Raw genomic sequence first — 123,946 nt, 5'->3', positions numbered from 1 at the left:
AGGTTATCAAGCTCACTGTGACTGACAAATCACTGCCTATTACTGTGATTAAAAAGAGCATATGAAACACTGTTTTTCATGAGGCCTACCTGTGCGCCTTTCTTTAAGAACCTCTGTTTAAACACCTCTCCTGTCCTTGATCCATTCCAGCCATTTGCGGATCTTTTCAGTGTCCATGTGAAAGAAAGAAGCTATTGAAATTCTACATTTTGAAAAATTAATGTAAAACCATGTGAGAAGAAAATGTACAAACTAAAGGGTGTTCAATATAGAAGGGTTGTCAGTGGACATTCTGAACCTTGTTTGAAGTCACCAGGTCACATGACCAAGGAGCTATTGAAATTCTACATATTGAAAAATGAATGTAAACCATGTGAGATGAAAATGGACAAACTAAAGGGTGTGCAATGTGTAGGCCCACTGAGTGGACATTCTGAACCGTGTTTGAAGTCCCCAGGTCACATAACCAAAGAGCTATTGAAATTCTACATTTGGAAAAATTCATGTAAAAACGTGTGAGATGAAAATTGACAAATTAAAGGTTGTGCAATATAGAAGAGTAGTCAGTGAACATTCTGAACGTTGATTGAAGTAAGTATGTCACATGACCAAGGAGCTATTGAAATTTGAATGTAAAAAAAAAAGTTTGTACTTTTCACGCTCCCTAACTAATTAAACTAGGAATACAAGACGCTGCTCACATTTACACATTAGCTTTGGAAAGCAAATTAACGTCTAAATCGTGAAAATAAGACCTGTGCAATGTTGTGCTCAATTTTTCCAACATCATGACACTTATTTGGAGTCTGTGGCTCAAGTGGTTTGAAAGCGCGAATATCCGTTGAATATCGAACTTGAAACTGTCTTTACCTCGGTGACCGAGCGAGGAGATTTATACTAACGTTACTATATGTACTTACTGGTGGCACAGACGCTGTTTCATCCTTTCCTACGCTGAAATTACCCTTGCCTAACGATTGCGTCTGAAGCTGGGCTTGTAACACAGCTATCCTCGCCGTAAGGCGATCGTTCTCCTGTATATTATGAATACAGCGACTGCAATTAGAAGGTATCATGTTAATGTTACTACTTAGCTTCGGCTGTTGGAAGTCCTGACGAACCATGTGCAGATAAAGCGTCCGGAGTGAAAAAGTTGAATGAAAAAAAAGTTGAGTGAGGGAAAAACTAAAAATATATACAGTAATTAAAAAGTAAAAACCGTAAAGTTGTCAGGTAGCAAAGTAAGGCTGGCAACAACATGACAGGGTTAACGTGCAATGTATGTAGTATGTTGAGTGTGTACAGTATCTATTTTGTACACAGCAGTGCTGTGTTTATAAGACACTTTTCCCTACAGGGACATTCAACTTCATCCTATTAATCCTATCCTATCATGCTCCCATGAAGGCACTGTGAATACAGGGACTTTGTACTAGTATTCAGTAGGCAATTGAACTGTAGGCTATTAGTAACAATGTGAACTTTTATAAAAGGATGTCAGCCCACAGTTATCAATAACGCTATTTTGCAGTTCTGTTTAAAGTGGTAACAATTTGTATTTCGTTTTCTTTGATGATAATCACATTTGACAGATTTCCACTTCAGTTCAATGTGTTAAAACAGGTTTATTTGTAGATATGTGATATTCTGTGATTCTGTCATCGGTCCGTCCAGTCAGTGATCTGAGATGCAGGGAAATCACACATTGTCGTAATGTAATCTATGTCTATACTGGGACCTGTGTGATGACTGTGATCATTGAGAAAGTTGTGATGTATTATTGTGTGCTGTCTTTGAATGGGATTTTGACGTCAACTAATATGTTGTCCTTAGTAATTTTGTAATATTGAATATGTGCAGCCTGGCTATTACCATGTAATGTCTGTGATCACCAAGGAAACCACTGTTGTTATCTTTGGGAAAATAATGTTTTCATGCACCATACAGTGTTGAATGACTGCAATTGATCCAAAGAGATTTCTAGATGTCACAATAAAGAACTAAAGCATGAGACGTAAGAAAAACCAATGCAATACAGTAGCAGCAGAACTATCTGTGCTAGAGTGCATTTTGTGTATTTGTGAAGAGCTCTTATTCTCAGAGAAGGGGGAGCACACATAAAAGAGGAAAAAGCATTCTGTCCAAACAAAGCAATATTTTACCTGATGGCTGCTGTAGAAGAGAGGCAGGTTATCTGCTGGTAATCTTGGAAAATGGCAAAGTTATAACTGGGCTGGAAATGAACCATTTGTAAGGTAGTAATGGCTTGCTTTAGAAGGAGGAAAATGCAATATTGAACTCTGCCGCTCTCAAACCCATACACCCATACATTACTATTGTTATTACATTCCCAGGAAAATTGGATTCCCTTCCAACATTGTCCAGAAATAAAGTACCTGAATTGGTGTTCAATCAAATATATTTAGTACTAATTTGACAATAATGTGCACTTGTGTGTATGTGTGAGGAGTAAAATGAAGGAAAAAACAATCAAAATACAAAGGGAATCCAATTTTTGACCCCGCTTTACCAACTCATTAGTGGTATTAAAATTGATTCTGGTTCACTTCTCATTTATGGAACCACAACACTGCACCAGGGTACAAATGTATTAATAATGAACATCAAGTATTTAATTTCACTCAGTAACTCAAAATGGCCATTACCAAAGGAAAAACCCAGATGAAAGCAATATCTTACTGCAATGCACATAAGTGCTTTTGGAATTAAGCGCTGTCCTATTATAGGCTGCAGAAATAGTGAAATAGAAATTGTGTGTTTTTTTTTTTTTTTAAACATACTGTAAATAAAAATCACACAGAGAGCGTTGGTGAACGGCCTTCATTTCCATTTTTCCATTAGAGTAATCATTTACATTTCCAGTCATTTACATTGACGCCATATATACCTTAAATAACAACCTCACATCTGTCTGTTGTAGGTGGGTATTATTAACTGCTTTATGAACGTTGAATGCTGTAGGTGGGTATTATTAACTGCTTTATGAACGTTGAATGCTGTAGGTGGGTATTATTAACTGCTTTATGGACGTTGAATGCTTTAGGTGGGTATTATTAACTGCTTTATGGACGTTGAATGCTGTAGGTGGGTATTATTAACTGCTTTATGGACGTTGAATGCTGTAGGTGGGTATTATTAACTGCTTTATGGACGTTGAATGTTGTAGGTGGGTATTATTAACTGCTTTATTGACGTTGAATGCTGTAGGTGGGTATTATTAACTGCTTTATGGACGTTGAATGCTGTAGGTGGGTATTATTAACTGCTTTATGAACGTTGAATGCTGTAGGTGGGTATTATTAACTGCTTTATGGGCGTTGAATGCTGTAGGTGGTTATTACCTGCTTTATGGACATTGCATGCTGTAGGTGGGTATTATTCAGTTAAATTGGGTAGATAATTTATGGCGAAATAAGACTTTCTACACAAAATCACATAGGCTATGTAACATGTTCCTGGAATCCTTTCAAACCAACTCTTCAGGCTCCATTATCATGGACTAGGGCTACAGTCGGCTGAACAATGCCTGGAAAGATTAATATGTCCACCCCAAACCAAGCAATGTTCAGTTTACTCCCTGCGTAATAGCCTTTTATTATACCCTATTTCAACTCTCACTCACTCACGTACTCACTCACTCACCCACTCACTCACTCACTCACTCACTCACTCACTCACTCACTCACTCACTCACTATCTAACTCACTCACTCACTCACTCACTCACTCACTCACTCACTCACTCACTCACACTCACTCACTCACACACACACTCACTCACACACTCCTTCACACAGTGTCAGAGGCCAGACAATATGCAGAGCCCACTCTATCCTGTATCAACAAAAAAGATTGAGTATGTGTGGTTTACGCGTATGTGTGGTTTATTTGTCTTCTATTTTTGGGTTGTTCTCCATTAATTGTTCAATAGATACATTGTATAACTACCCCCATTACATTTAATCTTTCATCATCATTGCTAATTGGATTTCAGTAAAACCTGCAATGAGTCACAAACAGAAACAATGTTAAACATAGTAAACATTCTTACATTTTGTTTTGGGTAACACTGTCTATGAGCCACCTGTTTTGTAATGCATGATGCATTCTAGGTAATAATAGCTGGGGTGGTTTGATAATAGTGAAATTGAAGACCTAATTAACTATCTGATGTCCAACTATACATCTGATGTCCAACTCAGACAGGCTTGGTAAGTGATGCAATTTGCATGTTATACATTCAGTACATGAGGTGGAACTGCACATTTCAATCCAGTGCTGCCAAGCCAAATGTTTTCCATTATTCTTTTTTTATTGGTGTGCCTCCAGATCACATCTTTCTCAATATTAGGAAGGTGTTCCTAATGTTTTGTACTCAGTGTATATTATCTAGTTATTTTCACTCATTAATTACTGCCTCAATCAAAACACAATAAAATGCAACTTTTTGACTCTTATGAGCTGAGTAGTTAAATCACTTCACAAAACAGAAGGAATGTGCATAGTCCACCAGGCATATAGATAACTTCTGGTTGGAGTGCTTGTTAACTGATAGGCCCGGACTAGTCAAATGCTTTAATTAAAAACCTCCTCGTTGTGGTTTGAAATGTCCGTTATTTTGAAAAGGGTGATAAAAGCAAGAGCAGAATGTAGAATGTTTCACCTGACATTTCATTGCACTAGGGATAACAAGGAGAGTCTGTATTAAAAATAAACAGAGAGGACCACACAGTTCAAACATGTAAGGTAAATACACGTTTACTGATTAGATTTAGACATGTATAGCTGGTCTAAACTCAGCCTTTGTCAATCCATACAAACACTTCATAAACACACAATGTTTTTTGAACATACTGTATAGTAAGGCCCGAATTCCAGTCCCCACATCCTTTATGCTCCAAACCATTCATGTTCTGTTCCAATTGTCTGAAATTGAAGATCTAATTCACTATCTGATATCCAAATATGTATCTGATGTCCAACACAGACAGACATGCTAAGGGATGCAATTTGCATGTTATATAAATGGGGCGGAACTGCACATTTCAATCCAGTGCTGCCAAGCCAAACTTTTTTATTTTTGATAATGTTTTTGTGTGCCTCAAGATCTCAGATTTCTGCCATGGAATATATGAAGCATAACTAGTAGTATCTGTACTTTATACATGTACTGTATGTCATTTATATACATGGTTGAACAGAACATTTTTATTTACAATTTCTGCTATTGTTCAGATAACAACAGTAAGCTTATATCATTAAAGGTTGAAAAAGCTTGCAGGACTTTAACCTCTCCACATGAATTCACTGCCCCCCCACCCCTCCCCACACACCCCCTAACTAAAGGAGCACATGCCTCAGTAGCTCAGAGTGATTACATCCTGTAGGTGGTGCTTCTGACAAACAACAGACTTGGAATGTTTCCCCATGTTTAGATAAGACACAGCAGAGTGTCTAAGGCCTGCTCTGGGGAATGGACTAAACTAATTGTGTGTATCAGCGGGAAACTAGTGAAGACAGAAACTTAGGTGCCTTGAGTAGTGTATAAATGTTTTATTTTACAAAATGTTTACATTCTGTCACAACTTAATAAAAAAACATGTTTCCCATCTCAAGACGTTAAATAACACATATTTAGTAAGTGCCTATTAATGCCAAATAAAGTAACCGGGTTAACGACGTCATCTTAAATCATCCATAAATCCCATTGTGACAGAGTGAAGGGAAGCTTGTTATGTGTAGCAGGGAGGGGCAATTTAATGCAGCCTTAAAATATATACAGTATACATATTGTTAAAACATTTCTAGCCTGTCTGTGGGTAACAAGCTTGACATGTTATGCACGACCCATTCAGTTTTCCACCACGTCAAATTGCGGTGCTCCCTATCATTTCAATTCCAGCGATTGATTCAGCCCTTATTCACTTGAACAAAGACTCTTCAAAAAGGAATCTTCAGCCAAATTTTAATGAAAGCAAAATTATTACAGAGTTATTTAAACTGCACTGCTGCTCCAATCAATATTAAGGCTGCTATGATGCAGTTTAAAAAAGAGATTGGTTCATATTTGAGTTGTATAGTAGTGCCACTAAGTGTTAGTGGCACTGCAGAATGCCATCAAGTAACCCATTACAGCTGTGTTTTCTTTACTGGAGAAGTAATTACACCCTGCAGGCTACTGAGCGCAGCACAAAGAAAGAGGGGACTGAAGATATCAATAGCTTTTATTCTTCAAAACATAAACATCACATCAGCCAAGAGAATGGGTCATCCATAAAGCTGCTGAACACAACATACACAACACAACCCAACAACCCTTCAGTGTGATCAAGTATACTGGTATGACTGACTTTATGAATTTTATTAGTAGAGTCTGTACTTTACCATCACTTTAATGTGCCAACACATTAGCGATTACATGAAAAGGAAAATGTATACATTTTGTATTGTGTGATAATAGAATATGTTGAGGTCATCGGTTAAAGCTAGAATCCTTAGATGCTACATCCATTTTTGAACTTATAATGTGTAAATGCCTCATGAGCTTAGTTCAACTGACGAACCCAAAAGTGTGTTAAAAAAAAGTATAAGGTAACAAACACTGTATAGCCTCAAAACATGGTTCATACTCCAATTTTGATATCATGGATGGTCAGTCCTTACATTCATAGCTCAGTCTATGAATTTGAGAGTGGTTATATTTCTCCAGGTCCTTCACTCAGCTTTGTTAGCAAAACAGAAGTAGAGTGGCCGCTTTGTTATTGTTTCAATGAAGGATTCTAGCTTTAAGTGCATAAAGCTACTGCAAATGGCACAGCCTTTCAACTGCCCCATTTCAGTGTCAGGCGTGTAGATTGAGAAATACATACGCCTTTGCATTTTAATTATAAATGTTGTAAACAATCATAAAGCTTGGCAATATGCCAGAGAAATTACGCTTTGATTGAAGCCATGAAAAAGACTCCAAAATGACAGATGTTGGGATGTCAGTCTAAAATGTAATAAGCGCACAAAGAAAGCGTACAATAACAAGTTGATGATTAACAAACACTACCATTTGGACAACCAACAGGGTGAAAGGAAAAAAGTGATATAGTATCTTGTTGATGCATTTTTCTTTGCATGTCTCAGGTAAAGTGCTTTGTACAGTACAATGACACATGCAATTGAATATCTCCTCGTTTGTATTATGATATAATAAAGAGAGTAGTTGTGAGAAAAGCTGTGTTTAATTTGCAATTGAAATAAATTCCAGTATGGTAATAAGCAGATACAATATATATGTTAAGTTCACAATTAAAGTCCACTTGTGCTTTATCCTGACGTTGCTCTCTAATCAGAAGCATACATTATCTGATTTGATCATCTGGAGCCTTCATTTGCATAATTACAAATCAGGTATAAAATGTAGACTTTTACAAAAGTTGCATATAAAATATAGTCAACCCATGCCCTCCCAAGGAAAGCATCCTTCATTTAGGGTCACTTCCAAAACAAGTGCTCGTTTTGGTAAACAAAGTGATACAGAAAAGTTAAATAAGGTTGCAGAAACAAAATTGATGAGAACAAGTGAATAAAAAAAAGGCATAACATTTGAGCTAGTGTCATCTGCCTATGTTGATGGTGTAGTGTCATCAGCCTATGTTGATGGTGTAGTGTCATCAGCCTATGTTGATGGTGTGGTGTCATCAGACAATGTTGATGGTGTAGTGTCATCTGCCTATGTTGATGGTGTAGTGTCATCAGCCTATGTTGATGGTGTAGTGTCATCAGCCTATGTTGATGGTGTGGTGTCATCAGCCTATGTTGATGGTGTAGTGTCATCAGCCTATGTTGATGGTGTGGTGTCATCAGCCTATGTTGATGGTGTAGTGTCATCAGACAATGTTGATGGTGTAGTGTCATCAGCCTATGTTGATGGTGTGGTGTCATCAGCCTATGTTGATGGTGTAGTGTCATCAGCCTATGTTGATGGTGTAGTGTCATCAGCCTATGTTGATGGTGTAGTGTCATCAGCCTATGTTGATGGTGTGGTGTCATCAGCCTATGTTGATGGTGTGGTGTCATCAGCCTATGTTGATGGTGTGGTGTCATCAGCCTATGTTGATGGTGTGGTGTCATCAGCCTATGTTGATGGTGTAGTGTCATCAGCCTATGTTGATGGTGTAGTGTCATCAGCCTATGTTGATGGTGTAGTGTCATCAGCCTATGTTGATGGTGTAGTGTCATCAGACAATGTTGATGGTGTAGTGTCATCAGACAATGTTGATGGTGTAGTGTCATCAGCCTATGTTGATGGTGTAGTGTCATCAGCCTATGTTGATGGTGTGGTGTCATCAGCCTATGTTGATGGTGTAGTGTCATCAGACAATGTTGATGGTGTAGTGTCATCAGACAATGTTGATGGTGTAGTGTCATCAGACAATGTTGATGGTGTAGTGTCATCAGACAATGTTGATGGTGTAGTGTCATCAGACAATGTTGATGGTGTAGTGTCATCAGACAATGTTGATGGTGTAGTGTCATCAGCCTATGTTGATGGTGTAGTGTCATCAGCCTATGTTGATGGTGTAGTGTCATCAGTCTATGTTGATGGTGTAGTGTCATCAGACAATGTTGATGGTGTAGTGTCATCAGACAATGTTGATGGTGTAGTGTCATCAGACAATGTTGATGGTGTAGTGTCATCAGCCTATGTTGATGGTGTAGTGTCATCAGCCTATGTTGATGGTGTAGTGTCATCAGCCTATGTTGATGGTGTAGTGTCATCAGCCTATGTTGATGGTGTAGTGTCATCAGACAATGTTGATGGTGTAGTGTCATCAGCCTATGTTGATGGTGTAGTGTCATCAGCCTATGTTGATGGTGTAGTGTCATCAGCCTATGTTGATGGTGTAGTGTCATCAGACAATGTTGATGGTGTAGTGTCATCAGCCTATGTTGATGGTGTAGTGTCATCAGACAATGTTGATGGTGTAGTGTCATCAGCCTATGTTGATGGTGTGGTGTCATCAGCCTATGTTGATGGTGTAGTGTCATCAGCCTATGTTGATGGTGTAGTGTCATCAGCCTATGTTGATGGTGTAGTGTCATCAGCCTATGTTGATGGTGTAGTGTCATCAGCCTATGTTGATGGTGTAGTGTCATCAGCCTATGTTGATGGTGTAGTGTCATCAGCCTATGTTGATGGTGTAGTGTCATCAGACAATGTTGATGGTGTAGTGTCATCAGCCTATGTTGATGGTGTAGTGTCATCAGCCTATGTTGATGGTGTAGTGTCATCAGCCTATGTTGATGGTGTAGTGTCATCAGCCTATGTTGATGGTGTAGTGTCATCAGCCTATGTTGATGGTGTAGTGTCATCAGACAATGTTGATGGTGTAGTGTCATCAGACAATGTTGATGGTGTAGTGTCATCAACCAATTTGTCATGATGGTTGATGGTGTAGTGTCATCAACCAATTTGTCATGATGGTTGATGGTGTAGTGTCATCAACCAATTTGTCATGATGGTTGATGGTGTAGTGTCATCAACCAATCCCCATTAGAAGAAGTTATGATGATGCATATGGGGCATCCCATATGGTCCAGTATATTGCATAGCTACTACTGTATGTCTGCTAACACAATCATATGTCCTACACATTAACATTATAGTTTAGGAGAATAGTAAATTATTGTATCATTTCATTGGGATTAAATTCTAGATAATTTCAGATACATGAAGTCAACTCAGTTGATGGCCAGTTGATGGCCTATGCTTCTCATGGGGCGATGGGCCTAAGTAATTAAGTAACTCAGAAATCTAATAGATAAATACATTAACTCTGATAGTATTTTTCCCTTTACAGAAGCACTGTATGCCATTGTGTTGGTAATATTACTTCTACATATGTTCATATACAGTTGATGAAAGCTCAAACACATGTGCTCTACACCCTCCTAACATAAAACACACATCATACGTTTCCATCCATTGTTGCTGGGAAATCTGCACTGACTAGAACATACACAGAATGTGCATATATCTGAATTGGCATGTACCCTATGGCTGACAATTAAAATGCATTACAGCACTCTATACAAAATGATCTTCATGTAATGTAATAGATCGTCATGTATTGTATATTGGAAGCTAAGTCAAGAGATGTTTTGGGTTGAAAATGAATGAAAATCAAGAAATCCCTGCCCCTCTACAGAGGACAACAGCCAGCAGCACCTTCACAGTTGGTATCTTTAAGGGAGTTTGCCATGGCAACAGGGAAGCAGGTTTAATCCCCCCTGGTGAGTTATTGTGAAACACAGGCAGTAACTTTCTCTGGAGCTCAGCAGTGGGGAGATACAGGGAGTGACATTAAAAGCCTTGAAATGGGCTGTCAGTCTGTCCCTGGTGCTCTATAAGGGGCTGACCTAAACCACTGGTGTGAGGAGGTTCCACAACAGTTCACCATCACATAATAGCACCCATCTAAGTTCACACAAGTCAATGTACAAAACTCTCAAGTGGCTCTTTTTGATAATTATTTTCCATTTAGATTTAAAATAGAAAGTCCGGTAAGGTAAGTCCGGTAAGTCCGGTAAGGTCAGGTATTCTTGTATGCTCCACAATGAATCTTAAACTAGATTATCTAGACCTTTTTCAGGGTCCTGATGAATGTTCTGATTGACACAAACTTTGGTTCAAGATCCATTAAATCTATTGTGGAGTATACAGGACCATCACTGTGCTGGAGTACATGGTGCGCAAACTACCCTCTTTTCAACCCAGTATTTCAATCATGTTAGTTACGAACATAAATCACCATTTCATTCCTCTACCCTTACTTCTCCTCCAATCACACACCGTCGTTACCGTACGGTAGTCAGTAACAGGTGTGTAACAACCAGGTTATTACAGTACTTATTTCTTTCAGTTGCCAGTTGCCACTGACAGAAGATGATACATGATGAATATTAGCAATAACATAAGTGTATGAGGTCCCAGCAAACAGTTTGCAGTGGAAGCACAGACAGACAATCATTTAACTGAATCTTTCTGTGCAGGATGTTCCTCCATGGCTACATCAATAGAAAATCAAGGACAGCATACAACCAAGAACGATGCTTGACATGTTTGTGGAATAAATATGATCACAATACAGCAGTTGTACCTCTCCATTGTACACAGTCTGCATAGATTCATGTACACACAAAGACAATACGTCAATAAACATCAGTGTTAACAGAGGGTACATGATGCCCTTCAGAAACAACAGCTCTGCTGGCTATACTACAGAGACCTGGTGACCGTCTGGATGTGATGTGTGTCAATCAATAGCGTGGTTCCAGTGTTCAACAAACAATCATTCTGAACTGTCACAGAGGCACTTACATTAAACAGAAGACTATGACAGACAGTTAACTGTTACGCACTGCATTACTGATTTCAGCTGTTGGCAAAGCCTCCCCTAAGAACCTGTCTTATAGTAACACCGTGACTATTCCTCTGCTCTAGCAGTGGTGGCCAGACTGCTCAGCTCACACTAACATGCTAACCCTGACAGTAGCATTGGCAGAAACTCTAAATAAAGAGACACACAGGCCAGGTAACTCTACTACTGTGGCAGCAGCCAATTAGCCTAGTGGTGCGGAGGGAGTCAGAAGCAGGACTCGGGGACGGGTCTCTGCTGCCTGCCCAGGGAGGTGGTGCTGTAGCGTGCCCGCTGCAGGGCGGCATAGCTGGGCTTGTCTGTGGCCAGGCTGCTGCGGGGGGCCGGGGGAGCTACCTGCCCATTCCTCTGCAGAGAGGCACACCTGCGCAGGGTCAAGTCCAATTTGGTCTGGATGTTACTGGAGCTGTGGGCACGCTTGATGTCAGCAGCAGAGCTGTGACTCCCTGCCCTCCCGTTGACAAGCTGCCCTTTGCTGTGACGGCAGTCACTTCTAGAGGCGCCGTTGGCCCTCTTTTCCTCCAGCGCTACACCGTTCAGGGTCCCATTGGAGAGGGAGAGTTTAGACAAACTACCGTTTGCCACCTTGCTGGTTCGTCCATGGCCATTGGCCCGGACTTCCTCCCCCTTGCTGATTCGTCCGTGGCCATTGGCCCGGACCACCTCCCCCTTGCTAGGTGTACTCTGAGTGTCTTTCTTCAGGAAGCCTGATTTGAAAAAGGACAAGAGGCTGTCGTGGCTCCTTACCTCCTGACCCCTCATCCCCTTCCTCTCCTCAGGCTGTAGACCAGCCTGCAGCACCCCTACCCTGGAGGTCAGCCCTGCTTGGGCCTTGGGTCTCTTCAGTGTGGAGTCCCTACTTGGGGGGGCACTGTGGCTGATGTGGATCCCATCAGTAGAGCCTCTATGAGGGTGATGGTCCAGGGTCCTGCCCTGGTCCTGCCTGAACCTCTTGGAGGACCTCCGGCCCAGTGAGCTGTCATCCTTGGCTTTAGTGATAATACTGAGCCCCAGGCTAGAGCTCCTCTCTACGGTAGGCCTGCTCTGGCCCTCTGGTACTCTTGGGGAGTCGCAGGCCTCAGAGTTGGACCTGTCCATGCAGCTCAGGCTGCTGACACTGGGGGAGCTGCCCAGGTCCCTGTGCCCGCCCTGGGGCGGGGTGGCCACTAGGGTGATGATGGGGTCCTTGGTGCACCGCGGCCTGCGCCCTGACTCCAGGTACTCCACCAGCTCCCCTCGCCTGGGGGCGGAGGGTTTGGGGCGGTCCTTGGAACCAAAGGACCAGCGCAGGGGCAGTACTTTGCTCAGGGTGTCCTTGGTCTTAGTGTGTGACCTCATGCTCACGCTTCTGCCCTGAGTGCCTCGGACAAATGGCTTATTCTCAAACCCATCTGGACCCAGAAGAAAAACAAACACAGTTAGGATTTTCCCTCATATTCCTCCTCTTTTATAATGGTTCATTGATCGACTTATCTACATAATCATCTGCTTTTTAATGATGTCATTATCTCAAAGATATAATCCTCTTTGAGTAACAACTAGAACTTCAGACCAATCAGACCATAGTGGTTTTATTTATTTAGAGACAGACTGGGGAAATGGTGTCCAAATGTGCTACTCACCTGTCTCTGTTTTGAGATGCTCGTCCTCGAACACAGGGAGCTCTGGGGATTCGAGGGTTGGTGTGGGGCCAGGAGGGCCAGAGGTGGACCCCCCAGAGAACAGGCTGTCCCTCTTACTGTCCCGCGTCAGACGGATCAGCCAGTGGTCTGACGTGGAGGAGCTGGTGGAGCCTGTAGAAGTAGAAGAACACTGTTATAGAGAGCAAAGTGCCATCTACTGGACTCTCAACACAGCTAATACATACAAACCTGTCTCCTTTTCCTAGAGGGGGACAGTAGGCGTCCGCATGCTTCCCAGCCAAAACATTCCGGGAAGAGTTTGTGCATATATTACGACAACATTTTGTTAGTTGTTGTTAGTTTGGAAGCCTATGCCCCTTGGTCGGAGATTGGTCAACAGTAAGGATTATTCAATAAACTTTTTCATTGTGAAATAATGCACCAAACATCTTAGTTAGATGTAAAAATGCACGACTAAGATCTCCACTGCAAAAATGTCAAAATGAATGATAGGTTTCTTGAGTTATCTTAGATTAATTCTGACTATTTTGAGGAAGTGTATACTGGCTACAGCGTCTCAAGAGGGACAATTGCCGCTATTGCAGCTTTTTTCTCATTTTTAAGCAAAACTCTTTTAAGGGAGTATGCAATGCACAGACGTTCCCTTTGCCTATCCGGCTTCTGCTAGGAGCAAACCAAACCTAGTATGCCTTTACTGTACCTCAATCCTATGATGGACAACGTCATTACACACTGCCAATCATACACTCTTTTGATTTCAACATTAATGCTTTAAATTAGAAAAATGTCTGGATGCTGTCAGTGAAGTACCATTCATTATTGGGTGATGAAAGCCATCATTTCACCAATAATGGATATCAGAAGCCTTATTTCCATTACATGGACTTACTTTCAACTGAAGACCTCTAAAGGTCAGTATTCTTCAAGAACCAATTGGTATATATCATCTATTGAAATGACACAATAGAATTGCAGGACATATTGCAGACTGTGGCTTAATTAATGGACTTGTCAACACGGCTCACCTCTGAGAGAGGAGCTGGCTGACCATGGAGGGATGGTGTTGCGTCTCTGGTAGAAGAGGATGTAGGCTCCCCGTGTGCACACCTCCCCCTCTGTGACTGGCTCTGCACTGCTGTCATCATACCCATACCACTGGGCGTCCAATGAGTTCCTGCAGAACGCTGCACAGAGACACAGACACCTGTTCAGACATGCACAACAGTGTGTACTTACAGACATACTAAACAAACCACCACCATATCTTTATTATCATCACCATCAAACACATTTTTGGACTGGATCTCACTTCAAGACACCTTGCTGATTAAAGACCACTTTCAATGAGATTGATATTTCATAGAACATTTATAGGATGTGAATATGACAGCCAGACAGTCCCTCCATACAAACCTGTGTAATGTCCCCCGTGCATGCCTCCGTGGTGGTTACATACGGCATAGAGGTCATATAGGAAGTCTGGAGGGGCCACGTCGGGTGGGCAGGGCTGTTTCCAGGCCGGGTGCAGGGGGCCAGGGAGCAGGGGGCCAGGGAGCAGAGGGCCGTGGGGGGGCAGAGGACAGTGGGGGGGCAGCCGGGTGCTCTGACTCCTCTTCACCACATGGGGCGCCATGTCTAGGCCGTCTAGGGGGAAGCGCACCAGCGTGGCCAGCTTGTTGCGGCGCTCGCCCACCTGCCGGAAGCGCTTGAGGTGGAGGATGAGGATGTCAGGCAGCGTCCACAGGCTCATCTTCACCATGCCCTGCTGCAGCTGCTTACAGTGGGGACATTTCCATGCATCGTCTGGGGCCAGCTGGCGGAGAGAGAGAGAGAGAGAGAGAGAGAGAGAGAGAGAGAGAGAGAGAGAGAGAGAGAGAATGAGAGAGAGAGAGAGAGAGAGAGAGAGAGAGATGAAAAAAAGAAAAAAAAAATGAAACCTTGTCCCTCAATCAACCCACTGAAATCATTTCATAACACTCTCTTAAGGTGCTACATTGGATTGTTTTACATTTTTGAATTGTAATTTTAGAAAATGTCCATAATATATCTGTCGCTAATATGTTTCGATAATTGATAATGTTTCACAGTATTACTTACCCACCAGTCTTGTGATTGGCTGTGTACTTTTCCCGCCGGAGCGGCAGCTGCTCTGACTTTGTGGCTGTATTATCTAGCGAAAATCGCTAATTTCCTGGTTGCAAAAATTCTACACTGTTTTCTCAATTTCAGTTTATGTGAGAAAGCAAGCACTGAATAGTGTAGGGAATCATTGTACCATCTAAATCGCTGTGAAATAACCAAAAAATATTGTTTTTCCAGCAGTTTGAAGCTGGTGGACAATGTTTAAGACATGAAATGTGGTCTGATACAGGTTGCGGTGGTCTTCAGTGATAGCTCTGTGCATGAGACCGTGTCTGTTTCATCAGAACAGTATGTGAAGCCTAATTTATCAGTCACTTTCACAACCTGTTGCTGGGGCGACCGCCTCTGGTACTCTAATCCCTCTGATTAGTGTGCATGAAGAAGAGTGGAGGAAGGAGATGGAGGCAGCTGTATCCAATAACCTTCATGTTCAGTCGAGGATACTAATCTGGTCACGAATGGAGCTAAAGAAAGCTTAGTCATTTGCCTCATGAATGGCAATGAGAAAGGATTCACTCATATCAGAAGTAGACATAGGACTCAAACAATGCTCAGGAAGAAACTAAGAGAAGGCTCTTGAGGAGGACATGTTCTAGATATCTATCGCACATGTCAACTTCATAAGCGTATTACATAAACCAAATTACAGGCTTTTAAGTTCCTGTACACCTCTATTACCTAACTAACATGGTCCAAGCACACCAAGACAGTCGTGAAGAGGGCACGACAAAACCTATTCCCCCTCAGGACACTGAAAAGATTTGGCATGGGTCCTCAGATCCTCAAAAGGTTCTACAGCTGCACCATCGAGAGCATCCTGACGGGTTGCATCACTGCACGGTATATTGACTGCTCGGCCTCCGACCGCAAGGCACTACAGTGGTTAGTGCGTACGGCCCAGTACATCACCGGGGCCAAGCTTCCTGCCATCCAGGACCTCTATACCAGGCGGTGTCAGAGGAAGGCCCTAAAAGGCCACCCTAGTCATAGACTATTCTCTCTGCTACCGCATGGCAAGCAGTACCGGAGCTCCAAGTCTAGGTCTAAGAGGCTTCTATAAACAGCTTCAACCCCAAAGCCATAAGACTCCTGACCATCTAATCAAATGGCTACCCAAACTATTTGCAATCTATTTTACGCTGCTGCTATTCTCTGTTATTATCTATGCATAGTCACTTTAATAACTCTACCTACATGTACAGTTGAAGTCGGAAGTTTACATACACTTAGGTTGGAGTCTTTAAAACTCTGTTTTCAACCACTCCACAAATTTCTTATTGACAAACTATAATTTTGGCAAGTCGGTTAGGACATCTACTTTGTGCATGACACATGTCATTTTTCCAACATTTGTTTACGAAGAGATTATTTAACTTATAAAATTCCCTGTATCACAATTCCAGTGGGTCAGAAGTTTACATACACTAAGTTGACTGTGCCTTTAAACAGCTTGGAAAATTGCAGAAAAGGATGTCATGGCTTTAGAAGTTTCTGAATGTATTTTTCTTAACTGTTAATTTACATCATTTGAGTCAATTGGAGGTGTACCTGTGGATGTATTTCAAGGCCTACCTTCAAACTCAGTGCCTCTTTGCTTGACATCATGGGAAAATCTAAAGAAATCAGCCAAGACTTCAGAAAAAAAATCTTACTTTTTGGAGAAATGTCCTCTGGTCTGATGAAACAAAAATAGAACTGTTTGGCCATAATGACCACCGTTATGTTTGGAGGAAAAAGGGGGAGGCTTGCAAGCCGAAGAACACCATCCCAACCGTGAAGCACAGGGTGGCAGCATCATGTTTTGGTGGTGTTTTGCTGTAGGAGGGACTGGTGCACCTCACAAAATAGATGGCGTCATGAGGATGGAAAATTATGTGGATAAATTGAAGCAACATCTCAAGACATCAGTAAGGAAGTTAAAGCTTAGTCGCAAATTGGTCTTCCAAATGGACAATGACCCCTAGCATACTTCCAAAGTTGTGGCAAAATGGCTTGAGGACAACAAAGTCAAGGTATTGGAGTGGCCATCACAAAGCCCTGACCTCAATCCAATAGAAAATTTGATGGGCAGAACTGAAAAAGCGTTTGCGAGCAAGGAGGCCTACAAACCTGACTCAGTCACACCAGCTCTGTCAGGAGGAATGGGCTAAAATTCCCCCAACTTATTGTGGGAAGCTTGTGGAAGGCTACCCAAAACGTTTGACCCAAGTTAAACAATTTAAAGGCAATGCTACCAAATACTGTGTATGTAAACTTCTGACCCACTGGGAATGTGATGAAAGAAATAAAAGCTGAAATAAATCATTCTCTCTACGATTATTCTGACATTTCACATTCTTAAAATAATGTGGTGATCCTAACTGACCTAAGACTAAGACCCACTTATCCTCTGGGTATTTATACCTGTGTTTTCTGTCTGTCTGTGCCAGTTGGTCTTGTTTGTCAAGCTTACCAGCGTTTGTTCCTGTCAGCTTCTGTCTTTTCCCAGCCTCTCTTTTTCTCGTACTCCTGGTTTTTGACTCTTGCCTGTCTTGACCCTGTCCCCCCCACGCCTGACCACTCTGCCTGTCCCAGTACCTTTGCTCCTACTCTGGATTATCGACCCCTGTCTGCCTTGACCTGTCGTTTGCCTGCCCCTTCACAGTCTGCACTTGGGTCTTACCTTGATACCTGATAGTACCGGTACCCCCTGTATATAGCCTTGCTATTGTTATTTTACTGCTGCACTTAAATGATTTGTTAATATTATTTCTTACTTTTTGAATGTATTTTTCTTAACTGCATGGTTGGTTAAGGGCTTGTAAGTAAGCATTTCACTGTTCTGTTGTATTCGGTACAAATAGTTTGATTTGATTTGGATATTCAGAACGTTCCCTGAAACAACCTCTTCATGTTTATTTATTTATTTTTAATTTGTAAAAATTTATTTGTACCTTTATGTAACTAGGCAAGTCAGTTAAGAACAAATTCTTATTTTCAATGACGGCCTAGGAACGAGGTGTGGAGGGGCATGGAGATGGGGCATGACTGTAAGAAATATATTGTGGTACAGTATAACTGGGAGCAGGAAGATCAATCAACCATTTGAAGGGAAGGAAGTATTCTGATTCATAAGTCGTTTAGACACTGATCTGGGTGTAGGTACAGTTAAGCGAGAGCATACAGTTCCCAGCAGAAACACAGTCCATTCACAGCTCTAATAGAATTTCAACACTCCACGGATCGGAAAATAAGAGCCCAATTGGCAAGATTAATTCCACCTCAGGTCATCTTGATTGATTCGACTGAAGGCAGATTTTGTTCTTGGCATCATACCACAGCATTCATATCCTTTGATGTTACTGTTGACGTTGCATCTTATAACACTGGGGTCTGTAAGAAGCATTATGGATTCCATAATGATGTCCTTAAAGGGATTGTTCACCCAAATAACAAATGTGCATCTTATTTTTAAGGTAGCATAAGATTAATGTATTTGTAATTTGGATGAATTTCCCTTAAAGGACTGTTTCAAACTAGAGGCAGTCTCCCCTATAAACAAAAATACAGTATATAAATCACAGGTAGGAAGGATTTCCTTGCTCCTCGTCAGTCATTCAGTCAGTGGGTTCGGTACATAAGGTTCTATGACACATGTCAAACTCATTCCACGGAGGGCCAAGTGTCTGCGGGTTTACGCTTCTCCCTTGGACTTAATTTATGAATTAAGGTCACTAATTAGTAAGGGACTCAACTCACTTGGTTGTCTAGGGCTTAATTGAAAGGAAAAAACTAAAAGCAGCAGACACAAGGCCCTCCGTGGAATGAGTTTGACACCCTTGTAGACTATAGTGAGACAACAGATTGTACTCAGCAGTGGTTGTTGCCTGACCGTAGGAGATAATGTACCTGTTCCTCTTTAGTGTAGAGCTGAAAGCACTCGTCCAGGGTACAACTGTGCTGCTGGACGTGCTGCTGATGCTGGCCTCTCACACTCTCAGCATCCTTCACCACCTCCTCCTGGATGTTCCCAAACAGGCTGCAGGAGACCGACAACAAACAGGCAGGCAGGCAGGCAGGCAGGCAGGCAGGCAGGCAGGCAGGCAGGCAGGCAGGCAGGCAGGCAGGCAGGCAGGCAGGCAGGCAGGCAGGCAGGCAGGCAGACAGACAGACAGACAGACAGACAGACAGACAGACAGACAGACAGACAGACAGACAGACAGACAGACAGACAGACAGACAGACAGACAGTTGGGAACATGTACACAGAGAGAGAAAGAGGCTGCCAGGCGTTAATAAAATAAGGCATGTGCAGCACCATTCATACGGTTTTATGATTACAGTTGGTCTACAATAATTCAGGGCTAGAAGGTTATAGACTGTCACTGAGAAGGACTGACCAGTCTTTGATTCTGTGTTCCCACTCGATGATGAGCTTCACATGGGGCGGTCCTCCTGAGCCACAGAGATTAAGAGCTCTGGGAACAAAAGGGTCAAAGGTCATCAGATTAGCAAGGTAAAACTTCAGCCTAATCCCCTACTGTTCACCTATTATTCAGGTGGTATGTACATTTTGTTAAGGTGCTTTTCCATTGAGTCTGACCCTCCTCACCAGTGGGCCACCAGTGTTTTATGTTAATGTAGGCCAGCGTTTCCCAAACTAGGGGTCGCAACCCCATGTGGGGTCTCCAGATTTGAAAATGGTGTCACAAGAGAAACTCTGGAAAAAAATCATGCTTGGTTCATAGAACTGTGGTTATGTCAGTAACCTCCGGTAGCCGCTAGATGTGGTTGTAATAAACAGACAGGTTTCTGTTTTCTTCCTACAAATGTGGCTCTATCCTTTGAACGGTTTAGGATATAAAATATTATGACCCCTTCACATGTGTGTCTGTTTCCCTCTACAATGCCCACGAGCCTTATTAGAACAGAGTGGACAAGATTAGGCACTAAATCAGGGAAAAAGAACATCATCAATGATAGTTATTTTCTGTACAGAAGATCATAGAAAATGATTACTGTCAAAAGTATTATCAGACTGATTTATAATACATTGTCATAGCCCCAATTAAATAAGTAAATATTGGCTGTTGATTTCATCACTTCTTTTTTTTTTTACAATGGTGTTGTCACAATTTTTTTTTATATCAAAATGGGGTCGTGGGCCAAACCAGTTGGGAACCCCTGGTGTAAACTCTAGAGTTATTGTGTTTCCATTAGGAGTGTGGCACTAAATACTTATGGCGAGCAGAATCTTCAAGCTCTGCATCATTCAAGAACACTGTAGTTTTGCGAGAAGGTGTTAAAGTTCAGAATTAGCCATCATGTAAATGCCAGCTGAAAAGTACCCAGGGCTTTGCCATGGCTCCAAGTCAGAGCAGAGCCATGGCCTCGTGAGACATAGGTGCCAGCCCACATAGATGGAAACAGAAAAGTCTGAGCCTTCTGGGTAAAACACTGGAGTAAATCCCCATTGGAAATGCGGCATCGAGACCTTTTCAGAGAGGGCCTTTGTGCAGCAGCATGTGTTTATAGACTCTGTACACCCACTAGGTGTCAGCAGGACCGTACAATTAAACATCCACCACACTGGGATTCAAAAAAAGGAGCAGATCATGGATTTGTAGATAGTGCTTTCAGAAGTGCGTTTTCAGAGGCTGAATAAACAGAATATCCACCAACTATTCACACAACAACATATGTTTAAAGCACAATCGATGGAAAGAAAGTAGTTGAAGAAAAAAGGAATGCCCGCAACTCTGGTATGCTCCCATGGTGATTTGATAAGACGCACAATAAAGACGACGTTTTGATCCGAGTTGGATCTTCGGCAGGTCAAGAAAGTAGTTAAACATTAGCTTTTCATTCAGAGTCTGTGTTAACGTTACTGTAGGCCCCTTGAAACCCTGACAGCATTGGATGTCATCATGTTGGGGTCCTTTCCCTTTCCTTTCCTAAAGCATGTTATGAATCAGATTGATTTAATGTAAAAGTCGAGTTTTATGTGCCTTACCAAACCCTAACAGCTGAAGCAATGAATGAGGCTATTCTTGGTGTGATAGAGCCCCACCAGAAACCCAGCTCCACTAATTGGGTCAGTTATAAATAGGATTTAAATGATAGGTGGGATTTTAAACAATTTGTGACAGATTAATTGGGGATTTTCCTTAATGCTAGTTATTCATGAGCAGTAGAAGAGGTGGAATGGGGACAGAGAAACAATTTAGTTTTCAGTCTCTACTACAATGAAGCATGTTTTCTTGACTCAAGTCTTCTATGACAGTTGTGCTTTTATAATGGCCTCGAGAGATCCATCCAGTCTCAAAACGACTCAATTAAACAGTATTTGAATTCAGAAATATCTCTCAGAGCATTTGGCAAGATTGTCTACAGTTTTCTTGGCAGAGAGTAGAGTAGTAAGTTCACTATCACAATGTCTATGACTGTTTGTAGGAATCTTGTGCTCTGGGGGTCCCTCAGGTAAACTACAAAGCCAGTTGAACTCTTCAAGCGAACACTTCAAACAGAATTTCATTACACAGTGATCTTCATGGCTATGGGGTGCCTCTCAGTATGAACCCTGGAGATTTCAGATCTGTAGAGACAGTACATGTATCTCTCCACAGGCTATAGATGCTTTCATTTACTACCATCACAGCCTCTATTATGACTCTACACAGCCCTGCCCGTGATGAAGGCTGGCTATGGACAAAATATCAACCGAAAATTGCATCTATGCTGGTCAAAGGAGCACAGTCGGATAGCAGACAACCTATATGCTGGAAGAAGAATTTTCCTTCCTATCACTTTATTTTCCAAAGTAAGGGAAAGCTATTGATTGAAATGCTAAATGTTTTTACTGATGGTGTTGTTAAAGGTTAAAAAAAAATCACATAAACCTTTGAGGGACACTCGTGCAGCAATTTAGTAGTATTACTGAAATATCAATACATGAATGGGTCTTGTAGCAACATCATCAAATAGAAGTGTTCGGAATACTGTGCACACATGCACTTCAAAAGCACCACGCCCCCCAGCAACCATTCAAATGGATGAATGGACATTTCTAAGCAACTGGAGGAATTCTGCCTTGATAAAGTGCCCTTTAAAATGGCAATTCGTTTCCACAGTTCGTAAACCATTAGACACCCTCTCCTGAAAAAGAACCTTACAAAATGGCTGCATATTTCACTGCGGTAAGAAAAGGGCATTACCTAATCCACTACACCGTATGGGCTGCCTCTCAGTAAAGAACTACCAATACAAAATATAGAGGGAAGAAACTGTGGTTTTGACACATTACTCTTGAAATGCTTGGAAGACTTGCTTGAACACCTCTACTGCTTCACTTTAGCTTGATGAAGCGCCTGTTCGCGGCCTTACCTTCTCATCTCACTACCTGTCTGACAGGCAGACTCTTAGCTAGCTACAGTATGTGGCCTGCAGAGGCTGTCTGTCTCACCTGTTCACTGCTGGGTGGTAGAGCGGCCGTCCATCCTGGGGGGAGAGGTAGCTGTAGGACGCTGATCCTTCCACCACACGGATCTTAAACAGCACTCTGGCATTCTGCAAGACGAACATTTTTTGAATTAATCAATATTGGCATTGCCACTGGAGTTAGGAGCAGGGACTAGAGTAATGTACAACTATGAGTGTACAGTATAATCAGGGATCCCAATGGTCTTGGTGGACATGCATACAGTGCCTTGCGAAAGTATTCGGCCCCCTTGAACTTTGCGACCTTTTGCCACATTTCAGGCTTCAAACATTAAGATATAAAACTGTATTTTTTTGTGAAGAATCAACAACAAGTGGGACACAATCATGAAGTGGAACGACATTTATTGGATATTTCAAACTTTTTTAACAAATCAAAAACTGAAATATTGGGCGTGCAAAATTATTCAGCCCCCTTAAGTTAATACTTTGTAGCGCCACCTTTTGCTGCGATTACAGCTGTAAGTCGCTTGGGGTATGTCTCTATCAGTTTTGCACATCGAGAGACTGAATTTTTTTCCCATTCCTCCTTGCAAAACAGCTCGAGCTCAGTGAGGTTGGATGGAGAGCATTTGAATATAGCCTCCACATTGACTCTGTACCGGTACCCCCTGTATTTAGCCTCCACATTGACTCTGTACCGGTACCCCCTGTATATAGCCTCCACATTGACTCTGTACCGGTACCCCCTGTATATAGCCTCCACATTGACTCTGTACCGGTACCCCCTGTATAAAGCCTCCACATTGACTCTGTACCGGTACCCCCTGTATATAGCCTCCACATTGACTCTGTACCGGTACCCCCTGTATATAGCCTCCACATTGACTCTGTACCGGTACCCCCTGTATAAAGCCTCCACATTGACTCTGTACCGGTACCCCCTGTATATAGCCTCCACATTGACTCTGTACCGGTACCCCCTGTATATAGCCTCCACATTGACTCTGTACCGGTACCCCCTGTATATAGCCTCCACATTGACTCTGTACCGGTACCCCCTGTATAAAGCCTCGCTACTGTTATTTTACTGCTGCTCTATTTTTTACATAACACCTATTTTTCTTAAAACTGCATTGTTGGTTAAGGTCTTGTAAATAAGCATTACACCTGTTGTATTCGGCACATGTGACAAATAACATTTGATTTGAAATACTGCCACCAGAGAGAAGATGAGCAGCCAAGCATTCAAATCAATACATTGGAGAGTTAATAGTTCCAAACCACATTTTTCCTGGTCAAAGCCTCTGAATCTTTTTGATAAGCTTGGGGCCCTGCACCAAACTTGGAGGATGCTAGGAAAGGGTGGGTCTTTCCAAATTAATCATCATTAAGATTTGTGTTAGTTTTCTCCTCATCTCTGCGAGATATACAGAAGAGACTGTTTACTGAGAACTGTTCTAGTTTGGGAGGTACTACCAGGAACACAATCAATCAAAAAATATATATTTTGTCTAGTTCCAAAGTTTCACAGGTTAATTTCGATGTGACCCAAACCCAATAATCCCAAAGATAATCACCCTCTTTATGCCTGCTTTGATTGCATCTGAAAAATCGAGATGAGAAGAGAAGAAAAAATGTGTTTATATTGCTCAGAGACCTGCTGGGATTGGATGTTCTGGAGTGCTTTGCAGAAAATGAAATTGATTTCCTCTCCTTCAAATGAATTCCTGTGAGTTGCTGGCCAGATTCCAGGATAAACAACAACACTGATTCTTGTGAAGAGGAGAGAACCAAAAATAGGTGGTGAAGGCATTATGTAAGTAGGAGAACACTGAACCGACTCGTCCTGAAAGGATTGAAACACTACAGTCCTGAAAATACTGTAAATATTGCAAAGATGTTCAAGGTATTTCCTATTTCTACGACGGCTGTTGCTGCGAGTGTGAAAATGTTGACTTTCCTTGTCAGAAACAAACACAAATAAATGTATCAGTTAATAACATAATAGCATGGCTTTGAAATCCATTAGGCATAAATCATATGAGATTGACTAAACCTTTCCATTATTATAGCAGGATAATAATGGGATGGTTGCTGTTTCTCCAGTCATCCTGATGGGGGCAGCTCCCGTCTGTCTAACAGCCCTCTCAGGGTTTGTTTAACACTTAAAAGAAAGAAAATCACTTAAAAACAATATTTTGTTATTATTTTCATTAGTCCACTGTTAATACAGTCCCAGAATATTTTGCATGTCAGCAGTCAAGTTTTAAAGAAGCAAAGTGTCACTTGGCACATCACCATGATGATGTGGAACATGGTTATTCTGACTTTCAGGGGTGGTCAGAAGGTTTACAAACTCATGCCACCTGTTTAACTGTCCCACATTTTCAGATATTGCACTGTTGCTGGTGGTCTGCAGGGCCGTGTTCCCACCCATACGGGACATGTACTTGAAAAGGTGCCTGAGGAAGTCCAGCAGCATCGTCAAGGATCCCACACACCCCAGACATGAGCTGTTCACTCCCTTACCGTCCGTCAGACGGTATCAAATCATAAGGTCTGACACCAAGAGTTTCTATTTTTTACCCCTTTTTCTCCCCAATTTCCATCTTGTCTCTTCACTGAAACTCCCCAACGGGCTCGGGAGGCGAAGGTCGAGTCATCCGTCCTCCGAAACATGACCCGTCAAACAGCGCTTCTTAACACTCGCCCGCTTAACCTCACACACACACACACACACACACACACACACACACACACACACACACACACACACACACACACACACACACACACACACACACTTTACACACACACACACACACATCCCAATTGCTGCTATCAGACTCTCATTTACTATTGCTAATACTGCACAACTTCAACACTTCCCCCCTAATCGCCCCTTTCTCTGATACATGTGTAAATATTGGACTATAAATTGTGCTTTCCTATATTATACTTATGCTAAAATGTTTATTCTATTTTCCTGAGCCAATTACGTTTTGTTCTTATTGTTATCTTTTATTATTTCTTATTGTTGTTGTATTGTCGAGAAGGAACCGTCAAGTAAGCATTTCATTGGACGCTGTACACCAGGTGTATCCTGTACATATGACTAATTAAACTTAAGGGAACGGGAAAATGGGTGTCCTTAAATGGATTGCCAAAAGGGGGATCCACTACTCCTCTTGATGCATTTGGATTGACATTATATTATGAACAAAAACGCTGAAAAAAGACTAATCTTTGCAAAGGAATACAGAATGACAATACTAATGAGGAATTATATGTCGAAAGCTGCTATGGGACTGTACATTAGGATGCCGTGTGGGCATACAGCTCAACACTGACCTGTCATGGGGTAACCTAGAATAAAGATACTAGATCTAAAATCTAGGACGCCGGGGGAATAACCAGACCTCATAAAGGAATCTGCGAGGCCTGCAGTTTGTCTAAATACCCTAGAGAGTCTTGAAGAGGGTTTTTCTATATTTGTGCTCAACCTGAGATAGCGAACACAGAACACATGAAGTGCTCTTATGACTGCTCCAACTGAAATGCCAGAATGGTTTAAAATGGGAGAAGAATGGATTTCCCATTGGGTCACACTGTCCTCTATAAATGCATGTGTAAAGCAGCTACATATTTGAGGTCCTAGTGTTTATCACATTACCCTCTGGCAGCTTTCCATGAGATGTTTTTTGTGAATGCCTTCACTGAGAATACCTCAACCTTCCCAAAGTCTTCAAAGTGAATTACCTGTCAAAAAGCTTGAAACGAAAGATGACAAAAGTGGACCTGAAATGAGTTTTCCTCTCATCTAGTACTTAGCCACTTTGTTTAAGCCCTGTATTCTGCTTAGCATGATAGACTTGTTTCTACATGCAAAGACCACCCATGCCACACACAGATACAGTATATACCCGTGTGTGTGTGTGTGTGTGCATCCCACCCACTGCAGGCTACAGTCTAAGAATGTGTGAAAAGCTCTGGTGTGTGTGTGTGAAGCAGAAAGAGGCTCAGCTCAGGTGTGTGTGTATGTGCGTGTGTGACAGGTGTGTGAGAAGGTATGAGTAAGTGAGAGGGAACATGAACAAATAAGCACCTAGGTTTGGTCTGGCTCTGAGTAATGTCACACCCTGTCAGAATGACTGCTGGGTAGATAGGAAGAAAAACACAGCTAAAACACAACACCACGCAACAATACATCTCTGAGCTTCTACCTGTCTCAGCCAGAACACTGCATGAGGCAAGAGGAGACCAAACAATATTGAATTAAACACAAGAGTCGTTATAGTAGCACACGCACTCCAAGAGAAAATCATTGCTTTCAGTAACTTTCAGTCTTAAATCTACCTGGGTTAATTACTGCTTGTGTTAAGAGAACATTATGATTTGGTCGATAGCAACACTATTTACACATGAGAATAATGTTCTAATGCTTTCCCATTACAATCTAAGCACTGACGGATTTCTGCTTAATCCCTCACGTATTACCATAACATCATCTGTCTGTAACATGGTCTGTCTCTGTGTGACAAATATCCATTCTCCATTCCACATTTACAAATCTCCTCATCTCCCGTATTGAATCTTCAATTAAATCTCATCAGTTCCCCATCCTCACAGAGTGTGTCACTGTGAGGACATCATGTAGTGTCATGAATTACAGCTGTGAGTCTGAGCCACAGCCTGCTCAAGGAGGGGTGCTGTTATCCTCTAATTATACACAGTCAACAGCACCATGTCATCTGAATGGTTAGCGTAGCATACGTAGCATGTCACCCTGTCTGCTCGAGTGAGCAGCTCCATGCTGACTGAGATGTCAGGCAACGGAGAGGCAACATCAGGATCCAATGAGGCAGACTGACTGGCTTACTGCCACTGCTGCTATTGGACTCCATTGCTGTGGTCTAAAATTAGATGAGGGTAGAAAATCCACTTTTGAAAGTAAGTGATTGCTGCCATAAATGCAGGTTGATGCGTATCTGTCCATGCTCTAGAGAATTGTATTTTTTTGGCAAAACATCTATTTGGAGTGTCTCTCTCTTGGCTGAGGTCGGCTCCTTACACTGATTTTGTAAGCTAGACTTTAATTAAATAGCCAACTGGAGGTTTAAAAAAGGACAGGATAAATCCAATACAGAGAATTACTGAGAGTTTAACACTCTCACTCTTCCTTCATGGCATCTCTGTCTCTCCTCTCTTCACAAAATGCTAACCTATCATTTATTTTCTCTCTAAAACATCAGGAGTCTTTAGCAAACCGACAGACAAACATGCAGGCAGTCTGGTGGCCATGCAACCGCCTGACAGAGTCAGACACTAACTGGAAAGCTGTTTAGCGACATGATTAACATCATGCTATACTGCGCTGAACCGCAATCAGAGGTCACACAGCTGGGTGCATCTAAGCAGACTGTTATGTTTGCATTTGTATCATTACATGTTTGTCCAATGTTCTGCGGTTGCCCCAACAAAGGTGGAGACAGTGCAAACAAGCCACTTGGTTTGGATCTTCCAGCAAGACAATAACCCCAAGCACACATCAGAATCCACAAAGAAAATAATTGGCCACAAATTGTATATTTTGTAATGGCCATCTCAGTCTCCTGACTTGAAACCCATTGAAAACCTGTGGTTTGAATTCAAGAGGGCAGTCCATAAGCGCAGACAAAGGTTATTAAGGATCCAAATGAATTATGTATGGAGAAATGGTGTAAGATCCCTCCCAATGTGTTCTCCAACTCATAAAAGGCTCAGTGCCGTTATCCTCGCAAGGTGAGGAATTGAAAGGTATTGAAAACAGGGGTGTCAATCATTTTGACGCCTAACCTTTTAAGAAAAAATGTATTACTTGTTAGACAAAATATATATTTTTAAGAGCAATTGTATTAGTATAAAATACTATTTTTTTTAAATGTAGCATATATTATATAGCTCAGGATTTGAATGATTTATTTTATATAGTCATTTTTGATCTCTTTATCAAGGGGGTTAATGATTTCGAACCTGACTGTATATGCACCTACCGTAATGTAGTTTTGGTTAGGTGTTTTTTTATACTCAAGAGGTAGCGCATACTGCACTAGAAGACCAGACATAGAGAGATATGACAGGCAGAAAACACACTAGCCCAGGGTTAAAGGTTAGCGTTGGAGAGTCGCTGAGCCATTAGCTGTGTGTCAGCTATGGTCTTCCAGTGTTGTACCTGGGCCTGTGCTCCGTTGATCATCAGGTAGTAGAGCTTGCTGAGGATGCTCTGCTGCAGCTGGTCCCAGGAGGTGGAGCGGTCCTCCCTCATCAGGAACGGAGGTCCAAACCTGAGGAGCAGATGGGAACACATGATGACCATTCAGTCAGAAGAGATAGGATCTTAGACAGTTATCAATGGGATACGTGAAGTGAAATGATCAAAAAACGTAATTTCAACGATGAGCATGTTTGTGGTCAACTAACATTTCATTGACCCAAATGACTGTTTAATCAATATACAGTGAGAGAAGGAGTAGAGTAGAGTATAGGCAGAACCACACTAGCCCTGCTTAGGTTGCTGGTTTCTTACTAGTCTTCAGGCCCCCTTCACCTATCGTCACGGATGACGCTCCACCTATATAATCACCATTATACCAGAGCTCTCATTACAGTGTATCTATATGAGACACACATAGATAATTATACATTATAACAACATTACAGGCATGGCCCTGCATCAGAGCTGAAGGATCACATGATGCCTTCATTTTACGGCACCTCAGATTGAGGCCATGTCTCTGTCATAAACTCCTCATCTTTAACTGGGAGAGGCTGAGGCTTGCACACATAATTGAGAGATAACACCACGGTGAGGATTCGTCACAGGGTTAATCAAGGTGCATCTCAATGATCTATCAAATTAAGATGAAATGTTTTCCTCAGTGTACGTCAATCTGGCAGGTAACACGACCCAAAGCTGAATATTTTGTGAATATTTCATAAATATTTCTCTGGCCTTCACTACAAAATGTAGCTTGATTAGATCTATGTGAAAGTGCACAAACCCTATCAAAATGTATTTCTCATCTGAGCCTTAAAGTAAAATATTGATTCTGTTTTAATTCAATACCCATCATAGTTTCATGAAGGGTTGTCTCATTAACTCAAGGACTTTTAATGTCATTGTCCTCCATTCAACATACTGTACTTTCCACGGATTGTTGTGTAATTGCAGACCCACATTCCATGGTCACTATGAGCAACAGCTGAAACAACCAGGGAATAAAGAGAGACAACACAACAAAAAGCCTTCATTTTCTGTGCTTTGAGGTGTTTGTTCCTTTATTTCCAGGACTTGTTATGCTGTTCAGATCATCGGCCCATAGTCTTGTCAAGCCCTCTCTCTATGGCAGGCCCTGGTACACAGTACTACCCCTCTCTCTTCACCTGAGAATGATGCAAGATTGGAAGTATGTTAAATTGTCTTACAGACACGTCCATGTTCATCCCACAATGATCCCCACACAGTCTATGGTGCCTCCGAGGCATCGTTTTAGCAGTAGCCTTGTAAAGTCTTGAGCTACTACAACAGTCTTGTTAGTTGTCTCTGAAGCACCGTTGTGCTTTATTTGTCTTAGTGTACACAGAGAAGACAGCAAGGAACAGATTGCCCACTGGGCTGCTGGTGGGCATCACTTAGACTGATGAATTTAAGATGTGAGTGTTGATCGTCAGATGATCGCTCTGATAGTTTTGTGTGGGATCATCCATCTAGAACAAAGGCAGCTGTGAGGACTAGCGCATGGCCAAGCCTGCCAATGTCATAACCAAGGCAGCAGAATGGAGCATAGCTGGGGTAGTTGTTGTTGCTTGGCTTTGGAACATTCTTATTTTCTTGGTATTTCTTGGTATTTCATTACTTAAACAGAAAGTTTCCTAAAAGTTCAAACATGTTAACGTATAATTTCAATTTTGGTCATGTTCTACTGTAGGAACATTGTCCAACTGGTTTGACATTGGGAATATTCTCAAATAGTTCAGTGAACGTTAAAAAACAAAGTACTTCAGCATAACGTTTCACCATGGTTCTATCTAAAGTCATGTTCTCTAATTGTTCCAAGAATGTTAAGAAACAATGTTCTTCTGTGGGAATTTCAGTACTTTAGCATAACGTTTCCTACAGGTTTCAACATGGTTCTATTTAAAGTCATGTTCTCATTTTTCAGAGGGAGGGTTACGAAAACTTTCCATAAAAACCACAAGAAGACTTTAGTAACGTTCAGAGAACTTTCTAAGAACGTTATTTAAAAACATATACATTCTGTTCTCAGCATTAACAAAACTCTATCCTCGCGCCCACTAATTGGCCTGATCATAATGAGTGCTTGTTTCATATGAAATGGGGTATGTTTGAATAGACTAAATTTAACAGATTTTATTTTGTATGCGTAAAAAAACATGGCATGTTAGCTCAATCCTGGTGGCACAGTGGACTAATTCCATGGGAAGAGAAAATAAGATTATATACTGAACAAAAATATAAACGCAACATGTAAAGTGTTGGTCCCATGTTTCATGAGCTGAAATAAAAGATTCCAGAATTTTTGCATATGAACAAAAATCTTATTTCTCTCAAATTTTGTGAACACATTTGTTAACATCTCTGTTAGTGAACATTTCTCCTTTTCTAAAATAATCCATTCACCTGACAGGTGTGACATATCAAGAAGCTGATTAAACAGCATGACCATTACACAGCTGCACCTTGTGCTGGGGACAATTAAAGGCCACTCTAAAATGCGCAATTGTGTCACACAACACAATGCCACAGATGTCTCAAGCTTTGAGGGAGTGTGAAATTGGCATGCTGACTGCAAGAATGTCCACCAGAGTTGTTGCCAGAGAGTTGAATGTTAATTTCTCTACCATAAGCCACCTCCAACATCGTTTTAGAGAATTTGACAGTATGTCCAACCAGCCTCACAACCGCAGACCACGTGTAACCACGCCAGACCAGGACCTCCACATCCAGCTTCTTCACCTGTGGGATTGTCTGAGAACAGCTGATGAAACTGAGGAGTATTTCTAAAGTTTGAAAGGAAGTTATTCAAAAACCTCAAAATAACATAGAATTTCTGTTCTCAGAGCATTAATAAAAGCTCTCAGGAAAACTTTCAAGGAACCAGAGTAAAACATTAACCTAAAAATAAACGTTCCCAGAGCAGGCGAAATGTTCCCTTCTGTTCTCATAACATTGAAAAAACATTCCTTTTTACCAGTCACAAAACGTATGGCTTTGTTCCCACAACCATTGTGAAACCAAAAACATACGTTCACTAACCCACAACTTCCAAGGAACCACATTTTCTAGCTGTGCAGTCTTTGGAATAAATTGCAAAAATAATGCAGAGCTCATATCTCTTAATAATAATTTCACGCTTATGGCAGAGTCAGATTTATTTTCATCTGTCAGACCAAAACAAATGAGAAAGTTATTTGATCCAAAAAACATCTGACACTTGATAAGATCATCCAATGGAGACTATGAAATGTGTCAGAATTCCCACTGATGCGCATCGCATCTCTCTCCTCAACAGGCAGTTTGTCTGCATGGAAATAAGACTCAGCATCAATATGGGTCACATTATGATTTGTTTGTCCTGTCCCACACTGTGCATAATGATGGGATCACTAGGAAAGAAACATCTAAGCAAATGCAAAATACATTAAATCAATATGGGTGAAGTGGCCTGCTACAAACAGGACTGGGTTTCAGACTACAACTAGCAATCTGGCTTTGAACATTCTCAGCGAGGAACTCACATCTAAAGCATGCCGTGTCTAGAGATGATATGGATTAGACAGCAAGCTCTTAGCTCTTTTTCTAAGTTATATATGGAATTATTTTAAGAAGGTCATACCAAGGTTAATTTAGCTATTTGATTTAGAATTTTATTTGGCCTTACTGCTATTAACCCATACAAACGCTTTGAATAACAGATTCACTACTTGGAACAACAGAAAGTGCCCCAAAAACTTCCAAAGGAAGTTTGTTCAGAAATGTCTGTCCTACATCTTTGATAGGTATTTAACCCCTTATTTTTGGCACTAAACAGTCTCCATATATACTGTAATCCCATAATAGTTTTGAACTGGTACCGGGAGACCTTCAGACGACTCTTGCTGTGAGCAACTGACACGTACGTGAGAGTCTCAGCTTTCGAAAGAGGGGTCATATTAGTGTGTAGACCACCAAATTGCTCGGACGCTACAGACAGAAGTTGGCAAATCGGCTGTACTGACTTCAGATGACTTCCAAGACACGTGTAGGGGTCGTAGAGCAAAACGGACAACACCATCGTGTTCGTGAAAGTCTCATGCTTTGTTCGGACTCTACAGACGATTTTGTGAGAAGACCTGTTACCTTTCACTGCAGATGCGGAAGTGCGACACCATGCACCATGCGACACCAGCGGATGCAGTGGATTGAGACGCATCCAATGCAAAATGACTGACATCTCTAGTTTAAACAAATTTTTTATCATACTAATTCGATTCAACAAGAAGGTCTTGGAGTTAACGGTTAAACAAAGCAATGTAATGGAAATTTCACACTGAAATGGAAATTTCACACTGTGCTGGTTAGAGGAATGTACCTGCAAACCTATTCCCTGTAGGACAATAAGAGCAAGACAAAGAGTGCAATTCACATGTCATTTTCTAGGCACACAAATATCTTCACCCTTCACCTGATGAGACAGAGACACGTCTGAGCCCACTTGGGCACACACTGGTTGAATCAACATTGTTTCAAGGTAATTTTTCAACGTGTTGTGACATGGAATAAACATTAATATACATTGATTTAAAAAAAGTAATCAACCAGTACTGTTTTCATCTCATTTCAACCAGCGGTAAACATTGAAATTAGACTTTAACTTAAATACATTGACTTAACTTGACTTAACAGGTGCTTACATCAATCTAATTTCAACATAATCATCAGAACTATGTATACGTTGAAATTGCGTTGAAACTTCTAGTTTTTTTCTTCCTATATTGAAATTATGTTGAATTTTAGATTTGATTAGACATTTTATTTTATATTGTTTCAATATCAGTAAGATCAAGTCCACCATCCAGATGCCTACCTCTATGTACCCTGCTAAGCTTGGGAAACAAGCTGTGTTTGTTTCAGCTGAGCTGTCATGTCAACACATTTAGACATTGATCAGCTTTCATACTCCTTTGTGTAGACTACCTAAATAACATAGAATAGTTGAAAGTAACTCTATCTTTTCATACCCAAGCTGTATGTGAAAGTAAATTCAGAGTGAGTTTGGGTTTATGTCGGCTACATTAACATCTGATTTGCCCAACAAAGAACACCATCACTTCAACGTGTAGCTAGGTATACTATCATTCATCCATGGTTGATTGGATTTTTTGGAAGTTTAGAAGTTGTTACCATTAGCCCTGTGAATAGGATTCCAAATTCATGATGATAATAAAACACTTTTACCTTTGGATATTGTCTTGTATATGAAGGATTTAAAAAATGTTTGTTATTAAAATGTTGGATTCACGTCTCCATCTCAACTAAAATTCTATGTTGAAGAATATGACTAAATCAGCCCACATATACAAGTAAGAGTCAATGTTTCGGCACAAATTGTTGGATTGTGGCTTCACATTTTATTTCAATATACCTCTTTATTTAGGTGGATAACATGACGTTGAAACAATGACTTTGATTCAAACATACCATTTTACTATCGACATTGAAACAAGGTCAAATAAAATATGTCTAATCAAACATGAAAGTCAACATAATTTCAACCACCCAAGTGTACAAAAAATTAGGAACATTTTCCGAACATTAACATTCTCAACGGCACATACACTTTTGAGGAGATGGGAAACGTTGCCCATGCTATGTCTACGGTACAGGCCGGTGCATTCTGGGCGATTCTGGGACAAGGACCGCTCTCCTTCAAGGAGTGAATGGGAGTCTATTGGGCGCTAGCTCAAAAACCAACACTAGCATTAATTTCGTCAAGAAGTACAACATTTCAAATATTTTCCGAGATGTGAGATAATTAAACTTGCTACCTGTAATATCGTATAGCTTTGGAATTGTAATATTACGTACTTTAGAGAAAATAGGCACTTTTCTCGACGTATACACTGACTCTGAGAAGGGTTTGCGTAACGATTATCTTAGCAACCGTGTGACACAGCATGACAACGTGAACGCGAATGGTCGACAGGGTGGGGCGTAGTAACACGTTCCTTCATTCATTGGATTCCTATCTCCTTTCTTTCATATATCTGGCAACGGCACCATGTAATGCACCCTGAATTAAAGAGGCAGACAAATAGGAAAAATGGGCTAGACCCTCTGTTAAATGTCTCGAGGTAGGAATATTGCAAAAATATAACCAGTGGCTCATTTAAGAGAAGACATCCTCCCGTGTTATGACATTGGCCAGTATTGAAATCTAACATGTATGATAGACGTTTTCACCATCTAAAAGTCCTATTCCAGCGTAGTGAGAGTGACCACAGTGCTACGTCATACCAGAGGGATGTCTGCCTGCTTGAACGCCAATAACTCAGATACACATGAAAACATGAAAGGACCCAGGGAATTGATAGAACATCACTCAGGGATGCACAAAAACAATATAACATTCAAAATGGGTGAACCTTTCCTTTAAATTGAAGTTTTAAACACGTTTTTATGTTTACAACTCTGGTTGAAATGAGATGAAAACAGTACTGGTTGATTTGTTTTTTCAAATTCAATATATTTTCCAAGTTGATTCCACATCACAATATGTTGACAAATTACGTTGAAACAACGTTGACTGGTTATGAAGTTTCACATCTGACACCAGTGTGTGCCCAGTGGGATGGTTAATCAGCGATGTTGAAGCATGGGAGAATGCTGAGAGACACTAAGCCTTCTGGATGGGATTGGATTTCTCATGGCCGACACTGTGAGGTCTCCTGAGCGAGTATTGATCCCTCCACTGCTGTCGGGCTGGATGTCTGATGGATTACACCACCGTGTCAGATGTCAAACTTCACAACCATTCAGTTGGAGACTCGCCTCTCAATTAGATTGACAAGAAACTCTCAGAGGCTGTGACTCATTGACTGTGGCTCTTTCAACCGTCACATGAGATAGTAGAGGCCTTTCTGTGCTGCATATTTCCCCATCGACATTAAAGTCGTGAGGTCTTTTCCTGCTGGCCCAAAGTCGAATGAAAAGTCTATATTTAGAAATTACTCATGACCTTATGTTGTAACTGTAACTTTCTCTTTCAATGAGTGACGGTATGAAGAGGTGAACAACACCAACCGCCCCTTAGACCCCAGAGTGTGTTTGAAACAGTCACCTAACCTGACAGCCTGCTGGGCATTCCAGGCGGCGTTGCACACCAGCAACAGGATCTTCACCGGCACACCATGGTTCAGGAACTCTGATGACAAAGTTCCGGATGGAGGTAACCTTTGACCTTCGGGCCCGGAGGAGTACGGTGAGGACGGCAGGCTGTGGTGGTACCCTGCAGGAGAGGAGGACAGAGGGAGGAGACAAGAGGGGGGGGGGGGGGTGAAGGAAAGTTAAATATAAGACTTGGCGTTACATTTTATTTGGGGAGGAGTGAACCAGAAGGGAGAACAGATGGAGCGGGCGCTGCAGACTCTCCCAGCAGGATGGTCTTATCTGATGCAGCTTTTCACTCCTGGTGGGTGCCAGCACTTCTCACCAGCTAACTTCTCTTCCCTCACACTGTGGAGTGTGACCGAGAAAAAGCCTGATGAAATTACAGCACTCACAGACGTGACATTAGCAGATGCTGTGTTACCAACTTACTAACCTCATCCCCAGGCTATTGCGCACAGCGCATATAAGCCTGGGATATCAACCACTCAAAGTTGACTTTAGTGGGAGTGACCATAGAATGCGAGTGATTCTATGGCAAAGTATTTGTCATTGTTTCATTTTAGTGAATCACATGTGCTTGTGGTGTGGTGTGCTTGTGGTGCTCTGTGTTTATGGTGTACTAGCGTATGGGGGAGGGTTAGGGGGAAGGTGTTGTGGAAGATGATTGGTAGGTAGATTAGGTAGATTAAGCCAATGCCTATGTGCCAGGAGTTTTTCCCAGCTCTATGTTTTGGCCAAGTTTGACGCACTGGTCCACCAGACTCTACGCACATTTGTGCGGGAATGTCTGGGAACGAGATTACCAACCTACAGACAATGCCAACCCATCAGGCGGCACTGGCTCCCAAAAATACTTGGTGATAAATCACATGGTAAATAGGACTGTAGACAGAAACGAGCAGCTATTGATTGGCCCAGAGACAGTGTTCTCCCAAAACCACAGCGTTGTATTAAACACCACTGTTTACACCCATCCAGCTCACAATTAATCATCGCCAACGGTGAATGTCACGCTTGAAGGCACCAAAGCCGCAAAGATCCTGAGTGTGAGAATATCCCATCATTCAATCCAGCCACACCACAGATCTAATACCAGGATATAGGAGAGTGAAGGAATGCATGGAAACAAAGACCTATTCAATATCAATCAGACCCTTCATGTAAACAGCTCTGATATGATATGATAGAGCCCTGACCTGAGAGTGAACATAATGAGGAAGAGTATTACTGCCCTTCATTTATTCATGTTCAACTAATGAAACAGCTGATCAAACTCTCTTCAATCATGCTCTGCAATTTACATAAGTTGTTGACCTCTGATCGCTTTGAGGATGATTTATGTAAAGTATCCCTTCTTTAATGACTGGTGAAATGTTCTAGAATTCAGCCGTAAAACCTCATAGACTGTCCCCACGTGATTGATGCTGGGAGGAGGTCTCTCATTGGTCATTAAATAAAAGTGTATTTCCTTGTGTTTTTGCATCAGAAATGCATTGTTTCTCCCCCAAGGTCTTTTCACTGGTCTTTAAATTAAAACCAGTTTCCTACCTTTAGGTTGATGTCAGCTTTTCAGAATGACAGATGGATAGTGTCAAAATAGCCCACGGCAGATTCCTGTAGCTACACAGAAACTTCAACTTGTACACACACGCACGCACGCACATACAAATGTAATTTAATATGCCTGTTGATTGTAGTCTCCTGTGATGAGTGATATGACTCTCTATAAGATCATGGAAGAGTTGTGTATTCACTCTCCTGTAGTCTAGGGTTACGTCTGAGAAACACTTTAATTTTAAATTCCCTGACAGATGTGAAGGACAGGATGAGCCAGCCTGAACACTGTGAAAGCCAGTAATTAAACACCTCTGCCCCCAAAGAGAACCACTTCAATGACTGGATTAGAAGGGTCAGGTATTGACTGGTTTCAAGAAAGCCATGAAGCCCTATAGCGAAGACAGACACCAAACTGACCACATACCGAGACTGAGACGTCAGTGATTACTAGGGCTGTGGCGGTCATGAAATTTTGTCAGCCGGTGATTGTCGAGCAAATAACTGCCGGTCTCATGGAAATTGACCAATAATTAACATAAACACATTCAGCACTTCCACACATAGCACAGAAAGCCACTGATGCAGACATCATTTGGAACATCTATATTTTAAAAAGTCTAATAAATCCATAGCCTACACCATCACAATAAATCCATTATGTATTTTAGACAGGTCTAAAGAAACAGGATATGAAGAAAAGTTCAGAAGAACAGAATAACATACTCTTTGTCCTTATGTTAGGTCCTGATCTGGCTATGCCATATGGCTGTGGGCTACACTAGTTCATTTTGCAGACAAGATTCGCTTAGAATTTTGTGGCATTTTTTTATAGTATGAATAAAATCGAAAATATATTTTCTCTAAAGGATTTCTGAGGGAAATCCTGCTATTCATCCGGCTATTCTGTGTTGAGTGGTTAACAAAGAAGCAGGTCTTCCTATATGCTAAATTTAGAGTTATTTAAGCAACTGTAGTTGTGATCAAAACGTATAGAACATTGTTTGTATTTTTAATACAAGGCTGCATGATGCCACTAATGATGATTTGAAAGAAGTCACATGAAAGGCATTTGCGCAGGCTGTACACATTTAATCAAATCAAATGTTATTAGCGGCGAGCAGTTGCCATACCAGGCAGTGACACAACCCGTCAGGATGCTCTCGATGGTGTAGCTGTAGAACCTTTTGAGGATCTGAGGACCCATGCCAAATCTTTTCAGTCTCCTGAGGGGGAATAGGTTTTGTCGTGCCCTCTTCACGACTGTCTTGGTGTGCTTGTACCATGTTAGTTAGGGCATCATTCACAAGTGATAATATATCATTCACAAGTGATAGGCTAATATTGTCACGCATCAGACTGTTCTTGACTTAATTTTGTCTTTACATATACTAAATAATATATGTGAAATTTGTTTTGATTTAGAATGGACCATTATCATAAACCGGTCTCGAAACAGGGACAGGGGAAAAAATGCACGTCATCTATGCACTTAAATAACGAATGGAGGACACTTTTCCCGTAGTTAATTTTCATGCCAGTCAGGTAGGCTATACTCCTGTTGTAAAGAGAAGAAATGTGCTTAATATTAGGAAAGTTGAGAAATAAATATAGTAGGCCTAGCCTACATAAAGCTGATGGGATCCTCCTCTTTTTAATAGAGGCCATCACTCTGTTTTAGCACGCAATTGCATAGTCTAAAGATATGTTGCGCAACATGAGCTCATTGCCTCTCATGAAGTGTTTGATTAGATTTTCGATTACATTTGCATTGATGTCAGAGTGATTAGAGGGACAATATAGTGCTGAGTACTAGGTAGCTTGTCACGTTTACACCCGCTCCCCCTCCCTGGTGCCAGGCTACCCGTCTTTACACGCACCTGTCACCATCATTACACGCAGCAGAGCTCATTGGACTCACCTGGACTTCACGTGGTTGATTGCCCCTGTATATCTGTCTGTTCCTCGGTGGTGTTCCCTGTGTCTGCATTAATTGTTGTTATGTGTTCCTGTTCAGACGCTGTTCCTGTTCTGTTTCATGTCCGTCAGTTATTACACCTTCACTCCCTGTACCTGCTTCCTATCTCCTGTGTCGATCCTTTCATAGTTAGTAAGTTTGGTAGGCTACTAATAACCATCAGCAGCATCAGAGCTTGGAGAAGCCTAATTACCATGACTAAATGGTCATGAGAATTTGAGTAATACAGTCACCGTAACAGCCCTAGTGATGACTTCATGGCGTTCGTCTCCTGAATGTCCTCACTGAGGAGCCTGAACTAATTATTGGGCTTTTCAAACAAGTGTTCCACATCAGTTCCACCTAAACTGGAAGCCCAGGCTGTTTGTTAGACAGTAAATTGAAGCACATGTTGAAAATCCCACTGATGCCCTGACAGGGGGAACTCTATGGCCTGGCAGCCAGGCAGCATACTGTATTACAACCATACTATATTAGAGACACAATGGACAAACCATATCATGGTGGGCTGCAGGGTCGACTGAGTTTGGATCAGTCATTGATTAGATGAAGTCATGCAATCTGTTATTAATGTCCTTAATATGAGCCTGGTATGAACAACCAAGACACTGTCAACCAAATGCAACCTGAAGAAGGGGAATACCTGATGGGAAAAAAAACATGTTATCTGTGTGTATGATGCACTTCACTGAATGTGAAATAAGATACTTCTATGAGAATTGCCATGACAATGGAGCTTTGTGGGTACAGAATCAATGTTTACATAAACTGACATAGAAAGTGCTTACACCTCTCTTCCTATTTCACCATGCTATGAAAGGTCAGGCAGGAGGGAAAATACTCCCAGACACCATCATCTCTCATGAATCTTTTGTGCCACACTGGGATATTCCATACATTGTAGATAGTTCATGTAAACCTTGATGACAGCGACTCAATTACTCATTCTCCTCGCTGACAACCATCAAATTAAAATGCTGCCAGGCACAGACAAACACACACTCCACCATTTTTCTACAGGCCACTCATCAAGGTGTGAAGTGACATTACTGATAGGCTGTGTGTCAAACAGTGGACAGCCCCTGCTTCACATTTGTATGATTTTGAACATGATTCTAGGACATTTAGTGAGAGCCATTAGTGACAGCCAGTCACTGATGTGCTTAAAGTGAGTCACCCTCTGAATTCACCAACTAATATACTGTAACATGGTGCCAAGGCTCTCGTTTTTTTTAGCTATACAGTAAGCGCTACAATTCATTTCAGTTGATGCCTCAGCTTGACAGCTTCTATTGGTACTCGAGACACTCCATTCAGACAGTCTAGGTATTCAGACATATCCAGTTTGTCAAAGCACAAGCCTGCAACACTAGTGTTGAACATCTCTGTCTAGGAGTTACTATACAATTCAGGCGAGCTCAGGTTTTCTGTAACAAGAGCAAAGCCAAACATGAACACTTTAGAAACTTTAACTTCCAGCTATAGAGGCATTATGGCAGTCCTCCTGACCCAGAAACTGTGGAGAAATTAGCTGCTGTCTGGTCAGTCTTTAGAGGCCACTTCACTCAAAGACACTGCCTGCCCTGTACCTGACCAACGCTGTCAATTGCTTATTGAAAGGATTTCTTCCAAGCAGAGAGGCTGAAAAGAGTTCTGTAGAGTCCCACATGCTTTTCATACTGAGAGAAGTAGTGAGTGAAGTATGCTGTATGTAAACTAGGGAGTAGTACAGGAGTGGTATAGTAGAGGAGTCTTTTAAATCAGTGTAGACACTGTTCTGGGGAAGAACAGATACGACTCCATTCCCATTCATAGTTAATGTGCGTGAGGTGCATGATTCATAAAGGCATATTGATTTCAAGTACACAATATGTATCTTCCATTAGCAGCAGTGACCATTAACGTTTATGAGCAGTGACAACTCATCATGATTTAAAGAGGCACATTACACAACCCAATGAGGTATAAGCTGAGGTGAAGCCTCCTCCGTCAGTACAGTACCACATTTCATGCCCGTCAGCTTTAGGCCAAATAGATAATGATTACAAAATGATTACTCAGTATTCATTGTGTAACAGTGTTTGAGTTCTGTTATCAGACTGGATGTGCATGAAATGAGAGGATGCTCTGTTCAGCAGGGAGGTGGTGAGAGAGGCCTCTCCATATCAACCCCAGTCTGAGAAAACATCCCAGGAGGATTCAGTGTGTGTGTGTGTGTGTGTGTATGTGTGTGTGTGTGTGTGTGTGTGTGTTAGTGTGTGTATGTGTGTGTGTGTGTTAGTGTGTGTATGTGTGTGTGTGTGTGTGCGTGCGTGCGTGCGTGCGTGTGTGTGTGTGTGCAGACCAATCAAAATGAGTAGTCGATTACGTGTGGTCTAACCAAAGATGATAAAGGAGAGACAGATTTCTCCAATAACTTTGCTCGGTGGTGATGCAAAGAAGTATCATTTTCAGGGACAAACCCAGCTCTGCAAAACCCAGGGTGAAAAATGTGGTAAAACTATCCACACAATCTGGCTTCTGGGAACAATGTCTGTTTGCCCTTCACATCATCCGTACAATTACAGAGGAGAGATATTTCAAACATAAATCATTCGATGACAGCAAATCTTTGCGGAAAATAATGGTGATTTGAGTAGATTTGAGCATCTGAATTTTATTGAAAATGTGTTTATAAGCACACATATTCCCCAAGGACTTCTTATTCTACATTGTGAGTTCCTCCTGGAATCTATCAGACCCAAAGTACACAAACAAATGTGTGTGTGTGTCTGTTTTCTCACAGCAAGGTCATTCATTATCTTGTTTAAAAAGAAACAATGCATTTCTCCTCAGTTGTTCATCCTGATGTTTGGAAGGCTTGTGCACAGTTTGGGTAAAAGCTACAGTACAAAGAGCATGTAATTATCACCACCAGAGGAAGGACCGACTTTCACATAATACCCTGGTATTTCACAGAGGTTGTACATCCCATTCTGTTATTACAGTACCTCTATATGCTCTTGACTGAGAAAGGCTTATTTCACAATGGGACTGAAATGACCCCTGCTTGCTCATACAGTGGAAAAGGGACAGATTCTATTGGATGATCTTGGATGATAGTGGTGATATTGATCTGAATGTCCCTGGAATATGTAGTTGTTGCTACAGTTACCTGAGAGTAGTGCAGAGCCTCCTCTGATGTATAGGGGCGGGGCCTGGAAGGCATAGATGATGTCAGTCTCGGCTATGCACGTCAGATCCTCCTCATCAAAGAAGGAGCGCTGAAAGCCTGTGGTGTAGATCTCTGTCAGGATCACCTGAAAGAGAGAGGGAGAGAGGGAGAGCGAGAGATAGCAAGAGTATCCATTTTATTTAATCAGAGACTTGGAAAATGGAGTGAAAGTGAATCTGAGGATACTCACTCAAGAAGAGTGAGACAAGATCACCTACCTGGTCTGGGGAGATCTTCCCCTCATCCGCCAACATCCTTCTAAGAAAGGCCAGCGAACCAAAGAGAGGCACAGCCAGCCCGATGCGCAGGTATCTCTGGCCCTTCGTACTGAAGACCAGAGTAACACACAAAGACCTGTCGAGTGAAGGGGAAAGAGCGAGAGAGAGAGAATAGCCGCTGCATTGAAATCACTACCATTTTTACTGCTACCATTTTCATTAGCTCTTCAGAGACTAAGTCATTGGTATGTTGTTATTTACAAGGCCATACTGAGACAGCTCCCATTTTACCTGTGTATCTACATTGTCCAGCAGACTAATGACAATTATCAATTAAAGTGAGTTTTGTGATGTCTTGTTGATGACCTGCTCTATAATCCACCATGGAGAAGACTTAACATGATAAAGATAGTGAGAGATGCCACTGCCAGCACACAGGCATTATCACACATGGGGACAGAGGACACACAGCAGTGGGGGATATACAGTATTATACAATGGGTGGGTCTAATCCTGAATGCTGATTGGTTAAAACCTCATTCCAGCAGGTGTCTATTCCACAAGTTACCACCGGCAAAATCAGTGATGTTAAAATGCCTATTTACTCTGTTCCATCCACTGCGCAATCCACTGTCTCATCAGCCCAGCCAGGCAATTTATAAACTCCACTATGAAAAGCATCTAACATTTCATCCTCAACAGCAGAGATTTGAATAAACCTTGCTGTCTGTCACTCCGACATTTGCAATATTGTTTCAATATTCAAATTCGATCTCCAGCTGTCCCATAGTAATGAACGTGTCGGGAGTTGGGATGAGACAGACAGGTAGGCAGCTTTTCTCAGACAGTCTAAATCATGAATTAGCATAATTTCTCTGGATATATACAAATAACTATCAATAGAAAACAGGTCAAACTAAACGAAGAGCAGCTAGTTTGAAGTTTTTCCAGTTTCAGTTCGAAGTGATTGTGTTAGCTGTGTTGTTGGCTAGCTCTTAAACAACAGTGTCCTGACGAGAGAGCACATGTTCTACGCCAGGTGAAATCGTGCATCATTAGCTCATTGTTATGGACGTATCCAAATAAATGTCACTAGAAAACAGCTTAAACAAATGCAAATGCAGCTACTTTGTTGTTATTCTGGCTGCACTGTTGACGTGACTGTAAGTTAACCATAGTTGGCTAGCAAGCAAGTGATAAGAACATCGGCAGCCAATATGGCAATGGAATATTGAGAATGAACGACTGGGTCACGTCCATAGATAAAGAACAAAAAGACTGAATGACTGGGTCGCGTCTCTGGCAACCGAACCGATAGAATGAACGACCAATCGGCTTAGGTAGCAACCCTAGATTTGTGTCTGGACAATATCTTGTGGAAGGATGAAATAGTATGAATAAATCCATCAAAATAACGTTTTTAATTAAAATATGTAAATCATTATTTGAATATGTTGGTAACCCATTGTATAAAAGTGACAATGCCCTCGAAGCCGGTGTTTGGAGGATATATTGGCACGGTTTGCTGGCCCTTGTCAGGATTCACCTAGCGGTCATGATTTTGGGCTGTACAAATGTTTGATGTATTAGAATAACTGATTATGCTTATGTTATATTAATAGAAGGGGAGGGGTTATAAGACCCCTCCTTACATTTATAGGGTCCTAGACTACAGATAAACAACATATATTTTCATTATATGGTTTTAGAATGGTACCACAGTTGTTTTCTCATTCTCTCACTCAATGTGTGACTAAGACAGAACTCTGCAGGGGAGTGTGGGAGATAAGAGACTTCTCAGACATGCTACAATAGATCAACATTTGGGGAGGAGACATTTATTGCCTAGCTTTTAGATAAACACTGAAACTCTATGTTTGTATAGCCATGGATGCAGGGTTTTGCTCTCAGGAGTAAAAAAGTAATGACGTAGTCAGTGACATCACTAAGGCGGGACTTTGGTTTAATAAAACAACTTGAGACATTTTGTTTGAGGTAGAACTTACTCAGAAACATGCGTGCTATGTTCCTGTTTGTCAACTTCTGTCTGCAATTGCATTAATAAAGGTTTTTGAATGATTTAATGAAAAATATTGTCATAATGCTAATTTCACCAATGAACACAAAGAAGGACGTAAGGAACGAACCCTTACACCCTCAACTTCTTCTCGGGCCTAACAACACCCATGCCAATATATCCTCCAAACACCGGCTTCTCAGGCATTACTTAAGTAAGTAAAGGTTGTTGAGCTGTGAGATCCCTTGCTGTCTGGACTCAGGGTAACCTCTACACTGGGTGTCAAGGATTCTCAGCACATGCTATAGTGAGAGGTATGAAGCGGTCATGCAGTCTGTGTACATCTATATGCACAGACGCAGCGCACCTGAGTCCATTCCTTTATCTGCCTTTGAATAGGCAGTAGGAACACCAAAACAGTGCCTCATATTATCACGGTTCTTTTTGTGTCTCAAGACACAAACAGTGAAGGCAGTAGTTAATCAATGGTGCTCTGAGCAGGCAAGCGTTACTAATTCATACTAATTACCTTGTTTGGAACCATTCTGGGAGCGGCAAAACATCCCCACACACTCAACATCTCAAAACTAGAAAGGCAGGCATAGGGATAATTAACAATCTATAACGTTACATGATGCATCCAATACCTATAATGGGAATTCAATTCCCAGTGACTGAATACTCAAATAAAGCCCTCAATTGAATGGTAATCTGAGTCAATGATTATACTAAACTACTGCAAATAGTGGCTACATCCCGAGAACACCTTTCAGATTATCAATCATGATAATGAATCGCAAACCTTTTCCTCAGGAGGACAGGAACATTATACAACAAGATCTCTGAAGGATCTTTACAGTAATAACATGCTGATCTGTAATGAGCGGCTCATTTAGTGAAGTTAATGTGTTTAAATGGAGACGCCTGCCATACCACTCAGTTCATTAGGGTACAACATCAATATGGGTCCATGTCGGGCTGACTCTGCCACATTGGTTAACACACTAACCATAACTAACCACATACTGTATATATGACATGTGGGAACACATTTCTGTCAGAAAATAGGTACTGTAGCAGTCCAATAAATAAATGCATATGTGTGAGGTTGGGGTTGGTGTTAATGACTGTTGGCGTTGAAAGTCTGCACTTTATTTTGTGTTAGGGTTTATGGAGATAGTTTTGTATATGACACCTTTTTTCTTACATGGGCAACCATGTACAAAATCTTAAAAGGCAAGCCATCTGTTTCTTCCTTTCATAACTGTCTACAGTACTCAATGCCATTAGCCAAAAGTAGAACGAATGAGGCGATTATGTAAAGTTTGGCTGGCAAGCTGTTTGTTAGAGCTAGATTTTTAAAAACGATTCTCCAATTAGCATACAAGCTTGCTTAAGGCCAGGCACCACAGGCTGAAATGACATTTTTGCATCTACAGTACGTTCAGAAAGTATTCAGACCCTTTGACTTTTTCCACATTTTGTTACGTTACAGCCTTATTCTAAAATCCTATTCTATTATTCCTTATTCTAAAATTTGTTTTTTTTTCTCATCAATCTGCACACAATACCCCATAATGACAAAGCAAAAACAGATTTTTAGAAATGTTACTTTACTTAGTACTTTGTTGAAACACCTATGGCAGCGATTACAGCCTTGAGTCTTCTTGGGTATGACGCTACAAGCTTGGCACACCTGATATTGGTAGAGTTTCTCCCATTCTTCTTTGCAGATCCTCTCAAGCTCTGTCAGGTTGGATGGGGAGCGTCGCTGCACAGCTATTTTCAGGTCTCTCCAGAGATATTCGATCGGGTTCAATTCAGGGCTCTGGCTGAGCCACTCAAGGACATTTAAAGACTTGTCCCGAAGCCATTCTTGCGTTGTCTTGGCTGTGTGTTTAGGGTTGTTGCCCTGTTGAAAGGTGAACATTGACCCAGTCTGAGGTTCTGAGTGCTCTGGAGCAGGTTTTCATCAAGGATCTGTCTGTACTACGTTCATCTTTCCCTCTATCCTGACTAGTCTCCCAGTCCCTGCTGCTGAAAAACATCCCCACAGCATGATGCTGCCACCACCATGCTTCACCGTAGGGATGGTGCCAGGTTTCCTCCAGACGTGACGCTTGAAATTCAGGCCAAAGAGTTCAATCTTGGTTTCATCACACCAGAGAATATTGTTTCTCATGATCTGAGAGTCCTTTAGGTGCTTTTTGGCAAACTCTAAGTGGGCTGTCATGTGCCTTTTACTGAGGAGTGGCTTCCGTCCGGCCACTCTGCCATAAAGGCCTGATTGGTGGAGTGCTGCACCAATAATACCTGTTAAAGCTAGAATCCTTAATTGAAACAATAACAAAGGGGCTGGAAATATGTATCCACTCTCAAATTCATGTAGTAACTAAGGATTCTAGCTTTACGTTGCATGCTCAGTATAAATTATGATCTACAGTATGAGATCAAGGTTGTAGTGTCCATTTGTGGTGTAGGATTGGATAGATGAGTGTGTGTTAGGCTTTGAATTTGCTAGGCACACCCTGGTACCTCAAAAGGAGGACACATCTGCATGCACTTCTATGACACCCCAGCCCAGGAATCTGAGATAGGTGTTAAACTTATCGCTTGACTCTAAATAATATTTTCCAATTAGGACAACTCCTCCATCTGCACTGGAGAATAAAGGTGAGAACCATACTGTTTTGACTTAGTGTTGTCAGGCGGTGTGTGAGAGGAAACATTATCTTCTGCGTTTAATAAAAAACTAAGTTGTCAAAGGGATGGAGTGATCTTTGTGACCTGGGCATAAATGTGACATTGTTCCCGGTTTCTGAGGTGGTGATCCTCAGGGCTTTCCTCTGGGCTTCAAGTACAGTCCATCTCAGCCAGGTCTATTGTTTCTCTGTGCTATTCCAGATCTTTATCCATTCCTCTAACATTATGAGCTTCTAGAGGACTGAAAGGGACGTTAAAAAGACACCAGTGCTTGAGTCTTGTCTACGGTGTATTTCTACGTCTGTACCTAAGGCAAGTCTTTCCGTCTACTACGGCTTTGACTCTCACTGACAGATGTATCCTAATATCTGCACGTTGTACCATGGTGTGGTGTGATGTGTTGCATGGTTGTGTATTCAGTATGGTTGGTGCCCTAACAGGGATATTACTCACCTGGTGTGGCGCAGAGGGATGGGAAGTGAAATGCAGAGGAAAGGGTCAAAGGTGTTGCTCTGTTTATGACAATGAGGGCAGGTCAGCGATGACCTGTGGAAAGAAAAACAAGATTGTGTGAAGTTTGATGCCTGTTTAAGACACCTGAACATGCACTTCTGTGTCAGGCCAGCAGGAAAGTGCAACTTGCTATTAAAATGGACACACTGTATGTACAGTATGTCTTGATGTTGCTGTAGAGATTTTCTATGGGAAAGATAAGTGATGTAAGGGGGGTGGGTAGTGGGAAAAACCCTCACGGTGCGACTGGGCCTTTAAATGGGAACCAGCACGCAGCGATTCCCTAATGATCACTAATACCATCATGGGGAGATTAGAGAACAGACCTAAGATATGGCTTGTTTACTCCCTATATGAATATTCAGGCCATAGGACTCAAAGGACAGGAAAAGAGAGCAAATCTTCCATTTTACCAATATTTCCTTCCACACCTGGTTCACACACTGTCTCCAACAAACCCCTTTATGTTTAGGAGAGGAAGTTGCTTATTCTGGCAAATCACTAATTGTTTGAACAAAGAGTCAGAGGGTATTTCCATGGAAGTCCTCAGACTGCAGTGCTATTGAACTGGACTTGAATTGAACTTGACTTGAAGAACTTCTAAATCCTGTAATAGTTCTATGGCAAGAACTCCATGACTGGTTATTCTAGTCAGGAAGCGAAAAGCATTTCACAAGGCTGCCTGAAAATATAATAGCCTTTAGGACTGGAGTGGAATTGAGTTCAACAATGACTTTGCTGCATACAATCAATACAAGTTGACATAGCTATGGTTTCTTCGCAAATCTGAATTTCAAGCATAAATGTCCCTCTTCCTCTTTTACCCAGCAAGGCGATGTTTTAAGACAGTATTTCCCTATTCTTGTGTTTAGAATTTTTCATATGATCAGTGCACAGAGCTTTCACTTCTCCAGCCTGCATGTCAGGAACCTTTACAAGGGGTAGCCTACCATGGAAATCTTATCCAGAGCATAGCTGTTTAAATGTGTTTCCCTTCTAGGAAGGCACCTGACAGACCCACAGGGGTGAGTGGGGGAGAGTGAATAAAGCCCTATTCAACTCAACCCAGCTGACACTGGCTCTGCGTGGAGCTCTCTCTTGGCATAGTGGATCGCTCCCCTACGGATGTCTTATTCTCAACAGGAAACAGAGGAGCTGCCCATGTTCCTTGCATACAAATAACACTCCAGCAGCTCCAATAAAACATAGATGTACTGTGCATTGGTAAGGAACACTTAGGCCTAAAGGAAAAGGAGGTGATATTTCCGTGATGCCTAATGGATGAAGTGTGAGCAGCACTTGAGAGGGAATCCCTGTCTATGAAGCAGTGATGCTGAAGGGTGAGAGTTTGAGTCAGCTTAAACACTAGCCCAGGGGTAGGCAGCCACGGGACGATTTTTGACGGAGCGGATAGTGGGGGACCAAAACATAATTATAATAATTTGTACACTGCAAATTGACCCCAACTAATCCCAAAAAGAGATTATATTTGAAAATAACAATAATTTCATACCTTATTTACATTGAGATACGATTACATACACCGAGTGTACAAAACAGCCCTTTGCCCTCAGAACAACCTCAATTCATAGGGGCAGGGACTCTGCAAGGAGTTGAAAGCATTCCACAGGGATGCTGACCCATGTTGACTCCAATGCTTCCCACAGTTGTGTCAAGTTGGATGGATGTCCTTTGGGTGGTAGACAATTCTTGGTACACACGGGAAACTGTTGAACGTAAAAAAATCCAGCACCGGGTTAGGCCGGGGGTGCTTTACATGGCACATCATGCTCTAGTGACTCCTTGTGGTAGGCCAGGTGCCTGCAGGCTGACTTCGGTAATCAGTTGAACGGTATTTCCTCTGACACATTGGTGCAGCTGGATTCTGGGTTAAGCGGGCAGGGGTTAAGAAGCACAGTTTGGTGGGTCCTGTTTCAGAGGATGCATCACTCAACCTTTGTCTATACCGAGCCTGTTGGGGAGCTGCAGCAATTAGACAATATTGTAATTGTATATTTTACATTTAACAAGCCAAGTCAGTTAAGAACAAATGATTATTTACAATGATAGCCTACCGGGGAACAGTGGGTTAACTGCTTTGTTCAGGTGCAGAACGACAGAATTTTACCTCGTCGGCTCAGGGATTTGATCCAGCAACCTTTCGGTTGCCGGCCCAACACTCTAACCATCAGGCTGGCTACCTACCCCTATATTGAGAAATTGGGGGAAAATACAATATATATATATATATAGAGCGAGAGAGAGAGGGGGAGAGAGAGAGAGAGAGAGAGACAATACTTATTTAACCTGTCTCCTCCCCTTCATCTACACTGCCTGAAGTGGATTTAACCAGTGACATCAATAAGGGATCATAGCTTTTCACCTGGATTCACCTGGTCAGTCTATGACATGGAAAGAGCATGTTTTGTGCACTTATTGTATGTCTCTTTTTTTATTTGTGGGAATACATGGGAACAGATTTCCTAAATTAAACTATTTTCCTGTTGATTTAAGTATTTTCTTTTAACCAAAAACTAAATCCCCGCCCCCCCAGAAAACAATGGGCGGCCCCCAAAAAAAACACTTGCGGGCTGCACTAGCCAGGCTAAAACTCTAAAATACATTTTTCCAAGTATCTGGACGTTCAGTGTCACATTTCCTGAAAAATAATTTAATTAATTATATTTGTTATAACAGCTAATATTACAACAATCTACTAAAGGTTAAGTGTCTAAAGCAGGGTTCCCCCAATTTGGCTTGCAGGATGTTTTATTTGGCCCCCCAAGTTTTCAGAGAAAAATAAATAACTAATAATATATACAGTGGGGAGAACAAATATTTGATACACTGCCGATTTTGCAGGTTTTCCAAATTACAAAGCATGTAGAGGTCTGTAATTTTGATCATAGGTACACTTCAACTGTGAGAGATGGAATCTAAAACAAAAATCCAGAAAATCACATTGTATGATTTATGATGTAAGGCATCGTTCAGCAGGTGATCCTGAGCATCCAGTCAAAACAAAGGAATTACCTTGAGTCACAGTAATAATCTCAAAAATGCTTCAAAGCCCTTTTTATTCAACCCTCCTGCAGAAATATTAATAAATTAAGTGGTGAGACAAAACAAAGGTCACCCAGTCAAAATGATTCAGACAAAGAGAGGCGAGAAGCGAGAGAGAGTGGTGGGTTTTCGTGCCGCTGTAAAAAGGCTGGGCTTCCAGTGAAACTACAGTACACCACGTCCATAATCTGACATGCTCTGCTGCCTGCCGTTTGGCTTCACTCTAATGAGCAGAGCTTGACAGATACCACAGAGAATTTCACTGCATATTACCCATGCTAGGCAGTGAGTCATGCTGTGGGATGAGAACAAAACTAGCTATATCAAAGCTTTACCTTCAAGAACTGGGCAATGCATGATGTGATCAGAGTCTACAGAGCTGTAGAGAAATAATAGGTTCAAAATCAATACTTCCAGAGTTAGAGTAGGCACTTCACTTTTGCGGAGACATCACATTCAGACAAAGAGAATTGTAATAACGGTACCGTACAGTCAATTGAATGACACCAACATGTGATGAACGTCAAATCAAATCAGAATCAAAAACTTAAGAGATAAAAGGCCTGTCAGTATATATGAAGCTTGTTTGTAAACTGACTAAATCTTGTCAAGTATAATGGGCCTGGTGATTGTATAGTGACAAACAGACCCATTACAGTGATAATTATATTACATACTGTAGTGTTACACCCAGGACTCAAATGCTGGAGGGCAATGAGAGAGGGACAGAGGAATAGTTAACAAATCAAAGATAGAGACTCCAAAGGCTGTTCCTAAAACAAATAGCACAACAAACATCGTAAGTATCATAGTATCATATTAGTTAGTATCATATTAGTTATTAGTATGACAAATATTTAATCATATAAAATATATACAGTATTTTGCAATTTCACTGACCACTGCGACTCTGAATCCCACTTTCACACATTAATCTAAAAAAGCTTTGACAGTAGCTTTTCAGTCTTACACTTTCACACCCAGGCCTCAATCCTCATCTCAGATAATGATGCTGTTGCCTGAGTAAGTGATTTGGACTGGCCTAAGGGACAAAATCAGATGGTTATGGAAAGATATGGCTATGGAATATTCCTTGAGAGACATTTCTATATAGTCCAGAGCTCTTTTCCACTGAACTAAAGCCATGCTGTAGCTCTGAAATGCAAAGTTATGCTGTTTTTGAAGTTATACTATCAGTGATCATCAGTCAAGTGTTGGATTCCAGTCTGAATCACCCTGGGTGAATCTGGCACAGTGTTTGAGTGGGTGAGCTAGCTATGGCTCCCGAGCTAGCTATGGCTGCTTCCTGTCTAGACACGCCCATTTCCCGGGTGTCAAAGCAGAAACATTCATCAGTGGGTAGCAATTAAGGGATGCGCTCTGACAGATGTATTAAAGGCATTACACCAAGCTGCTGATTTTCCAAGGAATTAGCAGATGGAGGAAACAAAAACAAGCAGGAAATTACAAAGCAAATGGAAACTTCCACAGAGTGGCAAGTGTTCTAATTACTTCACGACAGAGTTAAAAGGTCCAAATATACATCTGTTCTATTGTGCAGTTGTTTGCATAATTCCTTGTCAATATAGTACGACATTAGTCAATGTTACAAAGAGAAGAGTACAGCTAACGTAAAATTGGGGGCTTGACAGAGATTTACACTTGGCAGTTGGATGCAGAACTGTCATTGGCACCTCTGTGAGAGGAGTGGACAGCCAAATCATGATGAAGGTACTGCAACAGCTCCACTACCTTCAGCAGCTCCAGTGATCTCCCGACCACAGCTGTGAGATGCATCTGTTTCATAGAAATACCTAGGAGGCTTTATCTCCAAGATTAAATGAACACTTGTGAAGCTTCAGAGGCTCTGGGTTCAAAGCTGCTGTAGCAGGCGCTGAGGGGCACTGAACACAGATTGAAAGGAATGTTATAAGGACTAAAACTGTGAAAACTCAATCAGGTTCATCAATCACAGCTTATCAGGAAAGCTACTAGAGCAAAGATTGTATACGTTTATTCAATATGTAGGTAATCTATGCCTATTCGATTTGTACAGTTGTCGTTTTTCACTTGACCTCAAACAAGAACCAACCACCCCACTCATTTTACTCAGGACCATAAACGCACTTGAAGGGGTCCCTAGTTACCTAGGAGACATAAAGGTTAGGTGGAGGGGCAGTCTTTCTTACTGCACTCTGTGCATGGGCCTTGTCAGTATTGATGCTCCAGCTAGGCTCAGTAATTACTGGAATGTCTGCAGTGATTTAATGAGGTTACTCTTTCTCCTGCTAATACATATACAACCTCTACCCACTTATAATGGCATCTACATTACACATTATCTGATAATTACAATTTAATTCAATCAATGAGAACTGGATCGAAGAGTCATCGGTAATCGAATGTGATGTGTGAAAAAAGCTTCCATACCTAACTCTGCATTGGTTGTACAATAATTGTAAAGAACTCATAGGAGAGGTGCAAAACCCAATAGACCAAGTTACAGGCAGTGTGACCGATGGACTAACAGCTTATACCAAGACAAGCATGAAACTGATTTCCACACAAATTACCATAATTGCATTGAACTGTATAACATATGGTTCATAATTAAAGGAAATGTATTAAAATTTGAATGGGCAACAAAGTTTTACCCAATATGATTTTGTTTAGCCAACTTAAAAAGTTTTACCCAATATGTTTTTGTTTAGCCAACTTACAAAGTTTTACCCAATATGTTTTTGTTTAGCCAACTTACAAAGTTTTCCTAAATCTCAATCAATCTCTCAACAACAGACTCCCTCGCAACCTCATCCAGGTGCACTGACAGGAATAGAATGGGTTAGACAAAAACACAACTGGCTCCTAATGTAAATAAAATAACAAAAGCTGTCACATTTTGACACTTTTTAATGATTTATTGTTTTCTAGCATTATCATCTAAGGAGCAGGTTGAGCCATGAAAAATATTTCACAATGAACAAAGGAGAGAAAAGTAACTCTTCTGTTTTACATTCAAGACACTGAATCTGAGGGAAATTGTTGACTGACACAAATATGAGAGACAATTCCCTGTATAGTAATTCATTTATTTTTCACCTGTCCTTCAAGATGCAAGGCAGCAGTTTTTACATTAGCACAAGTCCATGACTTTCCACATTAAATTCCAGGAATTGAGTCAACTGTCTTCTACTCAGCTCAGCTCAGATGCCATCAATTTCATCAATGCTTGCAGGACTAAGGTGCAGATAGTAATAGGGCTATTCTCTAGCAGTATGCTATGGGCAGACCTGGCAAACTGGAAACTCACTTGTATTGTGCCTGGAAGTGTTCCTGTACAAAGCTGTGGCATGCCCCGGGCTGCTGCGAGTGGGGAGGCTCAGTGACCATCGCCTCCTCTGATATACCAGGGCCCTGGAATAGAGAGTGAACAAACAGAAACACATCATTGTAACATCTACAATCGCTAACAGTAAAAAAAACATCAGGTTCAACTAAATCCACTGCTATTCGGTTGACACCCAGATTTACATCCACACCCACCTCTCACCTGTTTCCCCTGTCTCTGATCAACTGTCTCTAGGACATCAAAAACTGGATGACACCCAATCTTCTCAAACTCAAGAGCAATTAAACTGAGGTCATGCTGGTGGCTTCCAAAGTTCCCCTCAAGAAAGTGGGTGACCTCATGATGTCCATTGATGGCTGCACCATCTGCCCATTATCCGAGGTCTGAAATCTGGGGGTCATCCTGGACCCCACTCTCTCCTTCGAGCCCCACATCAAGTCCGCCACCAAATCTGCCTTCTTTCACCTCCGTAACATTTATTTTTATTTAACCTTTATTTAACCATCCACAAAACAAGACTTTCAGCGCTGCTGCCCCCCCCCCAAACTCTGGAACTCTCTTCCCCCAGCCCCCCATAACTCTGGGGGCATTGCTACTAGCTACTAGAGTTAGCGCAATGACATGCTAGCTGTTCCCATAGATTTCCAGTCATTGAGCTAACAACTATCCATTTAAAAGTGCATCTTGGCAGAAATATATACTTATTTTTTTTGCATCAGTGGCAACAATTTAGCAGCGGTGAGCCACCGCTGCCAAATGAATATAGGAGTTAACACTGGACTGAGGGGAGGTACAGATCAGTATAAAATATATTAAATGAATATCTGTCTAGTTAGAACATTGTGAAATGTTGTTCAGCAGTCTTTTTTTCTAGTAAAAGGGGATTTTCAAAGGCAGTGGAAAGTATTGACGTGAATGAAACCCGCTTGGGGGACTTCTCTCTTTATTCTTTAATCCACTCACCTACAGCAGAGCTCAACTGGCCTTGGAAAAGATAAAAGAGGAGGAAAAAGCGATAAAACGAACAGACTGATCACTGAAACCATGCAAGGTCAAAAAAAGCTGATCTGGGACGGCACACAACGAGGGCATAGCCCAGCTATGTGATAATGAATGAAGTGAATTGAAAACTGTCCCCGTCAGCGCTGATTTAACTGAACTAATCCACCTAGCCCTAGCTGCACCATCAACAACAATAGCAGCAACAACAGCAGCCATGGTCTTTGCTCCTCCTTTATCGTCACTTCTGACGATGTCTCTAGCACTTTCTAATGGCGGTTTGTTGCCAGTGTGACTCTGTGGAATTATAATTACTGCAGATTATGTAATGGCACATCATGGATGCAGTGTAGTCATTTGAAACCAATGTAATGTCAAATCTGAATCATTTTCTCACTATGGTATCAGGGTCAGGGTTGCACCATTTCATAAAACCACGTTGTCTTGTGACAGGAGGGCCAGGAGGAGATGTGTGGTTATGATGGATATTTTGGTACAGCAATGGTAAAAGCGAAACAAAAGGTACCATACCATAGGCACTGAGACAGGATGGATGACTGAGAAAAAGAGAGGTAATATTGTATAATGTCGTTAGGGGCATTCATTAGGCTTAATTACCCCTATCATTTCCTGGGATAAATTTTTTTTTTATTGTCACATACACCAGATAGGTACTGTGAAATATGTTGTTTTGTGTTGTTTTACAGGGTCAGTCATAGTAGCACTGTAACGTGTGCTCCCTCTCCGGCCTCTAGGTCACCAGGCTGCTCGTTTAAGGCGCACACCTGTCACCAGTGTTACGCGCATTTGTGCATAATGACACTCACCTGGACTCCATCACCTCCTTGATTACCTGCCCTTTATATGTCACTCCTTTTGTTTTTCCCCCAGTCGTCATTGTTTCTGTGTCATGTTGGTGCGCTGTTTGTGTTTCTTGTTTTGTTTATTTATTTATTACATGTATTTTCTCCCTGAACTTGCTTCCTGACTCCCAGCGTACATCGTTACAAGTACGGCGCCCCAGGAGCAAATTAGATTTAAGTGCCTTGCTCAAGGGCACATACACAGATTTTTCACCTTGTCGGTTCGGGTATTCGAACCAGCAACCTTTTGGTTACTGGTTCAACACTCGAACGGCCTTCCCTTCATGAGTGTCTTTGAAAGAAATCATGGTAAATCAATTTAACAGCAAATAACAAATGATTTTGCTGGCTTGATTACCAATTATTACTGTAACTGAGCTCTCACAATCTCTCTTCGAAGATGTGTGAAACTTCAACATGCCTCTGCACTACAGTCAATATCAACCGCACAATATGTGCTCACTGACATCGTCGGTTATGAAAGTGACAAAGTAGAACATTTTCCTTATTGTCTATTTCCTGATTTATACAGTTACGGTTACAGTTACCGTAGCTGATTATGCATCAACGTATAGGTAAGAGGACACAGTTAAGCCTTTATTCCTACAAAACAAGCACATTGTTGGATAACAATGGTTATAAATAAAAAATAAAGGGAGAATTATGCACCAAAGATACGAACATCAGATTTTCAAGTGCAAAGGGAATTTTAGCTGCCATTTGCCTTCAGGCATTCAGGATTTAGTGAAGTAACATGATGCACTTCAGATGCATAGTGGAGATATTTAATGGTACAAAATTGTACATTATGGAGTAAATATGTGTGTGTGTGTGTGTGTGTGTGTGTGTGTGTGTGTGTGTGTGTGTGTGTGTGTGTGTGTGTGTGTGTGTGTGTTTGCGTGCCTATGTGTAGCTCCCAAACTGAAACAGCTTTGACCTTGAAGGTGACATTTGTCACAAAGAACATTTGATGTGCCTGGATTCTTTTAAATTGCAAATAAACATTCATACTTTCAACATTCAGCACCTGAACAAAGCCACTGGATGTACACGTTGAACTATGATAACAAATCTCTGACTCACCTTTTCTTATCAAGTGTGGTTGACTTGGAAAAGGCCAAGCTAAAACCACATTTCTGGGTTAGCACATTATTACTGAAGTTACTAGAGCGCTGTACCTAGACGCCAGGCACTTGAAAATGCATTAAGTCATCATATCATTTTAGCCCTCATTTGACAGGCTCATGGAGGCTGTCAGAGCATTATTGCTCGCCAAGTCTCTCTGTTGACTCTTTCTCCACCACACCATGTCTCCTGTCCTGATCCCATACTGACTGCCACTGTTCCCAGGCAGGCAGCTCAACCATGACCCCATCTCACAAATGGAGCTGAAAGGAGGTTTTTGAATTTCGGGTTGTGGAAAAAAGTGTAGTGTAGTGTGGTGTGGGAGTGCTCAAAAAGTGTAGTGTAGTGTGGTGTGGGAGTACTCAAAAAGTGTAGTGTAGTGTGGTGTGGGAGTGCTCAAAAAGTGTAGTGTAGTGTGGTGTGGGAGTACTCAAAAAGTGTAGTGTAGTGTGGTGTGGGAGTGCTCAAAAAGTGTAGTGTAGTGTGGTGAGGGAGTACTCAAAAAGTGTAGTGTAGTGTGGTGTGGGAGTGCTCAAAAAGTCTAGTGTAGTGTGGTGTGGGAGTGTTCAAAAAGTGTAGTGTAGTGTGGTGTGGGAGTACTCAAAAAGTGTAGTGTAGTGTGGTGTGGGAGTGCTCAAAAAGTCTAGTGTAGTGTGGTGTGGGAGTGTTCAAAAAGTGTAGTGTAGTGTGGTGTGGGAGTGTTCAAAAAGTGTAGTGTAGTGTGGTGAGGGAGTACTCAAAAAGTGTAGTGTAGTGTGGTGTGGGAGTGCTCAAAAAGTCTAGTGTAGTGTGGTGTGGGAGTGTTCAAAAAGTGTAGTGTAGTGTGGTGTGGGAGTACTCAAAAAGTGTAGTGTAGTGTGGTGTGGGAGTGCTCAAAAAGTGTAGTGTAGTGTGGTGTGGGAGTGCTCAAAAAGTGTAGTGTAGTGTGGTGTGGGAGTGCTCAAAAAGTGTAGTGTAGTGTGGTGTGGGAGTGCTCAAAAAGTGTAGTGTAGTGTGGAGGAGAGTTCCTCTAACTAACCAACGCCACTGAGTATTTTCTTCCAAGTCCACTTCAGCTTAGCACAGACCGGAATGTGACCGAAGCATGACCTTCCCCTCTTGCACGGGGCTTCAATAGGCACATACAATCACAAATGTTCCCTCTTCTCTCATTTCCCTCCACTCTCACTTTAGTGAGTTCCTCTATGGTTTTAGCTCTCTCCATCACACTCTACCCCACTCAGACACTCCCTCATCCTTCTCTCATAACATTCTCTCTTTTCCCCTCCCTGTGTGGTACGGGTAATGCTCTGCTGAGCCTCCTCTTATTTGTCAAGGGGTAACAGGTCTTTAGAGCCGGAATTGAGAGCAGAGAGAGAGAGAGAGAGGCTAGGAGGTCTGCTTTCCTGAGGCCTATGCTCCTACAGAACATATAGCTAGCTGAATTCATGCCTTACTACCACTCTCTGGCCTCCTCAGCAGCAGAGTTGACTGGAGCTGGAGAGATAATACATTCCAGAGTTATCTGTGCAGAGATAACAACACAGTGTTCCGAGACCAATGAGCCCAGCCCAGACACAGTCTTATCACCTCACTAAATTCCCTGGTGAGCCTGGCCAAGTCATCAGACTGCGAGGCGGCAGCAGCATGTTAGCAGCAACCGCTAGTATGGCTGGGACGATACCAGTATCGCAATCTGTTTTCAGTGGCAAAAATTAAAACACGAAGCAGACTAACTCTTTGGTCCTTTAAAAACCTGCTGTATGTCAAATAATGTGTGCTATAGTTTGGAAAGTAAATAAATGTGACTCTGGATGACAACATAATGTTTGTTTCCAACATTAGGGCTGTTTTCCTAAAGAAGTTAAATCCGCTTCGTGTTTTGTTTCCTTGTCACTAATGAATATCACGATACTACAGGTAGTCAAATGGCTACCCGGACTATTTGCATTGTGTGCCCCCCAACCCCTCTTTTACACTGCTGCTACTCTCTGTTTATCATATTAGCATAGTCACTTTAACTATACATTCACGTATATACTACCTCAATTGGCCCGACCAACCAGTGCTCCCGCACATTGGCTAACCGGGCTATCTGCATTGTGTCCCGCCACCCGCCAACCGCCAGTGATTTATTACTAAACCTGTATAAATAGCTTCATCAGCAAAGGCCACGATTGCATGCCTGCCGCAGGCAACGTAGTCATTGACTTTGCCCTGGTGTTTTTATTAACCGCAATACTGTGTAAACAAACTAACAGATATTTCATTTGTTCAACTTAGTGCTTGATAGGGTGGTGAGAGACATCACAACAACTTCAAGCCCTTTAGCGTCTAAATTGAATAAAATAAGCTGAATTGAATAGCTAACCGGGCTATCTGCATTGTGTCCCACCACCCACCACCCACCACCCCCCAACCCCTCTTTTATGCTACTGCTACTCTCTGTTCATCATATATGGATAGTCACTTTAACCATATCTACATGTACATACTACCTCAAATCAGCCTGACTAACCGGTGTCTGTATGTAGCCTCGCTACTTTTATAGCCTCGTATATAGCCTGTCTTTTTACTGTTGTTTTATTTCTTTACTTACCTATTGTTCACCTAATACCTTTTTTGCACTATTGGTTGGAGCCTGTAACTAAGCATTTCACTGTAAGGTCTACACCTGTTTTATTCGGCCACGTGACAAATTAATTTTGATTTGATTTGATACTAGTATCCAGAGGTGTGGACTCGAGACACATGACTTGGACTAGAGTCAGACTCGAAACACAAATATGATGACTTGCAACTCGACCTTGACTTTAACACCAATGACTCGTGACTTAACTTGGACTTGAGCCTTATGACTCAACCTGACTTGATACCCTCCCCAAGCCCAAATATAAAAAAATGATGCTATTAAAAAAAGTGTGAAGCACTCTCTCAACTCTTCATTTAACAGATTACAGTTTGATTACAGCCAATCAAATTGTGCCAGCTGAGAAAAAGTTGTGCGTGGCAGTGCAGAGGAACTTCGGCGGGTGAATTCAGATGGAGCCCTTGGAAAGATGATACCCATATTATTATTTCCAGATATAAAGACGATGCTGTATCAACAAAAAACGGATTGCAACTTGCAAAACATGCGGGAAGAAAATTGCAGACGGAGGCGCAACAATTTCCAATTTTGTTCGACATTTGAAGCTGCACAAAGAACGGTCGTGGCTAATAAAGCTGACAGCTATATAATTTATAACTCTGCTAGTGTAGCATGTAGGCTAACATAACGTTAAATCAATGAGCTTCCACACAGTCAATCAGTGCGAGAACGTGATCATTGCACCCAAGATTGAGCTACAACTGGCTAGGCAGTTGGTAGCCTAAATCCTACCTGATGTTACTGCTGTTCCTGAAACCATTGACATACGTTAACCTACTGTAACCACACACAGAGAGAGTGAATGTGTGTGTGTGTGTGTGTGTGTGTGTGTGTGTGTGTATGTATGTGTAAGGTTGGGCGATTGTGTACAAGCCTACATGTCCCTATTGCGCCCCATAGCGATCCTCGATAGTCAATCACTTTGGGGGGGGGGGGGGGGGGGGGGGGGGGGGGGGGGGGGTGGTATTTCTCATGGCTACCCATGTATTTCCATGGAAATATAAAGTTTATTTGGAAAGTAATAAATATATAGATATTTTTAAAAGCATTCATGATTTGCGTAAATTTAATATACTAACTATTACTCTTGTTAAAAAAATATTTGGTGAAGAGCACATTATGACTTGAAACTCAAAGTTTAGGACTTGAGACATGACTTGATACTTGTCGGTCTTGACTTGAGACTTGACTCGGTGTCACACCCTGACCTTAGTTATCCAGTTGAGTCTATGGGGGCGCTATTTCATTATTGGATAAAAAAACGTGCCCGTTTTAAGCGCAATATTTTGTCACGAAAAGATGCTCGACTATGCATATAATTGACAGCTTTGGAAAGAAAACAGTCTGACGTTTCCAAAACTGCAAAGATATTATCTGTGATTGCCACAGAACTCATGCTACAGGCGAAACCAAGATGAAACTTCAAACAGGAAATGAGCAGAATTTCTGAGGCTCTGTTTTCCATTGTCTCCTTATATGGCTGTGAATGCACCAGGAACGAGCCTGACCTTTCTGTCGTTTCTTCAAGATGTCTGCAGCATTGGGACGTATTTGTAGGCATATCATTGGAAGATTGGCCATAAGAGACTACATTTTCCAGGGGTCCGCCCGGTGTCCTTTGTCTAAATTGGTGCGTAATCTTCAGCTGCGGGCATTTTCTCCTGGGATTCAGAACAGAAAGCACACTTCCATATATCATCGAAGAGATATGTGAAAAACACCTTGAGGATTGGTTCTAAACAACGTTTGCCATGTTTCAGTCAATATTATGGAGTTAATTTGGAAAAAAGTTCGGCGTTTTGATGACTGGATTTTCGTTTTTTTTTGGTAGCCAAACGTGACGCACCAAACGGAGCGATTTCTCCTAAACAAATAATCTTTCAGGACAAACTGAACATTTGCTATCTAACAGAGTCTCCTCATTGAAAACATCTGAAGTTCTTCAAAGGTAAATGATTTTATTTGAATGCTTTTCTGGTTTTTGTGAAAATGTTGCCTGCTGAATGCTAACGCTAAATGCTACGCTAGCTAGCTACTGTTACACAAATGATTGTTTTCCTATGGTTGAGAAGCATATTTTGAAAATCTGAGATGACAGTGTTGTTAACAAAAGGCTAAGCTTGAGAGTTAGCATATTTATTTCATTTCATTTGCGATTTTCATGAATAGTTAACGTTGCGTTATGGTAATGAGCTTGAGGCTGTATTCACGATCCCGGATCCGGGATGGCTAAGTGCTAGAGGTTATCTTAGTTTTCTTTATTATTTTGGTCTGGTCAGGGTGTGACTAGGGCGGGTTTGTTAGTGTTTGTATTGTCTAGGGTTTTTTTTATGTCTAGGGGGTTTTGTAAGTCTAGGTTTATGTAGGTCTATGGTGGCCTGAATTGGTTCCCAATCAGAGGCAGCTGCTTATCGTTGTCTCTGATTGGGGACCATATTTAGGTAGCCATATTCCTTTGGTATTTTGTGGGTTCTTGGTCTATGTTTAGTTGCCTGTCTGCACTACGCATATTAGCTTCACGGTTCGTTTAAAAACATTTTTTTAAAGTTTGTTTAGTGTTCTTTGTGTAAATAAAGAAGAATGTATTCTTATCACGCTGCGCCTTGGTCTCCTCGTTATGACGAACGTGACAGAATAACCCACCAAATAAGGACCAAGCAGCGTGTGAATGAGGAGTGGACATCCTGAGCCCGGGAGAAAGATGAGTGGAGGACATCCTGGACCTGGGAGGAGGTAATGGCAGGGGACAAGACCCTGCCATGGAAGCAGGTGGATATAGCACAGGAGGAAAGGCGACGATACGAGGAGTCAAGGCAACCACAGAAACCCCAATCATTTTTTCTGGGGGGGGGGGGGGGGGGGGGCACATGGAGCAGTCGGCGGAGCCGAGGAGTAAACCAGAGCCAGTCTGGGAGAAGGAGGATTCGGAAGAGAGAGAAATGGGGGAGTTGTTAAGTTGGTGGAGGACACACAGATTTGGAATAAAATAATGTGTTGTCAGTCTGGTGCCACCTGAGTCAGCTCTCTGTACTCGTCCTGAAAAGTGTGTTAAAGTTCCGGAACAATTGATACCGGCTATACACACCAGGTCTCTAGTGTACCTTCAAGACCCAGTGCGTCCTGTGCCAACTCCTCGCACTCTCCCTCAAGTGCGCTTTCCCAGTCAGGTGTGTCCTGTTCCTGCCCCTCGCACTCGCCCTGAGGTGCGTGTCCCCAGCCCGGTGCCAGCAGTGCTGGCACCACGCACCAGGCCTACAGTGCGCTTCAGCACCATTCTCTCACTCGTTGTTCCTTGTATCCCCCGTAGTTGAGCCGACCATGTCAAACCACACTGCTGTCTCATCCTTGGAAATTATGTTGTTCTCCTATCTTCTTTTGCTTAATCTTTACATTGCTCACTGAAGTTTACTCGTAAACAACTCATTTAGACCCAGTGTTTATTCGAAAAAGGCTGAAATGTGTGTCGATGCCTGGCTATTAAAAGGGACAGGCGGCTATTTGAGACTGCGTTTAATTTAAGTTTTACGGAATGTGGAAAACTATAGTATGCATCTTGAGAGGTCTCATAAACTTGAATGTCCTGTCTAACATTGAGATGCTATCTTGGAAATCGGTTGTCAGAAAAAGGTCAAGCTCAAAAAAATGCCAGTAAAATGGGTTAGGCAGAAAAAGGTGGAAAGTAGATATTTTGAGTCAACATGGAAAGCCTGATTTTAGGACAAAACATATTCCTTCTCAAAATATATTCATTTAGTGGAAATGCTATGGTAGTGTAGCCTACAGTAATGTATCTGCTGGGACACATTTCTGTAGCTCACTATGTTTATACACAAAGTTATTCCCCGAAAAACTGTCAGTGGGGTGTCAGTTTCTTGAGAGACAGTGTATGGTGCACACAAACACACACACACACGCCCGGACATACACACAAACACACACATACACACACGCCCGGACATACACACAAACACACACATACACGCACGCCCGGACATACACACAAACACACACATACACGCACGCCCGGACATACACACAAACAGACTGATGTCCAAGATGGGAACATAATGTACTGTAATGTGTGTCCTTGATAAATGCTTTATCAAACGACTCCTCTTGTCATGGACACAAAGAGAAACAGCAAGTTGTCAAAAAGCCTGTGTTCATGTCTGCTGCTTCTTCTAGGCCATCAACTCTGTCACACAGAAAGCCTGTGTTCATGTCTGCTGCTTCTTCTAGGCCATCAACTCTGTCACACAGAAAGCCTGTGTTCATGTCTGCTGCTTCTTCTAGGCCATCAACTCTGTCACACAGAAAGCCTGTGTTCATGTCTGCTGCTTCTTCTAGGCCATCAACTCTGTCACACAAAAAGCCTGTGTTCATGTCTGCTGCTTCTTCTAGGCCATCAACTCTGTCACACAAAAAGCCTGTGTTCATGTCTGCTGCTTCTTCTAGGCCATCAACTCTGTCACACAGAAAGCCTGTGTTCATGTCTGCTGCTTCTTCTAGGCCATCAACTCTGTCACACAGAAAGCCTGTGTTCATGTCTGCTGCTTCTTCTAGGCCATCAACTCTGTCACACAGAAAGCCTGTGCTCATGTCTGCTGCTTCTTCTAGGCCATCAACTCTGTCACACAAAAAGCCTGTGCTCATGTCTGCTGCTTCTTCTAGGCCATCAACTCTGTCACACAAAAAGCCTGTGCTCATGTCTGCTGCTTATCTAGGCCATCAACTCTGTCACACAGAAAGCCTGTGTTCATGTCTGCTGCTTCTTCTAGGCCATCAACTCTGTCACACAAAAAGTAGTATGTCTGCGCTTTAGTGTTCTGCTATAAGTGAATATGGAGATGAACACATTTTCAAAAAGGAGATTCAGATTAAATTAAAATGATTTGAGCTCTTTCCAACAGTTCTAAGATGAGGTGGCTGTGGTTGAGAAGTCTCACTGACAGAGCAGAGCCCTGTAATGGAGAGGAAAGGCCAACTGATGAGGGAAAATTTCATTAGAAGCAGAGTGGACAAATAATGATTTATTACTAAACCTGTATAAATAGCTTCATCAGCAAAGGCCACGATTGCATGCCTGCCGCAGGCAACGTAGTCATGTTTATTTGACTTTACCCTGGTGTTTTTATTAACAGCAATACTGTGTAAACAAACTAACAGATATTTCATTTGTTCAACTTAGTGCTTGATAGGGTGGTGAGAAGCATCACAACTTCAAGCCCTTTAGCGTCTAAATTGAATAAAATAAGCTGAATTTAATTTTGTCAGCAAATATTGTCGGCAGGGTAGCCTAGTGGTTAGGGAGTTGGACAAGGTACAAATCTGTCGTTCTGCCCCTGAACAGGCAGTTAAACCCACTGTTCCTAGGCCGTCATTGAAAATAAGAATTTGTTCTTAACTGACTTGCGTAGTTAAATAAAGGTAAAATTAAAAATAAAATTAAAATTAAAAGCAACTACCCACTGGGCACAGACGTCAAGCCAACGTACATTCTGCGTTGGTTCAACGTAATTTCATTGAAATGATTGTAAACAACATTGACTCAAACAGTGTATGCTCTGCAGGTATCCTTAAAGACTATGCTCAGTAAGACTATATCAAGACTATATCAAATAAAATACATTGAAATTATGATCCGCAATTATCCCCTTGAAAATCATTTCTGTCACAGATACAGTACAATATCGCAAACATACAGCAGACCCACATGAAGAAAAGCATGGTCAGTGGTTACAAGTTTGTGTTCAGGATGGACAGACAGTAGACCAACGTATACAGGGATCACAGTAAGATCAGATCAGATCAGATGATCATTTGATTGGCTGATTACAATGGCTTATCAAGTTGTCCTTTCAAACAGTTCTAGTTAAAGTCCCTTCTTAAAAAAAGTACTCTGCTATATATATTTACAGTATAAGACCACATTTTACAAAGTGAATGATTATTGTGAAGGGGCACATGACTGGGCACAGAGGAGATGAGGACATTGACGAAGTCTGAAAAGAGAACATGGAGGAATTTCAGACACTGTCAGTTTAATGCACAAAACAGAACTCATCATGTAGTAGTAACGTGCGACCGCTAATACCCGAGATATGTTAAATTGTGAAATTGTCAACCTTGCTTAATCCAAAAGACTCAATGCCAGGAGAGGCGTGTGCCGATACCCCGGGAGTACGAAGAACATTAAAACTCCAATCCCTCACCCTGGCAGCTACAGCGGTGTAATTGATTCTTAGGATTTAGATAAATGACAAAGATACAGTTGTGAGCAACTGAGTGGAAGGACTAGAGCCTAGTTGCTAGCGCAGCACTGTCAATGAGGGGGACAGAGTTAATCTATTGTGATTCCTGAGCTGACTGACCAGAGAAAAATACTGCAGCATTGTTATCGGCTAGCGAAAGTGGACGGTGGCTCAAAGGGGTCATTTTCTGTAACCACCAGAGCATACCAGACAGCTTTGACAGCGATTTAAGTCCATATCCAGACATTGGTAAGTGTAAAATTGAAGGATAAAATCAAGATAATAAGCACTACAGTACAAACAAACGTCCTGCTCTTTCGACGCTCCACCACGCTCGAGGCCATTCACTTCACACAGTAAACACAATTCTCCAGTTGAGATGCCATTAAAAACAGATCTGGCACTGGTAGCACTGAGAACCACAGTTACAGAAACATTTACCAATCATCAACTCTCCATAGAGCGTAATGACAAGACTAAGACTGATAATGGCACTTTATTTCATTGTGGGTGCTGACTGAGAGCCTGAAATCACACACATTAACAGAATGGTCTGTCCTCTAGTGAGGTCTTAAATAATTAACCCAAATGTCACCCATAGTGATTAATACCAGTGTTCAGGAACCTGGGCACTTTCACTCCACCGCAGAGGAATTCCGGCAAATATCCTGCGAGGATCACCTGTCTCGTCCTGATGGGTTTTCAGGGATGGAGCGTAAAGGGGAACGAGGTTTCCCAGTAATGGGCCTGCAGTGAATAATTGAAGCATCCATGGAAACACAGAGATGAACATGTTCTTCTGGAAGGAGCAGAGCACTAGGGGAGAGTGATTGAGAACAGGGGCTGTAGCAGCAGAGCTCTAACCTCTCCAGTAGAGCTGAACACACAGACAGTGAAAGCGAGAGAGAGTGCACTACACAGCGCTGTCATGCACAACGTTAATGAATAATGGACGTCTCCCTCTGAGAAACCTCCTACCACGTCCCTCTCTAAAAATAGCCCCTTCTTTAGTCAAGGTGGACAGGGGTAGCAGCACTACTGTCAGAGCCCCCCCTCATAGGGAATCATTCTTTGTGGGAGCATCGTTATGGACATGCTAAGTGGGAATGCTCTGCTGAACAGGGTGAGGCTGACCTCAGTGTGTAGTAGGTAGGTAGTGGCCTGCTAGATGATGTGTGTGTCTGGTCAGGTCTGGTTAGTGGGAGTATGTTAGAAAGCAGACCTGTCCAGAGGCAGAATTCTGGCCTTGGTATCCTTCTGTGAGTTCACAAAGGGTATCAGCTACAATGACCCCTGGGATCTCAAGACTGGTTATACACTACATGACCAAAGGTATGTGGACACCTGCTCATCGAACATCTCGTTCCAAAATCATGGGCATTAATGGAGTTGGTCCTTCCTTTGCTGATATAACAACCTCCACTCTTATGGGAAGGTTTTCCACTAGATGTTGGAACATTGCTGGGGGGACTTGCTTCCATTCAGCCACGAGCGCATTAGTGAGGTCGGGCACTGATGTTGGGCGTTAGGCCTGGCTCGCAGTCTGCATTTCAATTCATCCCAAAGGTGTTCGATGGAGTTGAGGTCAGGGCTCTGTGCAGGCCAGTCAAGTTCTTCCATACCGATCTGGACAAACCATTTCTGTATGTACCTCGCTTTGTGCATGAGGTCATTGTCATGCTGAAACAGGAAAGGTCCTTCCCCAAACTGTTGCCACAAAGTTGGAAGCACAGAATCGTCTTGAATGTCATTGTATGCTGTAGCGTTAAGATTTCCCTTCACTGGAACTAAGGGGCCTAGCCCGAACCATGACAAACAGCCCCAGACTATTATTCCTCCTCCACCAAACTTTACAGTGTGCACTATGCATTCGGGCAGGTAGCGTTCTCCTCGCATCCGCCAAACCCAGATTCGTCCGTTAGGACTGCCAGATGGTAAAGTGTGATTCATCACTCCAGGGAATGCGTTTCCACTGCTCCAGAGTCCAATGGTGGCGAGCTTTACACCACTCCATCCGATGCTTGACATTGTGCATGGTGATCTTACATGCTGACTACACCGCTCCCATCGGGTGCCCGAGCGTTGCAAAATAAATTTAAACATACGTTATTTAATTATTGCACCCACACTGCTCGCGCTCTAAAGAGCGTCTACGTTGCCAAGGGCTAAAATAGAAGTCAGTTCTATTTCTGACGCAGATCACGCTGCAAGTCCTGCCTCTCCCATCTCCTCATTGGTTTATAGAAGCAGATACCCACATGCCATCTCCTCATTGGTTACATCCACGTGGGTGACTGAAAGACGAACGGAGGTTGGTGGTGGTAATACACGTTATGAAAGTTAGTTGCCAATCGCCAAAGTCCAAAGAAGAAAAAGCCTGGAAGGAGGAGAGATGACTAGAAACGATTCGGTTGACCGTTTTATGTGTAGATTAATTGTCGGAGTAGAGGACCTTGTGCATTTAAGGTAAAATAACAACTGAATGTTTATATCCCAGGACAAATTAGCTAGCAACAGCAAGCTAGCTAAATAGGACAAATTAGCTAGCAACTGCAAGCTAGCTAATTTGCCTTAAATGTTTAATGCTTTTCGACCTGTCCCCAAATTAATATAATTGGTTCAGAGTTTGGTGTGGGGGGACAAAATCAATTTGCGCACAATGGCACACACGTGTGGCCGATTAGGGTACGGTGTTAGGCTTGTGTGCGGTTGCTCAGCCATGGAAATCCATTTCATTAAGCTCCCAACTAACAGGTGGTGTGCTGGCGTTGCTTCTAGAGGGAGTTTGGAACTCGATAGACGATTTTACGCTCATCAGCACTCGGCGGTCAAGTTCTGTGAGCTTGTGTGGCCTACCACTTTGCGGCTGAGCCATTGTTGCTCCTAGACGCTTCCACTTCACAATAACAGCACTTACAGTTGACCGGGGCAACTCTAGCAGGGCAAGACCTTTACGAACTGACTTGTTGGAAAGATGGCATCCTTAAGGTGGGTCACTGATCTCTTCAGTAAGGCCATTCTACTGCCAATGTTTGTCAATGGAGATTGCCTGCATGGCTGTGTGCTCGATTTTATACACCTGTCAGCAACAGGTTTGGCTGAAATAGCCAAATCCACTAATTTGAAGGGGTGTCCACATACTGTATATATAGTGTACCATGATCTCTGGTTTGATTCTGACGACAGCTGCCCACATGGAGAAATTAAGAAAATACTATAGTATACTATGGTATGAATACTATATTATAAACTGGGTGGTTCGAGCCCTGAATGCTGATTGGCTGACAGCTGTGGTATATCAGACCGTATACCACGGGTATGACAAAACATGTATTTTTACTGTAATGTAAATACTGTAATAAAATATCATGTAAATACTGTAATAAAAGATAAAATAGTAATTCATGTAGTGTTTTTGCAGATTGTAGTATACTGTAGTATTTACTGTAGTGTTTTTGTGGTCTGTAATATACTGTAGCATGTACTATAGTGTTTTTGTTTTATTATCTTTGATACATAGAAGCTTTCTCCTTGAGGAAACATATTGGAGATATACTAAAAGAGAACATTTTCCATAACCTGTAGGTAGTAAGGACTAGGGTCTGAATAGATAGTTCAGAGCTTCGGCTCCTTCTTATAACCTGTAAGGAACACAATATATGATCTATACTTGCATGCAGGTTTCTCACTTATGGGTGGCACAAATTGGGATATGGAGAGGGGAATGGGTAGGGTATATGCAAATTAAATATTGTAGTATTTACTATAGTTAAAAAAGTGTACACCACAATCCAGAATTAATTATTACAGTACCCTGAAAGCACATGCTAGTGACAGTTAAGTTAAATTGTTTGCCTTGAGTTTTTTGATATGTCATTCTCAGAAGTGCGGATCCTGGGTCTCCCGAGTGGTGCAGCGGTCTAAGGCACTGCATCGCAGTGCTGAGGCACCACTACAGCCTCGGCACCACTACAGCCTCGGGTTCGATCCCAGGCTATGTCACAGCTGGCTGTGACAGTGAGACCCATGGGGCGGCGCAGAATTGGCCCAGCATCGTCCGGGTTAGGGGAGAGTTTGTCCGGACAGAATGTCCTTGTCTCATCGTGCACTAGCAACTCCTTGTGGCAGGCTGTGCATCTACAAGCTGACTTCAGTCGTCAGTTGAACAGTGTTTGTTTGCTCTGACACATTGGTGCGGCTGGCTTCCGGGTTAAGTGAGCAGTGTGTCAAGAATCAGTGCGTTTTGGCAGGGTCGTGTTTCGGAGGTTGCATGACCTTCACCTCTCCCGAGACCATAGGGGAGTTGCAGCGATGAGAGAAGATCGTAACTACCAGTTGGATAACACAAAATTGGGTAAAATCTTTATTTAATAAAGAAGTGCGGAACCTGGCTACATACAATGTACTATATCTATAATCTTCTATGGAGTCATACATTTAGCTTTTTTTTGCAATTGTTGTTGTTCTTTTTTAAGTTGAACAAAAGCCTCAACTTGTATTACTAAATGCACGCAATATCAATGGAAAAGCATATCAACTCAATGTTCAGGAAAGACTGACATATAATAATGTAAAATGGAGATCTCACATTCAAGCACTTCCATGAAGCTATAACCAAGAATGTAGACATCCTTGATATAAGTGAATCAGCATTAAGGGTCTATGGCTCTTCATACAGGCAGGCTGTTGGCACAACAGATCATAATCTGCTCTAGCTGTATGCTCCAGACACACCATTAGTTTGTCCGTTTCACTAAGCCAGTCAGATGGGTGTATGCTCCAGACACACCATTCGTTTGTCTGTTTCACTAAGCCAGTCAGATGGGTGTATGCTCCAGACACACCATTCGTTTGTCCGTTTCACTAAGCCAGTCAGATGGGTGTATGCTCCAGACACACCATTCGTTTGTCCGTTTCACTAAGCCAGTCAGATGGGTGTATGCTCCAGACACACCATTCATTTGTCCGTTTCACTAAGCCAGTCAGATGGGTGGGCTACCAGTTAAATCCCAAAGTCTGGAGGTCAGAAATCCACAGAAGGGGATTGATAATGAGACTCTGTGAAAGGGAATTTTGTTATTTTACATAAGAAAGAAGGAAAGGATAAAATGATTAGCGGTTTGAGAGACAGAGGGACATAGTCCTGGAGGGTGTAATGATATAATTGCTCTCACAGGAGAGGAGTGTAGAAGGAGTGTAGAAGCCCTCAATGCACGGACACTTCTCTGTATAGTTCTTCAGTTGGAGAATACAGCTAGTGACAGGAGGGTAGCTAAAGTGGTAGCGAGACCTCTGACAATGATTCTACAATAGTATATGAGATATCAGCAGAGTGGGTTCAGGCACAGTGGTTTGAGGTGAATGACGATATAACACATGATTAGTTGTAGTGCATCAACTCAACCAACCCTAGCCAACCAACTCCTTCCCAGAATCCTTGCTAGCATGCCAACTTTCCTCATTGGAGAGGGATTTCCAGACAGCTACCTGCAGGTCTGCACGGAGGTCCACTTCCTTTCCTTTTAGTGGAAATAATAGCCAGGCAGTAGCTAGAGGTCAGCAGGGGATGATGATGTGACTCAGTCCGGGTCTCTCTGACCTCATGTCAGTCATACCTAGTGGGCTACTCTCTGAGAGCATTTGACAGATTTTCAACCATGGTAAAACCCACTGGTGGAGCACAATTATTGGCATCCTGTAACATTCTCTTACATAGTGTATGAGGTCATCTCCACAATGCTACAGTCATTGGTAACCTACATTAGATATCATTCTATAGAGCAGACTTGCAGGACCTCCACAGTAAAAAGTAGAATGACAGTAAAACATTACAGCCCAGTGGAGAGAATCATCCTCCACCAATGCTGAGTGGATCTGCCCTGACGCTCCGCTACCTGTTTTATATGGAAATACCATCAAGTCTGGAACAGAAAGAGGGAGGAAACACAGCACTTTTTGGAAGTGCCTTTGCGAGCCAAGAAAATACTTAAGAGGTACTATTCAAGAAAAATGCTCCTAACACTTTTTTGGGTGGATGAATATGACTTTGTGAAATTAATCATTAATGTCTCATAAGCCGATTGGCTTTTAGGAGGCAGAGGAGGAAATGAATTCATATAAAGACAGGGAGGTGGGTCTCCTGAGCTGATGGGGTTTATTACTGTGCTGCTGACACACTGTGGTGACAGGCAGGAGACAACACCCACAGATGGGGATGTAATGACAGGAGCAAAAGTCAAGAAAGGCTAGTAACTATTTATATAGACCACCTCTGTGTAATAACTTTGTAATATACTTACAGAAACATGTACAGTATGTCTATCAAGGGCCATGAACTGTAAAGAATGTTTACAGCGAGTGTATAAGGTGTTATCATAGGTTTACAAAACATGTTACCCCATTCAAAAGAACTTATCAAAGACATCCAAATAAAGTGAAATCAAGTCAAACGGTCCTGAAAATCTGCTGCCAACTAGCCTGTATAATTATGAGCCCTTTTACAGGTAGACTTGGAGAAGGCATTCCACACAGAAGTGGTGGCTCAGCGACAGTGCAGTGCAGTATATAGAAATGTCTTTAACCGCTCCTTAAACCTTGAGTGATACATTGGGGTGTCTGAGGCAGTTTAATTGTGTCTGTGCCAGTGAAAGCAACCCCGGCAGACTGCAGATAAATTAAAAAAGGTCCTTTTTCAAGAACAGTGCTCCTGGCAAAGGGAGGGACGCTCTCAAATTAAACCTCCATGAGAAGTCAACAATAATTCACACACACACACACACACACACACACACACACACACACACACACACACTTTATCTTGCTCTGTGGGGATGCCGATACAGAACATGAGCCCAGTATGTATCGTCTAATGAACACTAATCTGGGTTAGAGGTCAAAGGAGTACACAAGCACAGAGCGGTCACATTGGGACCCTTTCTTCCAAGCTGCTTTTCCAGCTGGGTGGCTCCGAGTCACAGGAAGCCATTCTGTTCTACAGAGCAGACAAAATCAGAGTTGGGGAGAGGAAACACTCACAGGCACAATAGGCCTGCACCCTGCCCTCTCTGACTGGAAAACAGCAACCACACATGGCACGTTGTGACGGTCGGTGCTACTGTAAGTGATGTTGTTGTGATTAGGTATTGGTGGTTGGCTTAGTTAGTGCATTCTCTGTAAATCACAGCAAATCTTTATGAGGAGACAGGGAAGAGAAGAGAGGAGGATGCCTTAAAAGGTTCTGAGGATAGTGTTTCTGACCTTGGTGACCTTGATACTGATTGTTGTGATGATTGTGCTCAGCATGGCTGAGGAACCAGTGCAGGACATGAGTCATTTGACCCTGCATGGGAATGTCCTATGTAGTGACCTTCTGTTGTTGAGTGTCTCTGGTAGCTCGCCTTCAGTGCTATCTCTTTTCCTGGCTTGCATCATGAGTACCACTGATAATCCTCTTTGACCCAAGATTGAACCCTGAACACTGTTCCTCTTTTCTCTACTCACACACCTCCCCTGTGCTTCTCTATGGGCACAGAGACAGTAGATTCCCAAGACCCTCTGGTGAATATCCCATTCCCTAAAGTGAATAGCTCGGACCAGCTTAAATCTCTCAAAAGCTTTTTTTACTGCCTGTGTGTTTTCTGTGACAGCACTGACTGCATTACAATCACAGTCCCTTATTCATGTTCCAACGCTGTAGGAGGGCTGAGGGTTCACTGAGAGCAAAAGTCCTTACTGTACCCAAACTGCTCCTTTTTCTGGATAAGTAAACACGTGTAAATCAGATACAAATAATTGAAATATCATCAAACATGACAACAGTTGCTGTACTGTACTGACGCTGCAACATTGCTGTCCTTGAATGGAGGTTTGCTTATCTGTCAGTCTGTCACTACCCGTTAAGGCTTCCCCACCCACAGCCACACTGTTGTACAGAGCCCAACACAACCCTGTCTCACCTCTCCCTCGCTTCACTAGCAGTGCTCAACAAGCGTCTCTTTCTTCCACCGGCTTACAAAGGGCTGCATTCATGATACAGAGAGAGAGAGCTTCACACCAGCACTGTTTCCTAAGTGATAAACGGTCAACAAACTGAATGCCAGTTCCATGGTGTGACTACAGTACGTGTGTGTGTGTGTGTGCATGCGTGCGTATTCTTTTTAAGGAACTCAGTCGAGCTTACAACTTACTCTTGATAATAGTAACAGTAGAATGCATAAGGTGCCATTTCGAAATTGTGTGTAGTACATAGTGTATCATCAGTTTTCCTCTTGTCATGTCAGTCATTGAAGACCTTAGAGAGCTATTTATAACTTGTCAGAAATGTCCAGATCAACCAGCGCATGTCAGCGAATGTTTTTTTAGCTAGGTTTTTTTAGCCTGTTGATTTTGTTGTAATGTTTGAGTCACTCAGATATAACATGAACACACATAAGACATGGCAAAACGTGTAGAAATACAGGAAATTAGCTTTAAAACTGCAACATGTTCTCTCTGCCAACAAGAGGGGGGGGGGGGGGGGTGAAAAGTTTGTGTCGTGGACAGTACTTGTGCCCATAGACGGAAGGCGAGACATGTTCCCCAATGACGTAAGGGGGGCCAGAATGAATGTTTGGGATCCACTGACTTGAGCTTGGAAGCTCAGGGGTGGGGGAACTCCCACTGTTCATCTGGGTCTCCTGTGCTGCTTATGGTAACTGAACGCGTGCTGAAAAACAATTAATTCAGCCCCTGGGTTAGCAGAGCTTCCTCCTTGGGCTCGGTGGTGACATGAGAGGACTTATAAACCAGTTGCCGCACTCCCTCCATCCTCCCTGTGACCCGAGCTTACTCCACTGGCACGGTAATAGCTCCATTAGGGTGGCAGAGCTGCAGCCTGCCACAGCACAGCAACAAACACAACACAACAAACCCTTAAACTCCTCTGAACTCCCTCTTTCAAGACCCTTCTCCCAGACGTCAACAAGGGTTTGACTTTTTGTGATGTGAGAAGGTTAAACACAGTTAGATGTGATAGATGTCTGAGCAGTGCTAAAATAAGAAGACCTCTCTTCATGGAGTCTGTCACCTGAAAAAGCCAATAAAAGCCTTCTCCCCTGAGGAGAGCTCCTTTGTGGGTGGCTAGCTGATACTACTGTAAATTCTTAGAGGGCTCTAAAAAGACCAATAAAGGGAAGAGTGAGTACGGTAAGTAGCAGACTTTGAGGAGAAGGGAGGGGGGGGAGAAGGGGGGCAGTGAGAATAGCAGGATAAATCCCTTTAGTAGGTAGTGTACAGTATGAGCCCTGGGATTATTTCCTTGGCTCTAGTCTATCAGGCCACATGTTTCCATACTGATAAGAAAATGAAATCCATGACAACGCCGGTGCTCAGTCCATTCATAGGAGGCTGGGAGAGGTTCTGGCTAAACATAAGAGATGACTGTCATAAGGAGAGGGTCTGGCTAAACATAAGAGATGACTGTCATAAGGAGAGGGTCTGGCTAAACATAAGAGATGACTGTCATAAGGAGAGGGTCTGGCTAAACATAAGAGATGACTGTCATAAGGAGAGGGTCTGGCTAAACATAAGAGATGACTGTCATAAGGAGAGGGTCTGGCTAAACATAAGAGATGACTGTCATAAGGAGAGGGTCTGGCTAAACATAAGAGATGACTGTCATAAGATATGTTCTGCTCTGGACAGAGACCACACAGTGCTAGACTTTGTGTGGCATGTCATTTATTGATATAGAGTTTATTCTGTTAGACAGTATTCTTTTGAAAACAGAATTACAAGATTGTAGGAGGGTTTTTTCTACCTCAAAACAAGTTTTCAAGAAGAATACTTAATTCAGTCAGGAGAGAGGAGAACCTCACCGCACAACCCTGACACCTGCTGAACTCCCACTTTATGTTACTTGACATGTTACCTTTGTTGGCATTTTATTTTTTATACTTTTTATATTACCTTTATTTAACTAGGCAGGTCAGTTAAGAACAAATTCTTAATTTCAATGACAGCCACTGTTCAGGGGCAGAACGACAGATTTGTACCTTGTCAGCTCGGGGATTTGAACTTCCGGTTACTAGTCCAACTCTCTAACCACTAGGCTACCCTGCCACCCCATATCATTAGAGAACATGAAGCATTAGCTTAGTACAAATTGAGATGCAGCTGCATGAGAGGTGATGTCTGTCCATCAATTAGTCAGTCATGTATTTCAGGCTAAATGACTCAGCAGACTGTCATTATTAATAGCTTTGTCATTAATGAGGACATGCTAATGTGATTTCCAGGGCAGGTTAATAATGACTTCCACAGATCTAATTGAGGTCAATATGAAGCATGATTCCTATTCCTGTCAGTATAAAGCCAACATAGAGACAACCTCTGGAAGGGGTTGTCTTTACCCAACAGCCAGAGCAGAATGCATACATGATGAAGCCATGACAAGACCCATGTATTTACAATGAAATATGTTATTATTCAAATGAAAACAAAACTACTGAATTAGTCGTTAATTTCTTCATTCTCTCTGGTAAAGAAAAACATATTTGAAATATGTCTCCAAATGCAACATATTTTTTACTTGAAATCCAATACTTTATAAAATCTCTAGAATTAGTTAATAACAATAAAAACACTGTATTATTACAACTCTATCATAGGTTTGTACAACTGTAAAGAGTTTCTTGGGCATCAGCTTTTGTGGGTTAGATAACAGGCTCAAAATGGCCAGAAACAAATCACTTTCTTCTGAAACTCGTCAGTCTATTCTTGTTCTGAGAAATGAAGGCTATTCCATGCCAGACATTGCCAAAAAACTGAAGATCTCATACAACACTGTGTACTACTCCCTTCACAGAACAGTGCAAACTGGCTTTAACCAGAATAGAAAGAGGAGTGGGATGCCCCGGTGCACAAATGAGCAAGAGGACAAGTACATTAGAGTGTCTAGTTTGAGAAACAGACGCCTCACAAGTCCTCAACTGGCAGCTTCATTAAATAGTACCCGCAAAACACCAGTCTCAACGTCAATAGTGAAGAGGCGACTCCGGGATGCTGGCCTTCTAGGCAGAGTTGCAAAGAAAAAGCCATATCTCAGACTGGCCAATAAAAAGATGGCAAAAGAACACAAACACTGGACAGAGAAACTCTGAGTCTGACTGGCACTGGCAGGAGTATGGGGTAACGTTAGTTTCAGCATGGTGAGGGTGAATTCAATTATTCAACATCTTGCTAGATAGCTAGCTAGCTAGCAATATCAGCACAGCCATCTGCAGCCAAATATTGACTACCTAGCAACATGACATCATTTCTCACTTCTGGAGGCAGTGGAAATGCAATTTGAGCTAGCCCACCAAGACCAGCTCAACCTGGGTTGACTTCAAAGTGCCAATGGAAGCTGGGCTTAATGGGCCATATAGCTGGGAGGAAGTCCCTCAGACAGAGAACACAATAACAAGTTCTAAAGTTCCAATGGGTCTCCTTCACACAGAAAGGTGAACCATTGGAGGTGTGGTGTGGGAAGATAGCCTAACCAAATTGATATTACCAAACTAAAGTAAAAGTGTGTAAAAGCAATGATGAAGCGGAGCGGCACACTGTCAAAAACAGCAGGTTTTTGTCCCTCACACGTCAGACTCTTGGTTGTTAACAAAGTGTGACAACTTTTTCCTTGACGTGTCCCAGACTTATAATGACAGGCCTTATCAGCAGTCCTCCAGTTCCAGCCTCCTCTGATCTTCTCTGTGGCCTGATACAGACAGACAGAGACATAGTCCAGATCACCTCCTGTGCCCTCTGGCCCTGCACTGAAGGGCAACTCATCTCAGACACAGATTGAAGCTTTGTTCAAGTATTGGATAGACACTGCATAGTACTGTATATGGCCAGATAAACAAAGAGGGGGGTGTCAACAGAAATATAGAGAGAGAGAAAGAGAGAGGAGGAGGGGGGGGGGGTAAATGGAGAGAAAGGGGAAAGTGCATGTGAGGGGACCGAAAGCAGCAAACAACTAAATTGAATGGCTCAATGAACTGAGGCCCATACAAACACTCACTGTCACACACACACAACTCACAGAGCATCACTTAGCCTACACACATGCATACACCCATAAACACAAGAACACACCCACCCATATGCAAACACACTAACCTGCTAACCTGTTAGAAGATAGATCAAGTAAGAAAATCACACTTTGAGGAATCTTAGATACAAGACTGCAAAGCTGAGTTCACACTGGCAACTGAATCTCAAAACCTCTGTCTTAGCCTACACACAGTCTAGTTTCTAGTCTTAACCATAGCCTTTGGTTCAGTAGGTCCCTACATGGTTAGTGTCAGTGGGATTCACTTCAACAGACCACGGCTTGAGACCACCTCTTACTTTGATCTATTAATTCAAGTATGCAGAGTGTCAAATTCAATTGATGCAACAAAGACCAAGCTGTGTTTTATCCAAAACAAGAGCCAGCAGGCCTAAACAGTAGCCAAGCTGTACTGGTCCGGAACACCATTTACCCTCCCTCAAACCATGCATCTCACTTCGGTTACTTAACACGCAAAAAAGTGGAACAGATTGTTTTCCGTGTGTTCGCATACCAATTTAATAAAGACATGTTGAATCCCAAATACAGTGATGTATTGTTCTGTGAAATTCCCCTCCACCAGGATAGCGATGATACAACAGAATAAATCAGTGGAGTAAGGTCTGTGGGAGAAGGGACACTGATATAATTTAGATTTATTTGTGATGACTCACCAACTGTGAATTTAGCACTTGGTGTGAATCATTCCATTGGTTATCACCCTGATAGCACTGCTAAAGAGGGGGTGTATTTCAAAAGCAGAAATATGTTTTTAATAATGCATGAAACTCCCTGCTAATGGGCACAGTGGAACCGATCAAAGGCCTATCCAGGGGGTGTCAGGCTCCACTGTGCCCACAGGCATACCTTCAGGAGGAGCCATGCACAGAGAAATTATCAAACAGCAAATTACCCAGCTTTGATTCTACTCCTCAGGCTGCACAGAAGACATTATAGAACAAAGTTGCAGGTCTGTGAAAGCAGCAGTTAGACGGCTGCAGCACACAGGGCATATTCACAGACAGACAGAACTATGGAAACCCATCACAACAGCTCTAAGCTGTTCCTCCCCACAAACCCAAGAAATAAGTTTGTCAGAGAGGCAATTGTTTCCAAACAGGTGCATGAACAATTTCACCAAAGGGGGTAGGCAATACAAGGTATAGAGGGAGCTTTATCCCTCACACAGGGTTATCAGAATTATCTGTTGATTCATATGCCATTTAGAGCACAGGAGAGAAGGAAATATGTCACTTCTATGCAATGCTGCTCTTCCTCTCACATCTGTTCAGAATTTTTCAGAATCACAGAGTACATAAATTAAAGTCGATTAATGCTGTGTTAGCACATTTAGTATAGATCCAAGGGTAGATAAGTACATCAATAATTGAGAGCTGAATTTAAATTGTACAAACTTAGAGCTGCAAAGAAAATAAAGATGCTGTTGCAAATGCCTGGAGAAACCGACGTTCTTTTGTGAAACCAAGGTTCTGTAAGTAAATGAAAAGATCATTTTCTGTATAGCAATAGATATTACAGACAGTAGTTATTGCTCTTGTGAGTGAGGAGTGCAAGGCACTGTTGAGACTTGTGGCTCTAGCCTACACTTTGAGTTCAGTACAGTTCAATGTGACTGTGTGACAGTGGATGGAGAAGGCACTCTTACCTTCCCTGGGGCTTTGGTCTTGTTATTGTTGTTGCTGCAGGAGGACAAGTTGACATCCTCGTGAACTCGGTCCAGAAGCCAAAGCAGGAACTCCAGGGCGTCATGTTGTGAGTTTCCTCGGAATTGGGATCCATACTTGGATACTATACTCTAGAGAGGGAAAGGAGAGTCACATGGTCAATGAAGGAGTCCATGTAAAACTGTATTGTAAACATTGGTGAATTAGTGCGTCTTCAATGGACTTGCCTAAAAGACTTGCCTAAATGCATGAATAACCTTCTGCTGTCCGGATAATCCGGACATTTTGCATAAGAGTGGAAAACTAAAACAGCAGTGGGATAATTCAGATCCAAATCTGACAGCTTGTTAGGATTTGAGATGTGACGGGAATACCCAAATTGCAGTACCAAAAGCTATTGGTTTGATTACTGCCATTCCCGCTTCCATAGAAACATGAAACAAACAGTGCGATACTAACTGGCCAACTGAGGTGTGTAGGACCCTATATAATCAATTACATTTTTTGCCAAATTCTAATTGTTTTTTTCTCAAATTCCGTTTTCTCAGTTTGCTTTTTTTCACGTTTTCACTCTCAAAATATATTTTTGTTGATAGAAAAACAACAACATTTTATGTTTTAGGTCCACACTAATGCTTAAACCACATCAGGAGAGCACTTTTGAGGTCTGGGAAAAAAATATTACATTTACATTTTTGGGTGTAGATCCCCTTTTATTTATTGCACAGCAACACTGTTTGGTTAGCTGTGTTTCTGGAACACACATGTGATTGCAGAGTTTGCTAAACAAATCACCACTGGATTGATGCAGATAATCATGATATCATTCTGCCAGGTAGGCTTATAGGCTTATAGGTAGGTATACATTTTTAAGGAAAATACGAATCACTGATGCATTTTGTTCATGTCTTCACACCATAGTGCCCTCAGAGCTCATCACTAAGCTAAGGACCCGGAGACTAAACACTTCCCTCTGCAACTGGATCCTGGACTTCCTGACGGGCCGCCCCCAGGTGGTAAAGGTAGGCAACAACATATCTGCCATGCTGATCTTCAACACGGGGGGCCTCTCGAGATTGTGTGCTTAGTCCCCTCCTGTACTCCCTGTTCATCCATGACTGCGCATTCAAGCACGACTCCAACACCATCATTAAGCTTGCAAACGTCACAACGGTGGTAGGCCTGATCACAGACAACAATGAGACAGCCTGTAGGGAGGAGGTCAGAGACCTGGCAGTGTGGTGCCAAGACAACAACCTCTCCCTCAACGTGATCAAGACAAAGGAGATAATCGTGGACTACAGGAAAAGGAGGATTGAGCACTCCCCCATTCACATCGATTGGGCTGTAGTGGAGCAAGTCGAGAGCTTCAAGTTTCTTGATGTTCACATCACCAACAAACTATCATGGTCCAAACACACCAAGACAGTCGTGAAGAGGGCACAACAATGCCTATTCCCATTCAGGAAACTGAAAATATTTGGCATGGGTTCTACAGCTGTACCATCGAGCGCATCCTGGCTGGTTGCATCATCACCCGGTATGGCAACTGCTCCGCCTTCGACCGCAAGGCGCTGTGGAGGGTAGTGCGTACGGCCCAGTACATCACTGGGGCCAAGCTTCCTACCATCCAGGACCTCTATACCAGGGTTGTGTCAGAGGAAGGCCCATAAATGTTTTAAAGACTCCAGTCACCCTAGTCATAGACTGTTCTCTCTGCTACTGCATGGCAAGCGGTACCAGAGCGCCAATTCTAGACCCAAAAGGCTCCATAACAGCTGCTATCCCAAAGCCATAAGACTACTGAACAGTTAATTGAATGGCTACCCCCCCTTTTTATTTTGTATTTACGCTGCTGCTACTTGCCGTTTATTATTTATGCATAGTCATTTCACCATTACCTACATGTACATATTACCTCAATTACCTCGACTAACCTGTACCCCCACACATTGACTCTGTACCGGTACCCCCTGTTTATAGCCTCGTTTTTTTTTGTTACTTAAAAAAAAAAAAACGATTTAACTCTTATTTTTCTAAAAACTGCACTGTTGGTTAAGGGCTTGTAAGTAAGCATTTCACAGTAAGGTCTACACGTGTTGTATTCGACGCATGTGACATGTGATTTGATTTATGATATGTCTGATGTGTCTGTTGGTCCACCTGTGGCTGCACACAGCATCCCTTCTTCAGGAAGCTCAGCTGTAGGCCTAATTCCTGTAGCACAGCCCCCACAGTGGACCCACAGCAGATAAATCATTGCCTCAAGCCCTATGTCTGTCTCCACAGAATGCAGAACAGAGGGATTCTTGAATTGCACATTTTCCCTAATGCTCTTCACGCTTCCCTCGTCGTCCACTGTCTGAGACAAAGCTATTTAAGGTGCCGGGCAGAAAATCCTCAAATGCTGCTGAGCCCAATCAGAGCTGAACTTGGATGCCTCCCACTGAACCCCATAATGAGTTCGCTGACTCATATTCAGTTATTCAGAAACATTTGTCTCAACACCACACACACACACACACACACACACAACTATAGTACTAGTGTTACCAAAACTTAACTGACAGATATAAAGACCGTTCTTTTGACATTTAAGAAAGAAACATCACATGAAATACGTCTGTAGATATCACTCTGCCACAAAAAAAGTAGGTTGAGGAATACTTAAGCCCACATGGAACACAATGTAAGTTGAAATCTGTGGTTTAAGACTGAGTGGCACACGACTCAATTACGCTGGAATTAACCGGCTGAACCGCAGCTGGCAGCCTAAAGGAGCCTCAGCAGTGAAGAGAGATTATGGAGAGAACAGCAGCCTGTGATCACTGCCTAATAATCCCTGGTATCTAACAGACATACTGTATGACTCTATCATACAGTACAGTAGGTCTCGCTATCATTGGTACAACCTGTATAATAACATACTGTGGGTGGGAGGTACTGCTTACTGGACCTATCTTCAAAGTAGTTGCTCAGCGGAACATTGTACAAAGTGAACACACATTCATAAACAGAGAGCAAAGTGATTATTGGGATGTGTCAAAGCAAAAGTAGGAGGAGAAGAGAGTAGTCTCCGAATGCTGTCTGAAAGTGTGCCTCTTCCTACAGTGTCTATTTTCAGTCAGAGACAAAGTCAGGATGAGAAGTATCACACTGTTCAGGTCCTTACACACAATTACAAAAAATGTGGACAACAAAAATAAAACATCACAATCACAGGGCCAGAACTCAGACTGTACAGACAAATCCATTGTCTGGTTGTCCCTGTGCCAGCAGCAAGTCTGTCCCTTTTGTGTCAAGAAAGAACAGCATGACATAATGGCCTCTTGGAGACTGGCAGCACAGTTTAGGGAAACAAGATAGCCTTCATGTAATAGTTTTTCTCATTGTACTGCTTTACCCTACTTTAAATATATTGCATGGAAGGCAATGCACAATTGAGGTAGCAAGATGAAAGACCTATATCGATGTTGTACGACTCGTTTTGTTGTGTTCTACATAGCCTAAGTTAGTCTGATGGCAGTGTACAGACAATAAAGATTTTAACTCTTGACATACTTTAAATTAACTCTCCAAGGCAGTTTCCAGAAGTAAGCTCTCTGTGGACACATAATGCTACAATTACAAGCTGCTGTTACAGTGGCAAATCTCCCATGGTAATTCTAGTTATCTTCATCAGTGTCTCTGAATGTGATAATTGCGTCATATAAATAATACTGTAGATAAGGTAGATAAGGTATAGTTCTCTCTGTGGTGTCCACAATGGCCATTTTGACCTAATTACGTATAACTCTGGACTGTGTAATATGTGTGTATGATTAATGCTCTGGTTTATGAGGTACCTGACTCTAACTGACAATTAATATGGACCAGTCCCACCAGTCATATAAATAGGGCTTTTTACATTAGATGACTACATTAGATGACCTCTGAATGTTGGTATGCACTGCCTCTTTCTCTGCAGTGTCATCATCAAGCAAATGAAGCATGATAATGATAATAGTGGGTGCTGGTACTGTAAAACTCAGCTGGAAAAATAATGTGACATATACTGTATGGGACCCCTAGTTTGGGGAGCGCCCGTGGGGTGGGGGGTGATATAATATACTAGCCTAAACAATATATACCGACAAAAGCACATACTACAGGTCACGGAAAGACCTACAATTGAATTATTTATTTTTTACATTTTGTTTGGGGGGGTAACTGTGAGGTAACTGTTTCTAAAAGGACATTCTATTCCAAAATAAATAAAAATTCTAAAATAGATTTTCCCACTCCGGAAATGAGCCCAATAACATATCGGTCCATATTACCAGGCAGGTGTGTTATTTAGCAATAAGCATTGTCACCTGATGTAGCCCACCTGATGCTAACTCTTAGATCTAAACATTAGGCTATCTTGTTGCCAGTTAGGAACATATTGATGACTTGAATGCCCCCCAAAAAATTCCACTGGCCAAGGACCCGTGTTACATTTAGCCATTAGCGAGCTCTGACGAGCATAAACCATGGCGCTGATAAAAAATATGGTTCTAAAATAGTGCATTTTAACAGATTTTGGGGATTGAGAAATAAGTGTAGTAACACTAGAAAGCTCCGTGGTCCTCCGCTATTTACAGTGGCCATCATAACTGCTTTCAAATGTGGCTTTTCCCGCGACTGTATTAAGAATGTTGTACAATGACTGGGCATCCATGTGTCTCTCCCTGTGCAGCACTCGCAATTTGAGTGCTCCTCAAGAGGAATTTTACTTTCTCGCATAGAATGCGACAGGCTGAACAATTGAATAGGTAAACTATTCTACTATTGGGTTGTGTGATTTTGCAGTTGCTTACTCATGTTTTTGGTTGTGGAAAATTAAAATGTGGACAAGACATTTTTCATTATATATTTCAAAATTAGGGAGAGGTGTCATGCCCATAGAGGGCACAGGTGCATGTACCCCCACATATTTGTCTTATTTATATATAATATTATTATTATTATTTAAAAAAAATAATACTACTAGCCACCTAGCGATGTTATGCCCAGATAGGTTCCTAATCTCACAACCTCATAACTAGCGAAAATAAACCATTTCAGGCTATCAATCAAGTTAGAGTAGCTAGCTGGCATGCCTTTAGAAAAGCAAGCAATTACTATATGTCCTGAATAAGACTCACATTACTTTCAATCTTTAACCCACATTTTTGCAGAGATGCAGAAAAGCATATTTAGTTTCTTAACAAAAACTGTCAGGAGGATACAGACAGCTCAAGAGGTAACCTATGTTTAGATATGTAGAAAAATAAACAGTTTTGACATAGAATTAAGCATAATTACTATGGTTCTAGATTGCAGCAAAAAGCTGTTTTAGGTGTTTGAAAAATGCTAAATTCTCCAATTTCAGGACAGGGACATGTCCCCAATACGGATCAAAGGTCCCGGGTCTCATTTGAATCATAGGCTCGGCGGGACCCGGCCCAATTAAACCCCTGTGTACGCCTGAAGAGAAGATTTACAGAACAAGAACAAGTGTCATCTCCCTGTGACTTCACTGAGTCATTTAACTTCATATTTAATGTCCTGAAATCAAAAGCTCAGCCAGATCAAATAGCCTAATCATTAAAATGCTTACATGGAGACCTCAAATATTGACAAATCCTTGGAAGCCAGAGTCACTGTCACAGTGAAGAGTCATCACACAAGAGTCATCACACAAACATGTCAAAAGTCTAAACTGATTTAGCCTTCAATCATGACCAGATCGTCCATCTGCTCTGTAGAGAGGGAGGGAGGACTGAATTCCAGCTCAAGAAGCATTCATCACTCCCTCCCTACCCTCCCTGACCCCTGTCCTAGGCCTCTCCCATGTTATTGAAACCTATATACTAGCTGTTGAGTAACTGTTTGAGTTTCTGTTTTCAAACCTTCGATGGCCCCTCTATGCAAACAGTGAAATCCACCAGGAGGGATTCAGAGAATGCACTAGGACAAACAGATCAGATACTCTTTAAAACACACATCTGATTCTGATCCCAGAGCAGGTCAAATGAAGCCCTCAGATCAGAGGACAGTAACAGTTAGGACATGATGAAGGGGAAGAATGTATATAAAGTCACGGACACAGTACTTAACCATCGATACAACATTTAAGTAACCCTCCCCCGACAGCGTCAGTCCTGCAAGGTGCTACTGGAATGTGGCTCAGTGCCAGTCATCCTGTGGTAGCTACCTATTTGTTTAATTTTTTTCCAGTCTGCGCCACCAACCTGCCTGAGAGGACACTGGGACAGATCACCATTTAATGGTAACTTTTTGCTTCTAATTAACTTCTTTGGGACTGGGGGGCAGTATTGAGTAGCCTGGATAAAAAGGTGCCCAGAATAAACTGCCTGCTACTTAGGCCTAAAAGCTAGAATATGCATATAATATGCATATAAGATTTGGATAGAACACACTCTGAAGTTTCTAAAACTGTTTGAATGATGCCTGTGAGTATAACAGAACTCATAAGGCAGGCAAAAACCTGAGAAAAAATCCAACCAGGAAGTGGGAAACCTGATGTTAGTAGTTTTTCAAGTCATTGCCTATCGAATATACAGTGTCTATGGGGTAATATTGCACTTCCTATGGCTTCCACTAGATGTCAACAGTCTTGCAGAGTGCCATGAGCTCAGTCTCGTGCGCTCCCGTGAGAGTTAGCTGCATTCCATTGCATTTTTAAAGACAAAGGAATTCTCCGGTTGAAAGATTATTGAAGATTTTGATCAAAACATCCTAAAGATTGATTCTATACTTTGTTTGACATGTCTCTACGAACTGTAACATGACTTTCCGTCTGAACTTTCGCCTGGACCTGCCTGCGCCTCGTGAGTTTGGATTGTGTACTAAACATGCGAACAAAAAGGAGGTATTTGGACATAAAATATGGACTTTATCGAACAAAACAAACATTTATTGTGGAACTGGGATTCCTGTGAGTGCATTCTGATGAAGATCATCAAAGGTAGGGGAATATTTATAATGCTATTTCTGACTTCTGTTGACTCCACAACATGGCAGGTATCTGCATGGCTTGTTTTTGTGTCTGAGCGCCGTACTCAGATTATTGCATGGTTTGCTTTTTCCGTAAAGTTTTTTTGAAATATGACACAGCGGTTGCATTAAGGAGAAGTAGATCTAAAATTCCATGCATAACACTTGTATCTTTTAGCAATGTTTATTATGAGTATTTCTGTAAATTGATGTGGCTCTCTGCAAAATCACCGGATGTTTTGGAACTACTGAACATAACGCGCCAATGTAATCTGAGGTTTTTGGATATAAATATTAACTTTATCGAACAAAACATACATGTAACATGAAGTCTTATAAGTGTCATCTGATGAAGATCATCAAAGGTTAGTGATTAATTTTATCTCTATTTCTGATTTTTGTGACTCCTCTCTTTGGCTGGAAAAATGTCTGTGTTTTTCTGTGATTAGGTACTGACCTAGCATATTTGTTTGGTGTGCTTTCGTCGTAAAGCCTTTTTGAAATCGGACACTGTGGCTGCATTTACAACAAGTATATCTTTAAAATGGTGTAAAATAGTTGTATGCTTGAGGAATTTTAATTATGGGATTTCTGTTGTTTTGAATTTGGCGCCCTGCAATTTCACTGGCTGTTGGCGAGGTGGGACACTACCGTCCCACATATCCCAGAGAGGTTAACCAAGGACCTCTCTTCTGAATTCACTCAAATACATTTTGCCTGCTTATAATGAGGATTGAAAAGTCATTTCTTTCTGTCAAGCTGTTAGTCATTCTCACATTAGAGTTTACTTGGTGAATATTAGCCTGTAACTGAACAGCACAAATGTGTGCAACCACCGAATTGCTTTTGCTAATACATTGTTACATCATAAAGTTGACTTACATTCACTTTCATTTTCTCCTCCAAAATTGTGTTTGTTTATTTTTTTTATGGGATGTGACGCAAACACTTATCCACCTTCTTTGCTATTCCTTGTCTTTGCTATTCACTCTATCTCCTCTTACTCTGTCAGAGGCATGTGGAGTGACTGATAATAATGTTTGAGAACTCTGCTCTGAGATAATTACGAACTGGGCCATTTAAATTACAAGGTAAGGTTTTTGATTGTTTATAGATGGTTGGTTGTTTTGTCTGATACTCCCATGGCCTAAGGGCTCAGACAGGGGCCTGACAGCTATCTGATTATCTCATGGTGCCTGTAGACTAGAGGTCGACCGATTAATCGGAATGGCCGATTAAATAGGGCCAATTTCAAGTTTTCATAACAATCGGAAATCGATATTTTTGGACACCGATTTGGACAAATTAATATTATTATTTTTTATAATATTTTTTTTACACCTTTATTTAATCTTTATTTAACTAGGCAAGTCAGTTAAAAACACATTATTATTATTTTTGTAAAATATTTTGTTGTTGAATTTTACCCCCTTTTTTCCCCCCAATTTCATGGTATCCAATTGTTTGTAGCTACTATCTTGTCTCATCGCTACAACTCCCGTACGGGCTCGAGAGAGACGAAGGTTGAAAGTCATGCGTCCTCCGATACACAACCCAACCAAGCCGCACTGCTTCTAAACACAGTGCACATCCAACCCAGAAGCCAGCCGCATCAATGTGTTGGAGGAAACACCATGCACCTGGCAACCTTGGTTAGCATGCACTGCGCCCGGCCCGCCACAGGAGTCACTGGCGCGCAATGAGACAAGGAGACAAGGATATCCCTACCGGCCAAGCCCTCCCTAACTCGGACGATGTTATGCCAATTGTGCGTCGCCCCACGGACCTCCCGGTCAGGGGCAGAACGACAGATTTTTACCTTGTCAGTTCAGGGATTCAATCTTGCAACCTTACAGTTAACTAGTCCAACGCTCTAACCACCTGCCTCTCATTGTACTCCATGAGGAGCCTGCCTGTTACGCGAATGCAGTAAGCCAAGGTAAGTTGCTAGCTAGCATTAAACTTATCTTACAAAAAACAGTCAATCAATCATAATCACTAGTTAACTACACATGGTTGAGGATATTACTAGTTTATCTAGCGTGTCCTGCGTTGCATATAATCGATGTGGTGTGTATTCGCGAAAAAGGACTTTCCTTGCTCCAATGTGTACCTAACCATAAACATCAATGCATTTCTTAAAATCAATACACAGAAGTATATATTTTTAAACCTGCATATTTAGCTAAAATAAATCCAGGTTAGCAGGCAATATTAACCAGGTGAAAATGTGTCACTTCTCTTGCGTTCATTGCACGCAGTCAGGGTATATGCAACAGTTTGGGCCGCCTAATTTGCCAGAATTTTACTTAATTATGACATAACATTGAAGGTTGTGCAATGTAACAGGAATATTTAGACTTCTGGATGCCACCTGTTAGATAAAATGCGGAACGGTTATGTATTTCACTGAAAGAATAAACGTCTTGTTTTCGAGATGATAGTGTAACGGATCTCGTCCTCCTCTTTTGAGGAGGAGTAGCGAGAAGGATCGGAGGATCAATGCGCAGCGTGGTAATTGTCCATAATGTTTAATCAAACACAACAGAACACTGGAACAAAACAATAAACGTGAATAAACGAAACAGTGGTAACAAACACTGACACGGAAGACAAACACCCACAACTCAAAAGTGAAACCAGGCTACCTAAGTATGATTCTCAATCAGGGACAACAATTGACAGCTGCCTCTGATTGAGAACCATACTAGGCCGGACACAGAAATCCCAAATTATAGAAAAACGAACATAGACAACCCACCCAACTCACGCCCTGACCATACTAAACAAAGACATGACAAAGGAACTAAGGTCAGAACATGACAGATAGTTTCCGGATTCTACCATTTTAATGACCTAAGGCTCGTATTTCTGTGTGTTATTATGTTATAACTAAGTCTATGATTCGATAGAGCAGTCTGACTGAGCGGTGGTAGGCACCAGCAGGCTCGTAAGCATTAATTCAAACAGCACTTTCGTGCGTTTTGCCAGCAGCTCTTTGCTGTGCTTCAAGCATTGCGCTGTTAATGACTTCAAACCCATCAACTCCCGAGATCAGGCTGGTGTAACCGATGTGAAATGGCTAGCTAGTTAGTGGGGTGCACGCTAATAGCGTTTCAAACGTCACTTGCTCTGAGACTTGGAGTAGTTATTCCCCTTTCTCTGCATGGTAACGCTGCGTCGAGGGTGGCTGTTATCGATGTGTTCCTGGTTTGAGCCCAGGTAGGGGAGAGGAGAGGGACGGAACCTATTCTGTTACACTGGCAATACTAAAGTGCCTATAAGAACATCCAATAGTCAAAGGTATATGAAATACACATGGTATAGAGAGAAATAGTCCTATAATTCCTATAATAACTACAACCTAAAACTTCTTACCTGGGAATATTGAGGACTCATGTTAAAAGGATCCACCAGCTTTCATATGTTTTCATGTTCTGAGCAAGGAACTTAAACGTTAGCTTTCTTACATTGCACATATTGCACTTTTACTTTCTTCTCCAACACTTTGTTTTTGCATTATTTAAACCAAATTGAACATGTTTCATTATTTATTTGAGGTTAAATTGATTTTATTGATGTATTATATTAATTTAAAATAAGTGTTCATTCAGTATTGTTGTAATTTGTCATTATTACAAATAAATGTAAAAAATCGTCCGATTAATCGATATCGGATTTTTTTGGTCCTCCAATAATCGGTATCGGCGTTGAAAAATCATAATCGGTCGACCTCTACTGCAGACAGCTGTGGAATTACATAAAATACCGTTTTAGACGGCCAGACATGAACTCATGACCCTTCTGGTCACAGAGCCACAGCCAAGATGCACGCCTGTGTGTACTTAAACACAGGAAAGATCTCATCACATGCATTGAGTGTTTTTCATTACAGCTATCTTGAGTTCTCAACTATCTTGACTACATGAAGCCAGCTCAGATTTTTGTCCTCTCAACAACATATTAATCACAAGATAAGAAGGAAGTGGCTAAAGATGGAGAGGAGTTGGCAGGGTGTCCAGAGAAGAGTGAGATTGTGAGAAATAATTACTTTTTGGAGGAGAGGAACGGTCACACAGAACATTGGGTCAGACAGAAACCAAATAAACTAGTTAGGATTGATTCTCCTCTGAGACCTCTCTGGCAGGAGGTACAGCACTGACTGCACAATAAAGGTAATTCAATCTCTGGATGGTATTTTAGTCTGGTATTGTGGTTGGGTACTCTCAATGTGCCCCTCATTGACCACCACCCAGACAAAACTTCTCTAACTCCTGACCCCAGCTGTCTCAGCCTCCAGTATTTATGCTGCAGTAGTTTATGTGTCGGGGGGCTAGGGTCAGTCTGTTATATCTGGAGTATTTCTCCTGTCTTATCTGGTGTCCTGTGTGAATTTAAGTAGTGCGTTCTCTAATTATCTCTCTCTCTCTCTCTTTCTCTCTTTCTTTCTCTCTCTCTCTCGGAGGACCTGAGCCCTAGGACCATGCCTCAGGACTACCTGGCCTGATGACTCCTTGCTGTCCTCAGTCCACCTGGCTGTGTTGCTGCTCCATTTTCAACTGTTCTGCCTGTGGCTATGGAACCCTGACCTGTTCACCGGACGTGCTATCTGTCCCAGACCTGCTCTCTAAAGACAGCAGGAGTGGTAGAGATACTTTGAATGATCGGCTATGAAAAGCCAACTGACATTTATTCCTGAGGTGCTGACTTGTTGCACCCTCGACAACTACTGTGATTATTATTCTTTGACCCTGCTGGTCATCTATGAACATTTGAACATCTTGGCCATGTTCTGTTATAATCTCCACCCGACACAGCCAGAAGAGGACTGGCCACCCCTCATAGCCTGGTTCCTCTCTATGTTTCTTCCTAGGTTCTGGCCTTTCTAGGGAGTTTTTCCTAGCCACCGTGCTTCTACACCTGCATTGCTTGCTGTTTGGGGTTTTAGGCGCTGGGTTTCTGTACAGCGCTTTGAGATATCAGCTGATGTAAGAAGGGCTTTATAAATACATTTGATTTTATTTGAACTCCTATACTTCCAGTACATTACACTGAGCTAGAGGCAAAGTGATTGAGCCCCTGGCTTTGCACAATGCAGGGTGAAGGTGTGCCTCTAGTTACGCTTATACCTCTTCTCCTCACAGAGCAATTAGCATTTCCCATAATAAATCCATTGTGAATGTATTGTCCTACTCCTTATCATCTTCTCTTTATCTGGCCTTGAACTATATGGGAGCTTAGCACTGCAGGCGCGGGAGTGTGATAATTGTTTTTTCCTCCTCTTTAGCGTGGGAAGGGTGGAAAAGCCTGAGGGGAAACTGATACTGTCACCGCCTCCTGATCCACACTCAGATTCACTCTCAGATCCACTCTCAGATCCACTCTCAGATCCACACTCAGATCCACTCTCAGATCCACTCTCAGATCCACTCTCAGATCAACACTCAGATCCACTCATCAGATCCAAAATTAGATCCACTCTCAGATCCACACTCAGATCCACTCTCAGATCCACACTCAGATCCACACTATCAGATCCACTCTCCAATCCACTCTCAGATCTACACTCTCAGATCCACATCCTCAAATCCATTCTCAGATCCACTCTCAGATCCACACTCAGATCCACTCTCAGATCCACACTCTCAGATCCACTCTCAGATCCACACTCTCAGATCCACTCTCAGATCCACTCTCAGATCCACTCTCAGATCCACTCATCAGATCCAAAATCAGATCCACTCTCAGATCCACACTCAGATCCACTCTCAGATTCACACTCAGATCCACGCTATCAGATCCACTCTCCGATCCACTCGCAGATCTACTTTCAGATCCACACCCTCAAATCCACTCTCAGATCCACTCTCAGATCCACACTCAGATCCACACTCTCAGATCCACTCTCAGATCCACACTCAGATCCACTCTCAGATCCACACTCAGATCCACACTCAGATCCACACTCTCAGATCCACTCTCAGATCCACTCTCAGATCCACACTCTCAGAACCACTCTCAGATCCACTCTCAGATCCAAACTCAGATCCACTCTCAGATCCACTCTCAGATCTACACTCTCAGATCCACTCACAGATCCTTTAATGGAGAGTGTTCCTCTCAATAAACAGTCTTCTCTATGGCAATGTTGCCTAACTAACATAATGAAGTGTGTCCAATTCAGAAACACTGTAAATGGTAGTGAGTCAGCCAGGTGCTCATCATCTCAGCGACTGTAATATTAAAACCCAGCATTCAAAGCCGCCATACCTGGAAAACACTCAATATGACACACCAGCTTTCAAAAGTCTGTTTAGAGTATAGTAAGTCCTTTGTTTATGTTCAAGGTTCTTCTGTGCTGTGACTGTCTGATGGAACAAAGTGCTAGCTCAGCACTCCAGACAGACACCTGGTAATCCCATGCCCTCAGACTCCAGTGACACACTGTGCCAGCCAGCCACCTCATTACTAAGTGGTGAACTAAAAGCCATCTGGGTAAACCCACAGACTATAAAAGCACTGGAGAGATGAACTCGAGTTCAGCGTAGTAGCTATTGAACTGGAGTTCAGCGTAGTAGTTATTGAACTGGAGTTCAGCGTAGTAGCTATTGAACTGGAGTTCAGCGTAGTAGCTATTGAACTGGAGTTCAGCGTAGTAGCTATTGAACTGGAGTTCAGCGTAGTAGTTATTGAACTGGAGTTCAGCGTAGTAGCTATTGAACTGGAGTTCAGCGTAGTAGTTATTGAACTGGAGTTCAGCGTAGTAGCTATTGAACTGGAGTTCAGCGTTGTAGCTATTGAACTGGAGTTCAGGGTAGTAGCTATTGAACTGGAGTTCAGCGTAGTAGCTATTGAACTGGAGTTCAGTGCAGTAGCTATTGAACTGGAGTTCAGCGTAGTAGCTATTGAACTGGAGTTCAGGGTAGTAGCTATTGAACTGGAGTTCAGCGTAGTAGCTATTGAACTGGAGTTCAGCGTAGTAGCTATTGAACTGGAGTTCAGCGTAGTAGCTATTGAACTGGAGTTCAGCGTTGTAGCTATTGAACTGGAGTTCAGCGTAGTAGCTATTGAACTGGAGTTCAGCGTAGTAGCTATTGAACTGGAGTTCAGCGTAGTAGCTATTGAACTGGAGTTCAGCGTAGTAGCTATTGAACTGGAGTTCAGCGTTGTAGCTATTGAACTGGAGTTCAGCGTAGTAGCTATTGAACTGGAGTTCAGCGTAGTAGCTATTGAACTGGAGTTCAGCGTAGTAGCTATTGAACTGGAGTTCAGCGTAGTAGCTATTGAACTGGAGTTCAGCGTAGTAGCTATTGAACTGGAGTTCAGCGTAGTAGCTATTGAACTGTAGTTCAGCGTAGTAGCTATTGAACTGGAGTTCAGCGTAGTAGCTATTGAACTGGAGTTCAGCGCAGTAGCTATTGAACTGGAGTTCAGCGTAGTAGCTATTGAACTGGAGTTCAGCGTAGTAGCTATTGAACTGGAGTTCAGCGTAGTAGCTATTGAACTGGAGTTCAGCGTAGTAGCTATTGAACTGGAGTTCAGCGTAGTAGCTATTGAACTGGAGTTCAGTGCAGTAGCTATTGAACTGTAGTTCAGCGTAGTAGCTGATGCACTGACTTATAAAGTAATCAAACCTGGCGAAAGAAATAAACAGGTTACCTATAGGCTAATAAATCTTATGAGCTCCAATGTCATGGATAGTGCTTCAGGCAGCATTTTTGGGAATATAAAATCAAATCAAATGTTATTTGTCACATGTTTCATAAACAACAGGTGTAGACCAACAGTGAAATGCTTATTGACCAATATGATAACGTTTTCTGTAAATCCCCTCAATATTTTAGGCAAATGTCACACAAATTGTTTTTTATCATGTTAGGAATGACAGCAGCATAGTTGTTTTATGTTGCGGTTTCAATCAAGGTGCAGTCAAGGTATACAGGGGCAGGAGCAAATGGAAATAAAGCAGTTATCTTCACCCCTGGCTCTCTGGTACTTAAAATAGCTTGCCCTGAGTTTATTACATAGAAAGTATATTGTTAGTACACAGGTATAAGAGCAACTAGATTTAATTATAGCCAACTATAGCCTACATAGAAAGTATATTGTTAGTACACAGGTATAAGAGCAACTAGATTTAATTATAGCCAACTATAGCCTACCTTGAATTCCACTGACAGTTGAGGGATGTATTCCAGAGTCCAGAGTGCCCTAACAAGTGATGCCAACTGCTCAGTGACTTCACCTCTGGCATGCTGCGTGTCTTCACTTTTAACAATCCCATTAATTCTCCTTCGACTCAAATCCAATTTGTACCGCTCCAACCCGAGATACTCTGCGAGCAGGTCAGTGTTGCTCAAGCACTGGACCACGGCGTTCATGAAACAGGTGTTCCCATGATTTTTCAAGCCTAGAACACCTGGAATTTTGACACCATAGCACCATAAAACCCTCTCTTTCACCGAGCAACGGGAAGAAGCTATCGAATTATTTTTAACAGAATCATCCCCGGCGACCTGGACATCCTCTTTGATATTTTCTGAGTTGGTACTGATGTTACAAGGTGTCCCGTCACGAAACCCTCCATCGTCATCCTCTGCGCCCTGAACTGCAACATCTCCAAAGTGGGTAAAAGTGCCCAAAGTTTTGATAATTTTATTTACAAAACTCCCCACCGACTTCAATGATTTCTTTCGAAAAAGCCGTCCATGTTTCTGTTTGTTTTCCTTGCGCGTTGATGCCTTTGACGTGGCTTCATCCTTCACTCTGCAGTGTTTATCCATATCTTTATAATACTTTGCCGATGTTGGAGAATTCTGGAATTAATTTCGAGGCCAGTGTGCCACTTTTCTGCAGAGATTTCCCATCCGGATACCGTGAGGAGGACAGAACACCAGCGCACAGAGGTGAAACCATCGCGGAGCCATGGCACATCAACACATATCGACTCCGTGCAGCCGGTAAACGTCAAACATTTCATCACTTACTGAAACCCTTAATACTTGTTGACCAAATTACATGAGCTCCATCGATGTTCAACATTACCCTCGCCTTTTCTTGCCTCCTACTTGCAGCCTTTACGGGCATGTACACACGCACTTACCCATCGCTTCGAACTTCGTCTCGAAAGAGGCGTGTATTCATATGCGTAGTGTGTGACTATTCCCTCCCACTTTGATTCTAGTCCCTGTATCATCAAAGTAGTTTACACTGGCATAGTAGGCTATATAAACGCTGACTCACAAATTAATGTTTCCAGGTTTAACTTTTATTTTCATGAAAACAAACAGGTTGATGTTTCCAGGTTTAACTTTTATTCTCATGAAAACAATCAAGTTCATGTTTCCAGGTTGAACTTTTATTCTCATGAAAACAAACAGTTTTTCATGGTTGAATGTTGAAACAGTCATATTTTCTTTTTGGCAGGTTTTCTCTGTTAATATAAAATATATGGATTAGTCATGGACACGTTTTTGCATTTAGAACACACACACATATTAGCCAATCATATATTTCCCAATGTTTGGGAACCCCTGCTGTTTCAACCCACTGGCATGAAGGTCAGTGGTGAGGTGCTCACCTGAAGAGAGCAGTAACCAACCATACACAACAGATAGAAGGATATGATGGGAAATAAGCAGACATATTTCAGTCAGGTTCATCTCAAACATGAACTTTATGGAGTTTGTTGGTTGGGGAAAAAAAACAGTCTTTGCAAAAGCATAAGTGCACTCCTTTTACATTCACAACAATATCATTCAATACCTTGGAGAATGCCCTGGCAGAAATGGAGACCTTGTGAAATAATGTCTTGTTAATCTATACTCAGGCAATGAAATGGGAACACTAATAGGAGTGGGATCTTTAAAGGTCCAATGCAGCTTGTTCACCAGCTTGTCATCACCATTCGCCACCTATGTGGAGACACAAAGCATACATTATTATGGGATATCAGTGTTTCATTTAGTCTGCTGTCAGTGCAGTAAAATGGGTACAGTACAGACTATCTCATCTTACAAAGGCTTGATGAATGATGTCTCTGAGAGACAAAGAAATGTTGTGGCCTGAGATTAAATTGAACTGTATAAACCTATGCTGTTTCTTAATTTGAGCCAGTTTCTCACAGCAGGAAAATAATCCTGCAGCAACAGGAAATATTAATTATTATGTGGATTATAAATAATGGATATTTTTCTAGGGGTTTGATACATTCTACATTAGCATAAATCAAGTCTGAAACTATAAAGTGGAATTTACAAACAAGATTTAAGGTAACGCATCTGTATCTGTCACAAACTGGTCTCCATCGAGGGTGATGTGCATTCCATTAATGGATCCTGAGAGGGACCCTTCTAGTTCTCGTAAGGCAAACCCGTCATACACCTCCCAATAGCCAATCCGTCTCAGAAAATATACAGTATGTTAAATATTACAGGCCTTGATGTGCAGTAAACGAGGATCGTAGAATAGTTGTGTGAAGAACTCTCATTAAACTTCAAAATGCATACAATCACAATGTATCAAATCCACCCAACAGTTTCCAAAAGCGTATGCTCATTATTTTTCAACCAGGATTATAATATACAGAGTCTTTCACAATGACCAGTATTCATAATTCAAACTTTTTAATTAATGCAAGTCTGTGTCAAAATCTCTCCTCCTGTTTAAAAATGTTTATAAGCAGATGTATTGTGCATGCCAGCATTTATTGGCTGGTAAATACTTTTGGGAGATTTATAACTAAAGCCTTGACTTTCTCCTAATGAGTCCTTCACAGTATGCAAATAGAAACTGCTACCGTCTATCAAATAGTAAAATGCAGTGGTTAAAACATGGTTGTGTGGGAATGAGCCATAATCATCTCTGGGGTTGGCAGCTGTCTCCTTAGCCTCTCGGCCTTCGTTGCAACTGTTATTTGAAGTTATTTTTAGACCACAAATACCACATTTCCCTTTTAAAACGCAGGTGCCTTTCTATTTGTCCCTTGTTGAAAAATGTATTAACCTACAAAGAAGGAGCTCAGGAAAAGTGTTGATTTTACATCCTATGTGATTGTGCTCACCACTTTTCATGAAAAAACATGTGCTCCAGTAGTGTAGAGTTTAGACATACAGTGGGGAGAACAAGTATTTGATACACTGCCGATTTTGCAGGTTTTCCTACTTACAAAGCATGCAGAGGTCTGTAATTTTTACCATAGATACACTTCAACTGTGAGAGACGGAATCTAAAACAAAAATGCCGAAAATCACATTGTATGATTTTTAAGTAATTAATTTGCATTTTATTGCATGACATAAGTATTTGATCACCTACCAACCAGTAAGAATTCCGTCTCTCACAGACCTGTTAGTTTTTCTTTAAGAATCCCTCCTGTTCTCCACTCATTACCTGTATTAACTGCACCTGTTTGAACTCGTTACCTGTGTAAAAGACACCTGTCCACACACTCAATCAAACATACTTTAACCTCTCCACAATGGCCAAGACCAGAGAGCTGTGTAAGGACATCAGGGATAAAATTGTAGACCTGCACAAGGCTGGGATGGGCTACAGGACAATAGGCAAGCAGCTTGGTGAGAAGGCAACAACTGTTGGCGCAATTATTAGAAAATGGAAGAAGTTCAAGATGATGGTCAATCCCCCTCGGTCTGGGGCTCCATGCAAGATCTCACCTCATGGGCCATCAATGATCATGAGGAAGGTGAGGGATCAGCCCAGAACTACACGGCAGGACCTGGTCAATGACCTGAAGAGAGCTGGGACCACAGTCTCAAAGAAAACCATTAGTAACACACTACGCCGTCATGGATTAAAATCCTGCAGCGCACGCATGGATCCCCCTGCTCAAGCCAGCGCATGTCCAGGCCCGTCTGAAGTTTGACAATGACCATCTGGATGATCCAGAGGACGAATGGGAGAAGGTCATGTGGTCTGATGAGACAAAAATAGAGCTTTTTGGTCTAAACTCCACTCGCCGTGTTTGGAGGCAGAAGAAGGATGAGTACAACCCCAAGAACACCATCCCAACCGTGAAGCATGGAGGTGGAAACATCATTCTTTGGGGATGCTTTTCTGCAAAGGGGACAGGACGACTGCACCGTATTGAGGGGAGAATGGATGGGGCCATGTATCGTGAGATCTTGGCCAACAACCTTCTTCCCTCAGTAAGAGCATTGAAGATGGGTCGTGGCTGGGTCTTCCAGCATGACAACGACCCGAAACACACAGCCAGGGCAACTAAGGAGTGGCTCCGTAAGAAGCATCTCAAGGTCCTGGAGTGGCCTAGCCAGTCTCCAGACCTGAACCCAATAGAAAATCTTTGGAGGGAGCTGAAAGTCCGTATTGCCCAGCGACAGCCCCGAAACCTGAAGGATCTGGAGAAGGTCTGTATGGAGGAGTGGGCCAAAATCCCTGCTGCAGTGTGTGCAAACCTGGTCAAGAACTACAGGAAACGTATGATCTCTGTAATTGCAGGTTTCTGTACCAAATATTAAGTTCTGCTTTTCTGATGTATCAAATACTTATGTCATGCAATAAAATGCAAATTAATTAATTAAAAATCATATATTGTGATTTTCTGGATTTTCTCTACATGCTTTGTAAGTTGGAAAACCTGCAAAATCGGCAGTGTATCAAATACTCCCCACTGCACCTAGTCTATTGATGTAAAGAAATTATGCTAGCAAAAAGTATATTCTATTTATACACAAAACACCCTCAGTTAAAGATAAATAGAAAAGGTGTTTCTTTGAAAGTGCTGCAGTTTGATCCAGAGTCCTGAATCTAAAAAATCAGGTCCAAACGTCCATCATGAAGACATATGGATTGTACTCATGAAATACTCAATTATAATACTATGAAAACCAAGCCTCAAGAGAAATGATCTCTGTGGAATACCTCAAAATAACAATATTTTATGTGATGTTAGTGTGCTACTCAATGGATTGCTCTGGTCCACCAGTGAAATATATATGTTTTAAGTTAAACAAGGAGAGATCATTTTCCAATTAGGTTTTTTCTGTGAAGAAGTAAACGTCATCCTCGATTAAATGGGTGAAATAGACCATCTGGTTGCCTGAGTCATAGCTATGCCGTCTGCTTTAGGAACAAACAATCCCTTAGTAGAGAATACAATGCACTGTCATTGTCACTGCATTACGCTACTATGACATCTGGCGCTAAAATATGACCAGTGGCAAGGAGACGCGCGCACACACGACTCACTGTGCGATCAATAATCCATTGTGTTTCCATGGTAATAACTAAATAAATACTATGGTAGTCATTAACCCAATCAGAGTTTAATTCTCCCTCAATACTTTAGTCTGTTGTACAAATGAGTCTGACCTCAGTAAATGCTCTTCTATATCCTACTGTGGATGTTCCTTTCTGTCTGTGCTACTAGTGATGATCTGGTACTCCTCAGGGTGGTAGCAGACACTTCTAACCAGAGTATACAGTATATGTTGCTTCTATTTGTTTCACTGTTAAAATCAAATACTATTTGTTAAACTATTAGTCCTTTCTTCATATCAATAGCATTGTAACCAGATTATGTTATGAATAAACATGAGCCAAGGCTTGTGGTTTTTGAAAACGTTGTTTATCTGGTAGGCCCTAACACAGTGCAGAGGTTTCATGCCCACTAACTATAGGTATCTATAATTATATAATTTGGTGGGTGCTTATATTTGTCCTATTTCATGCATGTAAAAGTGTGTATTAATATGCATGTGTGAATTGGAAATGTGTATTTTTGCAAATCCCAACCCTCCTTGAGACACCCTTGGAAAATGGCCATTATCAACGGCGACCCTATTTGTACTTTGTAATGCTCATGGTTCTTTATCTCCATCATTGTTGTTTATCTTTATCTCCATGGTTCTTTATCTCCATCATTGTTGTTTATCTTTATCTCCATGGTTATTTATCTCCATCATTGTTGTTTATCTTTATCTCCATGGTGCTTTATCTCCATCATTGTTGTTTATCTTTATGTCCATGGTGCTTTATCTCCATCATTGTTGTTTATCTATATCTCCATGGTTCTTCATCGCCATCATTGTTGTTTATCTATATCTCTATGGTGCTTTATCTCCATCATTGTTGTTTATCTATATCTCTATGGTGCTTTATCTCCATCATTGTTGTTTATCTATATCTCTATGGTGCTTTATCTCCATCATTGTTGTTTATCTATATCTCCATGGTGCTTTATCTTCTTGATCTTTACCTGTCCCTCCCCTCCCCGCTGGCAATCGTCTTGCAGCCTCTGGTGGTGGCGATGGCTGTCACTCACACCCATCTGTGCCTGCTAGTCTCATGAGTGAAGCCACAGATCTTATCATCATTCCAGGTTGAAAGAAAACAACACAAAAAGTCAATGACTGGGAGAAATACAAACATGAATGCGTGACAGAAAGTATTGTTTTTCTTTCATCCGAGTTAAAAATGGCACAACTGTTGTTGCCCAACTAAATCACCACCAGAGGAATGCATTTGCATTTTCAGACAGCAGACATGGCTTACAATAGAAAGCCCCTGAGTTTCTGCTGCTAAGAAATGGAATGGGAAATCCACCACTGATGATGCTCCTGTCGTCAATCATGAATTCCACAGCGTTGCAGCCAGGTCATGTTGGGCACAGTGATATGTAGCACTTCTTCAGAGGTCTCCGTATGCCACATCCAGATGTCATTCTCAGAACGTGGCAAAGAGCTCAGATGAGCTACTATGAGATATACATCAAGATATATATGTTAAATTTAAGCACTTATTATCTGCCCATAATGAATCGATCTAGCTATTGAAAATTACTAATATAAATATCATGCTTAACAATATCTACTTTGGAGGACACAGGACATGACTTACAGTAAATGATAGTATAGCCCCCTCTACTGGTGTCATTTCAAAAGGCAAATGGGCTTCAAACTGAACAGCCAGTCAAGCAGAATCAGTTCCCTATTTGTATTCAGCACACAAATGGAATGTGATGGCGTATATTATGTGACCTTTTAGCCTGTTGTTTCACTCACATCGTTCACAGCGCTGTTATGGCTGGAGGTGATCAGGTGATGAACTCCTCTTTGAAGTCAGTGTAGCTGAAATGGCAGATCTGTGTTGCCTCTGTGCCCACAAAGAACTGGTTACCATCACCACGGGGCGCTATGGATGTCACCCCTTTCCAGCTGAACCTTCCTGCCAAAAAGTAGAAACCAAAGAATACATGTACAGGTAGTGTTCCTTGAGTAGTACAGTGGTGTATTAGATGCTTTTGGAAAATGCACACAGGATTACTGAAGTGAGAGGATAACTATAAAAGTGAATAAAGACCTCCATTCCAGACACTAGACTCACTTGATGTGTTTGAAGTTTGATGAGGCTCCTGAACAGAGGGAACTCCTGAGCCGACAATATGTTGCCTGTCTTCATCACAGACTGTGTTCACCCCATGTAGACAACAAGGGGAAATGCATGCTGAGTTCTGAGTTTTGTACTGCAGTCTATCTAACTAAGCCAGATATTAAACTCCTCTTACCGTGTTCCTTTTTTGAAGCCACCTTGCTGAACTTCTGTTTCACTGGGCCACGGCCCATTAAGAAGCTTGGTCTTGAGACTGATTTTCATGATATCCCCACTGGTGCAACAGTAGAAATAGTATAGCTGATCCCAGCCTTCCTCAGGGATCTGTACCATGAAGCAATAGTAAGTTATTCAGGCTGCAAACTGCAGTATGTTGAGGAAATAGCACTCTCACAAATGTATCAGGGCTCTACAGCCTACATTTTCCAACATAGGTGCACACGTGCTCCTTGTATGAGAGGTCAGCATAGAGCCCTGTGTATGTGTTAGTGCACTGTATGTTCTGATATTGTAATTTGTATAGAACAAGGAGGCCCGCACTCTGTTAAAGCTCCCAATTCACAGATTTATTGACAACGTTTCGATCCGAAACGGACCTTAGCCGATTTATGACCTGACGAAGATCCGTTTCGGAACAAAACGTCAATAAATCGGTGAACTGGGAGCTTTAACAGTGTGCGGGCCTTCTTGTTCTATACTAGTATTCTTGATTAGCCCAGCACCTGTGTTTGTAAGAATCTGGTATGACCACAAACTCTTCTGATATTGTAATTACCCAAATGCATTTCACAATTGTTTTCAGCTGCCCTGTCTGACATTCAGTGGACCTAATCTTGTGGGGAAGATTACATTCCCAAACGGGGAGAGTGTCGCTACAAGAGATGATCAATATCCTTGTAGGCCTTTAGTTGTGACATTTCATTAGAAGGTGTGCCAAGCCAAAACTATACAAAAGTAGCTATTTAAATATACATACTGTTCTGCCTATAGAAAGATGTTGTCACTTGTGTTGCAGAGTAAGGCAGTGACCACCACTGTGGGCTGAGGCCGGGCTTCCACAAATGGATTCTCTGTTTTCTATATTCCATACCACTATATGGAAATTACAGACACACAGTTTTTCAGTTAAAATGTATGAATACAACTATTTGTAACTATTATATTATAACAGAGGATCTGAGTCAAATGTCAGTATTTCACAAAGTTTGACACACTATTGCTATGGCTAGTACCTGCCATCATCGTGACCCCCAAGGGTTACCAGGTACTTGACATTGGGGGGAGAAGGCCAATCCTTCCACCTTTACTAACACCAAATGATATATTAAATCCTTAAATGTATGACATACTAAAAGCAAAACTGGTTCCCTGTGAAGATATGTAGAAACTCCCTCTCCAAATGAAATCTTTGATCACGTTATCGGGTCTAACCAATGATGTATATAAACTCTGGATGACTTACAGGGGGGCGCTTACTCCTCCATTGTAAAACATATTTTGGAAGATATAGAAATGCATTTTTTAATGACTACATTAGTTTTGACACATTTCTTCTATTACGGACACCTTAATGCATACTTTAAAATGATATTATGTTAGCTGAACATAAAACTACTAAATAAAAATAAATATCACAACATTTTCCTTAAAGTTCTTTTTTTGTACTAATGTTACTGTCCCCACTACAAAAAGACAACACTTAAATACATGTAACTTTGTCCTTTAAACATTTAATTTAAATACTATATAATTCCATTCATTCCTATGGCGGACTGCTCCTACTGGGTAATGTCAATGTGGCCGACGGTGGCTTCAACGCCTCTCAATGGGCAATACATAGCGTTAGCAATCCAGGGTTTATACATATCATTGGGTCTAACAGTCATCTCGCGCAGAACTACGCATTGTGCATCCGTCAGATCAGAAGGCACTCTTTCGATATAAAGTTGTTTTTGACGAAAATGAAAATATGTCAGTTTGTCACATTGGCGAGGTTGGAGTAATAACATGTTCACCTCTCGAATCTAGGTTGTGCCTTTAGATTTAGAGACAATTAACAAATAGGAAGATTTCTTTGCATCTCTCATTGACTGCTCAAACCACGGTCTGGTCTGCGGAGCCTGCTTCACAAGCGTTCCCGGAAGTTTTGGGAAAATGAATGGAGTTTTTGTAGGGTCCACTAGCTATGTGATATTATTCTGGATTTTTTTTCTGATCGATTGAAGTAATCAGTTCAGAAGAGATTACTAAAGTCTAGCTAGCTAGCAAGGACGTACCAGTATAACCAATAACTGCATCAAGATCAATAAGTGAAATATTTTGTGTATATCCAACCTACTGGTAAACGTTAACAAAGCACTCTCACTTTTTAGCTTCGACACCGACTGCCAACAAAACTTTTTTCACAGCCCTCCAGGTTGCAACGCTTGGCCCAGGAGCAACTCTGTGCATGCGCAGACTAAACACTTGACCCATATTGAGGGAGAGATTACAATGTTTCAAACCTTTCAGTGGACTCAATTTTCTCTCATGATTTTGGCCAATCACTCATACAGCAGCGTGAAATGTGTGACAAGTTTGACAGAAAATCTGAAAATAATACATTTAATTTATATAGCGCTTTCATTATGCTCCACCATCCAAGCAAGCACACTCCCCTCTGCCTCTCCTTCTATGGCTCCTCCAAGTCCCAGAATGAAGCAGGTAGTGACATTATATAATAACTTATCCTTATGGCTGAGTTCATACCTATTCTTATATCACCCGTGGAATGCTCTTCTCTGTTGGAGTTTTGCATAATGTGTTGTGACTCAGTGCCCCTTGACACCTCAATAAAAGTGGTCATGCAAGGGTAGCCACTGTTCAGTGTAGGGGTCTTTATTGTCGTTCTGTCGTTCTGCCCCTGAACAGGCAGTTAACCCACTGTTCCCAGGCCGTCATTGAAAATAAGAATTTGTTCTTAACTGACTTGCCTGGTTAAATAAAGGTAAAAAATAAAATAAAAAAAAATTGGGGTCACATCCGTCTCAGATCACTCATCTGTGTTGAAGACACCCATTCATGACCATGTGAGCTGGATCGCAGGCTTCTTTGCCATGATGACAAATGAGGGAACAAAGTAATTATCCTGTCATGGTCATGGTTAGTGAAAAGCTGCAGTTGACCTCTAGAATCGCATCGTCAGGAGAAATATGACTAACATTGAAGAAACAAGACTCACTCTCTCTTTAAAATGTCTCACACCAAAGATGAACTTCCTCTGTCATAGTATTGGGTATAGCCTAATACACACCTCTTTATGCAGACCTTTTGTGCCAAACGCTAAACTGTGTTGATTTCATTTTTTCCCCCCATTTCCTGCAGAGGGCAGTGTTTTGAAGGGTGGTTCACTGAATTGTTTTTCATTCTGCATATTTTATGAACACAGTGTCAGCACAAATCCTGATGAATGAGCTTCCTGCTTGTTATGACTGACATGGGACTGTGGCCAAAGACAGACCCCAGTGGAAGAAGATTGTTGCTGCAGGTAGCCTAGTGGTTAGAGCGTTGCCCCAGTAACTGAAAGGTTGCTAGATTGAATCCCTGAGCTGACAAGGAAAAAAATCTGTTGTTCTGCCCCTGACAAGGCAGTTAACCCACTGTTCCTAGGCCGTCATTGTATATAAGAATTTGTTCTTAAGTGACTTGCCTAGTTAAATAAAGGTTACATTTTTTTTTTTTAAATGTCCCACCCAGGATGAAGAGGTAAAGACCCATATGATTGGTCGTAATGTGTCACTCACTGTTATTTTCTGAGTGTCAATTTGAGTGGCCATTGTCTTTATTTTGACAGTACTGGCAGTTAAATAGAAAGCAATGTTGAGCCATGTCATTTTTGTGTTGCAACAATGACATTTCAGTCCAGGAGATAAAACCTGAGGCCAGTCAGAACACAGCAATTCCTGCAGATGGATGTGTAAAAAGACAATAGGACACCATGTCATCACTGAAATATCTAGATCAACAAAACATAGCCGGATCTTAAATTGATCCCCATATAATTGAAAATGAACAGACAAATCCGTCATAAAGAACCTTTCAAAATTAATGGTGAAACTTAAAAACAGTGGTCTAAAAATCCCAGCGTTGAGTCTCCGTGTGCAATGGTGATGTTACAGTAGTTACGCTGTAGTAATCTAAGCTTTTTCCCCCTCTGATACCGTTGTTCAAAAGCTATTTGAGGAACAGCGTGTTCATTGAAGAATAGCCAGGAAAGAGAGGAGACAGGGCTCCGCCCATTCTAAGACATTGTTGTTCCCCCTGCATGGGCAGCCCTGAGACCCTCTCCTGGCAGCACTCCAGTGTGACCACAGGCTTTAGATGGGCCTGATTGGCTCAGCAGGTCTCAGCGGGTGGCTAATTGGATAAGCTTTTAATCTTCACACTATCGCCGCCCTGCTGGATCAGAGGCACAGGGAGACAGAGATCAGTCCTTTGGTAAAATACTTAGCAAACATTTCAGGGGTGTAATATTCACACTATCCTTATGGACAACATAAACATGACTACCTAAACATAACTAACAGGATTCATTCAGATGATAAGAATTTCATCTGATTTGGAGACTGTGAGGTATGTGGCGGGGTTAAAAACCAACATACTATACTGGCATTTTGACCTCATGTAAGCATATTTTTTAATCAATGTTTCGATTGGAATCAGACATAATTCAAATAACATTAAATCAAGAGATTTAAACTTTCTTTTTTTCTAAAAGGACAATGTAGACAAGTGTTGAAGTCTCTGTTATTCTTTTTCTTGTTTTACCCCTTTTTCTCCCCAATTTCGTGGTATCAAATTGTTTAGTAGCTACTATCTTGTCTATACTGTCTCATCGCTACAACTCCCGTACGGGCTCAGGAGAGACGAAGGTTGAAAGTCATGCGCCAACCCGGAAGCCAGCCGCACCAATGTGTCAGAGGAAACACTGTGCACCTGGCAACCTTGGTTAGCGCACACTGAGCCCGGCCTGCCACTGGAGTTGCTGGTGCTAGAGGAGACAAGGATATCCCTACCGGCCAAACCCTACCTAACCTGGACAACGCTAGGCCAATTGTGCGTCGCCCAACGGACCTCCCGGTCGCGGTCGGGTTACGACAGCGCCTGGGCGCAAACCCAGAGTCTCTGGTGGCACAGCTGGCGCTGCAGTACAGCGCCCTTAACCACTGCGTCACCCGGGAGGCCGAAGTCTCTGTTATTCTACTTGGGTTTTATCAATTTATATTTTTTACCAAACCACAAATAAACTCTCTCTCATTTGGCCTCAATGACCCTGCACTGCCTGTAGACTGTCATTCCAGCAGTCTTCTATTACACAGCACAGAAGTGTTTATAAAGTATACCCACACAGGTCAAAATAGAGTAATTGATTGCTCCTCCGCTCATACTCCTCCGGCGAGTTGTAATCTTTTTATTCTTAAGTTCTGTGAATGCATTTCCAAACAGCCTTCTCCAGTTACTATAGCCATAAGTTGTACAGATGTTTCCGTATGAATCTGGAGTCCATTCACATATAGCATACAACCATGTATTACTGATAAATGTTAAAATATCAATGTTACACAGTGGTGGCTGAACATGTTGGCTCAGGCACATACCAGGGAAGAGGACACAGGGGGTATCTGTGGGTTCCCGTTGGGGTGGTGGTTTGTTGCCAGCTGTTTGAACCACATGTTCAACTTCTCCAGATGGTGGAGATGTCTTCGTGAATGTGTGTGTGTCTGTGTGCGTTTGAATGAGTTAGTGTGTGTTTCAAATCACATTTGATTTGTGACATGCGCCGAATACAACAGGTGTGGACCTTACAGTGAAGTGCATACTTACAAGCCCTTAACCAACAATGCAGTTAAGAAAATAAGTGTTCAAAAAGTATTTACTAAAAATAAACTGAAGTAAAAAAAAGAAAAAAGAAAAGAAAAAGAAAAAATAAGAAAAAAAGAAAAATAACAAATAATTAAGGAGCAGCAATAAAATAACAGTAGCGAGGCTATATACAGGGGGTACTAGTACAGAGTCAATGTGCGGGGGCACAGGTTAGTCGAGGTAATTGAGGTAATATGTACATGTAGGTAGAGGTAAAGTGACTATGCATGGATAATAAAGTGGCAGCAGCGTAAAAATTGGGGTGTGGGTTGGACAATACAAATAGTCCGGGTAGCCATTTGAGTAACTGTTAAGCAGTCTTATGGCTTTGGGATTGAAGCTGTTAAGGAGCCTTTTGGTCCTAGACTTGGCGCTCCGGTACCGCTTGCAGTGCAGTAGCAGAGAGAACAGTCTATGACTTGGGTGACTGGAGTCTTTGACCATTTTTGGGGCCTTTCTCTGACACACCTAGTATATAGGTCTTGGATGTCAGGAAGCTTGGTCCCAGTAATGCACTGGGCCATACGCACTACTCTCTGTAGCACCTTACAGTCCGATGCCGAGCAGTTGCCATACCAGGCGGTGATGAAACCAGTCATGCTCTTAGATGGTGCAGCTGTAGGATTTCTGAGGATCTGGGGACCCATGCCAAATATTTTCAGTCTCCTGAGGGGGAAAAGGTGTTGTCGTGCCCTGTTCAAAACTGTCTCAGTGTGTTTGGACCATGATAGTTTGTTGGTGATGTGGACACCAAGGTTCTGGAAACTCTTGACCCGCTCCACTTCAGTCCCGTCAATGTTAATTGGGGCCTGTTCGGCCCCCCTTTTCCTATAGTCCTTGATCAGCTCCTTTGTCTTGCTCACATTGAGAGAGAGGTTGTTGTTCTGGCACCACACTGCCAGGTCTCTGACCTCCTCCCTATAGGCTGTCTCATCTTTGTCGGTAATCAGGCCTATCCCTGTTGTGTTGTCAGCAAACTTAATGATGGCGTTGTGGGACACGCAGTCGTGGGTGAACAGGGAGTACAGGAGGGGACTAAGCACGGGCCCCAGTGTTGAGGATCAGCGCGGCAGACGTGTTGTTGCCTACTCTTACCTCCTGGGGGGGGCCTGTCAGGAAGTCCAGGATCCAGTTGTAGAGGGAGGTGTTTAGTCTCAGGGTGCTTAGCATAATGATGAGCTTTGTCAGCACTATGGTGTTGAACGTTGAGCTGTAGTCAATGTACAGAATTCTCACATAGAATTCTCCTTTAGTCCATGTGGGAAAGGGTAGTGTGGAGTGCGATTGAGATTGCGTCATCTGTTGATCTGTTGGGGCGGTATGCGAATTGGAGTGGGTCTAGGGTTTCTGGCATGATGGTGCTGATGTGAGCTTTGACCAACCTTCCAACAGAAATTAATGTATTTCTGGTGTACCAAAATGCAATGAGGCTGTCGTGCATTGCAGTGCGTTCTGTGTGGTGCATACGTTGGATTTATCAAATGTATGCATCAAATTGTATGTGTAGATTGCTTGACAGAAATGGTAGCAGAAAGTGAATGTTGAACTTTGTTGCACACATATCCAAATGATGCTGCGTACCATTTTGTGCAGTGATGCAGTAGGTGTGATCGAGGCGTAACAGAATGATCCCAGTGACCTGGACATCCTCTGATATATCCTATGTCCTCTGAATCCTGCGCTTCAACGTCTCCTAACTGGGCAAATGTGCCCAAATTTGAGATAATTTAATTTACAAAACTCCCCAAGGACTTAAATGATTTATTTTGAAAAGCCGTCCAGGTTTCTGTATCTTTTCCTTGTACTTTGCTGCTTTTGGCATGGCTTCAACCTGTTTATCCATATCTTTATAATACTTTGCCAATGTTTGAGAATAATGGAATTCATTTTGAGGCCAATGTGCCACTTTTCTGTAGAGATTTCCCATCCGGATACCGTGAGGAGGATACATGCGCACAGAGGTGACACCATCTTGGAGCCAAGGCACATCAACACATCGACTCGTTGCAGTCAATAAACGTCCCTCATACAGTGCCTTGCGAAAGTATTCGGCCCCCTTGAACTTTGCAACCTTTTGCCACATTTCAGGCTTCAAACATAAAGATATAAAACTGTATTTTTTTGTGAAGAATCAACAACAAGTGGGACACAATCATGAAGTGGAACGACATTTATTGGATATTTCAAACTTTTTTAACAAATCAAAAACTGAAAAATTGGGCGTGCAAAATTATTCAGCCCCTTTACTTTCAGTGCAGCAAACTCTCTCCAGAAGTTCAGTGAGGATCTCTGAATGATCCAATGTTGACCTAAATGACTAATGATGATAAATACAATCCACCTGTGTGTAATCAAGTCTCCGTATAAATGCACCTGCACTGTGATAGTCTCAGAGGTCCGTTAAAAGCGCAGAGAGCATCATGAAGAACAAGGAACACACCAGGCAGGTCCGAGATACTGTTGTGAAGAAGTTTAAAGCCAGATTTGGATACAAAAAGATTTCCCAAGCTTTAAACATCCCAAGGAGCACTGTGCAAGCGATAATATTGAAATGGAAGGAGTATCAGACCACTGCAAATCTACCAAGACCTGGCCGTCCCTCTAAACTTTCAGCTCATACAAGGAGAAGACTGATCAGAGATGCAGCCAAGAGGCCCATGATCACTCTGGATGAACTGCAGAGATCTACAGCTGAGGTGGGAGACTCTGTCCATAGGACAACAATCAGTAATATATTGCACAAATCTGGCCTTTATGGAAGAGTGGCAAGAAGAAAGCCATTTCTTAAAGATTAAAAAGTTTAAAGTTTGCCACAAGCCACCTGGGAGACACACCAAACATGTGGAAGAAGGTGCTCTGGTCAGATGAAACCAAAATTTAACTTTTTGGCAACAATGCAAAACGTTATGTTTGGCGTAAAAGCAACACAGCTCATCACCCTGAACACACCATCCCCACTGTCAAACATGGTGGTGGCAGCATCATGGTTTGGGCCCGCTTTTCTTCAGCAGGGACAGGGAAGATGGTTAAAATTGATGGGAAGATGGATGGAGCCAAATACAGGACCATTCTGGAAGAAACCCTGATGGAGTCTGCAAAAGACCTGAGACTGGGACGGAGATTTGTCTTCCAACAAGACAATGATCCAAAACATAAAGCAAAATCTACAATGGAATGGTTCAAAAATAAACATATCCAGGTGTTAGAATGGCCAAGTCAAAGTCCAGACCTGAATCCAATCGAGAATCTGTGGAAAGAACTGAAAACTGCTGTTCACAAATGCTCTCCATCCAACCTCACTGAGCTCGAGCTGTTTTGCAAGGAGGAATGGGAAAAAATTTCAGTCTCTCGATGTGCAAAACTGATAGAGACATACCCCAAGCGACTTACAGCTGTAACCGCAGCAAAAGGTGGCGCTACAAAGTATTAACTTAAGGGGGCTGAATAATTTTGCACGCCCAATTTTTCAGTTTTTGATTTGTTAAAAAAGTTTGAAATATCCAATAAATGTCGTTCCACTTCATGATTGTGTCCCACTTGTTGTTGATTCTTCACAAAAAAATACAGTTTTATATCTTTATGTTTGAAGCCTGAAATGTGGCAAAAGGTCGCAAAGTTCAAGGGGGCCGAATACTTTCGCAAGGCACTGTATATATACCAGGTTACTAAATGATTGTGTAGCCCCCTCTACTGGTTTCAATGGGCTTCAAAATGAACAGCCAGTCAAGCAGAAACAGTTCCCTATTTGTATTCAGTAGGGGACTGACCCTGCACACAAATGGAATGTGATGGCGTATATTATGTGACCTTTTAACCTGTTGTTTCCCTCACATCGTTCACCAAAGAAACCAAAGAATACCTGTACAGGTAGTGTTCATTGAGTAGTACAGTGGTGTATTAGATGCTTTTGGAAGATGCACACAGGATTACTGAAGTGAGAGGATAACTATAAAAACGTGAATATAGAACTCCATTCCAGACACTAGACTCACTTGATGTGTTTGAAGTTGGATGAGGATCCTGAACAGAGTGAACGTGCCATCTCCTGAGCCGAGAGTATGTTGCCTGTCTTCATCACAGATTTTGTTCACCCCATGTAGACAACAAGGGGAAATGCATGCTGAGTTCTGTACTGCAGTCTAACTAAGCCAGATGTTAATCTCCTTTTACCGTGTAACTTTTTTGAAGCCAGCTTGCTGAACTGGGACACGGCCCATTAAGAAGCTTGGTCTTGAGACTGACTTTCAGGATATCCCCACTGGTGCCACAGTTGAGATAGCTGCCTTCCTCAGGGATCTGTACCAAGAAGTAACAAGTTATTCAGGTTGCAAACTGCTGCAAGATTTACTGCAGTATGCTGAGGAAATGACGCTCTCACAAAGAGTCATACTATTCACGTGTTTGAATGTTTCAGGGCTCTACACTGCAGCTTAATTTCTTCGTGTGTTTCTACATTTTTCAACATAGGTGCACATGTACTCCTTGTATGAAAGGTCAGCATAGAGCCCTGTGTATAGCCATGTGTTCTGATATTATAATTACCCAAATGCATTTCACAATTGTTTTCAGCTGCCCTGTCTGACATTGTGTGTGTGTAATCTTGTGGGGAAGATCAAGTTCCCAAACGCGGAGAGTGTCGTTACAAGAAGATGATCCAGATCCTTATAGGCCCATAGCTGTGACATTTCATTAGAAGGTGTGCCAAGCCAAAGTTATACAAAAATAGCTCTATTTAGATATACATACTGTTCTGCCCATACGAAGATGCTGTCACTTGTGTTGGAGTATTGCAGAGTAAGGCAGTGACCACCACAGTGGGCTGAGGCCGGGCTTCCACAAATGGCTTCTCTGTTTTCTATTTTACACACCACCTTATGGAAATTGTAGACACACACAGTTCATACACCTATTTGTAACTACTATATTATAACAGAGGATCTGAGTCAAATGTCAGTATTTCACAAAGTTTGATAAAAACTGCCATCATCCTGGCCCCCAAGGGTCACCCTGTACTTGACATTGAGGGGAGAAGGCCAATCCTCCCACTTAGGCTTTGTGGAGCTGCAGGTGAGCATATATTCTTCTCATGGCAAAGTCCCATATTAAAACATCATCCTGTTCAAAGAATGATAAAGGCCAGCTAATTATCTTTCATCAAAGTTTTCTGCCCATCCATTTTTCTTTCATCTTTGCATTAGTCCATTACCTTGAAGCCCATGAAAGTGACCTGACCATGAGGCAACATACTTTTCACCTTTGGACACAGTGACACAGGAGACGTTGTTAGTGTGGCCATGCATTAACTCCTGTTTCTTTTTTGTTAGGATTTTGAGAGTGATATTGCAGCCCAGTGGATAGATAAGGTGCTCTCTGTTAGAGTTGACTTTTACACCAAAGATTACATGACCTGGTAAACAAAAGACACACAGTGCATTTTGGGTACTGTGTTTGACTGAGAAAATTATTGCGTCAACTGAAAATTGGCTAGCTGGCTAGCTGCTGACTCGTCTTATGTTGGCATTTGGGCATGTCGTTTTGGGAAAACATTTCTTTAGACGAGATCTTCCCATTCTAAATCAACTAATATGGTAGCTTTATGACTTTAAATATTTTTTTAGCATTATTTTAACTTTTTGCAACCACTAGGAGTAGCAACACCAATGATGGTAAGAGCAATGAGACATTTGAGGTAAATTAGGATTTTCCTTGAAATGGATGCCACAAATGCTGAAATCTATGGTCATTAATCTTTAAAAATAATGTATCATTTTGAGATCAGTTAAATTTCAGGCCAGTCAAGTTCTTCCACACCGATCTCGACAAAACATTTCTATATGAACCTTGCTTTGTGCACGGGGCATTGTCATGCTGAAACAGGAAAGGGCCTTCCCAAAACTTTTGCCACAGAGTTGGAAGCACAGAATCGTCTAGAATGTAATTGTATGCTGTAGCGTTAAGATTTCCCTTCACTGGAACTAAGGGGCCTAGCCCAAACCATTATTCCTCCTTCCCCAAACTTTACAGTTGGCACTATGCGTTCGGGCAGGTAGCATTCTCGTGGCATCCGCCAAACCCAGATTCGTCCATCGGACTCCAAGATGCTGAAGCGTGATTCATCACTCCAGATAAGGCGTTTCCACTGTTCCAGAGTCCAATGGTGGCAAGCTTTACACCACTCCAGCCGACACTTGGCATTGCGCATGGAGATTTTAGGCTTGTGGCTGAGCCGTTGTTGTTCCTAGATGTTTTCACTTCAAAATAACAGCACGTACAGTTGACCGGAGCAGCTCTAGCATGGCAGAAATTTGACGAACTGACTTGTTGGAAAGGTGGTATCCTGTGATGGTGCCACGTTGAAAGTCACTGAGCTCTTCAGTAAGGCCATTCTCATGGCAATGTGTGTCTATGGAGATTGCATGGCTTTGTGCTCGATTTTCTACACCTGTCAGCAACAGGTGTGGCTGAAATGTATATCTGCACAGTATGGTTGTGAATGGTTCTCATGATTTAGGATTGGGTGTTGAGGGACCACTTGTCACATTGTACAAGGTGTGTTTGTGTTGTGGTAAACAATGCATTTTCTGTCCAGATAAGATAGTGATACAGCTTTGAAAAGACCCACCACTGACCAAATGTTTTTGTTTTCCAGTCCAACAGGAGTGTATCCCTGAGGCCATCCGATGCATGGACCTCCTGTGCCAGTGTGATCCGAGTGCGAGATTCCAGGTGTAGGGACTACAGCAGATCGAGAATGTGGACGGACAAGTTAGTGTCACGAATACCACCGAAGGTGGCTCCCCTTCCTGTTCGGGTGGTGCTCGGCGGTCGTCGTCGCCGGTCTACTAGCTGCCACCGATCCCTTTTTCCTTTTTGTTTGTTTTTGTCTAATTGTTTTCACCTGTTCCTTGTTGGGGTTTTGGGATGGGTGTTATTTAAGTTTGTTTAGCCCGCTGGTGTTTGTGCGGGCTTGTGGTTATTTTACGTTAGTGGTGTTGTTGACTTTTGGGTTTTCGCTGTCCGGTATTTTTGTAACAGTGGTTTTGGGTTTGTTGCGCCTGTGTTTTGGGCTTCACCCATGTTTGTACCTGTTACTGTGATTGAGGACATTAAAGTGTTTTTTCCCGTCTACCTTCTGCTCTCTACGTCTGACTCCACACCCATCACTCTCCCGACGTTACAGTTAGTAACTCATCAAATGTGATAAAACATTGAATTTTGAGATCTTGTCTCCCCTTTATCCCATGTTTTAGACATAAGGCATGACATGCAGGACATCTTCAGGCACCCCCTATGAGAAACAGTGCATGATGTTCAATGCCTCCCTCGGCAAGGAGATCTGCCGGAAGTGATGTCTCTCCGATCCTTAGATGTGCTCTCTCTCTCTCGCTGTCTCTCTAGTTAAGCAGTCCAGAGGATTTTCTTAGGGTTAGTCCTAACGAATTATACTTACTTCTCATTTGGAGCTCAATGGAAACATTGACGGTTCAGGCACGTCCACCATGACAGTTACAGAATATTCTCACTGAGGTGCATGTTGTGGGCTCAATGTTTTTTCCATACAAACCACAGAAACTGTTTTGTTCCATGAATGCATCTGTTGTACATGACTAATCAAAGAACCTGTGAAGTCAGTTAGACATGTCAGTCCCTTTCAGATGATCCCTCAACCACTGTTGGTCCTCCTTAGTGATCTCACAGCGAATTAACTTTCCTCTTGAGAATCAGAATCAGAAGTACAGTCGTCGCAAGACTTCATCCCTTTCGGGCAAGTAGTACCCTAAACTGACTGTCCTGATCATCTAGTTGAGCATTCCAGATAAATCTTCCATCCCAGCAGGAATGTCCCATCCACATAGTGCTAAATACTCATATGATTTTTCAGCTCAGCATTCTTAGGGAAACATTTGCCACAAGTGATGTTCTCTGTGTTGTAAGAACATGGATTGAGTCAACTCATTGTCCAGTGAGTGAGGGTTGGCTGCATAGTGTTTAGTTAGTAGCCTAGTTGTGGTTCACTTCCACTAGAAGTTCCTTATTATTCCCTCCAGGTGTTTCTTCAGGCTGTTGGGGATGGGCTCAACATTTTTGCCATGCAAACAGCAAAAAACGTTTTGTTCCAATGACTGCACCTGTTGAGCATGACTAATCAAATGACTGACTTGACTTAAGCCCATGGCTCCTATAAGTAGCATAGGCCAGTTGATGCCATTCTCAGTCATTTCTTCCTGTACATCTCTCCTCCATGTGTTTCCAGGTCAGTCTTTCCCAACCCTGGTCCTCCAGTACCCCAACAGTACACCAACCCTGGTCCTCCAGTACCCCAACAGTACACCAACCCTGGTCCTCCAGTACCCCAACAGTACACCAACTCTGGTCCTCCAGTACCCCAACAGTACACCAACTCTGGTCCTCCAGTATCCCAACAGTACACCAACCCTGGTCCTCCAGTACCCCAACAGTACACCAACCCTGGTCCTCCAGTACCCCAACAGTACACCAACCCTGGTCCTCCAGTACCCCAACAGTACACCAACCCTGGTCCTCCAGTACCCCAACAGTACACCAACCCTGGTCCTCCAGTACCCCAACAGTACACCAACTCTGGTCCTCCAGTATCCCAACAGTACACCAACCCTGGTCCTCCAGTACCCCAACAGTACACCAACCCTGGTCCTCCAGTACCCCAACAGTACACCAACCCTGGTCCTCCAGTACCCCAACAGTACACCAACCCTGGTCCTCCAGTACCCCAACAGTACACCAACTCTGGTCCTCCAGTATCCCAACAGTACACCAACCCTGGTCCTCCAGTACCCCAACAGTACACCAACCCTGGTCCTCCAGTACCCCCAACAGTACACCAACCCTAGTCCTCCAGTACCCCAACAGAACACATTTTCATTGTAGCCCTGGACAAACACATCTCATTCAACTCATTAAGGGTTTGATGACAAATTGAATCGGGTGTGCTTGTCCAGGGTTACAATAAAAATGTGTTTTTATATATTCATTCTCGTTAATGACAACATTCTGGAACTGAGTTATGACTCATCTAAGTCTGGTATCCAGGGTAATCTGGTTAAGGATTATATAATGTTGATTATGTGGCTCTTTCCTTGTAGAATGTTGACAGTTGTGTAGAACACATTGTATTGCTAAATGCTCAATCTTTACTTAATAGCTACACAGGATACACTTTATTCCTCATGCTGGCCCTGACCAAACCGGTAAGTTGCCCTCATTATAGCTGCCCTCCTCCACATGGCCAGATTTATAGTGATCTTCTCCCCTTTTAATGCTCATCCTCATCCTTGAAAAATACCATAAGGTCTGAAATAGTTGACATACTGTACAAACAATTATCTAGGCTAAGTAAAACTAAATATATTGTTTATCTACTGCTTTGCTAACTAGCTAGCTAAAGTTTAGTTAGTGGCTAGCTAAGACAGAGAAATGGGACAAGAAGTTCAACACTTTATTCAATTAATTTCAATATAGTACATGGATTCCACATGGATTGGGCACAGAAGGCCTCTGATTGCGCTGGTGAATGGTAGCTGACAGTGTCAGCTAGAGCTTCCTGCAGGAAGTCTTGCATGGGGTCTTCTCTGTTGCTAATTAGTATTTCGAATTTTTGAGAGTAAATTGAGGCAAATATTGATGAAACTCACCTTGTCAGAGTGTCACACCCTGACTTTAGTATTCTTTGTTTTCCTTGTTATTTTGGTTAGGTCAGGGTGTGACATGGGTGATGTATGTGTTTTTGTCTTGTCTAGGGTTTTTTGTATGTTTATGGGGCTGTCTCCGTTCTAGGTATTTTGTATGTCTATGGTTGCCTAGATTGGTTCTCAATTAGAGGCAGCTGTCTATCGTTGTCTCTGATTGGGAACCATATTTAGGCAGCCATATTCTGTGGGTACTTTGTGGGTGATTGTTTCCTGTCTCTGTACCAGATAGGACTGTTTCGGTTTTGCCACGGTTCGGTTGTTATTTTGTGTAATGTTCACGTTATCGTCTTTAATTAAAACATGTTGAGCACGAACTACGCTGTGTATTGGTCCGATCCCTGCTCAGACGAAGAGGAGGAAATCAGCATGGACAGAATCACCCACCAGTACAGGACCAAGCAGCGTGGTTACAAGCAGCGGCAGGAGGAGCAGCGATGTCAGGACTATTGGACTTGGGAGGAGATACTGGATGGAGATGGACCCTGGACGCAGCTGGGGGAATATCGCCGCCCCAAGGCAGAGCTGGAGACATCCAAAGCGGAGAGGTGGCGGTTTGAAGAGGCAGCACGGAAGCAGGGTTGGAAGCCCGAGAGTCAGCCCCAAAAATTTATTGGGGGAGGCACACAGGAAGTGTAGGAGACCTGCGTGTTATGCTGTGGAGCGCACGGTGTCCCCAGTGCAGGTGAATAGCCCGGTGCGGTACATACCAGCTCCTCGCATTGGCCGGGCTAGAGTGGGCATCGAGCCAGGTACCATGAAGCCGGCTCTACGCATCTGGTCTCCAGTGCGTCTCCTTGGGCCGGCGTACATGGCACCAGCCTTTACGCATGGTGTCCCCGGTTCGCCTGCACAGCCCAGTGCGGGATATTCCACCTTGCTGCACTGGCAGGGCGACCGGGAGCATTCAACCAGGTAAGGTTGGGCAGGCTCGATGCTCAAGAGCTCCAGTGCGCCTGCATGGTCCGGTCTATCCAGTGCCACCTACACGCACCAGCCCTCCGGAGGCAGCCCCCAGCACCAGGTTTCCTGTGCGTGTCCAGAGCCCAGTACTCCCTGTTCCTCCTCCCCGCACTCGCCCTGAGGTGCGTGTCCTTAGCCCAGTACCACCAGCGCCGGCATCACGCACCAGGCCTACAGTGCGCCTCGCCTGTCCAGCACTGCTAGAGCCTTCCTCCTCTCCAGTGCCGCTAGAGTCTCCCGCCTGTCCAGCGCCGCTAGAGTCTCCCGCCTGTCCAGCGCCGCTAGAGTCTCCCGCCTGTCCAGCGCCGCTAGAGTCTCCCGCCTGTCCAGCGCCGCTAGAGTCTCCCGCCTGTCCAGCGCCGCTAGAGTCTCCCGCCTGTCCAGCGCCGCTAGAGTCTCCCGCCTGTCCAGCGCCGCTAGAGTCTCCCGCCTGTCCAGCGCCGCTAGAGTCTCCCGCCTGTCCAGCGCCGCTAGAGTCTCCCGCCTGTCCAGCGCCGCTAGAGTCTCCCGCCTGTCCAGCGCCGCTAGAGTCTCCCGCCTGTCCAGCGCCGCTAGAGTCTCCCGCCTGTCCAGCGCCGCTAGAGTCTCCCGCCTGTCCAGCGCCGCTAGAGTCTCCCGCCTGTCCAGCGCCGCTAGAGTCTCCCGCCTGTCCAGTCTGCAAGGAGCCGCCAGAGCCGCCAGTCAGCCAGGATCTTCCAGTCGTCAGCCAGTCCCGAGCTGCCCCTCAGTCCCGAGCTGCCCCTCAGTCCCGAGCTGCCCCTCAGTCCCGAGCTGCCCCTCAGTCCCGAGCTGCCCCTCAGAACGGAGACAGCCCCATAAACATACAAAAACCCCTAGACAAGACAAAATCACATACATCACCCATGTCACACACCGACCTAACCAAAATAACAAGGAAAACAAAGAATACTAAAGTCAGGGTGTGACACCGAGACAGAATTACATGTTTTTAAAATAATTTTCATTTATTTAACCAAGCAAGTCAGTTAAGAACAAATTCTTATTTACAATGCTGGCCTACCGGGTTATCAAAACGTCACAACAAGGTAAGCCTACACCAAACAACAAGGTAAGCCTACACCAAACAACAAGGTAAGCCTACACCAAACAACAAGGTAAGCCTACACCAAACAACAAGGTAAGCCTACACCAAACAACAAGGTAAGCCTACACCAAACAACAAGGTAAGCCTACACCAAACAACAAGGTAAGCCTACACCAAACACATGCTTCATTTGAAGTGTTTTTAAAATATCCTATGCGAGTAATGAATGGTGGAAAAACAATTGGAACCATTTTCGTGTTTGACCTCTAGGTTTTATGGGTATTATGAAGCATCCACTGTGGAGCTCAATGTGGCCGATCGGTGGCTTCAAAGCCTCAAGGGGCAATAACATAGCATCAGCAATCCATGATTTCTGCATATCATTGAGTCTAACGGCAATCTCGCTCCAAACTGTGCATGTGCATCCGTCAAATAAAAGGCACTCCTTTGATATAAAGTTGTTTTTGTCGAAAATGAAAATGTGTCAGGTTGTTACTTTCACGAGGATGGAGTAATAATATGTTGAGCTACTTAAAGTTAAAGGAAAACTCCACCCGAAAACTGTCTTTTGGTATTTGTTTCATTAGTCTGTTGTTGATTTAGTCCCAAGTGTTTTGCTTGTCAGCTATCAACGTTTCAAAATATATATCTTTCAAAATACAGAAATCTGGCCCATATGATGCATTTTACATCATATGATGCTGGTTTTGCAAGTCAAAATTTTGGGACTACAGTGGCAAGAAAAAGTATGTGAAACTTTTGGAATTATCTGGATTTCTGCATAAATTGGTCATAAAATTAGATCTCAACAGACAACAGACAAACACAGTCTGCTTAAACTAATAACACACAAATTATTGTATTTTTCTTGTCTATATTGAATGCACCATTGAAACATTCACAATGTAGGTTGGAAAAAGCATGTGAACCCTAATAACATCTCCAAATGCTAATTGGAGTTAGGAGTCAGCTAACCTGGAGTCCAATCAATGAGATGAGATTAGAGCTGCCTTGCCTTATAAAAACACTCCAAATTTGAGTTTGCTATTCACACGAAGCATTGCCTGATGTGAACCATGCCTCGAACAAAAGATCTCACTAGACCTAAGATCAAGAATTGTTGACTTGCATAAAGCTGGAAAGGGTTACAAAAATGTATCTAAAAGCCTTGATGTTCATCAGTCCACTGTAAGACAAATTATCTATAAATTGAGAAAGTTCAGCACTGTTGCTACTCTCCCTAGGAGTGGCCTTCCTGCAAAGATGACTGCAAGAGCACAGTGCAGAATGCTCAATGAGGTTAAGAAGAATCCTAGAGTGTCAGCTAAAAACGTACAGAAATCTCTGGAACATGCTAACATCTCCGCTGACGAGTCTGTGATACGTAAAACACTGAACAAGAATGGTGTTCATGGGAGGACACCACGGAAGAAGCCACTGCTGTCCATTGCTGCACATCTGAAGTTTGCAAAAGAGCATCTGGATGTTCCACAGCGCTACTGGCAAAATATTCTGTGGACAGATTAAACTAAAGTTGAGTTGTTTGGAAGGAACACACAACACTGTGTGGAGAGAAAAAGGCATAGCACACCAACATCAAAACCTCATCCCATCTGAAAAGTATGGTGGAGGGAGCATCATGGTTTGGAGCTGCTTTGCTGCCTCAGGTCCTGGACAGCTTGCTATCATCAACAGGAAAATGAATTCTCAAGTTTATCAAGACATTTTGCAGGAGAATGCTAGGCTATCTGTCCGCCAATTGAAGCTCAACAGAAGTTGGGTGATGCAACAGGACAACGACCCAAAACACAAAGTAAATCAACAGAAGAAAATACACCTTCTGGAGTGGCCCAGTCAGAGTCCTGACCTCAACCTGATTGAGATTCTGTGCCATGACCTTGTTGTATGAACTTAAATAATCAAGAAAATGCACATCTAGAAATAATAAAAATAAGTACACACCAGACATCCCAAGAATATTGCTGAACTGAAACAGCTTTGTAAAGAGGAACGGTCCAAAATTCCTCCTGACCTTTATGCAGGTTTGATCCGCAACTACAGAAAACGTTTGGTTGAGGTTATTGCTGCCAAGGAGGGTCAACCAGTTATTAAATCCAAGGGTTCACATACTTTCCCCACCCTGCACTGTGAATGTTTACACAGTGTGTTCAATAAAGACATGAACATTTATAATTGTTTGTGTGTTATTATTTTAAGCAGACTATGTTTGTCTATTGTTGTGACTTAAATGAAGATCAGATCAAATTTTATGACCAATTTATGCAAAAGTCCAGGTAATCCCAAAGGGTTCACATACTTTTTCTTGCCACGGTATATCAGCAATGAAACAAATACAAAAAGTTTGTTTTGGGTGGAATTTTCCTTCAAGACATTGGCCTCAAGTCTAGGTTGTGCCTTTAGACTTAAAAAATGAACTAGGAATAAATGTTCACTTCTCTCATTGACTTCTCAAAACCCGGTCTGGTCTGCGGAGTCTGCTTGGCAAGTGTTCCCGGAAGTCTTGTTATGTTGGACCTCTGGGTTTAGAAAATGTAATAATGCAATAATGGCATCTTGTTGTTGGCACTACCTCCACCATGGTTCGTTGAACAAAGCCTGTGGGAAAATGAATGGAGTTTTTGTAGGGTCCACTAAGCTATGTGATATTAATCTGGATTTTTTTTCTGATCGATTTGATGAACACAGTAATCAGTTCAGAAGAGATGACTAAAGTCTAGTTAGCTAGCAATGGCGTACCAATATAAACAGCATCAAGCTCAAGAAGTGAAACATCTTGTGCATCGCCAGCCTACTGGTAAACATTTACGAAGCACTCTCACTTTGTAGCTTCAACACTGATTGCCAACTAAACTTTTTTCATAGCCATGGAGGTAGCAACGGTTGGCCCAGGAGCACCTCTGTGCATGCTCAGACAACGGTTGGCCCAGGAGCACCTCTGTGCATGCTCAGACAACGGTTGGCCCAGGAGCACCTCTGTGCATGCTCAGACAACGGTTGGCCCAGGAGCACCTCTGTGCATGCTCAGACAACGGTTGGCCCAGGAGCACCTCTGTGCATGCTCAGACAACGGTTGGCCCAGGAGCACCTCTGTGCATGCTCAGACAACGGTTGGCCCAGGAGCACCTCTGTGCATGCTCAGACAACGGTTGGCCCAGGAGCACCTCTGTGCATGCTCAGACAACGATTGGACCATATTTGACCCCGTTGAGGGAGAGATTACAATGTTTCAAACCTTTCAATGGACTCAATTTTCTCTCATAATTTTGTCCAATGACTCATGCTGCAAAGTGAATTGTGTGATAAGTTTGACAGAACCTCTAATAATATTATATTTCATTTCTATAGTGCTTTAGATTACGCTCCACCATCCAGGCAAGCACACTCTCCTCTGCTTCTCCTTCCATGTCTCCTCCAAGAACAAGAATGAAGCAGGTGGGTACATTGGCTGACTTCATAGCTGTCCTTTTTTGCATAATGTGTTTTGACTCAATGCCCCTTGAAGCCTCAACAAAAGTGAGGGTCATGCAAGGGCAGCCACCGTTAGGTGTAGGCGTCTTTATTGGGGTCACATCCGGCTCAGACCACC

At 42.3% G+C, this 123,946-nt stretch overlaps 1 protein-coding gene and 1 pseudogene across 1 annotated transcript; both read right to left on the bottom strand.

Moving 5' to 3' along the window:
• Positions 1–6,226: 6,226 nt before the first annotated feature.
• Positions 6,227–96,489, bottom strand: LOC110538507 (ubiquitin carboxyl-terminal hydrolase 43). The gene is made up of 15 exons (XM_036938592.2): positions 95,499–96,489; positions 80,295–80,444; positions 54,653–54,756; positions 48,220–48,312; positions 43,047–43,182; positions 42,769–42,913; positions 36,038–36,200; positions 28,865–28,976; positions 22,676–22,779; positions 19,614–19,691; positions 19,123–19,252; positions 14,506–14,905; positions 14,118–14,276; positions 13,072–13,242; positions 6,227–12,840 (listed from the first exon to the last, which is right to left on the bottom strand). The coding sequence occupies exons 1-15, from the start codon at positions 96,117–96,119 to the stop codon at positions 11,657–11,659; spliced, it is 3,750 nt and encodes a 1,249-aa protein (XP_036794487.2). The 5' UTR covers positions 96,120–96,489; the 3' UTR covers positions 6,227–11,656.
• A 16,272-nt stretch (positions 96,490–112,761) lies between these two features.
• On the bottom strand, positions 112,762–123,148 carry LOC110538975 (cilia- and flagella-associated protein 52-like; annotated as a pseudogene).
• Positions 123,149–123,946: the final 798 nt, after the last annotated feature.

Source organism: Oncorhynchus mykiss, chromosome 12 (assembly GCF_057628025.1).
Source record: "Oncorhynchus mykiss isolate SJ-2025 chromosome 12, ASM5762802v1, whole genome shotgun sequence".
In the NCBI taxonomy this organism is placed as follows: domain Eukaryota; kingdom Metazoa; phylum Chordata; class Actinopteri; order Salmoniformes; family Salmonidae; genus Oncorhynchus; species Oncorhynchus mykiss.
This window is presented reverse-complemented; position numbering and strand designations above follow the sequence as displayed.

Coding starts and splice junctions, on each gene's coding strand:
- LOC110538507 (XM_036938592.2), bottom strand. CDS start 96,119: ATGGATAAACACTGCAGAGTGAAGGATGAAGCCACGTCAAAGGCATCA. Junction 42,914..43,046: donor GGAAGATCTCCCCAGACCAG/GTAGGTGATCTT, acceptor TCTCTCTTTCAG/GTGATCCTGACAGAGATCTA. Junction 22,780..28,864: donor TCAACGGAGCACAGGCCCAG/GTACAACACTGG, acceptor TTCGTCTTGCAG/AATGCCAGAGTGCTGTTTAA.